This window comes from Mobula hypostoma, chromosome 3 (genome assembly GCF_963921235.1).
Source record: "Mobula hypostoma chromosome 3, sMobHyp1.1, whole genome shotgun sequence".
Lineage (NCBI taxonomy): Eukaryota > Metazoa > Chordata > Chondrichthyes > Myliobatiformes > Myliobatidae > Mobula > Mobula hypostoma.
The window spans coordinates 221090665-221234843 of NC_086099.1; the positions used below are offsets into that span (position 1 = coordinate 221090665).

At 45.6% G+C, this 144179-nt stretch overlaps 1 protein-coding gene across 3 annotated transcripts; it reads right to left on the bottom strand.

Moving 5' to 3' along the window:
* Positions 1–6224: 6224 nt before the first annotated feature.
* ghrhrl (growth hormone releasing hormone receptor, like) lies at positions 6225–93928 on the bottom strand. Of its 3 annotated transcripts, XM_063044568.1 has the most exons (15): positions 93823–93887; positions 87642–88058; positions 79713–79818; positions 75260–75367; positions 71599–71696; positions 61428–61525; positions 58914–59046; positions 46117–46270; positions 43923–43983; positions 38816–38885; positions 37257–37348; positions 34351–34480; positions 28120–28161; positions 26192–26496; positions 6225–6917 (listed from the first exon to the last, which is right to left on the bottom strand). In XM_063044568.1, the coding sequence occupies exons 3-14, from the start codon at positions 79813–79815 to the stop codon at positions 26398–26400; spliced, it is 1188 nt and encodes a 395-aa protein (XP_062900638.1). In that variant the 5' UTR covers positions 79816–79818; positions 87642–88058; positions 93823–93887; the 3' UTR covers positions 6225–6917; positions 26192–26397. The 3 variants fall into 3 exon arrangements, with proteins under 3 accessions (XP_062900638.1, XP_062900637.1, XP_062900636.1); XM_063044567.1 differs by lacking the exon at positions 87642–88058 and having other exon boundaries at positions 93823–93928; XM_063044566.1 differs by lacking the exons at positions 87642–88058; positions 93823–93887 and adding an exon at positions 87324–87604.
* Positions 93929–144179: the final 50251 nt, after the last annotated feature.

Below are 144179 nucleotides of genomic sequence, written 5' to 3' on the forward strand. Positions count from 1 at the left end.
TAATATGGTGGAATTCTTCATTAAGATGGAGAGTGACATAGTTAATTCAGAAACAAAGGTTCTGAACTTAAAGAGGGGTAACTTTGAAGGTATGAGACGTGAATTAGCTAAGATAGACTGGCAAATGACACTTAAAGGATTGACGGTGGATATGCAATGGCAAGCATTTAAAGGTTGCATGGATGAACTACAACAATTGTTCATCCCAGTTTGGCAAAAGAATAAATCAAGGAAGGTAGTGCACCCTTGGCTGACAAGAGAAATTAGGGATAGTATCAATTCCAAAGAAGAAGCATACAAATTAGCCAGAGAAAGTGGCTCACCTGAGGACTGGGAGAAATTCAGAGTTCAGCAGAGGAGGACAAAGGGCTTAATTAGGAAGGGGAAAAAAGATTATGAGAGAAAACTGGCAGGGAACATAAAAACGGACTGTAAAAACTTTTATAGATATGTAAAAAGGAAAAGACTGGTAAAGACAAATGTAGGTCCCCTGCAGACAGAAACAAGTGAATTGATTATGGGGAGCAAGGACATGGCAGACCAATTGAATAATTACTTTGGTTCTGTCTTCACTAAGGAGGACATAAATAATCTTCCAGAAATAGTAAGGGACAGAGGGTCCAGTGAGATGGAGGAACTGAGCGAAATACATGTTAGTAGGGTAGTGGTGTTAGGTAAATTGAAGGGATTGAAGGCAGATAAATCCCCAGGGCCAGATGGTCTGCATCCTAGAGTGCTTAAGGAAGTAGCCCAAGAAATAGTGGATGCATTAGTGATAATTTTTCAAAACTCGTTAGATTCTGGACTAGTTCCTGAGGATTGGAGGGTGGCTAATGTAACTCCACTTTTTAAGAAAGGAGGGAGAGAGAAACCAGGGAATTATAGACCAGTTAGCCTAACGTCGGTGGTGGGGAAACTGCTGGAGTCAGTTATCAAGGATGTGATAACAGTACATTTGGAAAGCGGTGAAATCATCGGACAAAGTCAGCATGGATTTGTGAAAGGAAAATCATGTCTGACGAATCTCATAGAATTTTTTGAGGATGTCACTAGTAGAGTGGATAGGGGAGAACCAGTGGATGTGGTATATTTGGATTTTCAAAAGGCTTTTGACAAGGTCCCACACAGGAGATTAGTGTGCAAACTTAAGGCACACGGTATTGGGGGTAAGGTATTGGTGTGGATAGAGAATTGGTTAGCAGACAGGAAGCAAAGAGTGGGAATAAACGGGACCTTTTCAGAATGGCAGGCGGTGACGAGTGGGGTACCGCAAGGCTCAGTGCTGGGACCCCAGTTGTTTACAATATATATTAATGACTTGGATGAGGGAATTAAATGCAGCATCTCCAAGTTTGCGGATGACACGAAGCTGGGTGGCAGTGTTAGCTGTGAGGAGGATGCTAAGAGGATGCAGGGTGACTTGGATAGGTTGGGTGAGTGGGCAAATTCATGGCAGATGCAATTTAATGTGGATAAATGTGAAGTTATCCACTTTGGTGGCAAAAATAGGAAAACAGATTATTATCTGAATGGTGGCCGATTAGGAAAAGGGGAGGTGCAACGAGACCTGGGTGTCATTATACACCAGTCATTGAAAGTGGGCATGCAGGTACAGCAGGCGGTGAAAAAGGCGAATGGTATGCTGGCATTTATAGCGAGAGGATTCGAGTATAGGAGCAGGGAGGTACTACTGCAGTTGTACAAGGCCTTGGTGAGACCACACCTGGAGTATTGTGTGCAGTTTTGGTCCCCTAATCTGAGGAAAGACATCCTTGCCATAGAGGGAGTACAAAGAAGGTTCACCAGATTGATTCCTGGGATGGTAGGACTTTCATATGAAGAAAGACTGGATGAACTGGGCTTGTACTCGTTGGAATTTAGAAGATTGAGGGGGGATCTGATTGAAGCGTATAAGATCCTAAAGGGATTGGACAGGCTAGATGCAGGAAGGTTGTTCCCGATGTTGGGGAAGTCCAGAACGAGGGGCCACAGTTTGAGGATGAAGGGGAAGCCTTTTAGGACCGAGATTAGGAAAAAACTTCTTCACACAGAGAGTGGTGAACCTGTGGAATTCTCTGCCACAGGAAACAGTTGAGGCCAGTTCATTAGCTATATTTAAGAGGGAGTTAGATATGGCCCTTGTGGCTACGGGGGTCAGGGGGTATGGAGGGAAGGCTGGGGCGGGGTTCTGAGTTGGATGATCAGCCATGATCATAATAAATGGCGGTGCAGGCTCGAAGGGCCGAATGGCCTACTCCTGCACCTATTTTCTATGTTTCTATAAGGCACAATCTGACCTTGACAAACTATGCTGACTATCCCTAATGAGATTATGTCTCTCCAAATGCTCCAATCCTGCCTCTCAGCATCTTCCCCAATAACTTGCCACCACTGAAGTAAACCTCTCTGGTCTATAATTCATAGGTTATCGCTACTCCCTTTCTTTAACAAGGGAACAATATTTGCATCCCTTCAATCCTCAGGTACTTCTCCTGTCCCTATGGGTAATGAAAAGATCATTGCCAGAGGCTCAGAAATCTTCCCCCTTGCTTCTCATAGTAGCCTGGGATATATCTTGTCCAGACCCAGTGATTTATCTAACTTAATGCTTTTCAAAAGCTCCAGCAATCCTGTTTTCTCAATGTCTATATGATCAAGCATTTCAGTCCACTGTACGTCATCCCCATAATCACCAATGTCCTTTTCACTGGTGAATACTGAAGCAAAATATTCATAAAGTACCTCTGCTATCTCCTCCTGCTCCATGCACACGTTTCCACTATTGCACCTGATTGGTTCTATTCTCACACGGCTCATTCCCTTGCTCTTCACATACTTGTAGAATGCCCTGGGGTTTTCCTTCATCCTGCTCACCAAGGCCTTCATATGGCCCTTTCTAGCTCTCCTAATTTCATTCCTCAGCTCTTTCCAGGCACCCTTGTAATTTTCTAGAGCTCTAACAGTACCTAGTTTCTTGAACCTTTTTGTAAGCTTTTCTTTTTTTCTTAACTAGATTTTCTAAATCCTTTGTACACCATGGTTCTTTTACCCTACCATCCTTTCCCTCCCTCAATGAACATACCTATGCAGAATGCCATGCAAATGCTCCCTGAACATTTGCCACATTTCTGCCATGCATTTCCCTGAGAACATCTGCCCCCAATTTATGTTCCCAAGTTCCTGCCTAATAACATCATATTTCCCCCTACCGCACCAATTGAACATTTTCCCAAATTGCTCCTATCCTTCTTCAGTGCGATAGAGTTGTGATCACCAGGAGATAGACTTGTGATCACTACCTCCAAAATGCTCTCCCACTAAGAGATATGACACCTGACTATGTTCATTTCCCAATACCAGATCAAGTACAGCCTCTCCTCTAGTTGGCTTATCTACATATTGCATCAGGAAATCTTCCTGAACACACCTAACAAACTCTACCCCACCTAAGCCCCTTGCTCTAAGGAGATGCCAGTCAATATTAGGAAAGTTAAAATCTCCCATCACAACAACCCTATTATTATTGCACTGTTCCAGAATCTGCCTCCCTATCTGCTCGTTGTCTCTGTTACCACGGGGGGGGGGGGGGCGGGTCTATAAAACAACACCCAGTAGATCTATTGCCCCCGTCTTGTTCCTGACTTCCAGCCACTCTGCCTCAGTCGACAATCCCTCCATGATTTCCTCCTTTTCTGCAGCAGTGTCACTCCCCCACCTCTTTTGCCTCCCTGCCTATCCTTTTTGAAACATCAAAAGCCTGGCGTACTCAGCACCATTCCTGTCCCTGAGACATCCAAGTCTCTGTTACCGACGCAACATCATTATTCCATGTATTGATCTAAGTTCATCAGCCTTGTTTATAGTACTCCTTGCATTACAATAGACACGTCTCAAACCATCTGGCTGAGTGCATCTTTGGTCTATCATCTGTCTATCCTTCCTCACAAACTCCTGTGACAAGAATACACATAGATTAAGATGTTAGCTGTCCTGTGCTGGCACCAGTAGGATCAGCAGTTGGTCTGCCACCTGTCTTCAGGAGAGGGAGAGATAAGGAAAACAATGGAGCAGCATTTGGAGATGTTAATGAAGGGACGGGAGAGTTTAACGGAAGGAGAGCTGTCAAGATTGGCTCCCCCTTTGAACCCTGAACTGTTTGAAGTGATGGACAGGTGATACCCCAGCAGGGGGATAAAAAGGGACAGGTTCGCTAAGGCAGGACACACGACACCCCGAGGTAATGAGACCCTGGAAGCGGTGCGTCTCTCACAAGTCGGTGGGAAGTTTTTGGACGGCTGGTCACGGGATCAAGCCATAGACGCTCAGGGTGGAAAGGCACGATCGGCAGGAACCTGATGTGTGTCCGCCCTTGCCTGGGTGCCGGGTTCACCGCAGAGAAACTATCGTATCGGGAAACGGAGGGGTCACGGTTGGTGACCTCAGATGACATCACAAAGGACTCGCCCGAAAGCTGACTGCGAAGGTCTGTGTGGAAGCCGTTTGAATATTCATTCGTTTTGCTCTCTCTCTCCTTCCCCCCCACTGTCCATCGCCACAGCAGCGATTACTGCGAACTGAACTGAACTAAATTGAACTGAACTTTGTGTCACTTTGAAACTGGTCATTTACCCCTAGACAACGATAGAGCTTGATTGATCCTGTTATCTTAATTCTGTGCACATGTGTGTTTATCATTGCTGAACTTGTTGCATTTATTATCCTTTTGATTAGAGTACTGTGTTGCTTGTTTCTTTAATAAAACTTTCTTAGTTCTAGTAATCCAGACTCCAACTGAGTGATCCATTTCTGCTTGTTTGGCAACCCAGTTACGGGGTACGTAACACTCCCTACAAGCTGTCTCTACTGGTGTGCCAACCACCCCATCCTCTGCCTCTTCACTTCAGTTTAAACCCTCCCCCACAGCATTGGTAAACCTCCCTCCCAGGATATTGGTTCCCCTCCAGTTCAGTCCAAACCGTCCCACTTGTACAGGTCACCCCTTCTCCAGAAAAGGTTCCAATGATCCAAGAACTTGAAACCCTGCCCCCTGCACCATCTCTCCGGCCACCCATTCATCTGCAATATCTTCCTGTTCTGACCTTCACTAGCTCGTGGCACTGGGAGTAATCCAGAGATTACCACCTTGGAGGTCCTGCTCTTCAGACTCCTTCCTAACCCCCTGAACTTACTGCACAGGACCTCTACCCCTCTCCTGCCTATGTACAACAACCTCTGGCTGCTCACCCTCCCCTTCCAGAATATTCTGCAACCACTCAGAGTCATTCTGAACCCTAGCATTTGGGAGGCAGCACACTATCCTGATGTCTCTTTCATTGCCGCAGAATGTCCTGACTGTCCCCCTAACTATTGAGTCCCCTATGACTATTGCTTTGCCTGACTTAACCCTACCCTTCTGAGGCTCAGAGCTGACCACAGTACTATTGGCCTGACTGCTGCTGCCTTGCCCAGATAGGTCATCCCCCTCATTAGTATCCAAAGGGATATACCTTCTGCTGAGGCGAATGGCCACAGGGGGACTCTGCACTGACTTCTTTCTCCCTTTACCTCTCTCAACCATCTACTCCCCAAATTCTGCCCTCTGGGTGTAACCACCTGTTCAAAAGTCACTTCTATCAAATGCTCTGCCTCCCGGATGGTCCTAAATTCATCCAGCTCCAGCACCTTAATCTGCCATCCTCCCTGTACTGTACAATGGGCAGCCAAGACCAAATCAGCAATAACGAAAGGAGAAAACTAACCCTTCTTACCTGTTTCTTTGGCCTCAGCCTCTGGAGTCAAAGCCCCAAAGCTCCCACTCTGACTCCAGCCCCCACTCCAACGATGACCGCTCCAGTAGACCCTCTCTCTCTTTTATGGTTTAAAAAATAAGACAAACCCCCAAGCAAGGAGGAAGACCTCACCGTGTTTGGTGGTGCTCCAGCTGCCTTCCGCTGCTACCGATGCCTCTGGCTCTTCCCGCGCCTGTGCACCAGCTACTCTGAAGAGTATTGGTAATGGCTGGGGTCACCTGTCTTGTAAAGACACTGTCCATACGAAGGCAATGGCAAACCACTCCTGTATCAAAATTTGCCAAGAACCAGTGTGGTCATAGAAAGGTGATAATAGCCCACGGCATACGACGCAGCACATAACAAACAAACAAAACCAATCTCAGTACATGAACTCGCCAAGTTTAAACACTGGGCGACAAACATTCTAAAAAAAACTTTGTAAAAGCTTGTTGCAGTGTAAAAAAGTATATATTTGTTATTTTACAAACACATAGCAAATGTAATATTAATTTCTGCTGTGCATATATATTATTAGAGTCATTTGATAAATATCTTTGGAAATTCTAAGAGTCTTCATTTGGGTATTTGTGCCCCTTTCCCTCCACTCCACAACATCCCTCAAGAAGAGGGAACTCTCGCCCGGAATCCACGGGCACATTCCCCAAGGCTGGAGGGACACCCTTGGGGAATATACTGTACACTGCATCTCACAGACTCAGTTGACCACGTGGACACAAAGAACTCCTTGACGCTGCTGTGAGGCATAGCAGGTTCTTCCCGTTGTTTATCCAGTGGCTGAGGAATTCCTCTGGTTACAGCTGCACTGCTGGTGGTACGCTCTTCATGTGCCTCAGTTGGATACCTACATCTCCTACGAGAAAGAAGAAAAGTACTCCTCCGGTAGGTGCCGTGATACCAAAGAGTGTCCCCCTCCACAACCAGGGTCACGTCAAAATACCAGCCACGCTCATTTTTAACTTGGACCATCTCATCAGAGAGGGCTACAATGGTTTTATGCCTCCCTCACGTGGGATCCTCAGGGAAATGGGGAGATGTGCTCTGGACAGCTTCTCCACAACAGGGTGTGTTCAGACAGAGACGGACCAGCCAGTTTCGACGTTTCACCTGTGTTACACAAAAGGGACAGGAGATGATTGGGGACAGTTCAAGCAGATGCATTCCCAAGCCTAGAGACCCTGCCAATTTCAAAAGAGAGCATCCTGTCTGAAGCATTGTGGCTTGGAACGGCAAAAGTTCTGCCCATGACCCAAGAAACCGCAGAGAGATGCAGTCACAGCTCAGCACATCACGGAAACCAGCCATGGATTGTCTACACTTCCTCAGTAAAGCAGACAGCATCCCACCCCTCCCAGCCGTTCTCTCTTCTCCACCCCCCCCCCACCTCCACTGAGCAGAGTATGCAAAACCCAAAAGCTCGTATCACCAGGCTCAAGGACAACTTCTACCCTGCTGTTACCAGTTTCTTGAAAGGACCTCTTGCTCCAGGTCATGCCCCCTTCTCGCTGCTGCCATCAAGAAAAAGGTACAGGAACCTCAGGACTCACACCACCAGGTTCAGGAAGTGTTAGTACCCCTCAACCGCCACGCACTTGAACCAAAGGGGGTAACTTCACGCCCCACCATGGAAATGTTCCCACAGCCTATTGACTCACTTTCAAGGATTCTTCATTTCACATTCTCAATATTTATTGCTTATTTATTTTTTATTATTTCTTTCTTTTTGGATTTGCACAGATGATTGTCTTTTTCACACTGGTGGAACGTTCAAGTCGGTGTGGTCTTTCATTGATTCTATTATGGTTATTATTCTATTATGGATTTATTAAGTATGCCCACAAGAAAACGAATTCACAGCAGCATCAAGGAGTCCTTTGTGTCCACTTGGTCAATGCAGCGTAAATTCCCCACTCAAATGATGACACATATGCACTTTGATAATAACATTACTTTGATTTTTGAAATTGGACACTTGACCTCAATCTACCTCGTTATGATCTTGTTTACCTGCACTGCATTTTCTCTGTAGCTGTTACACTTCACTCTGCATTGTTACTGTTTTATCTTGTTCTATCTCAATGCTCTGTGTAGTGATCTGATCTGTATGAGCAACAGAATCTTTGTACATAAGACATCAATAAACAAATTCTAATACCAAAGTTAACTCTGCCATGGACGGTCCCAAGCCCGGCTGCGAGAGGAGGCGGGTTGGGCATGGGACGAGCAACACCATCCCGTGAAAATCCAGAGATACAGAAGCTTCACAGCTCTCTCTCTTGAGAGATCCCCAGGGAGATGGAGAGGAGATCAGAGCAGCAATGAAAAGTTCTATCTGACCCTTTGAGCGATCAGGACAGGAGTCCTATCTTATGGTTATTTTCAATTTCCTTTTGCACACTGCAATGTAATTGTGTGCGGATTAATTGCAAGTGAGCACTTTTCACTGTATCTAGGTACTGGTGACAATAACAAACCCATTACTGAATCTGAACGGCAGGTTCGTGGAGAACATGGTGGAAAAGAGACACACAGGACATACTTAAAACAGTACATCTCTGGTCCATGTTATTGTGCTGACTGATACAAACCTACTCAAAGTTCAAAGTAAATTTTATTATCAAAGTACATATAGGTCACCATATACAACCCCGAGATTCGTTATAGAAACATAGAAAATAGGTGCAGGAGTAGGCCATTCGGCCCTTCGAGCCAGCACCGCCATTTATTTTGATCATGGCTGATCATCCAACTCAGAACCCCACCCCAGCCTTCCCTCCATAACCCCTGACCCCCATAGCCACAAGGGCCATATCTAACTCCCTCTTAAATATAGCCAATGAACTGGCCTCAACTGTTTCCTGTGGCAGAGAATTCCACAGTTTCACCACTCTCTGTGTGAAGAAGTTTTTCCTAATCTCGGTCCTAAAAGGCTTCCCCTCTATCCTCAAACTGTGGCCCCTCCTTCTGGACTTCCCCAACATCGGGAACAATCTTCCTGCATCTAGCCTGTCCAATCCCTTTAGGATTTTATACGTTTCAATCAGATCCCCCCTCAATCTTCTAAATTCCAACGAGTACAAGCCCAGTTCATCCAGTCTTTCTTCATATGAAAGTCCTGCCATCCCAGGAATCAATCTGGTGAACCTTCTTTGTACTCCCTCTATGGCAAGGATGTCTTTCCTCAGATTAGGGGACCAAAACTGCACACAATACTCCAGGTGTGGTCTCACCAAGGCCTTGTACAACTGCAGTAGTACCTCCCTGCTCCTGTACTCGAATCCTCTCGCTATAAATGCCAGCATACCATTCGCCTTTTTAACCGCCTGCTGTACCTGCATGCCCACTTTCAATGACTGGTGTATAATGACACCCAGGTCTCATTGTACCTCCCCTTTTCCTAATCGGCCACCATTCAGATAATAATCTGTTTTCCTATTTTTGCCACCAAAGTGGATAACTTCACATTTATCCACATTAAATTGCATCTGCCATGAATTTGCCCACTCACCCAACCTATCCAAGTCACCCTGCATCCTCTTAGCATCCTCCTCACAGCTAACACTGCCACCCAGCTTCGTGTCATCCGCAAACTTGGAGATGCTGCATTCAATTCCCTCATCCAAGTCATTAATATATATTGTAAACAACTGGGGTCCCAGCACTGAGCCTTGCGGTACCCCACTCGTCACCGCCTGCCATTCTGAAAAGGTCCCGTTTATTCCCACTCTTTGCTTCCTGTCTGCTAACCAATTCTCCACCCACACCACTACCTTACCCCCAATACCGTGTGCTTTAAGTTTGAACACTAATCTCCTGTGTGGGACCTTGTCAAAAGCCTTTTGAAAATCCAAATATACCACATCCACTGGTTCTCCCCTATCCACTCTACTAGTTACATCCTCAAAAAATTCTATGAGATTCGTCAGACATGATTTTCCTTTCACAAATCCATGCTGATTTTGTCCGATCATTTCACCGCTTTCCAAATGTGCTGTTATCACATCCTTGATAACTGACTCCAGCAGTTTCCCCACCACCGACGTTAGGCTAACCGGTCTATAATTCCCTGGTTTCTCTCTCCCTCCTTTTTTAAAAAGTGGGGTGACATTAGCCACCCTCCAATCCTCAGGAACTAGTCCAGAATCTAACGAGTTTTGAAAAATTATCACTAATGCATCCACTATTTCTTGGGCTACTTCCTTAAGCACTCTAGGATGCAGACCATCTGGCCCTGGGGATTTATCTGCCTTCAATCCCTTCAATTTACCTAACACCACTTCCCTACTAACATGTATTTCGCTCAGTTCCTCCATCTCACTGGACCCTCTGTCCCCTACTATTTCTGGAAGATTATTTATGTCCTCCTTAGTGAAGACAGAACCAAAGTAATTATTCAATTGGTCTGCCATGTCCTTGCTCCCCATAATCAATTCACCTGTTTCTGTCTGCAGGGGACCTACATTTGTCTTTACCAGTCTTTTCCTTTTTACATATCTATAAAAGCTTTTACAGTCAGTTTTTATGTTCCCTGCCAATTTTCTCTCATAATCTTTTTTCCCCTTCCTAATTAAGCCCTTTGTCCTCCTCTGCTGAACTCTGAATTTCTCCCAGTCCTCAGGTGAGCCACTTTTTCTGGCTAATTTGTATGCTTCTTCTTTGGAATTGATACTATCCCTAATTTCCCTTGTCAGCCACGGGTGCACTACCTTCCTTGATTTATTCTTTTGCCAAACTGGGATGAACAATTGACATACTTATGGACATACTTGTGGACATACTTAGAAAATCTATAGAATTGCAGCCATAACAGAATCAATGAAAGATCTCCCAACTGAAGCGTTCAACCAGCAATAAACATCAAGAACATGAGATGAAGAGTCCTTGAAAGTGAATCTTTTGGTTGTGGGGACTTTTCAATGATGGGGCAAGTGAAGTTGCGTGAAGTTACACACACAAAATGCTGGAGGAACTCAACAGGCCGAGCAGCATCTATGGGAAAAAGTACAGTCGACGTTTCAAGCCAAAAAGGACAGGTTTCAGCTTGAAACGTTTACTGTGCTCTTTTCCTGGAAGCTGCCTGGCCTGCTGAGTTCCTCCAGCATTTTGTGTTTGTTGCTCGGATGTCCAGCATCTGCAGATTTTCTCTTGTTTGTTGAGTGAAGTTATCTCGTTTGGTTCAAGAGCCCAATGGTTTTGAGGCAGTAACTGTTCCTGAACCTGGTGGTGGCGAGTCCTGAGGCTCCTTACCTTCTTTCTGATGCAGCAGTGAGAAGAGAGCATGTTGTCGGTGGTGGGGGTGGAAGCTGCTTCCCTGTGACCGCATTTCGTGTAGATGGTGGGGAGGGCTTTACCCGTGATGGACTGGGCCGTACACACTTCTTTTTGTAGGATTTTCTGTTTAAGGGCATTGCTGTTTCCATACCAGGCTGTGATGCAGCCAGTCAATATACTCTCCACCACACATCTAGAGAAGTTTGTCAAAGTTTTAGATGTCATGCCGAATCTTGACAAACTTGTAAAGAAGTAGAGGAAAGCTGCCATGCTTTCTTCGTAATTGCACGTATGTGCTGGGCCCAGGACTCCATGATCAATCTAACCATTCCCCCTACACAACCCATAACCCTCCATTTTTTATACATCCATATGCCTATCTATGCGTCTCGTAAATCCCATACTATAGTACATAAGATGTACTATAGTATTAGGCCATTCATCCCATCAAGTCTGCTTCAACATTCCATCATGGCTGATTTATTATCCCTCTCAACCTCATTCTCCTACCTTCTCCCTGTAACCTTTGACACCCTGATTAATCAAGAACCTACCAACCGTCGCTTTAAATACACCCAATGACTTGTCCTCCACAACTGTCTGTGGCAATGAATTCCACAAATTGTCCACCTTCTGAATAAAGGCATTCATCCCTATCTCTGCTTTAATAGGATGTCTTTCTATTATGAGGCTGTGACCTCTGGTCCTGGACTCTCCCGCTATTGGAATGTACACTCCACGTCCACTTTGTTTGGGCTTTTCAGTGCTTGACCACCACCCATGTCAGTGGTTCTCAATACCCACCACTCTATGTAGATAAACTACCTTGGATATCTCCCCAAACTTCTCTCCATTCACCGTAAACAGATGCTCTCCATTGAGTAAAAGGTGGTGGCTGTCCACTCTATCTATATCAGGTGCTGACTGTCCGCTCTATTGATACCTAGGAGTACCAGTACATAACAACATAATAACAGCAGGAGTCGGCCATTCGGCCCGTCGAGCCTGCTCCGCCATTCAATAAAATCATGGCTGATCTGGCCATGGACTCATTTCCACCTACCTGCCTTTCCACCATAACTCTTAATTCCCCTACTATGCAAAAATCTAACCAACCTTGTCTTAAATATATTTACTGAGGTAGGCTCTACTGCTTCATTGGGCAGAGAATTCCACAGATTCACCTCTCTCTGGGAAAAGCAGTTCCTCTTCATCTTCGTCCTAAATCTAGTCCCCTGAATCTTGAGGCTATGTCCCCTAGTTCTAGTCTCACTTACCAGTGGAAACAACTTTCCTGCCTCTATTTTATCTATCCCTTTCATAATTTTAATTATATGTTTCTATAAGAACTCTTCTTATTCTTCTGAATTTCAGCAAGCACAGTCCCAGGCGACGCAATCTCTCCTCATAGTCTAACCCCCTCATCTCTGGAATCAACCTGGTAAACCTCCTCTGCACCACCTCCAACGCCAGTATCTCCTTCCTCAGGTAAGGAGACCAGAACTGCACTCAGCACTCCAGAGGCGGCTTCACCAGTACCCTGTACAATTGCAGCATAACCTCCCTGCTCTTAAATTCAATCCCTTTCGCAATAAAGGCCAACATTTCATTCCATAGCCTGCTGCACCTGCAAACCGACCTTTTGTGATTCATACACAAGCCACTCCCAAGTCCCTTTGCATAGCAGTATGCTGCAATTTTTTACCATTTAAATAATAATCTGATCTTCCATTTTCCTTCCAAAGTGGATGACCTCGCATTTACCAGCGTTGTACTCCATCTGCCAAACCCTTGCCCAGTCACTTAACCTATCTCTGCAGACTCTGTGTATCTTCTGCACAATTTGCTTTTCCACTCAATTTAGTGTCATCAGCAAACATAGATACACTACGCTTGGTCCCCTCTTCCAGATTGTTAATGTATATCGTGAACAGTTGCAGGCCTAGCATCGACCCCTGCGGGACACCGCTCACCACTGATTGTCAACCAGAATAATACCCATGTATCCCAACTCTCTGCTTTCTGTTAGTTAACCAATTCTCTATCTATGCTAATACATCATCCCCAACTCTATGCATCTTTATCTTATGGATAAGTCTTTTATGCGGCACCTTATCAAACGCCCTCTGGAAATCCAAGTAAATAATGTCCATCTGTTCTCCCTATCCACTGCACTCGTTGTATCCTCAAAGAAATCCAAGTAAATAACATCCATCCGTTCCCCTCTGTCCTCTGCGCTTGTTATATCCTCAAAGAACTCCAGTAAGTTTGTCAAACAGGACCTGCCTTTGCTGAATCCATGCTGAGTCTGTCTGATGGATCCATTTCTTTCCAGATGTCTCGCTATTTCTTCTCTAATGATAGCTTCAAGCATTTTCCCAGCTACAGATGTTAAACTAACTGGCCTATAGTTACCTGACTTTTGCCTACATCCTTTATTGAACAGTGGCGTGACATTTGCCATCTTCCAATCTGCCAGGACTTGCCCAGAGTCAAGAGAATTTTGGTAAATCATCACCAAAGCCTCTACTATAACTTCTGCCATTTCCTTCAGTACCCTGGGATGCATTCCATCAGGACCAGGGGACTTATCAAGCACTACCTCTAGAGAAAGCTATTGTATCAAGGTCCTCATCTCCCATTGCATCCATAACATCTCTCTTTGGCACGTTAGATGTGTCCTCCACCGTGAAGATAAACACAAGATAGTCATTCAAAGCCTCGGCTATTTCCTCATTGCCCAATATCAATTCCCCCTTCTTGTCCTCCAAGGGACCTACATTCAGTTTAGCCACCCTTTTGTGCTTTATATAATTATAAAAACATTTACTATACATTTTTTATATTTTGTGCTAGTTTATTTTCACAATCTATCTTCCCTTTATTTATTGCTCACTTAGTGGTTCTTTGTTGCTTTTCAGAGTTTTTCCAATCTTCCAGTTTCCCACTACTCTTGGTGACTTTGCACGAGCTTTTAGTTTGATGCCTTGCTTTATTTCCTTAGTTATTCAAGGATTGCTCTCCCACCCTCACTGTCCTTGCTTTTAACTGGAATATACTTTTGTTGAGCACTGTGAAAAATCTCCTTGAAAGTCTTCCACTGCTCCTCAACCGTCCCACTATATAGCCTGTGTTCCCAGTCTACACTAGTCAAATCCTCCCTCATCCCATTGTCGTCTTCATTGTTTAGGCGTAATACACTAGTTTTAGATCAAACTATTTCACTCTCCATTTGTATGAGAGACTCAGTCATACTGTGATCACTCTTTCCGAGAGGATCCATAACCACAAGATTACTAATTTTACTTGTCTCATTGCACAGGACCAGATCTAAGATAGCACGTTCCCTTGTAGGTTCAGTAACATGATGTTCAAGAAAGCCATCATGGATGCATTCTATGAAGTCCTCCTCAAAACTGCCTCGACCAACTTGATTCACCCAATCTATGTGCAAGTTAAAGTCCCCCACGATAAATGCTGTTCCATTCTCACATGGCTCAGATATTTCTCTGTTTATTGCCTGTGCCACTGAAATGTTATTATTCGGTGGCTGATAGACAACTCTCACCAGTGATTTTTTTTTCCCCTTTACTATTCCCAATCTCTACTCTGATGAATCCAACATTTTGCTCCTTAGATCTTGTATCGTCTCTCACTATTGCCCTGATCTCATCTTTAATTAAGAGCGCTACCCCACGTCCCTTACCTTCTTGCCTACCCTTCTGTATTACCTGATATCTTTGGATATTTAATTCCCAATCCTGTCCACTCAAGTTTTTAAGCTCACCGGTGGGAGGTGGTGCTTTAGCACTGCTGGCCCACCACCTCGAGGGAGTCTTGATCATAAGCGGGCCGAAACTCCTGAAGACAGGTGGCAGATCAACTGATGATCCCCCTGGTGATAGCACAGGACAGTTAATATCTTAGTCCATGTGTATTCTGTAACTCTTATCCAGGTTTGTATTAAACATTCCTACTACTGTCTGTAAGGAGTTTGTGCGTTCTCCCCGTGACCACATAGGTTTCCTCCGGGTGCTCTGGTTTCCTCCCACAGTCCAAAGACGTTCCAGTCAGTAGGTGAGTTGGTCACTGTAAATTGTCCCCTGATGAGGCTAGGATTTAATCAGGGGATTGCTGGGTAGCAGGGCTCGAAGAGCCAGAAGGGCCTGATCTGTGCTGTGTCTCAATGAATAAAATAATTTAAAGTAAGCTGACTTAAATTGGTTTATTGTCTCGTGTTGTGAGGTAATATACAGGTTTGTCTTGCATGCCATCCAGGCAGATTATTTCATCACAACAGTACATGAGGTACAAGACCTAATACAAGGGGGCATTCATCCTAAGGTGATTAGAGGAAAGTACAGGGAGGATGTCAGAGTTAAGTTTTTTTTACACACACACAGTGGTGGGTGAGTGGAATGTACTGCCAGATGAGGTAGAGGCAGATAGATTAGGGACATTTAAGAAACTTAGGCACAAGGATCAGAGAAAAATTGAGTGCTGTGTGGGAGGAAAAGGTTAGATTGATCTTGGAGTAGGTTAAAAGGTTGTCACAATATTGTGGGCCGAAGGGCCTGTACTGTGCTGTAATGATCCATGTTCTATGAATTCATTTAAAATAACTCTATGTCTCTAACATTTAGTAATAACCTGATCTTTCATTTTTCCTTCCAAAGTGGATGACCTCGCATTTACCAACATTGTACTCCATCTGCCAGATCCTGGCCCACTCACTTAACCTATCTATATCTCTCTGCAGACTCTCCGTATCTTCTGCACAATTGGCTTTTCCACTCAATTTAGTGTCATCAGCAAACTTAGGTACACTACGCTTGGTCCCCTCTTCCAGATTGTGGATGTGTATCATGAACAGTTGCAGGCCTAGCATCGACCCCTGCGGGACACTGCTCACCACTGATTGTCAACCAGAGTAATACCCATGTATCCCAACTCTCTGCTTTCTGTTGGTTAACCAATTCTCTATCCATGCCAGTACATCACCCCCAACTCTATGCATCGTTATCTTATGGATAAGTCTTTTGTGTGGCACCTTGCGGAATGCCTTCTGAAAATCCAATTAATTAAGCCCGTTCAGATCCCCTCTATCCACTGCACTTGTTATATCCTCAAAGAACTCCAGTAAGTTTGTCAAACAGGACCTGCCTTTGCTGAATCCATGCTGAGTCTGTCTGATGGATCCATTTCTTTCCAGATGTCTCGCTATTTCTTCTCTAATGATAGCTTCAAGCATTTTCCCAACTACAGATGTTAAACTAACTGGCCTATCATTACCTGCCACGAGGAAATCTGCAGATGCTGGAATTTCAAGCAACACACATAAAAGTTGCTGGTGAACGCAGCAGGCCGGGCAGCATCTCTAGGAAGAGGTACAGTCGAGGTACAGAAGAGGTAACTAACGTTAATCCTGACGAAGGGTCTCGGCCCAAAACGTCGACTGTACCTCTTCCTAGAGATGCTGCCTGGCCTGCTGCGTTCACCAGCAACTTTTACGTGTGTTGCTTGTAGTTACCTGCCTTTTGCCTATGTCTTTTTTTGAACAGTGTCGTGACATTCATCTTCTTCCATTCCACCAGGACCTGCCCAGAGTCCAGAGAATTTTGGTAAATCATCACCAAAGCCTCGACTATAATAGGAAAGACATCTTTGCCATAGAGGGAGTACAAAGAAGGTTCACCAGATTGATTCCTGGGATGGCGGGACTTTCATATGAAGAAAGACTGGATGAATTGGGCTTGTACTCGCTGGAATTTAGAAGATTGAGGGGGGATCTGATTGAAACGTATAAAATCCTAAAGGGGTTGGACAGGCTAGATGCAGGAAGATTGTTCCCGATGTTGGGGAAGTCCAGAACGAGGGGTCACAGTTTGAGGATAGAGGGGAAGCCTTTTAGGACCGAGATTAGGAAAAACTTCTTCACACAGAGAGTGGTGAATCTGTGGAATTCTCTGCCACAGGAAACAGTTGAGGCCAGTTCATTAGCTATATTTAAGAGGGAGTTAGATATGGCCCTTGTGGCTACGGGGGTCAGGGGGTATGGAGGGAAGGCTGGGGCGGGGTTCTGAGTTGGATGATCAGCCATGATCATAATAAATGGCGGTGCAGGCTCGAAGGGCCGAATGGCCTACTCCTGCACCTATTTTCTATGTTTCTATGTTTCTATAATCTCGGCCATTTCTTTCAGTACCTCGGGACGCATTCCATCAGGACCAGGGGACTTATCTATCTTCAGGCCCACAAGTTTGCTCAGCATTTCCTCTTTGGTGATCGCTATTGTATCAAGGTCATCACGTCCTATTGCATCCATAACATCTCTCTTTGGCATGTTAGATATGTCCTCCACTGACGTTTCCTCATTACTCAATATCAACTCCCCCTCCTCGTCATCCAAGGGACCTACATTCACTTTAGCCACCCTTTTCCACTTTATATTCTGCTGTACGTTCTTTAAGGTTGTTACAGCCGGGGGTGGTAATGGGGACAAGCTCCCACTACCTATTAAATGTTCCCAGTTGTGTGCGCCTCAAATACCCTCTGACAACCAAGTCCAACTCCTGGCCTTCACGTGTGGCTTAGCTCCTAAGCCCGGCAGAACTGTTTCTACTGACAGGAGAAGGGGCAAAGGAGGGTAACTGGTACTTTAAAACTAGTTGCTTCGGGTAAATGGAGCTCGTCAGCTGAGGTTGGCAACTCATCTAGGAGAAGGAAAGGTGATCTCAAACCTCCACTGCTTTGTGGCTATACCCACTCACGGGGAAGGCTTCAGGACTAAACCTCGAGGAAAAATCCAGAGCTGGAGTCCCTCAGACAGTTTTACATTGAGCTCAACGCTGACTGGCAACTCGTGCGACTGGCTGGCTGGTACCAAGCTGTATCGGTCTCTGCCGTTCCTTTGGGCTAATCAGATGTGTGGAGAGGGGAAGCTTGCTACATGGACAACAGCTTGCTCTCCATATCGTACTGCCCTGGCTTTGCATATATAGACAGCAAGGATGCAATATTCATCACTGACTCTGACCAACGGAGGCCCTCACCTCACCAGTACGTAGTTCACTGGAAGTGGCAACACAGGATGGTGAAGAAGACATTTGGTACATTTGCCTTCATCGGTGACAACACTGAGTAAAAGATTTGGGAATTCATATTACAACTGCACAAGTCATTGGTTAGTGCACCCACTGTGTGCAGCTGATTGGTTAGTGCACCCACTGTGTGCAGCTGGTTGGTTAGTGCACCCACTGTGTGCAGCTGGTTGGTTAGTGCACCCACTGTGTGCAGCTGGTTGGTTAGTGCACCCACTGTGTGCAGCTGGTTGGTTAGTGCACCCACTGTGTGCAGCTGGTTGGTTAGTGCACCCACTGTGTGCAGCTGGTTGGTTAGTGCACCCACTGTATGCAGCTGGTTGGTTAGTGCACCCACTGTGTGCAGCTGGTTGGTTAGTGCACCCACTGTGTGCAGCTTGGTGTCTTAGCTATAGCAAGGTTACTATTAAGCTGGAAAGGATGCAGAAAACCATCTTGCCAGGACTGGAAGGCTTGAGTTATAGACAGAGACTGGACAGGCAGTGGCTGTCTCATTTTGTTACGGCTACTTTGCCCAAGCTGTCAGGCTGATCAACACCTCCACCCACTAACCCATTAGCTTGAAGGCACACACTCAGCCATTCAGGAACAGCTTCTTCCAATCTGCCATTTTGCACTACTTAGTTTAACTGTTATATTTAACTATTTTGATACTGATATTTAACTTTTATATATATATAGTAATTCAGTGTTTCTCTCTGTTGTTATGTATTACATTGTACTGCTGCTGAAAAGTCAGCAAACTTCACCATAAACTAATGATATTAAACCTAATTCTGATTCTGACCCCACCCCAGCCCAGTCCACATACACATCACCGAACATCACTGTGTATATCTGTCTATGTGTTTAACAGTTACTTGTACACTTGAGCTTCTGAGGATTGCTCTTGTATTTATATGCATATTGTGTTTTTTTCTGCATCCGATCAGGAGTAACAATCATTTTGTTCTCCTTTACACCCATGTACTGAAGAATGACAATCTATCTTGAATTTTGAATACAACGGAAAGTCTCTTGGTATTAAACTGGAGAACAAAACAAAGAATATCTCAGCTCTTCGACCCGCAATGTTGTGCCAACCCTTTAACCTGCTCTAAACTCAATCACTCCCTGCTACATAACCCTCCACTTTTCATTCTATATAACAGTCTCTTAAATGTTGCTAATATATTTGCCTCTACCGTCAACCCTGGTTGTGAGTCTGAAGCACCCAACACTCTCTGTGTAAAAACCTACCTCAGACATCCACCATAGCATTTCTTCTAATCATGTTAATGTTATGCCCTCTTCTATTAGGCACATGTTGGAATTAATTTAACTAACTTCAACCACTAGCCTTCAGATTCGAAAATGCATTGAGAATAAATTTAAAATGTAGATCAGAACAGTAAAATGCAGATTGGACAGACAGGAAATAGGCACTTAACTAATTGTCTACAAATGCACAAATGCAATCAACATGGGTACGACAGTAATTCACACTTATTTTGGGTGCGATGGTGGGAAGATCCAGGCCTTTGCAACTGTTGCATGTAGTTCAAAGGAAGCACTGAATAAATGGATTTGTTTGAATTGTTCTGGATTTTTCTTTGATCTTTGGCACATTGTTATGTAGGGCTGGACTGGCATAACAGACCATGCTCCAAAAAGGGTCGGTCGGTCGGTCGGTCTGTCTGTCTGTCTGTCTGTCTGTCTGTCTCTCTCTCTCTCTCTCGTGACTGCATAGGCTGTCATCTTATTTGTGATATTTTGCTGAACAAAAAGACAGCTTCAATACTACCACAAACAAGAGAAAAGCTGCAGATTAGGTACAGAGAAGATGTCAGAGATGTCAGGAGTAAATTTTTTACGCAGGGGGTGGTGAGTGCGTGGAATGGGCTGCCGGCGGCGGTGGTGGAGGCAGATACAATAGGGTCTTGAGACTCCTGGACAGGTACATGGAGCTTAGAAGAATAGAGGGCTATGGAAAACCCAAGGTAATTTCTCAGGTAAGGACATGTTCGGCACAGCATTGTGGGCCGAAGAGCCTGTATTGTGCTGTAGGTTTTCTATGTTTCTAGATGCTGGAAATCCAAGCAACACACACACACACACAGTGCTGGAGGAACTCAGCAGGCTAGGCAGCATTTATGGTAAAAAAACTTACAGAATTTTCATTATATACAATTAGACATTTCAGGCCAAGACCCTTCACCAAGACTGGAGAAAAAAGACGAGGGGTAGATTTAGAAGGTGGGGGAGGGGAACACAAGGTGATAGGTGAACTTAATTACTCTTTTCCATAGATGCTGCCTGGCCTGCTGAGTTCCTACAACATTTTGTGTGTGTTGCTTCAATAGTACCAGTATTTCTCTCTGGTGACATCATTCACACAACACCTCTTAACTTCTTGTACAACCTTATCAAGTCACCTCTCATTCTCCTTTACCCCAAAGGGATCTTCACTCTGCAAGATCTCATCCCTTTACTCATGGCGTTTGGTGATGATGTGCGCAATGATATCTGGCTCTTATCATCTCGTAACCCATTGCTTAACCAACCACCCCCCACCGAAACCACTACAATCACATCAGACACTCCTCTTCACAGCCCCCCAACAAACTTCACCCCCAAACCACTACATCCACATCAGACACTCCTCTTCACAGCCCACAGCAAACTTCACCCCCAAACCACTACATCCACATCAGCCACTCCTCTTCACAGCCCACAACAAACTTCACCCCAAATCACTACATCCACATCAGACACTCCTCTTCACAGCCCCCCAACAAACTTCACCCCCAAACCACGACATCCACATCAGACACTCCTCTTCACAGCCCCCCAACAAACTTCACCCCCAAACCACTACATCCACATCAGCCACTCCTCTTCACAGCCCACAACAAACTTCACCCCAAATCACTACATCCACATCAGACACTCCTCTTCACAGCCCCCCAACAAACTTCACCCCCAAACCACGACATCCACATCAGACACTCCTCTTCACAGCCCCCCAACAAACTTCACCCCAAACCACTACATCCACATCAGCCACTCCACTTCACAGCCCCCCAACAAACTTCACCCCCAAACCACGACATCCACATCAGACACTCCTCTTCACAGCCCACAGCAAACTTCACCCCCAAACCACTACATCCACATCAGATACTCCTCTTCACAGCCCACAGCAAACTTCACCCCCAAACCACTACATCCACATCAGCCACTCCTCTTCACAGCCCACAACAAACTTCACCCCAAATCACTACATCCACATCAGACACTCCTCTTCACAGCCCCCCAACAAACTTCACCCCCAAACCACGACATCCACATCAGACACTCCTCTTCACAGCCCACAACAAACTTCACCCCCAAACCACGACATCCACATCAGACACTCCTCTTCACAGCCCCCCAACAAACTTCACCCCCAAACCACTACATCCACATCAGACACTCCTCTTCACAGCCCCCCAACAAACTTCACCCCCAAACCACTACATCCATATCAGCCACTCCACTTCACAGCCCCCCAACAAACTTCACCCCCAAACCACGACATCCACATCAGACACTCCTCTTCACAGCCCACAGCAAACTTCACCCCCAAACCACTACATCCACATCAGACACTCCTCTTCACAGTCCACAGCAAACTTCACCCCCAAACCACTACATCCACATCAGCCACTCCTCTTCACAGCCCACAACAAACTTCACCCCAAATCACTACATCCACATCAGACACTCCTCTTCACAGCCCCCCAACAAACTTCACCCCCAAACCACTACATCCACATCAGACACTCCTCTTCACAGCCCCCCAACAAACTTCACCCCCAAACCACTACATCCACATCAGCCACTCCACTTCACAGCCCCCCAACAAACTTCACCCCAAACCACGACATCCACATCAGACACTCCTCTTCACAGCCCACAGCAAACTTCACCCCCAAACCACTACATCCACATCAGATACTCCTCTTCACAGCCCACAGCAAACTTCACCCCCAAACCACTACATCCACATCAGCCACTCCTCTTCACAGCCCACAACAAACTTCACCCCAAATCACTACATCCACATCAGACACTCCTCTTCACAGCCCCCCAACAAACTTCACCCCCAAACCACGACATCCACATCAGACACTCCTCTTCACAGCCCACAACAAACTTCACCCCCAAACCACGACATCCACATCAGACACTCCTCTTCACAGCCCCCCAACAAACTTCACCCCCAAACCACTACATCCACATCAGACACTCCTCTTCACAGCCCCCCAACAAACTTCACCCCCAAACCACTACATCCATATCAGCCACTCCACTTCACAGCCCCCCAACAAACTTCACCCCCAAACCACGACATCCACATCAGACACTCCTCTTCACAGCCCCCCAACAAACTTCACCCCCAAACCACTACATCCACATCAGACACTCCTCTTCACAGTCCCCCAAAAAACTTCACCCCAAACCACGACATCCACATCAGCCACTCCTCTTTACAGCCCAACAAACTTCACCCCCAAACCACTACATCCACATCAGACACTCCTCTTCACAGCCCACAGCAAACTTCACCCCAAACCACTACATCCACATCAGCCACTCCTCTTTACAGCCCAACAAACTTCACCCCCAAACCACTACATCCACATCAGACACTCCTCTTCACAGCCCACAACAAACTTCACCCCAAATCACTACATCCACAGCAGACACTCCTCTTCACAGCCCCCCAGAACCCTTACATTTTATATATAGTACAGACAATCAGTCTACTGCAGGTATATACCCTATCCTATGTATAAACTCAATTACTTGTACATTTGTTTTATAGCATTATTTATTTATATTTATTGTGTTTTTTATGGTTATAGTGTTTTTGTGCTGTGTTAGATCTGGAGTAACAATCATTTCGTTCTCCTTTAAACTCCTGTACTGATGAATGACAATAAGCTATCCTGAGTCTTGCATCTTGTCTGTAGGAGGCTGAGAGGTGACCTTATAGAAAGTCATAAACCCAGGAGCGGCATAGATAAGGTAGTCGACAGTCTTTTTCCCCAGCGTAGGAGATCCAACACTAGGGGGCAGAGATTTAAGATGAGAGGGGAGATTTTTAAAGGGGAACTGGTGGGGGTGTGGATATTGAGTAAATGGAATGAGCTGGCAGTGGTTGGTACAATTACAATGTTTACAAGATAATTGTGTAGTAGATGAGCAACACACATCAAAGTTGCTGGTGAACGCAGCAGGCCAGGCAGCATCTCTAGGAAGAGGTACAGTATTCCTCATGTTTGTGTAGTAGATGAGATGAGATTTAAATCATATAGACCAGGCTGCAATGACATCTGTTGTTCAAGTGAAGCTCTCAGAGTAAACTGCACATACTCTATGGGTCTATCGGTGTAAATGGTCATCATAAATGAGTTCAAACCAACAGGAGTGTGTAAAGTACCAGAGGGAATGCTGAATTAATGCAAAGGAAATGCTGCTTCAGGTCCAGTTACTGCACATGAAGAGGGAAGGGTTAAAGGTGAACAAACACTGGCAAACTGGACTGGCTCCGGTAGGCAACTTGGTCCGCATGGACGAGTTGGGCCAAAGAACCCGTCTGTATGGCTCTCCAACTTCAGATAATTCCCCCATTCTCTCTGTTTGTATCAGAAGTTTGGCCTGCCAAACTCTCTCCCCCTCTATTCAGTGTACATTCTGCACTGAGAACATAGAACTTTTCAGCCCACGATGTTGTGCCGAACTTTTCATCTACTCTAAGAGCAATCTAACCCTCCCCTAATACGTTGCCTGTAGAGAATATTCACACATCCCACCCCCTGGAAGTTTTCATGTTTTATTGTTTTACAACATTGAATCACAATGTATTTTATTTGGCTTTTATGATACTGATCAACAGAAAAAGACTCCTTTGTGTCAAAGTGAAAACAGATCTCTACAAAGTGATGTAAATTAATTACAAATAGAACTATAAAATAATTCATCAAAAACACACCATCTCTACCGTGAAGCATGGTGGTGGCTGCATCATGCTGTGAGGATGCTTCACTGCAGCAGGCCCTGGAAGGCTTGTGAAGGAAGAGGGTAAAATGAATGCAGCAAAATACATGGAAATCCTGGAGGTAAACCTGATGCAGCCTGCAAAAGAACTGTGACTTGGGAGAAGATTTGTTTTCCATCAAGACAAAGACCCCAAGCATAAAGCCTAAGCTACACAGGAACGGCTTAAAAACAACAAAATTAATGTTCTGGTATGCCCAAATCAGAGTCCTGACCTCAATCCAATTGAGAATTTGTGGCCGGACTTGAAAAAGGATGTTCATTCTCGATTCCCATGCAATCTGATTGAGCTTGAGCAGTTTTGTAAGGAAGAATGGGGAAAAATTGCAGTACCCAGATGTGCAAAGCTGATAGAGACCTATCCACACAGACTCAAGGCTGTAATCACTGCCAAAGGTGCATCTACTAAATACTGACTTGAAGTAATTATGCTATCAATTATTGTGTTTAATAATTGTAATAAATTTAGATCAATTTGTAGAAATTTGTTTTAATTTTGACATAAAGAGTCTTTTCCATTGATCAGTATCAAAAAAGTCAAATTAAACCCACTGTGAATTCAATGTTGTAAAGCAATAAAACATGAAAACTTCCAAGGGAGGTGAATCATAAACAAGAGAAAGTCTGCTGATGTTGGAAATCCAAGTAACATACAAAATGCTGGAAGAACTCAGCAGGCCAGGCAGCACCTATGGAAAAGAGTATACTCAACGTTTCAGGCCAAGACCCTTCGGCAGGACCGGAGAGAAAAAAAGGGGGATGAATAGGCACTGTATCCAAATTAAATTTCATTTGCCATCACTTGGCCCACTTATCCAACTGTTCAAGATCCCACTGCAACTCTTGACGCTCCTCTTCACTGTCAAGGACACCACAAAGTTTGTAGTGTTATCTATAAACTTACTATCTGTGCCTTATACATTCTCTTCCAAATCGTTGCTACAGATGAAAACTAGCACTGACCCCCAGGGAACTTCGCTAATCAAAGTTCAAAGTAAATTATTATCAAAGTACATAAACTGTGTCGCAATACATATAATCCTGAGACTCATTTTCTTGTCATTAATCCAAGACAGAATAATAACCATGATAGAATGAATAAAGGACTTGGTGTTCAACCAGTGTGTAAAAAACAACAAACTCTTGAAATAAATAAATAAATAAACAAACAAACAAACAAACAAACAAACAAGCAAGCAAGCAAGCAAGCAAGCATTTGCTATTTTGAACATGAAATGAACAGTCCTTGAAGGTGAGTCCACAGATTGTCCAGTGATGCTTGACAGAATAACACTGGACATAATAAGCAAAAAAACCCGCAACAGCAAAACAAGTCCTGTTCCTCACTCCCACCCATCCACCCATACACATATTGAGTCCTCCAACTGCCTCCGGCCTCCAGGGAACTCGTGAACTCACAGATACAGGCATCCTACATCCCTAATGGACTTGTAGAGATTCACAGACTGGGGCCCTGGCATTGGGCCTTGACCTCTGGGCTTCCGATTAAACGTCTTGCTTCAATCTAGACCTCTGATTGATCTTCAGGGCTGAATCTGGAGCTCTGATGGACCTTCAGAGCTCAATCACTGGTATGGGCTGAGGACAACACTGATGATGATGTACGAGAACCCTGAGTGAGAACCTCAACCCTCTGCTTCCTACCATCAAGCCAACTGAGTATCCAATTAACCAACCTGCCCTGGATTTCATGCAATCTAACTTCCCATAGCAGCCTACCATGTAGACATTTATCAAAGGCTTTACTGTAGACCATATAGTCAATGCTTATCTCTCTGCTCTCTACTTTCTGGGTGACTGTACCAAATTCATGAATCATGAAGTTAAAGTATGCTATATCCATTGAAGAGTTTGTTATATAACTGTGTGTAGGAAGTAAAGATGGTTACCCGGTGCATCACTCACCTTGTGACATTAGGTCCACCTCAGTGAGATACAGTACGTACTTCCTTGCACAAAAGCACCAGGGAGGGGGTTTTAAAACAATTGTCGTTCTGGCTGTTGTGTGGAGAGAGGTGGGGCACAGATTCTGTCTGAAGTAGGGAGAATAAGTTGCTGAGATATGTAACATGGGATTGACGGGGGATTTGCTTTGATCTTCAGCACGGAGTTCAGCAGGACGTATCCATCAGGCTCTTTCCGATAACAGGCACGCCCACATAACTGTCCATCTGTCTCCTCAGCCACCTCCGGTATATTTCGGTCTGTACCTGGTGGGAGAAGGGACAGCCTTTTTATGCATTAATAACACCACGTCACTGAGCAAACAGGGGCAACCCCCTCACCGGGAACAATCCGTCCTCTCTCCATCCACGACCATATTGAATAGCTGGAGGGGCCAAGTGGCCTAGCCATACAGCACAGGAACAGGCCCTTCGACCCTTCAGGTAAATGCTGACAATCAAAGAGTTAGAAATAGGCCCTCTGGCCCACTCTCCGTGGCAACCAAGGTGCAAGACAGAGCTAGTGCTGTAGGCCCATGTTTGACCCCAAAACCTTCCTATGCACCTGTCCAAATGACATTTAAACATTATAATTATATTTTGGGTAGCATGGTGAAGATATGTCTCTACCAAAGGAGATTAAGGTGTTCCTTCCCTCCACCATCCTGGGTCAAGGGAAGCCATGGGAGCAGCTGGTGCACATCACAAGTCCTGGTTATGTGACCACTGATGCCAGGCAGACAATCTCGGAAGAGTATTGCTAATGGCTGGGGTCACCCCTCTCGTAAAGACGCTGCCCAGAGGAAGGTGATGGCAAACCACTCCTGCAGAAAAGTTTGCCAAGAACAGTCAAGGTCATGGAAAGACTGTGATCGCCCACATCGTACAACATGGCACGTGATTGAAACGTATAAGATCCTAAAGGGATTGGACAGGCTAGATGCGGGAAGATTGTTCCCGATGTTGGGGAGGTCCAGAACGAGGGGTCACAGTTTGAGGATAGAGGGGAAGCCTTTTAGGACCGAGATTAGGAAAAACTTCTTCACACAGAGAGTGGTGAATCTGTGGAATTCTCTGCCACAGCAAACTGTTGAGGCCAGTTCATTGGCTATGTCTAAGAGGGAGTTAGATATGGCCCTTGTGGCTACAGGGGTCAGGGGGTATGGAGGGAAGGCTGGGGCGGGGTTCTGAGTTGGATGATCAGCCATGATCATAATAAATGGCGGTGCAGGCTCAAAGGGCCGAATGGCCTACTCCTGCACCTATTTTCTATGTTTCTATGTTTCTATGTAATGACAAATTGTACCCCCCCCCATGTGGCAGCTCACTCCACATAGCCCCTCCATTCTGATGGTTACAAAACGCCAGCGTGTCCAGCCACAGTGGCCACTCTGGCTCCTGCTAAAGGTGTAATTGTTCGTCCTTTACACCTTCCTTATGATCGCAAGGCACTGTTGGATGTCAACAATACCAAGCGCTGCAGGACGACCCCACGAGAGAGTTGTTGGACAGCAGATGAACTCTGCAGCAAGGGCTTATTGTGCACCCTCTTGCCCTAGACCCCCTCAGCATGGGAAACATCTACTCTGTCCAGGCCTGGGAAGTAGAAATAAAATGGGCAGCCACTAGGAAAGCCTGCCTTTTGTGGTGGAAGGAGCAAAGATGCTCAACAAAGTGGTCCCACCATCTATGTCGGGTCTCACCGATGAACAGGAGGCCGCACTGTCAGCACCGGACCCAGACAGACGCGCAGGTGAAGTGTCGCCTCACCTGGAAGGACTGTTTGGGGTCCTGACTGTTCCATCCAGTAATGCCATCATGGAAAATTACTTTGGATGGTGACTAAAGGAGAGGCGTTCAGTTCACATTTTATTTCAAATTTCCACTCACCTCCCGATTCAGGAAGCAGTACAGGATTCCCACTGTCAAACCCTGTGAAAGGAGGAAGGGAGTTACATCAGGAATAATGTAAAACATTATTAAACAAGAGGGAGGGGAAAGACTTTTTTTGTGATACAGCATGGTAACAGGCCCTTCTATACCAATGAACCCCGTGACGCCCAATTACACCCATGTAACTAATTAACTTAAAGGGAAAGCGTACAAACTCCTTATGGCGGTGGGATTGACCTGGGTCACTGGCACCGTAATAGCGTGATGCCAACCACCACACCGCCATGGCGCCCATTTATAAGGGACTGGAGAGGGCAGTTCCTCACAAGGTGGGTGGTGAGAGCTGACCCTACAGAAATAGGGAGATTAGCGGGGGCTACTGAGGTGACTTTAAACTAGAATGGTTGGAGGGTGGGAATCAAATTAAAGAGGCTAGGCGTGAGGAGGTTAGTTCACAACAGAGGGATGGGAACCAGTGCAGAGACAGAGGGGTGTAAAATGAGGGTAGAAGCAAAAAGTACAAAGGAGAAAAGTAAAAGTGGCAGGCCAACAAATCCAGGGCAAGCATTAAAAAGGGCCACTTTTCAACATAATTGTATAAGGGCTAAGAGAGTTGTAAAAGAGCGCCTGAAGGCTTTATGTGTCAATGCAAGGAGCATTCGTAATAAGGTGGATGAATTGAAAGTGCAGATTGTTATTAATGATTATGATATAGTTGGGATCACAGAGACATGGCTCCAGGGTGACCAGGGATGGGAGCTCAACGTTCAGGGATATTCAATATTCAGGAGGGATAGACATGAAGGAAGGGGAGGTGGGGTGGCGTTGCTGGTTAAAGAAGAGATTAATGCAATAGAAAGGAAGGACATAAGCCGGGAAGATGTGGAATCGATATGGGTAGAGCTGCGTAACACCAAGGGGCAGAAGACGCTGATGGGAGTTGTGTACAGGCCACCTAACAGTAGTAGTGAGGTCGGAGATGGTATTAAACAGGAAATTAGAAATGTGTGCAATAAAGGAACAGCAGTTATAATGGGTGACTTCAATCTACATATAGACTGGATGAACCAAATTGGTAAAGGTGCTGAGGAAGAGGATTTCTTGGAATGTATGCGGGATGGTTTTTTGAACCAACATGTCGAGGAACCAACTAGAGAGCAGGCTATTCTGGACTGGGTTTTGAGCAATGAGGAAGGGTTAATTAGCGATCTTGTCGTGAGAGGCCCCTTGGGTAAGAGTGACCATAATATGGTGGAATTCTTCATTAAGATGGAGAGTGACATAGTTAATTCAGAAACAAAGGTTCTGAACTTAAAGAGGGGTAACTTTGAAGGTATGAGACGTGAATTAGCTAAGATAGACTGGCAAATGACACTTAAAGGATTGACGGTGGATATGCAATGGCAAGCATTTAAAGGTTGCATGGATGAACTACAACAATTGTTCATCCCAGTTTGGCAACAGAATAAATCAAGGAAGGTAGTGCACCCATGGCTGACAAGAGAAATTAGGGATAGTATCAATTCCAAAGAAGAAGCATACAAATTAGCCAGAGAAAGTGGCTCACCTGAGGACTGGGAGAAATTCAGAGTTCAGCAGAGGAGGACAAAGGACTTAATTAGGAAGGGGAAAAAAGATTATGAGAGAAAACTGACAAGGAACATAAAAACGGACTGTAAAAGCTTTTACAGATATGTAAAAAGGAAAAGACTGGTAAAGACAAATGTAGGTCCCCTGCAGACAAAAACAGGTGAATTGATTATGGGGAGCAAGGACATGGCAGACCAATTGAATAATTACTTTGGTTCTGTCTTCACTAAGGAGGACATAAATAATCTTCCAGAAATAGTAGGGGACAGAGGGTCCAGTGAGATGGAGGAACTGAGCGAAATACAAGTTAGTAGGGAAGTGGTGTTAGGTAAATTGAAGGGATTGAAGGCAGATAAATCCCCAGGGCCAGATGGTCTGCATCCTAGAGTGCTTAAGGAAGTAGCCCAAGAAATAGTGGATGCATTAGTGATAATTTTTCAAAACTCGTTAGATTCTGGACTAGTTCCTGAGGATTGGAGGGTGGCTAATGTAACCCCACTTTTTAAAAAAGGAGGGAGAGAGAAACCAGGGAATTATAGACCGGTTAGCCTAACGTCGGGGGTGGGGAAACTGCTGGAGTCAGTTATCAAGGATGTGATAACAGCACATTTGGAAAGCAGTGAAATCATTGGACAAAGTCAGCATGGATTTGTGAAAGGAAAATCATGTCTGACGAATCTCATAGAATTTTTTGAGGATGTCACTAGTAGAGTGGATAGGGGAGAACCAGTGGATGTGGTATATTTGGATTTTCAAAAGGCTTTTGACAAGGTCCCACACAGCAGATTAGTGTGCAAACTTAAAGCACACGGTATTGGGGGTAAGGTATTGGTGTGGGTGGAGAATTGGTTAGCAGACAGGAAGCAAAGAGTGGGAATAAACGGGACCTTTTCAGAATGGCAGGCGGTGACTAGTGGGGTACCGCAAGGCTCAGTGCTGGGACCCCAGTTGTTTACAATATATATTAATGACTTGGATGAGGGAATTAAATGCAGCATCTCCAAGTTTGCGGATGACACGAAGCTGGGTGGCAGTGTTAGCTGTGAGGAGGATGCTAAGAGGATGCAGGGTGACTTGGATAGGTTGGGTGAGTGGGCAAATTCATGGCAGATGCAATTTAATGTGGATAAATGTGAAGTTATCCACTTTGGTGGCAAAAATAGGAAAACAGATTATTATCTGAATGGTGGCCGATTAGGAAAAGGGGAGGTGCAACGAGACCTGGGTGTCATTATACACCAGTCATTGAAAGTGGGCATGCAGGTACAGCAGACGGTGAAAAAGGCGAATGGTATGCTGGCATTTATAGCGAGAGGATTCGAGTACAGGAGCAGGGAGGTACTACTGCAGTTGTACAAGGCCTTGGTGAGACCACACCTGGAGTATTGTGTGCAGTTTTGGTCCCCTAATCTGAGGAAAGACATCTTTGCCATAGAGGGAGTACAAAGAAGGTTCACCAGATTGATTCCTGGGATGGCGGGACTTTCATATGAAGAAAGACTGGATGAATTGGGCTTGTACTCGTTGGAATTTAGAAGATTGAGGGGGGATCTGATTGAAACGTATAAGATCCTAAAGGGATTGGACAGGCTAGATGCAGGAAGATTGTTCCCGATGTTGGGGAAGTCCAGAACGAGGGGTCACAGTTTGAGGATAGAGGGGAAGCCTTTTAGGACCGAGATTAGGAAAAACTTCTTCACACAGAGAGTGGTGAATCTGTGGAATTCTCTGCCACAGGAAACTGTTGAGGCCAGTTCATTGGCTATATTTAAGAGGGAGTTAGATATGGCCCTTGTGGCTACGGGGGTCAGGGGGTATGGAGGGAAGGCTGGGGCGGGGTTCTGAGTTGGATGATCAGCCATGATCATAATAAATGGCGGTGCAGGCTCGAAGGGCCGAATGGCCTACTCCTGCACCTATTTTCAAAAAAATATATTAAAACTATGAGATGTGTAGATAAGATCGACAATAAGCATCCTTTCACCAGGATGGGGGAGTCCAAAATTACAGGTATAGATTTAGGAGAAGGGAAAGATTTAAAAGAAATCTGAGGTGGCCAGCATAAACTATTTGGGCCGAAGGGCCTGTACCTGTTGTGTATGAATATATAATTATATTATTCTGATGACTCTATAGCTATGAATGATTTCTCCTTAGCAATTGTTGAATGGAAAGACTTTGGTCATTTAATTATCCACGTGGATAGAAGATTGGCTGACTGGCAGAAGGCACGGGCTGGGGAAGACAGAGGGCCTTTTCTGGTTGGCTGCTGGTGACTACTGGTGTTCCCCAGGGATTGGTCTTGGGACTGCTTTTCACATTATATGTCAATGATTTGGAGGAAGGTATTGATGGCTTTGTGGCCAAGTTTGTGTATGATAGGAAAATAAATGGAGAGGCAGGAAGTGTTGTGGAAACAGGGAGTTTTCAGGAAGTCTTAGACAGATTAGGAGAATGGGCAAAGAAGTGGCAGGTGGAATACAGTGTCAGGAAGTGCGTTGTCATGCATGTTGGTAGAAGGAACAAAGACACGGACTATTTTCTAAATGGGAAGTAATTTCAGAAATCAGAGGTACAAAGGGATCTGGGGATCCTCGTGTAGGATCTCCTAAAGGTTAACTTGCAGGTTGAATTGGTGGTAAGGAAGGCAAATGCAATATTAGCACTCATTTCGAGAGAACTAGAACATAAAAGCAATAATATAATGCTGAGGCTTTATAAGACATTGGTCAGACCGCACATGAGTATTGCGAGTGGTTTTGGGTCCCTTATCTGAGAAAGGACATGATGACATTGGAGAGGGCCCAGATGAGGTTCATAAAAGGAACCAGCCTCCCCTCCATGAACTCTGTATACTCCTCACAGCCTTGGTAAAGCAGCCAACGTCATCAAAGACCACTCCCACCCCAGACATTCTCTCTTCTCCCACCTCCAATCAGGCAGAAGATTCAAAAGCCTGAAAGCACATACCACCAGGCTCAAGGACAACTTCTATTCTGCTGTAATCAGACTGTCAAATGGACTTCTTGTGTGCAATATAGGTGAACTCTTTGATTGCTCAGCCAATCTCGTTGTGGTCCTCGCACCACATTATCTGCCTGCACTCACTCTCTATATTTAACATTTTATTCCGTAGTAACACACACAAATGCTGGAGGAACTCAGAAGGTCAGGCAGCATCTATGAGGGGAATAAAGAGTCAATGATTCAGGCTGCGACTCTTCATCAGGACTCACTTTATTCTGCATTCTGTTATTGTTTTCCCTTGTGCTACCTCGATGCACTGATGTGATGAAATGATCTGTACGGATGGCATGCAAAACAAAGTTTGTCATTGTATATCAGCGCAGAATCCTGCCCTTCAGCCCTAGTGAACTATACTGACCAAGATTCCCATTTAAGGGGAGTCCATTTGACTGAGCACGTTGCACTGCTATAAACCTTTCATTAGGTTGCAATTGCATGAAGTTCTGGGGCTCCCATTTCAGGAAGGATGTGGAGTCTATGGAAAGGCTGGTTCACCAGGATGCTGCCTGGATTAGATAGTATGAGCCAAAAAGAGAGACTGGACCAACTTGAGTTGTTTTCTCCAGACAGGTGGAGGCTGAGGAGAGACCTGATAGAAGTTTATAAGATTAAGGGAGGTGTAGGCAGGGTTGACAGTCTGCGTTTTTCTCAGAGTTGTGGAGACCAAGTCATTAGGTATCTTTAAACCAGAGTTAAAGTGGTTCATAATTAATAAGGGTGTCAAAGATTATGGGGAGAAGGCAGGAGAATGGGGTTGAAAGGAAATATAAATCAGTCATAATGGAATAGTGGGGCAGACTCAAAGGGCCAAATTCTGCTCCTATGTTTTGTAGACTTACAGGACTCGCACTTAAGGTGAGAAGGAGAACTTTTATGTAATAATATGTGGGTGACAATGTCAGAAACCAAGTGCCAAGGAATGACAGACTCTGATGTGGAGTCGGCAACCAGAGTTTATACATAAGTATTCCAACAGAACATTGGAATGAGCGACACCGTGAGATGTAATATTCTCAAAGCTAGGACCCTGCGATAAGTGATAACCAGGAGTCCACTTAAATAATACAAGAAACACAGAATCCCCGAGCCTATCAAAATAAACACAAGCTTAAACAGAAAGCAGCAGCAGACCGCATTACATAGGGCGAGCCGCTCAAGATAAACATAAGAAACTAAACAATTAACAACAGTTAACCAATTCACGTGCTCTAAAAAACCTTGGAAACTAATGCTCTCTGGTGCCCCACACAAGCCCAATGAGCTCATTACAGTTTAGTGGTGATGGGTGGGTCAATTTTGTTTTTGTATTCAGATACCACCGAGTGTCTGGAACAGGCTGCCAGGGGCGATAGAGGCAGATAGAATAGAGGTGTTTAAGAGGCTGTTAGACATACACATGAGTGTGCATGGAATGGAGGGATATGGACGATGTGCAGGCTGAAGAAATACAGTGTCATTCAGCACCATGTTCGGTGCAGGCATTGTGGCACAAAGCTCCTGTTCCTCCTGCAGTTCTGTTCTATGTAACCAGTACCGTGTGAAGGTGAGAGGTGAGAGGTGAGAGGTCCCCTCAGACGTTACCGTCACCACACAGCTCGAAGTTCAGCTCACCTGAAATGACCCGATGCAGAGCTCAAGGTACAGCTGAATATACAGCACGGCCCCGTGTGGCGGGAAGGCACAGATGATGTAGTGGATCCCAAACAAAGGAGTGAGAAGCAACGTGGACTTTGTCAGCTGCCTGTAATAGAGGGGATGAGTCAGCAAGAGACTGTAGGGGTCCAAATCACTCAGTGATTATTAAAAACCATCGTGGAGTAAAAGGCCTCAGAATCTACCTCGTTATGGCCTTGCACCTTATTGGTCCAAACAAAACTTTTGGAATATAGAGCAGTCGTCCTCCCTACACTACTGTATGGAGCTGAATCATTGACCTCCTACAGAGACACCTGAAAGCCCTGAAACAATACCACCCAAAGATCCTTACGAAGGATTTTGAGGATCAACTTTTAGTACAGACACACTAACACCAGTGTATTAGAAGAGGCCCACATGAACAGCATCAGCATCTCCACCACGATAAAGCAACACCAACCCCAGCGGCTCATAATGATGACGATGATGAACTAAGAAAAGATGTTCTGGTAATGGGGAAGGTCCAGAGGAGGTTAACAAGAGTGATCCCAGGAATGAAAGAGTTAACATATGAGGAGCATGTGATGGCTCCTGGCCCTTAACTGACTGGAAATGAGAAGAATGAGAGAATGGGGGAGGATGGGGATCTCATTGAAGCCTATCGGATATTGAAAGGCCCAGACAGAGTAGGTGTGGAGAAGATGTTTCCTATAGCAGCAGTCTAAGACCAGAGAGCACAGTTTTAGAATAGAAGTATGTCTCTTTAAGAACAGAGATGAGGAGGAATTTCTTTAGCCGGAGAATGGTGAATCTATGCAATTTATTGCCTCAGATGGCTGCGAAGACAATGTCATTGGGTATATTTAAAGTGGAGGTTGACAGCTTCTTGATTCGTAAGGGCACCCAAGATTTCACGGAGAAGAGAGGACAGTGGGGTTGAGAGGGATAATAAGTCAGCCACGATGGAACAGTGGAGAAGACTTGATGGACCAAATGGCCTAATTCTGCTCCTATGTCTTATGGTTCTATTTCCAGTCATCTCTCCGCACCCTGAAAACTGCAACCTCCACCTCAGTCACCCTAAGCAGAAAGATTAAGACTAGTTCACCAGCTGCTGCCTCTCCATCCATGAAAAGAGAGGTTATTAGTTGATATCTCTGTCAGTCAACACCCATCTACCTTACAGAGTCTACTTGAACAGAACACTACAACAGTCTACTGAGTCTACCTGAAAAAAACAAGTTTATAAAGTTATGAGAAGTACCGTTAGAGTCGACCCGTCGGTACCTTCTCCCCAGGGTCACAGTATCTAATTCCTGGGAGCATGCATTTACAGTGAGAGGGTGAAAGTTCAAGAGATGCACAGGGTAAATTGTTTTTTAACACAGAGTGGGGGGAGAGGTGTCCACAATGCATTGTCAGAGATGATGGTGGAGACAAATACAATACCGGAGTTTAAGAGGCTGTCGGATAGGCACACAGACTCAATTGCATTTTGTGCCAGGGTAGGGGGATTCAGCAGTCTTGTTGTGTTCTTGTTGCACTTTGTGCGGGGGAGGGGGAGTGGGGGGTCGATGTTCTTGTTCTGTTTTTGCTAGTTTTTTTGTGCAAGGAGAGGGCGATTTTGGGGGCCGATGTTCTTGTTTCGTTTTGTTTGGGAGGGGCTGATTTGGGGGCTACTAATCATGTTACCATTCTTTTTTTTTTGTGCAGGAGTGGGGGTGGGTTTGCTGTTTCTCTCTGAACTGATCTCCATGTTTTTTTTTGTTTTATGGCTACCTGGAGAAGAAGCATCTGAGAGTTGTATACTACATACATACTTCGATAATAAATGAACCTTGGCTTATCATGAATCGATCAGCCTCCACCTTAAATACACCCAATGACCTGGCCTCCTGTGGCAATGAATTCCACAGATTCACCACCCTCTGGATAAAGAAATCCCTCCTTACCTCTATTCTAAATGGACATCCCTCTATCCTGAGGCTGTGCCCTCTGGTCTTAGACTCTCCCACTGTAGGAAAGATCCTTTGCATCCACTAAGCATACAGGTTATGCTGGAAAGTTGTGGGCATGCTCTGTTGGTGTCGGAAACGTGGCAACATCTTGAGGGTTGCCCCCAGCACATCGTCGGACTGTTGGTTATTAAAGCTAAGCGACGCATTTCACTGTATTTTATTTTAATTTATTTAGGGATAGAGCACAGTAACCGACCCTCCTGGTTTAACAACACATACCCCCCCCCCAATTAATCTACTAATCTATACATCTTTGAAATGTGGGAGGAAACTGGAAACAGCCTGTAGAAACCTACATGGTCACATACAAACTCCTTACCGACAGCCCGGTAAAACATTACACCAACCGCTACACTATCCTGCGGTCCTCACTGATGTCACACAGTACTCTTTGCTGGTGCTCTAATGGCTAACTGTGCTGCCCGATCGATATTCCGATGTCACTATGTGCCATCTTGTATGATGTGGGCAGTCATGGTGACCCTGACTGTTCCTGGCAAATTTTCCTACCCAAGAGGTTCGCCATAGCCTTCTTCTGACCAGTGTCATTACAAGACGGGTGACCCCAGCCATTATCAATACTCTTCACAGATTGTCTACCTGGAGTCAATGATTACATAACCAGGACTTGTGATCTACACCAGCTGCTCATATGACCATCCACCACCTGCTCCCATGGCTTCACATGACTCTGATCGGGGGCTAAGCAAGTGCTACACCTTGCCCAAGGGTGACCTGCAGGCTAGCAGAGGGAAGGAGCACCTTACACCTCCTTTGCTATCTCCACCCTTCTACCCATGTTCCGATGTGCATGTGACAAATAAAGCTAATCTTTAAAGCCTTTTCTTTCTTCATTTCTCCTACCTGTACTGCGAGGAATTGGCAAAGTGCATCTCCCCTGGGAATAGCTTTTGGACCAAGATTCTGACGATGTTCAGAAAAAGTAGAAAATTGATCTGCAGAAGAAAAAAAAGACAGTCACAAACAGATTAAACAAGAGCAATACAACACGAAAACAGGCCCTTCGGCCCAAGTTGTCCATGCTGACTGAGATGACCATGTCAGCTCGCCCCAGTTGCCCGTGTTTGGCCCAAAGCCTTTCCTATCCATCTATCATCAAGATGCCCCCTATTTAGGCCATGTGCTCTTCTCAATATGACCATTGGGCAGGAAGTCTCAGGTTCCACACAACTATGTTCAGCAACTATTGGGCTCCTGAACCATTATGGATAACTTTACTCACCCCAACACTGAACACAATCCATAGACTCACTTTCAAGGACTCTACAACTCATTCTCTCAGCCATGGTATCATATTCATAGTATGCATGTATTTTTATTTGCATATTGGTTGCTTGTTAGTCTTTCTTTGAGCGTAGGCTTTGACTCTGATGGACTGGACTACATCCATCACTGTTCCTGAACCTGGAGGTGTGGAACTTACGGAGCTTGTACAGTACCTGCTGCCTGATGGTCATCTCCTCCTCATTAACAATCAGCACTGGTGTACCTCAAAGATGCATGCTTAGCCCACTGCTCTACTCACTCCACACCCACAACTGTGATGCTAGGCACAGCTCATCAAGGAGGAGGTACAGGAGCTTGTAGGCACACATTTCAGTCCTGCTCCACAAAACAATAAATCTTACGGCATATGTAACTGATAATAAGCCTTTATTAGGAGTTTGAAGTGATTTGGCATCTCAACAAATACACTCAAAAACTTCTATAGTTGTACCATGGAGAGCATTCTGACAGGCTGCATCACTGTCTGGTATGGAGGGGCTACTGCACAGGATCGAAAGAAACTGCAGAAGGTTGTAAATCTAGTCAGCTCCATCTTGGGTACTAGCCTACAAAGTATTCAAGACATCTTTAGGGAGCAGTGTCTCACAAAGGCAGCGTCCATTATTAAAGACCTCCAGCACCCAGGGGATGCCCTTTTCTCACTGTTACCATCAGGTAGGAGATACAGAAGCCTGAAGGCACACACTCAGAGATTCAGGAACAGCTTCTTCCCCTCTGCCATCTGATTCCTAAATGGATATTGAAGCTTTGGACACTACCTCATTTTTTTAATATATAGTATTTGCACATTTTTAAAATCTATTCAATATACGTAATTGATTTACGTGTTAATTTATTGCCATGTTTTATTTTATTTATTATCATTATTTTTTTCTCTCTCTGCTAGATTATGTATTGCATTGAACTGCTGCTGCTAAGTCAACAAATTTCACGTCACATGCCAGTGATAATAAACCTGGTTCTAATTCTGATTCTGGAATTTGACACAGTACATTAACAACATTTAAAATACATTTGGACATGTTTCAGTCTTATATGACATAAGCACATGTTCCAGACCAACCCCCACCCTTGCATTCCTGCTGCCTGGTTTGCAAAGACCCCATCCTACTTACAGCAATAGAGGCGACAATCAGTCCTTTGATAATCCACCAGTAGGAGGAGTCATCTATAATATCCCAGCACCTGAAGACAGAGTCAGAAATTGATGTCTTTCCTTTCTCAAGCTGTAATCTAGACACACCAGCAACACCCTCAGTCCACTCATTACCACTCAATAATGACAACAAAGAGATTCATTAGGGTCATTGCCTCTCAGCTCCAGGGACCCGGGTTCGATCCTGATCTCTGTCACTGTCTGTGTGGAGTTTGCATGCTCTTCCTGTGACCTGGGTGCTCTTTATGACCTAATCTACCTATCTATAGGTAGGTGGAGTTCAAAAGGGAGCTTTTGACACGTTGATCTAATAAGTATTGATCACAGGTATTGGAATGTTATGTTGAAGTTGTATACGATGTTGGTGAGGCCTAATTTGGAGTATCGTGTCCAGTTTTAGTCACCTATACCTACAGGAAAGATATCAATAAGATTGAAAGAGTGCAGAGAAAATTTACAAGGGTGCTGCCGGGGACATGAGAATCTGGGTTATAGGGAAGGATTGAATTGGTTGGGACTTCATTCCCTGGAGTGTAGGAGAATCAGGGGAGATTTGAGAGAGGTGTGCAGAACTATGAGGGATACAGATAGGGTTCACGCAAACAGACTTTTTCCACTGAGGCTGGGGGAGACTAGAACTAGAGGCCATGGGTTAAGGATGAAAGGTGAATGTTTAACAGGAACATGAGGGGAAACTTCTTCATTCAGAGGGTGGTGGGTGTATGGAACGAGCTGCCAGCAGAGGTGATGGATGTGGGTTTGATTGCAACATTCAAGAGAAATTTGGATAGGTACATCGATGGGAGGGGTATGGCGGGGGGCAATAGCCCATGTGCAGGTTGATGGGACTAGGCAGAATAATAGTTCAGCATGGACTAGATGGGCCAGAAGGTCTGTTTCTGTGCTACAGTGCTCTGTGACTCAATGACCTGGCTGCTGTTGCATCTGGTATGCAGGTGAAAGGTAGAATCTGGGGGCAGTAAAATGGGGTCGAGGTAATGGGGTGCTTGTAGGTCACTCGGACAGTGTGCAGAAGGGCCTGTGTCCGTGACTCCATTGTGCGCATCTTCCTAGAATCACTCCACAATGCACAGAGGCCATTCTGCCCAATGGGCCCATGCTGGTCCTCATGGTCCAGGTAACAATTAACTTTATTTGTCACACGTACATTGAAACAGACAGTGAAACAGGGTGTTTTTGTGTCAACAACCAACACAGACCTAAGATATGCTGAGGGGCAGCCCACAAGGCATCACCACATTTCTAGTGACAACATAGCATGCCTACAACTCACTGTATGTCTTTGGAATGTGGGAGGAAACCAGAGCACCCTGAGGAAACCCACGTGCTCAGGGGGAAATTGCACAAACACCTTACAGACAGCAGCAGGAATTGAACCCCGATTACGGACACTGCAGAGCGTTGCGTTAACAGCAATGTTACCGTACTGCCAGGTGAGCTTTCTCCCACAGTCTCTCCATCACCTCCCGTTCCTTCCTCCTTCACTGCACAGAACGTAGAACAGCACAGAACAGGAGCAGGCTCTTTGCTCCATGTTCTCCACGTGAGAATGATGCCGAATTAAACTCATCCCTTCTGCCCGTACACAATCTCTATCCCTCCATTCCCTCTGTATTCCTGTGTCTTTCCAAGACTTGGGAATGTCACGATGAGCTCTGTCAATGTTGGAACCCAAGTGCAGAGGGAAGGCAGACTCCAATGTAGAGACAGTGACCGGAGGTTTTTCCATTGTAGTCCCAAAAGAACATCAGTAGCTCGGCTGAGTGAAAGCACAAGACATAACGTTCTCAAAACTAGGACCCCGCGATTAGCACTAATCAGGCATCCATTTAACTAATAGGAGTGACATGGAATCCCTGAGCCTATAAAAATAAACTTAACAAGCTTAAACAGAAAGCACCAGGAGACCACATTGCACAGAGCGAGACACTCAACAGAAAACACAAGGAACTCTAAACATTTTTAATGACTCTCATTAAACAACAATTAACCAATTCAGGTGTTGTAAACCCTCAGAGCCAAATGTTCTCTGACTTTCTGCACAGTCTAAAGAGCTTATTACAGGGAAGTGGAATTAACCCAAATCCAGACCTGCCCAGTATAGGCTGAACGGCCTATTCCTGAACATATATGTCCAGGGTTCTCTCAGCCGATTGTGGGATCTTGCTGTGTTTCTGAATTGTGACCACAACTGTTGTTCAAAGAATTGGCCGCAAAGTGGCTTGGGACGTACAAAGCTCTATATGAATGAACATCTGACCTTTCCGCCAACTAACCAGAATACAAGGTTAATGACAAGATTCTTAGCAGTGTGGAGGAACAGAGGGATCTTGGGATCCATGCCCATAGATCCCTCAAAGCTGCGCACAAGTTGATAGTGTTGTTAAGAAGGAGCATGTTGTGTTGGCTTTCATAGTCAGGGGATTGAGTTCAAGAGCTCTGAGGTAATGTTGCAGCTCTATAAGACCCTGATTAGACCACACTTGGAGTGTTGTGTTCAGTTCTGGTCACCTCATTAGAGGAGGGATGTGGAAGCTTTAGAAGGGATACAGTAGGGGTTTACCAGGATGCTGCCTGGATTAGACAGTGTGCCTTAAGATGAAAGGCTGAGCGAGCTAGGGCTTTTCTCTTTGGAGTGAAGGAGGATGAGACGTGACTTGACAGAGGTGTACACAATGATGAGAGGTATAGATAGATTGGACAGCCAGAGACCTTTTTCACAGGACAGAAATGGCTAATATAAGGAAATTCAACTTGAAGCTGTTTGAAGGGGAGTATGGGGGGATATCCGAGGTAGTTTTACACAGGGAGTGATGGGTGTGTGGAATGCACTACCAGGGGTGTGGTACAGGCAGATACATTAGGGACATTTAAGAGGCTCTCAGATAGAAAAATTGAGGGCCATGTGGGAGGGTAGGGTTAGAGAAGTCTAAAGAGTTAGCACAGCATCAAAAGGCCAAAGGGCCTGCACTGCACTGTACTGTTCTGTTTTATATTCTACCCTTTGTCACACCCAGTTCTCTGGTACAGAAGCCTTTTTTGTTGTAACTTTGTCCTATGCAATCGTCGTTGAAAATGATGCTTTTTGTTATGTTTGTACTGACCAAAATGTTTGTTTGTACTTCTCAGTGTCCTGGAGACGGGTGCCTGATGGTCAGTATAGACTTGGGCTGAAGGGTCTGTTTCTATGACTTACTGTAATGCTTAACAGACAATCTGTTGGAGGGACTCAATACGTCGAGCAGCATCTGTTGGGTGGCGGGGGGTATGGGAGGAACATTCGACATTTCGGGTGGAAACCATGCATTAAGATGGAAAATGAAGAGATGCAGTGGGCAGTCTCGCCGATGTCTTATAAAACTTCAACATAACATCCATCCCTTGTTCTCAATACGAAGGCCAATGTGGCAAAAGCCTTCTTGACAGCCCTATCTAACCGTGATGCCATCTTTGACAGTGATAGTCTGTCACCAAAGCCTGTAAATTTCTGCAGGCGTGCCGTGGAGAGAATTTTGACCGGTTGCATCACTGTTTGGTGTGGAGGTTCCAATGCACGGGATCATGAGATGCTCCAGGGTGTCGCAGCCTCAACCAGTTAGATCGCAGGCACAAGCCTGCTCACCAGTGCGTACGTCTTCAAAAGGCAATGCCTCAAGAAAGTGGCATCCATCATTGAGGACCCTCTTCTCATTACTACCATCAGGGAGGTGGTGTAGGAACTTGACAACCCACACTCAGCATTTTAGGAACAGCTTCCTCCCCTTCGCCATCAAATTTCAGAACACTCCATGAACCCATGAACACTACCCCTCTTGCACTATTAATTACCTTGTTTTCTACTTTAACTTAAACTATTTTGATATGTCTTGCACTGTCACAGAAGAAAACTAGTTTCACAACTACTTTCAGTGACAATAAACCTGATTCTGAATTATAGATGGAGGCGGAGAGAGAGGGAAGGAAAAAGACCTTGGCCCCTTTCACCTGAGATTCCTGTTTCACCACTTCCCTACCCCTCTCCTCTCCACTCTCAGTCCTGATGTAGGGTCTTGATCCAAAACGTCAACAGTTCCTCCCCCACCGATGCTGCTTGACACGTTGAGTTCCTCTAGCAAATTGTTCGTTGCTTCAGGTTCCAGTATCTGCTTTTGTGTCTTTTATCATGTGGCTTGTTTAGTGTGGGCGCCTTATCTCTCCTTCATCGACCATGGAACAGTACAGGCCCTACATCTTACAATGTTGAGCCGAACCCTTAACCTACTCTAAGAACAATCTAACCCTTCCCTCATGCATAGCCCTCCACTTTTCAATCAATGATGTGCCTATCCAAGAGGGTCTTAAATAGCCCTAATGTATTTGTCTCTACCAATGCCCCTGGCAAAGTGTTCCACTCACTCACCACTCTCTTTATAGAAAACCTACATCTGATACTGTCCCTGTCCTTTCCTCCAATCACTTTAACATTTTGCCCATTGTACTAGCCATTTGCACCCCGGGCGAAGGCCTCTGACTGTCCACTCTATCTATCCCTTTTATCATCTTGTACACCTCTAGCAAGTTACATTTCATCCTCCTTCTCTCCAAAGAGAAAGGCCCTAGCCCACTCAACCTTTCATCTTAACATATGCTCTCTAATCCAGGCAGCATCTTGGTAAATCTCCTCTGCACCCTTTCTAAAGCTTCCACATCCTTCCTATAATGAGGGGACCACAACTGAACACAATACTCCAAGTCTAACCAGGGTTTTATAGAGCTGCAACATTACCCCTTGAAGCACCTTCAATAATTCCAAAAGACTGAAGTAGGGTAAATACTGAAAGGCTTTTATTCGTTGTACAATACGACTTCCATTCTGAGTGTCTGCCCCCCGACTGAGGAGGAGGGGCAAGGCGAAATCATCTTTATTCAGGACCCTGTGGGAGGATCCACAGGGGCAGTCAGCAGAGGGATGTGTCCAGACAGTTAACCCAGCTACAACATATATATGGTTTACCACACCCCTCTCCCCCGGCTCTTGAACTCAAAATTTAATACATTTTACTTACTCAGTGTTCTCAAACTGGATTTTGGTAATTACCCAGGCAAGCGTGCAGATAGATGGAACACCTAGAGGATGAGAAAATGTTCATTAAATGGCTGGATGTCAGAGATTCATTTCATTTCGGAAGAGAGTTGTGCATAACTAAGAGCAGGCTGTAGTTGGTGCTGGGCCTGTCTGTCATCTATATCAATGATTTGGATGAGATCCTAACCCTAATTTAACGAGGGTGTGACCCAGATCAAAGCGGCAGTGTTGAGTGACACTGAATTTCCAGTAACGAGTTCAAGAAACACAAGAGGGATAATTTTTCCCACTGCCCGCATTATTACATTCTAACATAGTTAGTAAGTTTGCAAGTGACACTGACTTCTTCCTCTTCCTTTGGTGTCTGGGTGGTGGTGGCAGTAGATACCACTGTGGTGTTTAAGAGGATTTTACATCGGCTCTTACGTGGACGTGCAGAGTGGAAGGAATATGGACGTCCTATAGGCAGAAGGGATTAACTTATCTAGGTATTTAATTACTAGTTTAATTATTTCAGCACAATCTTCTACACTGAAAAGCTTATTCCTGTGAAACACACACAAAAATGCTGGAGGAACACAGCAGGTCAGGCAGCATACAGTATATGGAGAGGAATAAACAGGCAAGGTTTCGGGCCGAGACCCTTCACCAGGACTGCACTGGAAGGGGAAAGATGTCAGAATAAGAAGGTGGGGAGGAGTACAAGATGGCAGGTGATAGGTGAAGCCAAGTGAGGGGGAAGGTAGGTGGGTGGGGGAGAGGAGGTGAAGTAAGAAGCTGGGAGGTGAAAGGTGGAAGAGGTAAAGGGATGGAGAAGGAGGCATCTGATAGCAGAGGAAGGTGGACCATGGGAGAAAGGGAAGGAGGGGGGCACCAGAGGGAGATGTGGGAAGAAGAGATGTAGGAGGAGGAGGACCAAAAGGGGAATGGAAAAAAAGAGAAGGGGAAGGGGGAGAAATTGGTGAAAAGTGAAACTGGGTGAGAGCCCGTTCCTGTGCCGTGTTGCTGGAATTGGAATCGGTTGATTATTGTCACATATACCAAGGTACAGCAAAATGCTTGTCTTGCATACTGCTCACACAGATCAAATCATTACACAGTGCATTGAGGTAGAACAAGGTAAAACAATAACAGAATGCAGGATAGAGTGTAAAGGCTACAAAGAGAGTGCAGTACAGGTAAACAATAAGGGGCAAGATTGTGAAGTCAGGAGTTCGTGATATCATACTAAGGGACCATTCAATAGGGATGGAAGCTGACTTTGAGTCGGGTGATATGTGTTTCCAGGCATGTACAGTATATTCTATGCAAGTACAGTACGTTCTAAGCATGTACAGTATGTTCTATGTATGTACAGTATGTTCTATGTATGTTGCTTTGGGCTGCACAGCATCATCATCAAGCATCCCCCACCATCCAGGCCAGGTTCTCTTCTCAGTGCTACCATCGGGAAGGAGGTCCAGGAGCCTTTGGTCCCACACCATCGGGTTCAGGAACAGTCATCACTCTTCAACCATCAGACACCTGAACCAGCGTGGATAACTTCACTCTCCTCAACACTGAACTGATTCCACAACCTATGGCCTCACTTTCAAGGACGCTACAACTCATGTTCTCAGTAGTATGTATTTACTTTTTATTATTTGCATGATTTGTCTTCTTTTACAAGTTAATTGCTTGTCAGTCTTTGCTTATATATAATTTTTCATTAATTCAATTGTATTTCTTTATTTTCCTATAAATGCCCATAAGAAAATGAATCTCAGGTTTGTATATGGTGACATCTCAGGTTTGTATATGAGATTTTTTTTTACTGTGCCCATGGTCTGCTCTTTATCAAATTATGGTATTGCTTTGCACTGTTCTTATAATTATGTTATAATTATGTGGTTTTGTCAGTTTAGTCTTGGTTTGTCCTGTGTTTTCTTGTGATATCATTCTGAAGGAACGTTGTATCATTTTTTAATGCATGCGTTTCTAAATGACAATAAACGAGGACTGAGTGTCCTCATAATCTAATCTAATCTAATATATGCATTTTGATAACAAATTTACTTTGACCTTTGAGGTGAGGGAAGTTACTCTATAGACACCGGATGGTTCCTCCTGTGCATCACAACATGGGACTCTCTACTGCCATGACCTCACCAGGTGCTCAGAGCTACAGTACATACCCCACCCGAGCAGGCTCCACCACCAGATGGAACTCCGAACGTTGGAGTAGGAAGCCAGTAGCAGTGAGTTGAGATACAGACCCTCCACCAGCTGCCAGAAGTAAGTCGTCATCGTGGAGAAATAGCAGAACACCACGGCAATCTTACATCCCACCTGCAGCAATGGAACAGTTGTAGCGTTAAGCTTGGAAAGTATTGTCTCCCTGCACCCTCTCTAGTAATGATGGAAGTCAATTCTGCCTCCGGAACTCATAGAAACAACAGGAGCGTTTTAGGAAACTAAGGGATACAGTTTTGAATCTAACTGAGGGAGGACAGATACACCAATAGTAGGGCACATACACCATTAGTAGGGTAGATTCACCAATGATAGGGTAGAATCACCAATGATAGGGCAGAATCACCAATGATAGGACAGACACACCAATGATAGGACAGAATTGTCAACAGTAGGGCAGATACACCATTAGTAGGGCAGATACACCAATGATAGGGCAGATACACAATTGGTAGGATGGATACACCAATAGTTGAGTGCTGAGGACTATTGATGGACATTGTTAAAAGCAACAAGGTACTACTGAGGCATTATAAAGCATTGATCAGACTGGATTTGGAATATTGTGAGCAATTTTTGGCTCTGTACCTGGGAAAAGAAGAGGGTCTGGAGGAGGTTCACAAGAATGAAAGACTTAACTTATCAGGAGCGTTTGATGTCTTTGGGCCTGCACTCGATGAAGTTCAGAAGAACAAAGGGAGATTTATTTATTGAGATATAGCACAGAATAGGCCTTTCTGACCCTTCGAGCCATGACGCCCAGCAATCTGCTGATTCAACCCGAGCCAAATCCTGGGACAATTTTCAATGACCAATTAACATACCATTCGGTACGTCTTTGGAATGTGGGAGGAAACCAGAGCACCAGGAAGAAACCCACATAATCATGGGGTGAATGTACAAACTCCTTAAGGGCGGCGCAGGAATTGAACCTGGGTCACCTGTACTGTGAAGCATTGTGTTAACCACTACACTACCATGCTACCCCGATCTAATTATGAAATATTGAAAGGCCTGGATAGAGTGGTTGAGGAGAGAATGTTTCCACTAATGGGAGAATCTAGGATCTGAATGAACAGACTCAGAATAAAACTGAGATTATACAGAGGACAGATATGTGAGATAATAATCTATGTTTAATTTATGTTTTTCCTGTGAATGCTACTTATCTGATGCTCTGTGTCTGTGATGCAGCTGCAAGTAAGATTTTCACTGCAGCTGTGTGTTTGTGTACTTGTGCAGATGACAATAAACTCGATTTTGACTTTGAGGTGTGGAAGAAGTTTCAAGGAGACTCCAGACCCACCGATGTGGCTGCCTCTGATGGGTAGTGTAGCAGTTAGTGTGACGCTATTACAGCTCGGGACATCAGAGTCTGGAGTTCAATTCTGACATCCTCCTTAAGTGAATTTGCATGTGTGTTTCCTCTGGGTACTCCGATTTCCCGCCACAGTCCATAGACGTATCAGCTAGTAGGCACGTTCTCTCAGTGACTGCATGGGTTTCCTCTGGATGCTCTGTTTTCCTCCCACAGTCCACGGACATACCAGCTAGTAAGTTAATTAGTCATTGTAAACCATCCCATGATCAGGCTACGGGTTAAATCAGTGGCTTTCTGGACAGTGTTCCTCAAAGGGCCAGAGGGGCTTGATCTGTGCTGTATCTCTAAATAATAATAGGCATCCGTTAGTCTCGTGAGACCATGGATTTGTGCCTTGGAAGATTTCCAGGGCGCAGACCAGGGCAAGGTTGTATGGAAGACTAGCAGTTGCCCATGCTGCAAGTCTCCCCTCTCCACGCCACCGATGTTGTCCAAGGGAAGGGCATTAGGACCCATACAGCTTGGCACCAGTGTCGTCGCAGAGCAATGTGTGGTTAAGTGCCTTGCTCAAGGGCACAACACGCTGCGTCAGCCAAGGCTCGAACTTGCAACCTTCAGATCACTAGACGAACGCCTTAACCACTTGGCCATGCGCCAACTCTAAATAAAATAAATGAAAAATAGATGCCAGTGATGTCCGGGTCTTGAAAAAATAAATAAGGTTAAAAAAGATGTGTTTAGCAATGAGGCGGGATGGTTTCTGTAATGCGATGGCAGGAAATGATGAATAACAATGAGGAACGGTATTGGGTTAAATGAAGCTGTAACACCCTGGGATAGGTTCACTGCTAACATAATGGTCTTTCTGTAGCAGCAGTGTTTGGGTAATGGTTAGAGATAACGGGTCCTTTGGAATGCGAGCCGTCCAATCAGGGGAGCGGGATTTTTTTTTGTGTGAGCTGGGGTCTTTCTTCGGTGGGAGATGAAGAGAGAAGACACTGGAGAGAACCAGTTGTAGGATTCGACCCGGTGGGGGACCGTGACTCAAAGAAGCCAGGTGTGGAGGTCTACTGCGGATCTATGAATATGTGTGACCTTCGGAAGAGTTGAGCTCCAGCTTGTGCACATTTAACTGTTTAATTATAATGGGCCCTTTTTTTCCTTTCTTTTCTTTATTAACCATAATATAATTTGTTTAATCGTATGCAGTGTGTTGTCTGTTATTTCTTGGCACTGAGTTGTAGCAGGGCAGCAAATCACACAGCATCCACACAAACCGGGGTTTGTGGTGGGAAAGCCGTCCCAACCTCACGGATTTGGCAGGACTGGAGTGTGAATTCCCTACACGTACGCAGCCCAAGGAGACCAGGGTTTCAAAGTAAATAGGTGAAATGTGTGAAATGTAACGCATGGAATAGTGGAGTCAATGACTTGTTTTTTATCTTTGGATCGAAGGATATGGAACAAAGATGAGTGAACATGGCTGTGTTGAAGAACTATCACAATCTAAATGAGTGAAAGTGCAGACTTGCCCCATTCCTGCCCCTAATGTATAGTATTCTATAGCACTACAGCACAGAAACAGGACCCTTCAGCCCATCTAGTCCAAGCCATACTTTTTCTGCCTAGTCCCATTGGCTCGCTCCTGAACCATAGCCCTCCCATCCATGTATTTAGAACAGAGGACATAGTACAGTACAGCACAGGAACAGGCTTTTCGGCTCACAATGTTGTGCCGAACTAAATAAATCAGTAATCAAATGGCCCACCAAACTAATCCCTTATGCACACACAATGTTCACATCCTTCCATTTTCCTCACATTCATGTGCCTATCCAAACATCTCCTGAAAGTCTCTAATGTATCGGCCTCTGCCACCACCCCAGGCAGCTCATTCGATACACCCACCACTCTCTGTGTGTAAATAAAAAAGTGCCTCTCACGTCTCCTTTGATAATTGTTATTTATTTAGCGAAACAGCAGAGTGGGCCCTTCTGGTCCTTCGAGCCACCCCTGACAAACCCGATTAACCCTAACCTAATCACAGGACAATTTGCCATGACCTATTAACCTACCTGGTAAGTCTTTGGACTGTGGAAGGAAACACAAGGACCCGGAGAAAACCCACATCACACGTTCCACAGGGAGGACATACAGAGGCCCCTCACAGAATGACGGCAGAATTGAACTCCAGACTCTAGAGCGCTCTGAGCTGTAGTAGTATCGCACTAACCACCACGACACTGTGGCACCCTTACCAACCCCTCACCTTAAATGAATATCCTCTGGTATCAGACATGTCAACCCAGGGAAGAAGATACTCAATCTACCCTATCTATGCCTCTCATAATCTTATAAACCTCCATCAGGTCCATAAGCTCTTCCTGGGCTTCCAGCCGAGTCGAGGTGTCCATTTTAACCGACTTGATTGCAAGTCAGCAGTAGCAGAACATTGCATACGCAATGACCACAAGGTTGACTTTGCTGGCACAGAAGTACTGTGCCACATCAGTGGCTTTTGGGACTGCCCGGTTTCTCCCCCACAGTCCAAAGATGTTCGGGTTAGAAGGCTAATTGGTCACACGTGTGTAATTGGGTGGCATAGTTCATCGTGTCGGGAGGGCCTGGTACCGTACCTCCAAGAATACTCACCTTGCCAAAGGTCATACTTATACAAGACCAGACCTTCCACTTCCAGATCTTTGGTTCATCGAGTAGATAAGGGAAGAGTAGATTAGGACGGTGGAGGGGTATGGTATCAGGTACCGATTTAGACAGTGGTCTTCCCCCTCACTGACTCTTGATGATCTAATGGGAAGCCAGTGTGGTTGCCAGGGACCCACGATAGGAAGGATGTGGAGATGTTGGAGAAGATCTAGTAGGGGTTTTGTCTGGACATTCAACTCAGCAGGTTAAGAAAGCGTCCACGGAGAGAAATGGATGTTTAGAGTTGAGACCCTTCATCTTGACTTTTCATCAGTCCAGATGAAGGTTTTCGACCAGAAATGTCGGCAAGTTTCTTCAGATGTACAATGGTGAGCGTTCTGACTGGTATGGAGGCTCCAGTGCACAGGTTCAAGAGGCTGCAGAGAGTTGCAAACTCAGCCAGCTCCATCACGGACACAACCCTCCCCACTGTCAAGGACATCTCCAAAAGCTGGCGCTTCAAGATGGTAGCATCCTTCATGAAGGACCTCACCACACCGGACATGCTCTCTTCTGATTACTACCATCAGGGAGGAGGTACAGGAGCCTGAAGGACAAACTCAATGTTTTAGGAACAGCCTTCACCATCAGATTTCTGAATGGCCCATGAACACCACATCACTATTTTGCTTTCTTTTTGTACTATGTATTTATTTTTGCATTTCTTTTTGTAATTTATAGAAAAGTTTTATGTCTTTCACTGTCTCTCTCTCTCTGGCTATCCATCCCATAGGATGATGATGGTTCCTCTCAGTCAGTTAGTGGGGTTTGATATGTGCGTCCTGGAGTGGCTGTACAGGCTGATCCTTGACAGGCACTGCTTGCCACATACTTGGCAGGTGAGGCCTGGAGGGGCAGAAGCTCTGTTGTGGCGCTTCCTGTGCCTTTCCTCTGTTGCCTCATTGAGCTTGTTCTCAGCAGCGTCCACACCTTTTCTGATGGCATCCCTCCACTGTGAGCAATCTTGAGCTAGATCCTCCCATGTTGATAGGGCAACGTCAGCTTTCTTGAGGCTCCTGTGCAGAAAATCCTTGTACCGTAGTTGCTGGCCTCCTCGTTTTCGGGTACCACTGGACAGTTGGCCATACAAGATGTCCTTGGGCAGTCTTCCGTCAGGCATTCTGACAACATGTCCTGCCCAGCGCAGTTGGGCTGACATCACCAAGGTTGAAACTGCTGGCATTCCGGCTCAAGAGAGGACCTCGGTATTGGAGACCTTGTTTCACCGGGTGATCTTCATCAGAGAACGTAGGTGACACTGCTGCAGTTGGTCAAGCTGGCGTAAGTGTCTCTGATATGGGGACCATGTCTCACATCCGTATAACAAGGTTGATATGACAACGGCCCTGTATACCTTGCACTTAGTGGCCAGCCTGACGTTCTGTGACCAATCTCGATCTTTCAGCTGGCCAAAGGCAAAGCAGGCTTTTCTGGTTCTCGACTCAATCTCTACATCCAGAGAAGCTGAGGATGTTATTATGCTGCCCAGGTAGCAAAACTTGTTGACAGCATTGAGACGAGTGTCATCAATGAGGACAGTTGGTTCTTCATAGCTTGAGCCAGGAGCCGGTTGGTACAAAACTTCCGTCTTTTTCAGGCTGATTGTCAGTCCAAAGCTTTTGGCTGCACTGACAAAGCAACTGGTGGTCTCCTGTAAGTCTTCGAGAAACTGGGCAACCAGTGCACAGTCATCAGCAAACTGTAGCTCATGCACCACAATGTCCCTGACTTTTGTTTTTGCTCTCAATCTTGCGAGGTTGAGGAGCCCGCCACCAGCCCTCGTTTGTAGGAAGACCCCTAACTTCAGGTCTGATGTGGCATCCTGAAGAACAGCAGTGAAGAATAGTCCAAACAGAGTAGGAGCCAGAACACAACCCTGTTTTACGCCGTTGCTGATGGAAAATGGGTCTGACAACTCACCACACATGTTGATGTGGCCTTCCATGCCTTCGTGGAACTAACAGATGATGTGGGCCAACCGAATTTTGGTAGGAGCTTCCACAGGTCATCTCTACCAACAGTGTCAAACACTTTGGTTAGATCAACAAATGTGACATAGAGACTTCTCTGCTGCTCAACACATTTCTCTTGGAGCTGCCTCAGTGAAAAGATCATGTCCACTGTACTACGGCCTGTTGGAAAACCACACTGGCTTTCTGGAAGGATGTTGTCACTGATGTTGGACACCAAGCGTCTAAGGATGATCTTCGCGAGACATTTTCCCGCAACTGACAGAAGAGAGATGCCACGGTAATTGTTGCAGTCTCTCTTGTCTCCCTTGTTCTTGTAGATGTCACAATTGATGCATCTTTGAAGTCTTGTGGTAGTTCTGCAGCTCCTCACAACTTTGTGAACAGCTGGTGTAGGCATGATGTCAGTGTGTGACCACCATACTGGTAGATCTTGGCTGCAATACCATCGGGCCCTGGTGCTTTGTTGGGTTTTAGCTGTTTGATGGCTTTGATGACTTTGTGAAGAGTAAGGGAAACATCTAGCTCGAACAGTATGGGTCGAGGGTGTACTCTGCCCAGTGCTTCATCGGTGATGGTTCCTGGTCTGTTCAGCAGCTTGTGGAAGTGTTCTTGCCATCTTTTACTTCTCAGTGAAGATGGATGTACTGTCCTTGCTCGGGAGTTGTGAGGTGTCATGTTTTGATGGACCATACACAACCCTGATTGCTTCATAGAACAGGAATTCTGCAGATGCTGGAAATTCAAGCAACACACATAAAAGTTGTCTGGCCTGCTGCGTTCACCAGCAACTTTTATGTGTGTTGCTTCATAGAAGCTTCTTGAGTCATTACAGTCAGCGAAGGCTTGTAGCTCCTTGGCCTTGTTCACCCGCCACTGGTCTTTCAAAGTTCTGAGCTGCCTCTGCAAAGTTGATTTTGCACCAAAAAAGGCACGTTTTTTGGAACTTGAGTTTGGGTGTCGAAGAAGAGCCTGGTGTGTATCTGCCTTAGCTCTTAGAAGGTCTTACACAGATTGGTTGCTCTCATCAAACCAGTCCTGATGCTTACGCTTGACTTTCCCCGAGGTGTCCTGGGCAGCGCTGTACACCGTTTCTGTGAAGGCATTCCAGTGCTCAGTAATATCGTCTGGTGGATTCTCAACCAGTCTGCTTAGAGCAGTTTCCACAGAGGATTTCAGGGCATCAGCACACTCGTGATGTTTCAATTTGGTGGTGTTCAGCTTTTTGGGTGGTTTGGCAGCATTCAGTCTGTGTGGAGGTTTGATCGATAGACATAGATCCGACCACACCATTTGATGATCAGTTGAGCACTCAGTTCCACGCTTAACCCTGGTGATACAAACGTCAGAGATGTCTCGTTGTCGGGTGATGACATAGTCAATGAGATGCCAGTTTTTAGATCGTGGATGCATCCATGTGCATTTGAGCTTGTCTGGCAATCTGAACAGTGTGTTAGTAATGCACAGTTTAAATTCTGTGCACATCAGGAGGAGCAGTAGACCATTACTATTACTGTTGCCAACTCCTTGGCATCCAGTCACACCAGGCCACACAGTGGACTCCTTGCCAACCCGAGCATTAAAGTCTCCCAGCAACAGCAGCTTATCGGAAGTTGCCACACTACTGATGGTGGTTTTCAGCTCACTGTAGAGTGCCTCCTTGACTTCACTGGGGTTAGTCAGAGTTGGGGCATAAATGTTGACTATGTTGAGGTGGCGTTTTCCTTGCAAAGGTGTACGCAAGGTCTGGATTCAGTCATTTACAGCAACAGGCAGGGTCGGTAGCTTTGCTGCAAGGCAGTTCTTGATAACCAAGCACACACCAGATTCTCTTCGTTCTTCTTCGGGCCTGCCAGACCAGAAGAATGTGTACCCTCCTTTCGCTTCACAAAGTGCGCCCTCTCCAGCAAGTCGGGACTCCTGGAGAGTTGCAATGTCCACTCTGTAGTCCTTGAGCACACGAGCAACAAGTGCAGTGCGTCTCTCCGGGCGATCTAAGTTAGCATTGTCCAACAGAGTTCGTATGTTCCATGAGACGACGATCAAATTCTGCTTGTGATTCTTACCGCTAGAGTTGGACGATCCGCCAGCCGCAACAGACTGGCCAGGTTAGTGTGAGTGGGCTTTGTTTGAGCCACCTTTTCTAGGCCCTTCCCTAATTATATGGTGAGCAGTGCCTCCATGAACAGTGCTGCTCAGATGCAGAGGGTGCTGCCTCACCGGATCTCCGCTCTGTAATCCATGTGCGACCACTCTCCCCCCTGCCTCACTGGATCTCTGCTCTGTAATCCATGTGCGACCACTCTCCCCCCTGCCTCACTGGATCTCCGCTCTGTAATCCATGTGCGACCACTCTCCCCCGCTGCCTCACCGGATCTCTGCTCTGTAATCCATGTGCGACCACTCTCCCCCGCTGCCTCACCGGATCTCCGCTCTGTGATCCACGTGCGGCCACTCTCCCCCACTGCCTCACCGGATCTCCGCTCTGTGATCCACGTGCGGCCACTCTCCCCCGCTGCCTCACCGGATCTCTGCTCTGTAATCCACGTGCAACCACTCTCCCCTGCTGCCTCACCGGATCTCCGCTCTGTGATCCACGTGCGGCCACTCTCCCCCACTGCCTCACCGGATCTCCGCTCTGTAATCCACGTGCGGCCACTCTCCCCCGCTGCCTCACCGGATCTCCGCTGTGTAATCCATGTGAGACCACTCTCCCCGTGCCCTCTGCACGCAGACTTGTGACTACGGCTCCCAGCTGGTCAAGCCTACTGCTTTGCCACTTGTCTGTCGCTACAGGACACGGGTGTGTTGAGGATACCCCACTCCTCAGAAAGGAACAGTGTGTGCATGAGTGGATTTTAGGTGAGTAGGGGGTTTCACAGGTCCAGACCCACCCTCTCGACATCCCCTCCCGGATCCAGTGGCATGGTGGGGTCCAAGACAGCTGGGGGAAGTTCTGTTGCAGTGAATGGCCAGACCAAGCTTCGATGCAAGGGATGCCCTTTCCGCGCTTCACGGCACGTGTTTGCTGGATGGCCGTTGACCCTACGAGAGGGTTCATCTGCCCTTTGACAGGTCTTGCACTGTACGACTGCTGCAAAAGACAAATTTCCTGACAGACAGGATGTCAGTGACGATAAACCTGACCGTGAGTCTGCTTCATAGGTGATGCCTGACCCATTGAGTCCCTCTGGCTTTTTGTGTGTTGCTCCAATTTCTGGTATCTGCACCCTCTGTTGAGTCCGCACCAGGATGCTGCCTGGCTTTTCCATAAGGAAAGGCTGGACCAACTCAGGCTGTTTTCTCGGGAGTGGAAGAGGCTGAGGGGAGACCTGATAGACCTTTATAGATTTGTGATAGGCATAGAAAGAGTAGACCAGAATGCCCTTTGCCCCAGGGTAGAAGTGTCATATACTGCAGAGAATGTATCACACAAGACCAGATGAAATGAGGTCACTCAGCCCATCGAGTCTGCTCCACCATTCCATCACAGCTGATTTATTATCCCTCTCAACCCCATTCTTCTGCCTTCTCCCGGTAACCTTTGACACCCTGACTAATCAGGAACCAGCGCATTTAACATCCAACATCCAACATCGTCTTAAATGTGCTGGAACAGCTTTTGGACGTCTCTGAACAAGAGCCTTTCATGATCGTGACATCCGAACAGACACCAAAATGTTCGTGTACGAAGCAGTGGTGATCCCAACGCTCCTGTATGCATCAGAAACCTGGACAACATACCGACGACATCTGAAGGCACTTGAAAAGTTCCATCAATGCTGTCTTTGAAACATCTTAAATATCAGCTGGGAAGATAGAAAAACCAACGTCAGCATGCTAAATGAAGCAAAACAAACAAACATTGAAGCCTATGTCATCAAGAACCAACTAAGATGGAGCAGTCATGTTGTTCGGATGAAAGACGAACGTCTGCCGAAACAAATCTTCTACTCCCAGCTTAAAGAAGGCAAAACATAAAACAGGCTGACAACAGAAGAGATTCAAAGACATCTTAAAAGCCAACATGAAGAAATGTAACATCGACATCAACAATTGGGAAACCAATGCCAAGGATAGGAAACTCTGGCGAGCCATCATCCGAGAAGGAACAGCAACTTTCGTAGCCAACAGATGTGCAGAATTAGAAGAAAAGAGAAGAAAATGGAAAGAGAGGCAGCAACAACCAAAGTCCGATCTGCCATCTGGAACTACCTGTCCTGTATGCGGAAGAACTTTCAAAGCCAAGATTGGACTCGTAAGCTACTTGAGAGCCCATAAGTAGATCAACAGAACGGAGACCATCATCCTCGTCCTCGAGGGATATCCATGATGACGAATCAGGAACCTATCAACCTCTGATTCAAACATACCCAAAGACTTGGCCTCCACAGCCATCTGTGGCAATGAATTTCACATATCCTCCGCCCTCTGACTAAACAAATTCCTCCTCATCTCTGTTCTGAGGCTGTAACTCGGGCGGAAGGAGAAGATGGCAGCGACGCAGCACGTGCAGCTCTCCGGTGAAATGATATCGTATCTGTTAAATAGGGGCCGTAGACAATTCTGATTTGATGGAGACAGACGTGAAAGCACAGGGGAACATCTGGAGAAATTTCTGAAATGCCAGTTCGCTGCTGCTGTTACCGTGCCATCGAGAATCTTCCGGAGGGAAGGCCCCAAAATCCCCGGCTTTGCCTGCTGTTGGCAACCGAGGCTGAGGTTGAATCGTTCGGATAGAGATGGTGTTCGGTGCTCGGTACTCGGTGTTGGAGGGCTGATCGGAGGCTCAAAGTTTTCGGATGACTCAGAGTCGGACTGTGGTCGGGCATGGCCGTCTGCGTGAGATGTGGGACATTCGAGAGAATTTGAACTTTTTTACTGTGCCATGGCCCGTTCTTCATCAAGTTATGGTATTGTTGCACTGTTGTAACTATATGTTATAATTATGTGGTTTTTGTCGGTTTTTCAGTCTTGGTCTGTCCTGTGTTTCTGTGATATCCCACCGGAGGAATATTGTATCATTTCTTAATGCATGCATTACTATATGACAATAAAAGAGGACTGTGTGTCCTCATAATCTAATCCCTGGTGAGGGGTGACATGTTTGAAGGAGATTAGCAAGGTAAGTTTTTTTACATTATCACAGGTGCCTGGACTGGGCCGTTGGGGAAGATGGTAGAAGCAGATATTATGGCAACACTTAAAAGCATTTAAGCATGGGCAGACATGAGATAGAGGACATGAGATAGTGAACATAGTTAGAATTCAGCCATTTGGCCCATTGAATCTGTTCTGCCATCCAATCACAGCTGATTTATCTTTCAACCTCATTCTCCAACCTTCAACATATAATTCTTAACCCCCCTCACCAATCAAGAACCTATCAATTTCTGCCTTAAGTATAGCCAATGACACAGCCTCTGCAGACGTCTGTGCGATGAATTCCACAGATTCACCGCCCTCTGGCTGAAGAAATTCCTCCTCACCTCTGTACTGAAGGGACGTCCATTATTGTGAGGACATGTCCTAGGATCCTGGACTTTCCTACTAATTGAAGCATCCTCTCGCATCCACTCTATTCAAGACTTACAGAACCTGGTGGGATTCAATCAGACCCACCTCCCTCATTAACTAAAGCCCCTTTGTAGTTTCAGTTGGCATCATAGTTAGCACAGAGCTGATGTACCCACGTTCTATGTCCCAACTTCTTGTTGGGAGAGCTAGGGCCTTCATCGCTGGAGTAAAAGAGGTTGAGAGGTGACTCGATAGAGACTTTCAAGATGATAACAGGCATACTGTAGATCGAGTGGACAGGAAGAGACTTTTCCCAGGGTGGAGATGGTTAACACGAGGGGGCATAATTTTAAGGTGATTGGAGGAAAGAATGGGTGGGATTAAGAGGAATAGATAGAGTGGACAGCCAGCGCCTCTTCCCCAGGGCACCACTGCTCAGTACGAGAGGACATGGCTTTAAGGTAAGGGGTGGGAAGTTCAAGGGGGATATTAGAGGAAGGTTTTTTACTCAGAGAGTGGTTGGTGTGTGGAAAGCACTGCCTGAGTCAGTGGTGGGGACAGATACACTAGTGAAATTTAAGAGCCTACTAGACAGGTATGTGGAGGAATTTAAGCTGGGGGGTTATATGGGAGGCAGGGTTTAAGGGTCGGCACAACATTGTGGGCCGAAGGGCCTGTACTGTGCTGTACTGTTTTACGTTCTACAGATGTCAGAGGTTTCTTTTTTACACAGAGAGTGGTGGGTGTGTGGAACACACTGCTGAGATGGTGGCAGAAGCAGATACATTAGGGACATTTAAGAAACTCTTAGGTAGGCTCATGGATGATAGATGTTTATAAGATAATAAAAGGCATACATAGAGTGGGCAGCCAGAGACATTTCCCTAGGGCAGAATGGCCAATACGAGAGGGCATAATTTTAAAGTATAGGGGGATGTCAGGGGAAGTTTTTTAACACAGAGTGGAACACCCTGTTAGGGGCAATGGCAGAAACAGATACATTTAGGGCATTTAAGAGATTCTTATATAGGCATCTGTATGAAAGGAAAATGGGCGCTATGACTTAGGGAACAGTTGGTCTTGGAGTAAGATAAATGGTTGGCACAACATTGAGGCCCAAAGGGCCTGTAATGATCTGTCATTTATCTTTTAAAAGTCAGTCTCCAAACCCTCCTGCCAAGACACCCGTTCCAGGCCCATGTTCCAGAGGTCGAAGGTGCCTTACCGTAGAGAAGTTACAGTGGTCAATGTCATCATTGTCAAAGAGAACGGCATCTTTGATCATCGCAGATAAACTCCGCAGGATGAAGGTGATAAACAGATGGATGTGGATGTAATTCCGCATGCAACGTAGATTCCTGGAAAAGTCAAAGTTCCCAGTAAATTTATTATCGAAGTATATATACTGTATCCTGAGATTCATTTTCTTGGAGGCACTTACATGAAAATAAAGAGTACATTAGAACTATACATAAACACTGCCAAACAACCAATGTGCAAAATACATTAAATGATACTGAGAACATGAGTTGTGGAGCCCTTGAAAGCGAATCTGTAGGTTGTGGAATCGGTCCAGAGTTGAGCTGAGTGAAATTATCCACGCTCGTTCAGGAGCTTGATGGCTGAGGGGTAATAACTGTTCCTGAACCTGGTGGCGTGGGACCTAAGGCTTTTGTATCTTCTGCCCAAGGGTGGGAGCATGAAGAGAGGCATGGCCTGGATGTTGGGGGTCCTGAATGATGGATGCTGCTTTCTTGTGCCAGCACTCCTTGTAGCTGTCCTCAATGATGGGGAGTGCTTTGCCTGTGATGGGCAGGTCTGTATCCAGCAATCTCTGAAGACTTCTCCATTCTTGACCATTGGTGTTTCCATAGCAGGTCGTGATGCAACCAGTTAGGATACTCTCCACTGGGCATCTGTTGAAGTTTGTCAAAGATTTAAGTAACAAATCAATGCAAACTTCTAAGAGAAAAGAGTCATTGTTGTGCTTTCTTTGAAATGGCACTTGCATGCTGGACCCAGGACAAATCCAAGGTATTTAAAGCTATTGACCCTCTCCACCTCCAAAACTCCTAATGATGACTGGCTCATGGACCTCCAGTTTCTTCCTCTTTATGGCTTAAGAGTAGATTAGAAATTGGTGCTGGTTGGAGAGTCAATCTTCTTCTGTTCCACTATGTTTAAGTGATTGAAGCAGAAGTTTGAGACTGTAACTTATCTTTAAGAGAAACTTCAAGTCATAGAGCAATACAATATGGCCCTTCGGCCCGACCAGTCTATGCTGACCACAGTGTCCACCTAACTGTTCCCAAATTCCTGTGCTGGGCCCATATTCCTCCTGGTGCTGCCCCTCTGTGAACTGCCCCTGGTGTGTGGGTGAGGAGTAGAATCTGGGTGGGGGTGGAATTGATGAGGTTGTGTGGAGAATATAACCAGATGAGAATAAATGGGTGGTTGGTGTTCAGGGTGGATTTGATGGGCTGAAGGGCCTTATGGCTCTATGACTGAGAGAAAGAAAGAGAAACCTTGGGTTTACAGTAGGAGTCTTGGTCAGAGGGATCTTCATGTTGACAACACTGAGGGAGACCTGTGCCGCCATCTTGAAATGTTGAGATGTCCTCTTTCTTGGGGAGGGAAGGGGGATACAAAAGAATGTCCTGTTGTGGAGAACAGCACATGAGCTCCCACCTGACTGACTGATGTTTGTCATGTTTATAATGTAAATTGCTGCAAAAAGAAAGCAAATTTTCATGGCATTTATACCTCGTGTGCGATACTAAACCTGAAAATTGATGTAAGGGGGTTTCGATTTTTATGTTACTGCGGAGGCTAATTAAAATGGCGTCTTTGTTATGTTAATCTGGGGAATGCGGCTTTGTTGTGTTAAACGCTGAGAAAGTTTGCGCTAGCAGCTTGTTGTGGTTTAGAGGGTGATAAGAAATACGTTATTAACCAATTAGGATAGTTGTTATGGTTTTGGTTTATTTGAAGATACTGTATGCGCGGGGTTTTGGGGCAGAAGGCGGGAGAGCGAGACAGAGGATGGACGAGGTGCTGTGAGTCCGCTAACGGGGTCGGACCCCGAGCGGGACGTTCGGCGAGGAGACGGAGACGGACTCGTGTGAATCGTCTGGTCGACCACCGTTGTTGGTCCCAGGCGGCCGGTCGAGGTGGTCCGAGGGGGTCGCAGGGTGAAGAAGAAGGTCCTTGAGCTCCAACGGTTTTTGTGCACGAAGAGATTGAACTTTGATAAGTGTGGCGCCTTTTATTTTCCTTTTATATTTTATTCTCTCTTAATTATATAGTTCCAGTAATATCTATAAACTGTAAATCATTTAATTGTATCTGGTGTATTGTCTGTTATTTGGGTGGGGTGGGGTACCTCACACAGCATCCACACAAACGAATTACCCAGTTTGCCGGGGCTGAGGCTGTTTCCCTAGACGACAGCGAGCCGAGCGACCCTGAGGGTGGCCATGGGGGCTACACTGAGGTTGAGGAAGATGCCTCAAAAATGTAGTTCCAGCTTACTGTTACACTTCCATCACAGAGAATGGATCTTCCTTGATGGTCGGCATGTTTATGGTGGGCCGAATGGCCTTTTTCTGTGTTCTGTTATGCCGGAGGCGGCTTATAGGGAGGGTTGATGTATCACTCAAATCAGACTGAATGATTACAATCACAGCTTTCAACAGAGTCTGACAATGGTATCTCAGAGGCTGCAGTGTGAAATACCTACCGGAAGACCAATAAAATGACCACAGCGATGGTAAGCACAATGAGAGACAGACTGTAGCCCACGGTGTAGATTACCCGTATTGTACTGAAGTACGAGACCTGCATTGAAAAGTAAAGAATATTCAGTCTTGTATCCAGGTTGTCATAACAACAGCACAGACAAGTCAATGAGACATCCAGTTTCTGAATCTAATCACTCCACCGTTGACAGTTCTTGTCTTCACCTACTGAAACCCTGAGTTCTGAAATCCCGTCCCTAAAACTCTCATCCTTGCCATCACTCTCTCCCCTCAGAGGCATAGTGGTTAGCATGATGCTTTACCGTACCAGTGACGCCGGTTCAATTCCTGACGCTGTCTGTAAGGAGTTTGTATGTTCTCCCCGTGACCACGTGGGTTTCCTCCAGGTGCTCCGGTTTCCTCCCACAGTCCAAAGGCTCACCAGTTGGTGGGTGAACTGGTCATTGTAAATTGTCCTGTGGTTAGGCTCGGGTTGCTGGGCGTTATGGCTTGAAGGACTGGAAGGGCCTGTTCCATATTGTGTCTCAATCAAACAAATAAAAATAAAACCTACTTGCCATCCCAATATCGCCGTATGTTTTGGTAAAAGTCACCTTGGGGTTTTAGAACCTGTGGCTATACAGCTCATGTGTTCAAGGATCACCTTGATTTGCCGTATACATCGACATGTATTAGGAACTTGCTGTGTCTTATTTATTTAGAGGTACAGAGAGGAACAGGCCCTACCCAGCCCAACGAGCCTCCCCAACCAACAACCCACCAACTAACCCTAGACTAATCACAGGACAGTTTACAATCACCAATTAACCCCCTAACTAGTACCTCTTCGGATTGTAGGAGGAAACCAGAGCACCCGGAGGAAACCCACACATTCATGGGGAGAAGGTACAAACCCCTTACACACCACGCCAAAGTTGAACGCTGATTACTGATGCCTAAAGCTGTAAAAATGTCACTCTAACTGCCGCGTTATCGATGGCGCAACACGCAAAAAACAACATACAACAATTATAAAGAATTATATAAAACATAAATAATTATATATAAATTTAGAGGATAAAGTACAGATATGGAGTAAAATGTGCATAAATATATTAATACCAGCATGTACAACATAAACAGCCTTATAAAAAATGGTTTAAAGCGTTTGCAGTGCAGTGACTGAGGTAACAGATAGAGGGGGGTGGGGGTAACTGGAATGGTTGCTCAGATTAACTGCCTGGAGGAAGACGTTTTTAAGATGGCAACACACACAAAATGCTGGAGGAACTCAGCAGGCTAGGCAGCATCTATGGAAAAGAGTACAATTAACGTTTCGGGCCGAGACCCTTTGGCAGGACAGGAGAAAAAAGATGAGACATCAGAGTAAGAAGGTGGGGGGAGGCGAGGAAGAAGTACAAAGTGGTGGATGATAGAGGAAACCGGGAGAGGAGGAGGGATGAAGTAAAGAGCTGGGAGGTCGATTGCTGAAAGAGATAAAGAGCTGGGGAAGGGGGAATCTGATAGGAGAGGACAGAAGGCCCTGGAAGAAAGGGAAGGGGGAGGAGTGCCAGGAGGTGATGGACAGGTAAGGAGATAAGGTGAGAGAGGGAAATGAGAATGAGGAATGGTGAAGGGGCAGGCGAGTTCGAGAGGAAGTTCAAGAAATCGGTGTTCATGCCATCAGGTTAGAGGCTACCCAATAGCATTTTCCAGAAGTAAGCTTTTGGAAAAGGCTGTTTGCAGGGTGGGTAGTGTCTGCAATGATTTATCCTGCCTGCTTCTGTGTCCTGAACACATACAAGTCCTGCAGGGATGGTAGACTGCAACTAATGACCTGTTCTGGAGCTCCATCTAGTCTCTGCCAGAGGAAAGTCCCATTTCTCGATAACCTGTTTCCCCCCGCTACTCACTAACGCCCCACTAATCAGAACACAGCTCACGCACAGGCCCTTCAGCCCACAGTGTTGTACCGACCTAAGTAATCGAGTAATTAAATGCCCAACTGAACTAATCCCTTCTGCCCACACAATGCCCATGGGTGGATATGAGGTCGATTGCAACACTTAGATTCATAGTCATCGAAAAGTACAGCACAGAAACAGGCCCTCTGGCCCAACTAGTCCATGCAAAACCATTTAAACTGCCTACTCCCATTGACCTGCACAGGGACCATAGATATCCATACCCCTGCTATCCATGTACCTATCCAAACTTCCGTTAAACATTGAAATCGAGCTTATGCTGGCAACTCATTCCACACTCTCATGACCCTATGAGTGAAGAGGTTTCCCCTCATGTTCTCCTTAAACTTTTCACCTTTCACTGTTAACCCATGACCTCTAGTTCTGGTCTCACTTAACCCAAGTAGAAAAAGCTGTGTTTCCATTTACCCACAAGTAGCCTTCCACAGCCTTCCCATCCATGTACCAATCCAAACTTCAAAGTAAATTTATTGTCAACGTACCTACATCTTATCATAGATGAGCCTGAGATTCAATTTCTTCTTGGCATTCACAGTAACTACATGGCCAAGTGGTCAAGGCATTGGACTAGTGACCTGAAGGTCATGAGTTCGAGCCCCAGTCGAGGCAACGTGTTGTGTCCTTGAGCAAGGCACTTAATCACACATTGCCCTGCGACGACACTGGTGCCAAGCTGTATGTGACCTAATGCCTTTCATTGGTGTCGTGGAGAGGGGAGACTTGCAGCATGGGCAACTGCTGGTCTTCCATACAACCTTGCCCAGGCCTGAGCCCTAGAGGGTGAAGACTTTCCAGGCGCAGATCCATGGTCTCGCAAGACTAACGGATGCCTTTACAATAGAATCAATGAAAGACCATCCCCCAGCAGGACAGACAAAGAACCAAAAGACAACAAACTGTGCAAATACAGATATAATAATAAATAAATAAGCAATAAATATTGAGAACATGAGATGAAGAGTCTTGAAAGTGAGTTCATAGGTTATGGGAATAATTCAGTGATGGGGTATGTGAAGTTATCCCCTCTGGTTCAAGAACTGTTCCTGAAGCTGGTGGTGAGGCTCCTGTACATTCTTCCTGATGGCAGCAGTGAGAGGAGAGCATGGCCTTTGTGGTGGGGGTCCCTGATGATGGATGCTGCTTTCCTGCAACAGCACTACGTGTAGACCTGCTCAGTGGTGGGGAGGGTTTTACCCACGTGGACTTAGATGTTATAATCAAACCCCCAACGACCACTTCCACTGGCAACTCGTTCCACACTCTCACCAATCTCTGAGTGAGGAAGTTCCCTCTCTGGTTCCCCCGAGATATTTCACCTTTTCCCCTTAACCAATGACCTCTAGTTCTAGTTTCACCCAATCCAAGTGAAAGGTTTGAAGCGGTGTACTTGGATCTATCTATCTCTCTCTCTCTCTCTCTCTCTCTCTTCTCTCTCTCTGCACATTCTCTGTACCTGTAACACTGCCTTCTGCATTCTGCATATCTCAATGCACTGTGATAAAATAGAACATAGAACAGCACAACACAGTAACAGGCCTTTTGGCCCACAATATTATGCCGAACCCTTAGTCCACTCCAAGATCAATCTAACTCTTCCCTCCCACTGGTCCTCCATTTTCCTACCATCCATGAGCCCACCTAAAGGATTCTTAGATGTCCCTAATGTATCTGCCTCTACCACCTTTCCTGGCAGCACGTTCCATCACCCGCCACTCTCTGTGTAAAATAAACACTCTCTGATATCCCCCTTAAGCTTTCCTCCAATCACATTAAAATTATGCCCCCCACCCCCGTATCAGCCTTTGCCTCCTTGGGAAAATGTGTATGGCTGTCCACTCTATCAATGCCTCTTACCATCTTGTACACCTCTATCGAGTCATCTCTGATTCTCCTTCACTGCAAAGAGAAAAGCCCTAACTCACTCAACCTAACCCAGGCAGCATCCTGGTAAATTTCCTCCTCGCCCTCTCCACAACCTTCCTATAAAGAGGCAACCAGAAATCAAACATAATTCTCTCAAGAGTGGTCTAACCAGAGTTTTATGGAGCTGAAACATTACCTCGGTTCTTCAGTTCAATCCCTTAACTAATAAAGGCCTACACACCACATGCTTTCTTAACAATACCACCAGTCTGTATGGCAACATTGAGGGATTTGTCAACGTGAACCCTCAAGATCCTTCTGGTCTTCTGATGATCTTTATGGGTGGCATGCAGAGCAAAGATTTTGCTCTACCTCAATACACATGACAAGAAGAAACCAAGTACCACTTCAAGCCATCCCCAACTTTTTCCAACTTCCCCTTACCCAGTTTCATTCCTTTCCCCCACACCCGGTTCCATCTGCCTATCACCCACGCACGTCACACATACTTTTCCAAGATCCACTGAGGTTCCTTCTCACACAGCTCCCCCCATTTTTCCAATTTCCCCTGTTCCGTTCCTCTCCCCCACCCAGTTTTATCTGCCAACTCCCCACACAGTCAATATATCGGAACTTATTGAACAGTACTTATCAAAGCTAGAACCGACCAAACAGGCTGAATGGCCTCAGCATAAGTTGCTTCATTCTCCAATAAGTACATTAAACCATTAATGTTTAGAAAGGAACACACGCGAAATGCTGGAGGAACTCAGCAGATCAGGCAGCACCTATGGAGAGGAATAAAGAGTTGATGTTTTAGGCTGAGACCCTTTGTCAGGACTGGAAAGGAAGGGGCAGGAAGCCAGAATGAGAAGGTGGGGGGTGGGGACAAGCTGGCAGCTGATAGGTGAGGCCAGATGAGGGGGTGGGTTTGCTGGGTGGGGGGGGGGATGAAGTAAGAAAGCTGGAGGTGATAGGTGGAACTGACAGGGTGGACGGTGGACCATGGGAGGGAGAAAGGAAAGGAGAAGGGCCAGTAGAGTGAGCTGATGAACAGGTGAGGAGCAGAGAAGAGATCAGAGGGAAGCCAGAATGGGGAATAGAAAAAAAGAGAAGGGGAGGGGGTAGAATTTACTGGAGGTTGAGAGAAATCAATGTTCGTACCATCAGGGTGGAAGATCACCCAGACGGAATATGAGGCGTTGCTTCTCCAACCTGAGAGTGCCTAATCGTCATTTAACATTAAAAGTGCAAACAATGTAGAGAAAGTCGTTCAGACAGAAATGTGTATTGATAGTGCTTTGATGTCAGGTCTTGTTATTCTAGCGGCCAGATTAATGGTGCCCTCTCTCCATGTACAGGTGCCCAGCTGAAAGCAATCAATACTAACACTCACATTTGCTTTTCAGAGGTTGTGCGCGCACACTGGAACCTAGGAATTGCCAAACAAGGAGAGGCCAAGGTTCATTGTATTTGATTTGTGTGTTCTGATAATGACATGGTAAAAACTAATGATCTTATTGCCCACTGTCAGTGCAATACAGAAGAGAAACCAGCACGTAGCAAAAGGCAAGGTTGTGATATGATAAATTTAGCACAGAGATCTGTAAAGCAACACACACAAAGTGCTGGAGGAACTCAGTGGGTCAGACAGCATCTGTGGAGGGAAATAAACATTCGACCTTTGGAAAGGAAGGGGGAAGAAGCCAGAATAAAAAGGCAACAAGACAATTAGACATAAAAGCAGAATTAGGCTATTTGGCCCATTGAGTCTGCTCTGCCATTCCAACATTTCTGATTTCTTCTCACTGGAGGGAGGGAAAGGAGTACGAGCTGGCAGGGGATAGGTGCTAAGCAAGAGAAAATCTGCAGAAGCTGGGAATCCGAGCAACACGCACAAAATGCTGGAGGAACTCAGCAGGCCGGACAGCATCTACGGAAAAATTACAGACGACACTCTTGGGGGGGGGGGGTCTCGGCCTGAAATGTCGACTGTACTTTTTCACCACAGATGCTGCCTGGCTGCTGAGTTACTCCAGCATTCGGCGTGCGTCGCATAGGTGGTAGGTGAGGCGAGGTGAGGGGGAAGGCGGGTGGTTGGGTGAAGGCGGAATAAGATGAGAAGCTGGGAGGTGATTGGTGGAAGGGGCAAAGGGCTGAAGGAGAAGGAAGCTGATTGGAAAGGAGAGTGGGGAAAGGGAAGGAGGGGCACCAGAAAGAGGCGATGGACAGCTGAGGGGAAGAGAAGGGATGAAATATGTAAAGCAATTCCAGTCATTGAACAGCACAGTACAGGAACAGGCCTTCTGGCCCACAATGCTGATGCCAAATTAAACCCATAGCTTTCTTCTCCCTGCACATTATCCTCTATTCCATGTATATTCATGCCTAAATGTTCATGAAGGCCACCATCATTTATATATATCAAAATAAACTTTATTTGTAATAAAAAATATTTACAAGAATAAATGGTGCAATGCCTTTTCCATTTTTACATTCATTACATATTGTTCTATCGCATTTCTGAAAGTAATAGGACTGTTGCCACTCATATGGGTCCCAGGGGTAGTACACGACTACAATAATTTGAGGGGCTTCCTCACCCAACCCAGCCCCTCCCTGTCTAGTAGCAGATGAACCCTCCACTTCAGTTCTCTCCCATCGAGCTCCTGTGGTGACTGCACCGAGTTTCAGCGTGTTCCTCAGCATAGACTCAGCACTCGGTGTGTGTTGTTCAATAGGGATAACTGCAAGACTTGTCTCCTGCAAAGGACCGGGCAGGAGAAATCGTTGTGGACATGATTCACCCTGCACTATCCAAACAGCCTTTTCCAAAATCTCCCTTCTGGAAAGTGCAGGGGGTCTATTAAAACAAAAACTTCACTTCATCTTAAAAGTTTCTTCCCCCGATGGTTAATCTTATCAACCATTCAAAGTTCAAAGTAAATTCATTATCAAAATACATACTACCCTGGGGTTCATTTTATTGTGGGCATTCACAGTAGATGCAAAGAATCTCAATAGAACCGATGAAAAACTACACACAAAGTCTAACCAGCAATGCCCCCCGCCCCAGCTCTCCTGGTACTTACGTCTTTATACAAATTTTAAATTCCATATCCATCCCTTAAGTGCTCACTTTACTTTTTATATAATGCAAAGTTCAAAGTAAATTTATTCGGAAGCATGTATATATCACCATATATTACCCAGAGATTCATTTTCTTATAGACGTTCATAGAAATACAATAAAATCAATGAAAAACTACACACAAACAAACAAAACCTAGTTAACCCCTCCCACACCCTCCTCTATCTATTACCCCGCCACTGCAGTAAACTCAAAAACACTTTAAACGATTTTTATAACTGTTTACATTGTAAATGCATGCTAGTATTTATGTCTTTATGCATTTTTAAAATTCCATATCTGTACCTCTATTTCTATGTAATTAAAAGTTCAAAGTATATTTATTAGCAAAGTCCGTATATGCCACAATATACTACCCTGAGATTCATTTATTTGAGGGCATTCACAGTAGAATAGAACAAAGAAATGCAAAAAAAGCCACACAAAATCTGACAAATAACCGATGTGCGAAAGAAGACAAACTGCAAACAGAAAAGAATCATAAATAAATAGTAAACAAACTAATAATACTGATAGCATTGTAATTATAATTGTTGGATGTTGTGTTTTGTTGCAAGTTGTGCTAACACTTCACAGCAAATTCCTAATGCGTGTAAAAATTTATGGGGGAGCAAAGGTGATCCTTAATCCTTGACAAAGCCGATGACAGACCAGGATGTTACTAAAAGGAGCAACACCTAAACAAGAAACAACGGTACCATGAATACAAGAGATTCTGCAAATGCTGGAAATCCAGAGCAACCACACACAAAATGGTAGAGGAACTCAGCAGGCCAGGCAGCATCTATGGAGGGGAATAAATAGTCGACGTTTCGGACTGAGAACCTTCATCAGGACTGGAAAGGAAGAGGGAAGACACCAGAATAAAAGAGTGAGGGGAAGGAGGACTAGCTAGAAAGTGATACATGAAACCAGATGGGTGGGAAAGGTAAAGAGCTAAAGAAAGGTCTCGGCCTGAAATGTCAGCTATACTTTTTTTCCATAGATGCTGCCTGGCCTGCTGAGTTCCTCCAGTATCTTGTGTGTGTTGCTTGGATTTCCAGCATCTGTAGATTTTCCCTTGTTTGTGGCTGAAGAAGGAATCTGATAGGAGAAGGGAGTGGGACCATGGGGGAAAGGAAAGAAGAGGGGGTCATCAGGGGTAGGTGATAGGCAGGTGAGGAGAGGATGTGAGAGTCCAGAGTGGGAAATAGACGAAGAGGGAAAAGGGAGGGAAAAATTGGAAAGAGAAATCGATGTTCATGTCATGAGGTTGGAGACTACCTAGACAGAATATGAGGTGTTGCTCCTCCACTCTGAGAGGGGACTCTGGTAGAAAGGGAGGCTATGGCCCAACATGTTGGAACAGGAATGAAAATGGTTGATCATCAGGAAATGGCAGAAGTGTAACCAGGACATGATAAAAAAGGCCAAAGTCAGCATGGTTTCCTTAATAGTCATAGTCATACTTTATTGATCCCGGGGGAAATTGGTTTTCGTACAGTTGCACCATAAATAATTAAGTAGTAATAAAACCATAAATAGTTAAATAGTGATCTGTAAATTATGCCAGGAAATAAGTCCAGGACCAGCCTATTGGCTCAGGGTGTCTGACCCTCCAAGGGAGGAGTTGTAAAGTTTGATGGCCACAGGCAGGAATGACTTCCTATGACGCTCTGTGTTGCATCTCAGTGGAATAAGTCTCTGGCTGAATGTACTCCTGTGCCCAACCAGTACATTATGTAGTGGATTTCTTCTTAAGGAGAAATTTTGCCTGGCAAATGAGTTGGAATTCTTTCAGGAAATAACAGGCGGGATAGACAAAACAGAATCAGTGGATGCTGTTTACCTGGACTTTCAGAAGGCCTTTGACAAGTTGCCGTACAATACACTGCTTAACAAGTTAAGAGCCCATGGTATTACAGGAAAGATACTAGCATGGATAGAAGATTGGCTGACTGGCAGGAGGCAAAGAGAAGGAATAAGGAGGGCCTATCCTAGTTGGCTGCCAGTGACTAGTGGTGTTCCACAGGGGTCTGTATCGGGACAGCTCCTTTTCACGTTATTTATCAATGATTTGGAATTGATGGCTTTATGGCCTAGTTTACAAATGATACAAAGATAGGCAGAGGGGCAGGTAGTGTTGAGGAAGCAGAGAGTCTGCAGAAAGACATGGACAGATTGGGAGAATGGGCAATGAAGGGGAAGGTGGAATATAGTGACAGGCAGTTCATGGTCCTGCACTTTGGTAGAATGAATAAAGGCATAAAATATTTTTGTAAATGGGGAGAGAATTTAAAAAATCTGAGATGCAAGGGGACTTGAGAGACTTCGTGCACGGTTTCCTAAAGGTTAACTTGCAGTCTGAGTCTGTGGTGAGGAAGACAAATGTGATGTTAGCATTCATTTTGAGAGGGGTAGAATATAGAAGCAACAATGTCATGCTGAGGCTGTGTCAGGCAGTAGTCAGACCACACTTGGAGTATTGTGAGCAGTTTTGGGCCCCTTATCTAAGTAAAGATGTGCTAGCAGAGGAGGGTTCAGGACAATGATTCAGGGAATGAAAGGGTTAACATATGAGGAGCACTTGATGGCTCTGGGCCTATACTCGCTGGAGTTAAGAAGAATGGGGGGGGGGTGGAACCTCATTTGAAACCTATCGCATATTGAAAGGCCAAGATAGAGTGGATGCGGAGAGGATGTTTCCTGCAGTGGGTGAGTCTAGTACCAGAGGGCACAGCCTCAGGATAGAGGGACGTCCATTTTGAACGGAGATGAGAATGAATTTCTTTTGCCAGGGTGTGGTAAATCTGTTGAATTTATTGCCATAGGTGGACATGGAGGCAAAGTCATTGAGTTCGTTTTTAAAGAGGAGGTTGATAGGTTCTTGGTTAGTCAGGGCATCAAAGGTTACAGAGAGAAGGCAGGAGAGGGATAATACATCAGCCATGATGGAATGCCAGCACAGGCAATGAGCCAAGTGGCCTATTCCTGCTTCTATGTCTTATGGACACAGATCCTTGGAAATGAAGGTGGGGAGTCTGCTGACATATCCCGGCTGGGTATATGAATAGAGCAACAAGTGAAGGAAAGAGACTAGCCTTACAGACACTCTACCACCTCACAAAGTGTCTTTCACTCACAGCCCTCTTCCAAGTGATCCCAGAGTGGAAGGCAAATCTCCCCATCACTCACCTCTCCATTTTGTGTTGTCTCATTCGTCATACAAAAAATTATGCCTGGTGGCAGTGCGCTTGACCATCCTTCACTGGTACAATTTCTATTGAGCACCCCTGCCAAACAGACCAAGAAACCAGTCATTCAGAGGGCCCATCCATCAGGGAACCACTTTGAAAACCTCCAGAATCCTTTCTTGACCTTGGCATTCCTACACTCAATGATTCAGGAATAATTTTCTTTATTTCCTATTTTTGCACTACTTCCAACTTTCCACCATTTAGGTACTTTTATAACTCACAGTAATTTTTCATCCTCAAGACGCATCGCCTCTGGAGGACATCGTCTATCGCTAAGGACGCTCACAATCCAGGACATGCCCTCGTTTTGTTACTATTGATACAGAGGAGGTACACTCAATGATTCAGAAACAGCTTCTTTCCCTCCATCATCAAAGTTCAAAGTTTAAATTAAACTTATTATCAAAGTAAAGTATGTACAGAGTGACCACTTTCTTAGTTACTTCCTGTACTTAATCGTGGTACTGTGTGTACACTTGTGGTCTTCTGCTGCCGTAGACCATGCACCTCAAGGTTCAATGTGTTGTGCATTCAGAGATGCTCTTCTGCACACTACTGTTGTAATGTGTGGTTACTTGAGTTACTGTCACTTTCCTGTCAGTTTGAACCAGTCTGGCCATTCTCCTCTGACCTCTCTCATTAATAATGCATTTTCCCCATTGAACTGACACTCACTGGATGCTTTTTTTGTTCCTCGCACCATTCTCTGTAAACTCTAGAGACAGTTGTGTGTGATAATCCCAGGAGATCAGCAGTTTCTGAGATACTCAAACTACCCTGTCTGGCACCAACAATCATTCCACAGTCAATGACTCCTAGGTCACATTTCTTCCCCATTCTGATGTTTGGGCTGAACAACAACCGAACCTCTTGACCATGTCTGCATGCTTTTATGCACTGAGTTGCTGCCACATGATTGGCTGATCAGATATTTGCATTAACAAGCAGCTGTACATGTGCACCTAATAAAGTGGCTACTGAGTGCACGTGTCTCCATATCAACTCAGAGATACATTACCTGCAGGTATTCACAGTAGAACAAAGACATACAATGGAATCAATGAAAAACTACACACAAAGACTGACAATCAATATGCAAAGGAAGACAGACTGTGCAAATACAAAATAGTAATATTAATAATAGCTTTAGAAGAACTTACTTAATAGATACAGCCATTCCAAACACTCATAACTTACACAAATCGATAAGTGAGAAACACCAGAAATACGCTGAATTATGAGAGGAAATTGGAAGACTTTGGAACATGAACTGGTTCCCAATAGTAATACCTACAACTGGTGTCATCCCAAAGCCACTACACTATAGCATTGAACAATTAGGGCTACACAACTATCTACGTAAACCTCCCAAAAGCCACAATACTAAACACCAGTGGAACAAACTGAAGTTTCCTAACAATTGAAAAATAAGTGTGTCTGGCTATACCTGCACCTCAGATTTCACCAGCTAGAGCTGAGAAAATATAACGATATAACAATAATGGTAAGTCAATAAGTAAATAAAGAATACTGAGAACATGAGTTGTCGGGTCCTTGAAAGTGAGTCCATAGGTTGTGGAATCAGTTCAGAGTTGGGGTGAGTGAAGTTATCCACACTGGTTCCGGAGCCCGATGATTGAGGGGTAATAACTGCTCCTGAACCTGGTGGTGTGGGACCTAAGGCTCCTGTACCTCCTTCCTGATGGCAGCAGCAAGAGAGAGATTTCTGAACAGTCTATGAACCCATGAACACTATCACCTTTGCACTATTTATTTATTTTTACAACATGGCATTTTTATGCCTCATTTCATACCAGTGATAATAAGCCTGATTCTGAACACCAGACAGTTATTTAAAACATAGAACATAGAAAACCTACAGCACAATACAGGCCCTTCGGCCCACAAAGTTGTGCTGAACATGTCCCTACCTTAGAAATTACTAGGCTTGCCAATAGCCCTCTATTTTTCTAAGCTCCATGTATTTTCATTGATCCCTAAAAGTCTCTTAAAAGACCCTATGGTATCTGCCTCTACCATTGTTGCCGGCAGCACATTTCATGCACTCACCACTCTGAGTAGAAAACTTACCCCTGACATCTCCTCTGTACCTACTCCCCAGCACCTTAAACCTGTGTCCTCTTGTGGCAACCATTTCTGCCCTGGGAAAAAGCCTCTGACTATCCACACGATCAATGCCTTTCATCATCTTATACACCTCTATCAGGTCACCTCTCATCCTCTGTCGCTCCAAGGAGAAAAGGCCAAGTTCACTCAACCTATTCTCATAACGCATGCTCCCCAATCCAGGCAACATCCTTGTAAATCTCCTCTGCACCCTTTCTATGGCTTCCACATCCTTCCTGCAGTGAGTCGACCAGAACTGAGCACATTACTCCAAGTGGGGTCTGACCAGGGTCCTACATAGCTGCAACATTACGTCTCGGCTCCTAAATTCAATTCCACAATTGATGAAGTCCAATACACCGTACGCCTTCTTAACCACAGAGTCAACCTGCGCAGCTGCTTTGAGCATCCTATGGACTCAGATCCCAAGATCCCTCTGATCCTCCACATTGCCAAGAGTCTTACCATTAATACTATATTCTGCCATCATATTTGACCTATCAAAATTAACCACTTCACACTTATCTGGGTTGAACTCCATCTGCCACTTCTCAGCCCAGTTTTGCATCCTATCAATGTCCCACTGTAACCTCTGACAGCCCTCCACACTCTCCACAACACCCCCAACCTTTGTGTCATCAGCAAACTTACTAGCCCATCCCTCCACTTCCTCATCCAGCTCATTTATAAAAATCACGAAGAGTAAGAGTAAGGGTCCCAGAACAGATCCCTGAGGCACACCACTGTTCACCGCCCTCCATGCAGAATATGACCCGTCTACAACCACTCTCTGCCTTCTGTGAGCAAGCCAGTTCTAGATCCACAAAGCAATGTCCCCTTGGATCCTATGCCTCCTCATTTTCTCAATAAGCCTTACATGGGGTACCTTATCAAATGCCTTGCTGAAATCAATATACACTACATCTACTGCTCTTCCCTCACCAATGTGTTATTACAACCTATCAGCTGCGTTGGACTGGTCACGTCACAAGAATGAGTGGAGATCATTTACCCAAACCTGTTTTCTCTGGCGAGCTACACCAAGGAAAGAGGAAGCATAGTTGTCAGAAGCTGCCCTACAAAGACGTGCTCAAGTGCCATATGAAGAACACAGACATGAATGTCAACACCTGGAAGAAAGATGCTTTGGACAGAAGAAGTTGGCAGTGTATTGTCAAGAAGTCAATCCCAGCTATCGAGGAGAAAAGGCAGAAGAAATATGAAGCAGGTAATGAACGCAGACATTCAGTGCTAGACCAGTCAAATCACAAATGCAACTGATGTGGGAGAAAGTGCCGATCCAATGCTGGTCTTGTGGCCCATAAACGTGCCTGCAGAGACTAAACTCTCAGCACAGTCAACATCGAAATCGACGGACAGCCGAAGAGAAGAAGGGTTAGTCACATTAGTCACATTTCTGATTAATCCAAAGCTTCTGACAAGTAAGTGCTTTGCAGACGTACAGTTCTTACCTAGAACAGGACTGAACTGCAGGAAGACTTTTGGGCAGGACACGCTGACAGTCTCTCCATGCTCGGCACTGGGCCAGCACAGCCCATATTCCCAGACCATCCGGCATCCTGTAAACAATGGCAGAGAGAGGGCTGAGGGAATGAACCAATCTCAAAGTTCAAAGTAAACTTATCATCAAAGTACATTCTGTGTATGTCACCATATACAACCCTGAGATTCAACTTGTGTGGGCATACTCACTAAATCTATAGAATAATAACCACAACAGAATCAATGAAAGACCGAAAAACAATCTACAGTGTTTATCATGTACATCTGGTACTCAACACAAAGACCACCTCAACAACACTACCTCAGATTACATTGATGGCTTTCTCCCTCAACTTGTACTAGTGTCATTATGTTATAGAGACATCACAGGACAGAATCAGGCCCTTCGGCCCATCTAGTCCATGCTAACCAGATGGTTATTGATTTATACTTATTGTGGCTTTTTTTAAATCACTGCATCGGATCCGGAGTAGCAATCATCTCACTCTCGTGTAACTTGGCTATGGATGGTCCCAAGCCCGGCTGTTAAAGGAGGAGGTTAGGCATGGGGCAGCCATAAAAAGCCAGAGCTACTGAAACACCACCAACAGCTCCAGAGGCCACATCTCAGGGAGAGGAAGGATCTTTGAGGATGAGCTCCACCTGGGGACAACTTGAAAGACTGGCCCGGGTCAGAGGATTCTGGTGAGCTGCTGTCAGCAATCTTTGCCCCAGTAGGGGTGATGGGCTGAGTAGTGTTTATTATTTATTTATGGAGATACAGCTCAGAATAGGCCCTACAAGACCAAGCCTAATCTAACTCAAGCCAAATCACAGGACAATTTACAATGGCTGATTAACCTACTAAAGGAGGGGAGGAGAAAATGGTGGCGCGACGCAACGCGCACGGCCGCTCCAAAACGATATCAGTATTTGTTAAGTAGGATGCCGTGCAGAATCCTGATTTGATGGAGACAGGCGTGAGAGGCACGGAGGAACATCTGGAGAAACTTCTGAAATGCCTGTTTCACTGCCGCTGCTACTGTGCGATCGAGAATCTCCGGAGGGGAAGGACCCAAATCCTCGACTTTGCCTATTGCCTGTTGCCGGGACGGGGTTGAAGCGCTCGGCAGGGATGGTGCTCGGTGCTCGGTGTCGGAGGGCTGGTTGGAGGCTCGGAGTTTTCAGACGGGCTCAAGAGTCGGACTGCGGTCGGGTACTTCCAGGGTGCTGCATCGGCAAGTTTGTGGCGCTGGTGGTTCATGGCAGGGAGAGTTTCTCCCTTCTACCGTCTGCGTGAGATGATGGGACTTTTTTTTTAACCATGCCCATGGTCTGTTCTTCATCAAATTACGGTATTGCTTTGCACTGTTGTAACTATATGTTATAATTATGTGGTTTTTCTCAGTTTTTTTTAGTCTTAGTTTGTCTTGTGTTTCAGTGGTACCATTCTGGAGGAACATTGTATCGTTTCTTAATGCATGTATTACTAAATGACAATAAAAGAGGACTGCGTGTCCTCATAATCTAATCTAATCTAATCTAATCTAACCAGTACATCTTTGGACTGAAGGAGGAAACCAGAGCACCTGGAGGAAACCCACATGGTCAAGAGGAGGACATACAAACTCCTTACAGACAGCGGCAGGAATTGAACCGGGTTACTGGTACTGTAAAGCGTTGTGCTCACCACTACACTACCGTGCCACTGGTTCTATCATCCGATCTACATGTGACAAATAAACCGAATCTTTAAAACTTTTTTTGTTTCTTTTTTCCATTCTTTGACCTGCACTCAATGGACAGGTTTGTTAGAGCTGTTGGGGGGTGGGTTTAAACTAATTTGGCATGAGGGTGGGGACCGGAGTGAAGGGATTCATGATTGGACGGATGGTGAAAAAGCAAAGGTGGAGTGCGGTCAGACTGTCAGGAAGGGCAGGCAGATGACAGGACATAATGGCAGCAAGCAGGATGAATATCAGTGCATTAGGGGTGCAGAATCAAACAGGGTGGCAAATACAGCACTCAAAGTGTTATCTCTCAGTGCATGGAGTACAAGAAAAAAGGTGGATGATCTTGTTGCTCCATTACAGATTGTCAGGTATGATGCTGCGGCCATCACTGAATCGTGGCTGAAGGATGGTTGTAGTTGGGAGCTGAATGGCCAAGGTTACACGTTGTATCAGAGGGATAGGAAGGTAGGCAGAGGAGATGGCATGGCTTGGCATCAAATCAGTAGAAAGATGTAGCATAGGATTGGAAGATGGTGAATCTTTGTGGGTTGAAGCCCAGGGAACAGATGGTGGATAGTTGTATGAGCAGCCAGTGCACATCACAAATCCTGGTTATGCGACCACTGACGTCAGGCAGACAGTCTCTGATGAGAACAGATAATGGCTGGGGTCACCCGTCTTGTAAAGACACTGCCCAGAAGAAGGCAATGGCAAATCACTTCTGTAGGAAGATGGTGTTGGAAAGAGCATAATCACCCATGTCATACATAACGAACGAACCTACCGGTCCTGCATCAGATTCAGAGCAACAATCATTTCATTCTCCTTTACATTTGTGTACTGACAATAAACTATCTTAAATCATTTGTCTAGTCCTGACTATCTGTACACAGACCAAATGTGTCTATACCTCTGCCTTCCAGGTACCTATCCAATCTCCTCTAATGTTTATTTTGACATATCAGTTGTACATAATTTATACAAAGGTGTGTTTGTAATGTCAAGGTCAAAGTCAAGTTTATTGTCATCTGCACAAGTCCCTGTGTACACAGGGGCAATGGAAAGCTTGCAGCAGTATCACAAACACGGAGCATCAGATAAGCAGCAATTACAAGAAAAACACAAATTAAATTTAAATTAAACACATATTTTACAGGTAATGAGCTGCTGTTGCAAAAAGCTACTTCTCATAAGAGGCATGGATCGAGGGGACGGCCCGGACACTTTTGCCAGGGTGGTAATGGCTAACGTGAGATGGCGTAATCTTAAAGCGATTGGAGGAAAGTTTGCGGCGACACAGCAGTGTCACGGCTAGTGTAACACTATTACAGCATCAGCAACCCAGGCCCAATTCCAGTCGTTGTCTGTAAGGAGTTTGCACGTACTCCCCGTGACTGAGTGGACTTTACTCCGGGTGCTTCACATTCCTCCCACATTCCAAAGACGTAGGGGTTAGTAGGTTACTTGGTCTCACTTGCTGCTTGGCCACTGGCATTTAGGGCAGCAATGAAGGTCCTCCCTCTCTGTCTGTATAGAACTGCTGTTTCCATAACAATTTTGTTTGACCAGTCAGGGCTGTTAGCCCTGAGCGTGGCCTCTACCCTACATGTTCGGCATGGGTGACCCTATCAGGAGCCAAAGCGAAAGGCCCTGACTTCAGCCAACACAGTTCTCCGGATCATTAAGGCACGCAAGCCTCCAAACCCTACGACAAGGTTGTGGTCCTCTTGGAGGAGGTTAATTGGTCATATGGGTGTAATCGGGCTCGTTGGGCTGGAAAGGGGCTGTTACTAAGCCGTATCTCTAAACAAGACCTCTGGAAAGAGTGGCAGACCCACGTGCCCAGTATTCAGGGGCCGTCTACTCTCAGTCAGATCCATTGCACAGATCACATATGTTGCACATGGGCCTCCCAAAACAGGCACTGAGCTGTATTAAGAGAGGAGATAACCAGTCAGCTTATTACTGTTACGTGTATCAGGGCACAGGGAGAAAAAAACATCTGTTTGCGTTTCATCCAGGCAGATTATTCCATACATGTGCTGACACTGGAGAGGGTTCAGATGAGGTGCACGAGAATGATTCTGGGACGGAAAGGGTTATCGTATGAGCAGCAATTGATGGCTCTGAGCCAGTACTCGCTGGAATTTATAAGAATAAAGGGGGATCTCACTGAAACCTATCGAACGTTGAAATGCCTAAATAGATTAGATGTGGAGGGGATGTTTCCTTTCGTGGGGGAGTCTAGGACCAGAGGGCACAGCCTCAAGATAGAGGGACGTCTATTTGGAATTCAGTAACACCAGTAGCTGTAGAGGCCAAGTCATTCGGTATATTTAAAGTGGAAGTTGATCGATTCTTGATTATTCAGCGTGTGAAAGGTTACGGGGAGAAGGTGGGAGACTGGGATTGAGAGAGATAATAAATCAGCCATGATGGAATGGTGGTCAGACTCGATGGGCTGGGTGGCTAATTCTACTCCTATGTCTTATGGTCTTATGTTCATAAGTACATCAAGGTAATACAAACAAAATAAAGCAGGATATAGTATAAATACCAGAGAATCCGCAGATACTGGAAATCCAGGCCAACACACACAAAATGTGGGAGGAACTCAGCAAGTCAGGCAGTTAATAAACAGTCGACATTTCAGGCCGAGACCCTTCAGCAGAATTCAGGAGCTGCCTACCTGAGACTGAGGTGTTTCTCATCGCTCTGATCTTCTGTAGGCATTCATCCCTCTCCCGCTTTATCTCCGACACCAGATCACAGTCCTGGTGCAGCTTCGCCATTACCTAAACAAGGTGAAGCGATTACATTCTGGAGATTCAAGATTCAGGAGAGTTTCTTGTTGCTCTTCAGTACAGGAGCATAAAGCAGAACTAAATGATTGTTACTCCGGATCCAACGCACACAAAAAATATAAATAGAAAAGCAAGCCTATAAAACACAATGTAACTGTTTCAGTGTGGCCGTAAACACCTAAGGTTAGCTTCTATACATAGAGTGACTGTACAGTACATGAAGTGACACTGGGTGCAGGAGTACCTGAACATAGAGTGACTGGCAGGAAATGGTGAAGTGACTCCTGGTAAGAAGAACTCTCCTAGCAGCAGGTCACAGGAAAACCCAGCAGGACGGTGACTGGTCGGTGTGGGTATGAGGTGTGGGGTGTAAGCAACAAGAGGCAGTACTGGGGGGGAGGGAATGAAGGATCCTGAGGGGCTGGGAATCTTGAACAGTGCACAGAAAGTGCTGAAGGAACTCAGCAGGTTAGAAGTGAATGGACACTTGGCGATTTGGCCTGAGACCCTACATCTGGACTGGGAAGGAAGAGGTCAGAAGCATGAATAAAGAGGTTGGGGGGCGGGAGTTGTACAAGCTGGCAGGTGATAGGTGAGACCAGGTGAGGGAGAAGGTGGGTGGGATGAAGTTAGAAGATGGGAGGTGATTGGAGGAAGAGGTAAAGAGGTAAAAAAGAAGGAATTTGACAGGAGAGGAGAAACAGGGAAGAAGGAGGAGACGAGCAGGCGAGATGAAGAGAAAGTGTAAGAGGGAAGCCAGAATGGAGAAAGAGAGGAGCAGGGAAGGATGGGGTCAGAAATCAGAATAAGAAGGGGGATAAAGAGGAAGGAGTACAAGCTGACAGGTGTTAACTGTGGGAAAGGAGGGATGGTGTAAGAATTTCGGGCTGAAACTCCTCACCCGAGGCTGCCTGGCCCACTGACTTCCTCCCGCATCACTGAAGCGATTCCACACAGCATACAGATTACTCGCTCGCTCTCCGCATGGTACGAGCCGGCGGACTGCCCGCGATTAAACCTGTCCGGGGTCACGGATATATTCCGGACAAAGCGACTCTGATGATGGGTATTCTAACACACGGAATTAACACACAACAAATTCTTTCAATAAAACAGCTCTTAGATTCTAATCTCCAGTTGTCATCAGTTCCACGTTCAAAACCCGCTACAGTCACCAGCACACAAAGACACAGAGTGGCACTCAACCTCTGTCTGTAGAAGTCCTACACTACCAATAATATCATCCCTCATAGAACATAGACCATTACAGCACAGTACAGACCCTTCGGCCCATGATGCTGTGCTGACCTTTTAACTTACTCCATGATCAATCTAACGTTTCGCTCCTACACAGCCCTCAACCTCCCAGTTTACATGTCTAAGAGTCTCTTAAATGTCCCTGTTATATCAACCTCTACCAATACCCATGGTAGAGTATTCCTGTTGCAACGAACGAGGCGAATCCAAATGCAGGACACAGGCACGGAGATTGAATTAGGATGCAGATGTGGGCGTGAGCGTCGAATGGCAAACAGGAGGGAGTGCAGGAAAGCAGGAGGCAGGCAGAACTTATCTTGACACAGAGCGTAGAAAGGAAAGTGGCAGGCAAAACTTTTCTTAGTATGGAGAGACAGAGTCACACAGGTAAACCTTGGTGCTGAAGTAAAACTTAGAAAACTTATCTTGACACGGAGAGACTGAGTTTCACAAGTAAATCTCGGTACTGAAGCAAAACTTAGAACACATAATCCTAAGCGGCCGGGAAATGTTGATTACCACACTGGCAAAACCAACGATCTGGCAACTAGTGGGCGCAAGGCCAAGGTTCTTATGCTGCAGGTCTTGATGAAAACCAGGTGCACCGCCATCAAAGGAACTTAGGAGAAAATAGGGAATTAGCGGTTGGAACCGTGGCACAATCAAAGGGAATTAGGAGAAAATGAGGAATTAACGGTCAGCACCGTGACATTTCCAGGTGTTTACCGCTCTCCTGTTAAAATAACTTACCTCTGATGTCCCTCCTAAACTTAAACAGATGCCCTCTGGTATTGGTTCTTGCCAACCTGGGTAAAAGGCACTGGTTGTCCACTCTACATAATCTTATACACTTCTATCAAGTTACTTCTCATTCTCCTTCATTCCAAAGAGAAAATTTTAGCTTGCTCAACATTTCCTCTTCAGAAGTGTTCACTAATCGAGGCAGCATCCTGATTTATGGGACAATATTGTCACACAGTGGTGGTGTAAATTTGCAATGCCAAAGGTGGTTGTCTCCAGCCAAAGATGGAGATACGTCTCTACCAAAGGAGGTTTAAGGCACTCCTTCCTTCTGCTAGACTGCAGATCACCCTTGGGCGAGGTATAGCACCCGCTGCTCAGGGTCACGTGAAGCCATGGGAGCAGGTGGTGGATGGTCATATGAGCAACTGGTGCAGATCACAAGTCCTGGCTAGGCAACCACTGGCACCAGGCAGACGATCTCTGAAGAGTATTGATAATGGCTGGGGTCGCCATCTTGCAAAGACACTGCCCAGAAAAAGGCAATGGCAAACCACTTATGTAGAAAATTAGCCAAGAACAACCATGGACAAAAAAGCACGTTCACCCACGTCAGACAACATAATGATGATGATGTCTGTAAAGAGTTTGTATGTAGTCCCTATGAATGCATGGGTTTCCTCCAGGTGCTTTGGTTTTCTCTCACATTCCAAAGATGTATCGGTCAGTAGGTCCATTTTCAATATATCCAATGACTTGGTCTCCACAGCCATCCATGGCAATGAATTCCACAGACTCACCACCCTCTGACTAAAGCAATTCCTCCTCATTTCTGTTCTAAAGGGACAACCTTGTATCCTGAGGCTATTCTCTCTGTGGTCCTAGACTCTCCATTGGAAACTACGTCCACTCTATCTAGAACTTTAAATATTCTGTAGGTTTCAATGAGATCATGTCAGTGCATTGAGGTTGTACAAGGTAAAACAGTAACAGAATGCAGAATAAAGTGTTACAGTTACAGAGAAAGTGCAGTGCAGACAGACAATAAGGTGCAAGGCCATAACAAGGAGACTGTCAAAAGTCCACCTTATCATACTGGGTGACTGTTCAATAGTCAGGGAGGCATTGGAGGAGTATGCAGTCTAACAATGAGTCACTTTTCATATGATCGTGTGACCCTGTTGAACATTGTTCAACCCAATTTTTCAACATCTCAACCCAAACAAGGCTGCAGGACCGGATGGTGTCAGTACCAGGGTGCTCAAAGCCTGTGCCCCTCAGCTATGAGGAGTACTTTGCCATGTATTCAACATGAGCCTGAGGCTCCGGAGGGTTCCTGTGCTGTGGAAGATGTCCTGCCTTGTCCCTGTGCTGAAGACGCCACGCCCCAGCGCCCTCAATGACGACAGACCGGTGGCGTTGACCTCCCACATCATGAAGACCCTGGAGAGACTTGTTCTGGAGCTGCTCTGGCCTATGGTCAGGCCACACTTAGATCCCCTCCAGTTCGCCTACCAGCCCCGACTAGGAGTTGAGGATGCCATCGTCTACCTGCTGAACCGTGTCTACGCCCACCTGGACAAACCAGCGAGCACTGTGAGGGTCATGTTTTTTGACTTCTCCAGTGCGTTCAACACCTTCCGCCCTGCTCTGCTGGGGGAGAAGCTGACAGCGATGCAGGTGGATACTTTCCTGGTGTCATGGATTCTTGATTACCTGACTGGCAGACCACAGTACATGTACTTGCAACACTGTGTGTCTGACAGAGTGATCAGCAGCACTGGGGCTCCACAGGGGACTGTCTTGTCTCCCTTTCTCTTCACCATTTACACCTCATACTTCAACTACTGCACAGAGTCTTGTCATCTTCAGAAGTTTTCTGATGACTCTGCCATAGTTGGATGCATCAGCAAGGGATATGAGGCTGAGTACAGGGCTATGGTAGGAAACTTTGTCACATGCTGTGAGCAGAATTATCTGCAGCTTAATGTGAAAAAGACTAAGGAGCTGGTGGTAGACCTGAGGAGAGCTAAGGTACCGGCGACCCCTGTTTCCATCCAGGGGGTCAGTGTGGACATGGTGGAGGATTACAAATACCTGGGGATACGAATTGACAATAAACTGGACTGGTCAAAGAACACTGAGGCTGTCTACAAGAAGGGTCAGAACCGTCTCTATTTCCTGAGGAGACTGAGGTCCTTTAACATCTGCCGGACGATGCTGAGGATGTTCTACGAGTCTGTGGTGGCCAGTGCTATCATGTTTGCTGTTGTGTGCTGGGGCAGCAGGCTGAGGGTGGCAGACACCAACAGAATCAACAAATTCATTCGTAAGGCCAGTGATGTTGTGGGGATGGAACTGGACTCTCTGACGGTGGTGTCTGAAAAGAGGATGCTGTCCAAGTTGCATGCCATCTTGGTCAATGTCTCCCATCCACTACATAATGTACTGGTTGGGCACAGGAGTACATTCAGCCAGAGACTTATTCCACCGAGATGCAACACAGAGCGTCATAGGAAGTCATTCCTGCCTGTGGCCATCAAACTTTACAACTCCTGCCTTGGAGGGTCAGACACCCTGAGCCAATAGGCTGGTCCTGGACTTATTTCCTGGTATAATTTACATATTTACATGTTACTATTTAACTATTTATGGTTTTATTACTATTTATTATTTATGGTGCAACTGTAACGAAAACCAATTTCCCCCAGGATCAATAAAGTATGACTATGACTATGACTATGATTGTTAATGTGGTGTGCTGCAAGTCCGATTTATTGATTTTTTGGCAGACAGCGAGGGAGCTGCGTAGCCCTGGTTATAGCTTGGACTAGGCCTCAAGCCACAGTGTTGCCTGCTTACAGCCACCCAGGAGAGAGGCATTGCAGTCGGTGTGCCTCACCAGAGTGCCAGGGGTGGTGTGGCGTACCATTCAAGTTGGAGTTAGTGCTGCCCCCCTTGTTCGCTCAGCAGAAGACAAGACATTTTGTATTCAACTGTAGACTGCTGCAACAGTAACAGACTCAGGGTCCTCCTCCTCCTCCGTCCCCTCCTCCTACACATCTCCTCCTCCTCCTCCTCCTCCGTCCCCATCTCCTACACATCTCCTCCTCCTCCTCCGTCCCCTCCTCCTACATATCTCCTCCTTCTCCTCCTCTGTCCCTTCCTCCTACACGTCTCCTCCTCCTCCGTCCCCTCCTCCTACACATCTCCTCCTCCTCCGTCCCCTTCTCCTACACATCTCCTCCTCCCACTCCATCCTCTCCTCCTACACATCTCCTCCCACTCCATCTCCTCCTCCTACACATCTCCTCCTCCTCTCACTCCATCCCCTCCTCCTACACATCTCCTCCTCCTCCATCCCCTCCCCTTACACATCTCCTCCTCCTCCTCCTCCTCCGTCCCCATCTCCTACATATCTCCTCCTTCTCTGTCCCCACCTCTTACACATCTCCTCCTCCTCCCACTCCGTCCCCTCCTCCTACACATCTCCTCCTCCTCCGTCCCCTTCTCCTACACATCTCCTCCTTCTCCCACTCCATCCCCTCCTCCTACACATCTCCTCCTCCTCTCACTCCATCCCCTCCTCCTACACATCTCCTCCTCCGTCCCCTCCCCCTACACATCTCCTCCTCCTCCGTCCCCTCCTCCTACACACCTCCTCCTCCTCCGTCCCCTTCTCCTACACATCTCCTCCTTCTCCCACTCCGTCCCCTCCTCCTACACATCTCCTCCTCCTCCGTCCCCTCCTCCTACACATCTCCTCCTTCTCTGTCCCCACCTCCTACACATCTCCTCCCCTTCTCCCCTTCTCCACCCACCCTTCCTCCCCTCCTACTACACACCTCCTCCTCCACCCCTCCCCTCCTCCTACACGTCTCCTCCTCCTTCTCCCACCCCTCCTCCCCTCCTACTACACACCTCCTCCTCTCCCTATTCCTCTCTTCCTGCAGGATGTTCCTATGTATGAAGTGGTGGGAGAGAAAAGGTTTTGGCTGTTGACTGTAAACACGGTAATAATAAACCAATACCAAATATAGACCAGTATTTGCATAATGCCTTTCAAATCTCACAACTTCCCCACATCACACACACAAATTGCTGGAGGAACTCAGCAGGCTAGGCAGCATCTATGAAAAAAGTACCATTGATGTTTCAGCCCGAAACCTTCAGCAGGACTGGAGAGAAAAAGCAAAGAGTAGATTTAAAAGGTGGGGGGAAAGGGCAAGAGAAACACAAGGCGACAGATGAAACCGGGAGGCGGAGGGATGAAGTAAAGAGCTGGGGGGGGTTGATTGTCATAGTCATAGTCATAGTCATACTTTATTGATCCCGGGGGAAACTGGTTTTCGTTACAGTTGCACCATAAATAATAAATAGTAATAAAACCATAAATAGTTAAATAGTAATATGTAAATTATGCCAGTAAATTATGAAATAAGTCCAGGACCAGCCTATTGGCTCAGAGTGTCTGACCCACCAAGGGAGGAGTTGTAAAATTTGATGGCCACAGGCAGGAATGACTTCCTAAGACGCTCTGTGTTGCATCTCGGTGGAATGAGTCTCTGGCTGAATGTACTCCTGTGCCCACCCAGTACATTATGTAGTGGATGGGAGACATTGTCCAAGATGGCATGCAACTTGGACAGCATCCTCTTTTCAGACACCACCGTCAGAGAGTCCAGTTCCATCCCCACAGCATCACTGGTCTTACGAATGAATTTGTTGATTCTGTTGGTGTCTGCTACCCTCAGCCTGCTGCCCCAGCACACAACAGCAAACATGATAGCACTGGCCACCACAGACTCATAGAACATCCTCAGCATCGTCCGGCAGATGTTAAAGGACCTCAGTCTCCTCAGGAAATAGAGATGGTTCTGACCCTTCTTGTAGACAACCTCAGTGTTCTTTGACCAGTCCAGTTTATTGTCAATTCGTATCCCCAGGTATTTGTAATCCTCCACCATGTCCACACTGACCCCCTGGATGGAAACAGGGGTCACCGGTACCTTAGCTCTCCTCAGGTCTACCACCAGCTCCTTAAACTTTTTCACATTAAGCTGCAGATAATTCTGCTCACACCATGTGACAAAGTTTCCTACCATAGCCCTGTACTCAGCCTCATCTCCCTTATATTGGTGTTGGTGAAAGAGACAGAAGGCCATGGAAGAAAGAAAAGTGGGGAGGAGCTCTAGAGGGAGGCGATGGGTGGGCAAGAAGATAACATGGGGGACAAGGAGACGGGAAATGGACAAGGAGTTGGGGGGGGGGCATTACCAGAACTTACAGAAATCAATGTTCATGCCATCAGGTTGGAGGATACCTAAATGGAATATAAGGTGTTGTTCCTCCAACCTAAGTGTGGCCCACCACAACAGCGGAAGAATGGGAATGGGAAGTGGAAATAAAATAGCTGGCCACTGGGAGATCCCGCTTGTTCTGGCAGACAGAGCATAGATGCTCATTGAAGCAGACTCCCAATCTACATTGGGTCTCACCATTGTACTTCCCAGATAGTCTGTGTTTGCCTTAGTGGCTTTCAGAATCTCAGGGCATCCACAAATAGACATCTCTTTGCATAGCACTTTCTGGAATCTCAGGAACTCTTCAGGTAGACCTGTACTTGCATAGCACCTTTCAGAATCTGAGGATATCTCATTGCATTTCGTACCCCTTCCAAAGTAGAGTCACGTTTTAGCAGAGGAATGGCAACCAGGCAGTGCAGAGTATGATCTCAAAGGAAGCAATGTCTTAATGGTCAGATCATTGATAATATTAGCCTCCAGACTATTATGGAGTCAGGCCCGTCTGCTCACCTCTAGTCAAATCCCATTTACCAACAATTAGTCTGTAGACTGCTACATTCACCTGGGGTGCAGGGAGAGACGGGCTTTACGGTCTCAACATTAACTTGGCGCTGCGGCATTTCTGTCACCAACAAAGCCATCGAGGATGTGCTCAAAGGGCAGTGCCTTGAAGTTCAAAATAAATTTATTATGAAAGTACATATACTTCGCCTCTCAAAGTCCAACCACACGTCCCCCGTCGCGAGAGATGGACCCGGGTAAGTCCCACTAACAGGGCTCTGGTGAAACTGTCTAGGCCAATCCCTTATACGGTGGATACAATGGATTGCAGAAACATTGATGAATTCCAACCATACTATTTGACTTCAGAGGACAATGGAGATGGGAGGTCATCGAAGGTCTATGCTCCATGAAGGATCTAAGGGCCTAAGTAAGTAAGCAAATAACATATCTGTCACCATATACAACCCTGAGATTCATTTCCTTGCAGACGTTCACAGTGAATACTAAGAGACACGACAGAATCAATGAAAGACTGCACACAAACAAAGACAGATGAATAACCAATGGAATGTGGCAGCCATCACTAACAACCTCAGTGTCTGGGAGATGCCACTTCTCATTACTACCATCACAGGAGACTGAAGACCTATGCTGAATGTCCTAGGAAACATAGCTTCTCCTCTACCACCAGATGTCTGGACAGTCCATGAACCCATGCTACATGACTCTATGACTTATGAACTCTACTCCCAACAGAACCTTCTGTGATTTGGAATCCACCCACCTACCACTAGAGAATAACTAGAGCTATCATAAAAATACTTTAGAAATTCATCCAGTCACTGCTCCCAGCTAGGAGGGCCTTGTCACCTGTCTCTCCTCTTTATAAGCATCATGTAAAACCCAACTCTCTCACTTATCCTATTCAGATGTTTTAGAGCATAAGACATAGGAGCAGAATTAGCTCTTTGGACCATTGAGTCTGAATGGCCATGGCTGATGTATTATCCCTCTCAACCCCATTCTCCTGCCTTCTCCCTGTAACCTTTGACACCTTAACTAATCAAGAACATATGAAGCTCCACTTCAAATATACCCAATGTCTTGACCTCCACATTCATCTGAGTCTATGAATTCCACAGGTTCACAACCCTCTGGCTAAAGAAATTCCCCCACATCTCTGTTCTAAAGGGACGTCCTTGCATTCTGAGACTCTGCCCTCTGGTTTGGCCCACACTTGTGTCCCGCGCTGAAGAGCTTTGGACGGAATGTTGTATTGTTGGAAATGCGTTCTCTGGAGCCTAAAATTCATTGGAAGGATGTCATTATCTCCAAAAGACAATGCCTCAGAAAGGTGGCATCCATCATTCAGGTCTCCCATTTCGCAGGTCATGACCTCAGCTCATTGCTACCATCAGGAAGGAGCTACAGGAGCCTGAAGACACACACTCAACATTTTAGGAACAGCTTCTTCCCCTTTGCCATCAGATTTCTGAGCGAACAATGAACCCATGATCACTACCTCACTATTTTCGCTCTCTTTTAGCACTAATTTAATTTAGTGTTTTAGATATTTCTTATTGCAATTAGTAGCTGTTTATCTGTTGAACTGTACTGCTTCCACAAAACAACAAATTTTATGTCATGCACGCAGTAGCCACTTTATTAGATACTCCAGTACACCTGCTCGTTAATGCAAATATCTAATGAGCCAATCATGTGGCAGCAACTCAATGCATAAAAGCTTGCTGACATGGTCAAGAGGTTCAGTTGTTGTTCAGACCAAACATCAAAATGGGGAGAATGTGATCTAAGTGGCTTTGACCGTGGCATGATTGTTGGTGCCAGACGGGGTGGTTTAAGTATTTCAGAAACTGCAGATCTCCTGGGATTTTCACTCACGACAGTCTCCAGAGTTTACAGAGAACGGCGTGAAAATCAAAAAACATCCAGTGAGCGGCAGATCTGCAGGCAAAAATGCCTTGCTAATGAGAGGTCAGAGGAGAATGTCCAGACTGGTTCAAGCTGACAGGAAGGTGACAATAACTCAAATAACCTCGCATTACAACAGTGGTGTGCAGAAGAGCATCTCTGAATGCACAAAATGTCAAACCCTGACGTGGATGGGCTACAGCAGTAGAAGACCACAAGCATACCTAATAAAGTGGCCACTGAGTGTATGTCAGTGATAGTAAACCTGATTCTGATTCTAATTAAGGTGAAAAGGTCTAATAAATGTGAAAAAAAATAGTTAAGGTGAAAAAACGTGCAGAAAAGATTCACAAGGATGTTGCCATGGCTTGAGGTACAGCAAGAGACTAGGTAGGGCTGAGACTGTTTTCCCTGGAGTTTTGGAGGGTGAGGGATGATCTTATGGAGGTTTATAACATCAGGAGAGGCATCAAAAGGATAATAGTCCCAATGACACGGTCAAAGCTACAGAGGATTGTAGCCTCAGCCAGTTCCATCATGGGCACTGACCTCGCAACATTGAGGACATCTTCAAAATGAGATGCCTCGAAAAGACAGCATCCATCATTAAGAAATCCCATCACCTACGGCATGAGCTCTTCTCATAGCAACCTTCAAAGAGAAGGTACGGGAGCCTAGAGACTGGACTTTGAGGTACGGGAGCCTGTGGACGCGGACTCTGGGGTACGGGAGACTGGGGGCACAGGTTCTGAGGTACAGGAGCCTGGGGACGCGGACTCTGAGGTACGGGAGCCTAGAGACTGGACTCTGAGGTACGGGAGCCTGGGGACGCGGACGCTGAGGTACGGGAGCCTGAGGAGGCGGACTCTGAGGTACGGGAGCCTGGGGACGCGGACTCTGAGGTACGGGAGCCTGAAGAGGCGAACTCTGAGGTACGGGAGTCTGGGGACGCGGACTCTGAGGTACGGGAGCCTGGGGACGCGGACTCTGAGGTACGGGAGCCTGGGGACGCGGACGCTGAGGTACGGGAGCCTGAGGAGGCGGACTCTGAGGTACGGGAGCCTGGGGACGCGGACTCTGAGGTACGGGAGCCTGAAGAGGCGAACTCTGAGGTACGGGAGTCTGGGGACGCGGACGCTGAGGTACGGGAGCCTGAAGAGGCGAACTCTGAGGTACGGGAGTCTGGGGACGCGGACTCTGAGGTACGGGAGCCTGGGGACGCGGACTCTGAGGTACGGGAGCCTGAGGAGGCGGACTCTGAGGTACGGGAGTCTGGGGACGCGGACTCTGAGGTACGGGAGTCTGGGGACGCGGACTCTGAGGTACGGGAGTCTGGGGACGCGGACGCTGAGGTACGGGAGCCTGAAGAGGCGAACTCTGAGGTACGGGAGTCTGGGGACGCGGACTCTGAGGTACGGGAGCCTGGGGACGCGGACTCTGAGGTACGGGAGCCTGAGGAGGCGGACTCTGAGGTACGGGAGTCTGGGGACGCGGACTCTGAGGTACGGGAGTCTGGGGACGCGGACTCTGAGGTACGGGAGTCTGAGGAGGCGGACTCTGAGGTACGGGAGTCTGGGGACGCGGACTCTGAGGTACGGGAGCCTGAGGAGGCGGACTCTGAGGTACGGGAGCCTGGGGACGCGGACTCTGAGGTACGGAAGCCGGGGGCCGCGGACGCTGAGGTACGGGAGCCTGAGGAGGCGGACTCTGAGGTACGGGAGCCTGGAGACTGGGCTCTGAGGTACGGGAGCCTGTCGACGCGGAGACTGAGGTACGAGAGCCTAGCGACTGGACTCTGGGGTATGCGAGCCTCGAGACGCAGATTCAGCATTTTAGAAACAGCTTCTTCCCCTTCACCATCAGATTTCCGAATGGTCCATGAACTCATGAACACACTTCACTACTTTAGAAAATAAATAAATAGAACAGTACAACACACGCAGGCCCTTCAGCCCTTAATGTTGTGCCGTCCCTTTAACCTACTCCAAGTCTTCCCTCCCACATAACCCTCCATTTTTCTATCATCTCTGTGCCTATCTAAGAGTCTCTTAAAAGTCCCTAATGTAGCTGCCCCTATCGGCTCATCCTACACACACCGCTCTCTCTGTAAAACAACCTTCCCCTGACATCCCACCCCTACACTTTCCACTAATCACCTGAAAGTTATGCCTCCTTGCCTTCGTCATTTCTGCCCCGAGACCATGAGCACATCGACTTGAAACACTGTCGCAGGAAAGCAGCGTCCATCATCGGGGACCCCCACCACCCAGGACATGCTCTCTTCTCGCTGCTGCCATCAAGAAGGAAGTCCAGGTGCCTCAGGACTCACACCACCAGTTTTAGGAACAATTACCACCCCTCAACTATCAGGCTGTTGAACCAGAGGGGATAAGTTCATTCAACTTCACTGACTCCGACACTGAACTGTTCCCACAACCTCTGGACTCACTTTCAGTGAGTCTTTATCTCATGTTCTCAATATTTATTGCTGATATTATTATTATTATTATTATTATTATTATTATTATTAGTTCTTTCTTTTTGTATTTGCACAGTCTGTTGTCTTTTGCACACTGGTTGAAGGCCCAAGTCGATGTGGTCTTGCATTGATTCTAGTATGGATTTATTGAGAATGCTTGCAAGAAAATCTCAGGGTTGTAAAATGGTAACATATATCAAACTTTGATAATAAATTTGCTTTGAACTTTGAAAAAGTCTTATCCACTTATTATCTTGTGGACCTCTATCTCTTGTTCTCTTTTTATTACTATTTATATTTTATATATTTCTATGGTAACTTATAGTTTTACATTGCGCTGTAAAAAAGGCATCCGTTAGTCTTGCGAGACCATGGATCTGCGCCTGCAAAGTCTTCATTCTCCAGGGCGCAGGCCGGGGCAAGGTTGTATGGAAGACCAGCAGTTGCCCATGCTGCAAGTCTCCCCTCTCCACGACATCAATGTTGTCCAAGGGAAGGGCATTAGGACCCATTCAGCTTGGCACCAGTGTCATCACAGAGCAATGTGTGATTAAGTGCCTTGCTCAAGGACACAACACGTTCCCTCGGCTGGGGCTCGAACTCACGACCTTCAGGTCGCTAGTCCAATGCCTTAACCACTTGGCCACGTGCCCACACTACATTGCACTGTACTGCTGCTACAAAACAACAAATTTCATGACATACTGTGATTTAAAAAAACCTGATTTTCATTCTAATTTCTTGTCTAATACTCGAAGGGAGAAGGAAAATTTGAAAGCAACCTGAGGGGGAAGTTACTCACACACAGAGGGTGATTGGATGGTATGAATAAGCTGCCAGAAGGCATGAGAACCATAGCATTGTTTAAAAACATCTACACAGATACATGGATGGGAAAGCTTTAGACTTGCAGGGGTTTCCATCCTGGCGTCCACTGACGCCTTGCTTAATGGTATTGGTCCATGGCATAAAAACAGTTTGAGAACCCCTAGTTTAGAAGGATATGGAGCAAACACGGGCAAACAAGACTAGCTCAGAAACGGATGGTGAAAGAAGAACAACTGAAACTACTTTAGAGAAAGATTGCATGTGGTCAGCATGGAAAGGTTGGGCCGAAGGGCCTGTTACCGTACTGCTTCACTGATTAAAATATCTTTTGACCAGGGCACAATTAATCTGCCGTGACACACACAAAGTGCTGGAGGAACCCAGCAGGTCAGCCAGCACCTACAGTATGGAAATGAATAAACAGTCGATGCTTTGGGCCAAGACCCTTCGTTAGGACTCAGGACATCGATCTGCCCCCACCCCCCACCCCCAACATCTCCACTCTGCCTGCCCATCTCCTTTGTTACACTTTCTGGGTTAACAACCAGCCCATTCAATCACTGCGCTGATCGCTGTCAAAACAGCACACTCTCTAGTGTGGTTTCCTCAGGTATGCACAGGAAGCCTCACACAAGCAAAGTACCTCAGATGAAGTCCTGAAACTAGAAATTTCTGCACTGCGGCATGTAATTTCACCCTTTTAGCGATTGACACTTCTGGGTCCCCAGTTGCCTGGGCTTCAAATGTTGACTGGAGGGTCAAACAGATGAAGAAATCCTGTGCCGATAACTTCCTCGGCAGTATAATTACTAAGATCTTTGCTGGCAGTGACTTCCTCACACAGTGTGACTCCCTAATCAACCTTCGAAGAGAGGGAGTGGGATGGATGGGGGTGGGGGGCACAGGTGTGGCAAAGGAGCCCTCCCCCCCATGCCCTGGGATACTCACGGTTGCTGCCAGGACGAGGGTGAGCCAAGTGGGACACCAGTTGTACATCTTCATGTCTGGCTGAGAGCTGAGCTGCCCCTGCCTACCCGAGGGCTGCACACTGGTGCGGCCGGTCCCGCCCCTGCGCTGCCACTCCCTCCGCCCCTCGCCCCTACCCTCCCTGCAACCCAGCAGTGTGAGAATCTAAAGAGCTGGTGTTGTAATCGCAGACTCAGCAGGTGATAAAAGGGAACAATAAAAGGTACTCAAACCAACAGACTATGGCCTTAACCTTTGCCCACTGGTGTGCTTTCCATTAACAGGGAGGAATGTCAGTGGGGAAGAAAGGGTTTTCTTTCAAGGGGAAATTGGGACATGAGAAACTCACAAACTAGTGTCACAACATTCAACACAGAACAAAGAACATGGAACATAGAAAACAGAACAGCACAAAACAGGCCCTTTGGCCCACAATGTCTGTGCTGAACACAGTGCCGAATTTAGCTAAATTCCTTCTGCCTGGCATCATCATTATTATATGCCATATTGTATGACACAGGTGATCGTGGCAATGAGTGTTCTTGGCAAATTTTTCTACATTGCCTTCTTCTGGCCAGTGTCTTTACGAGACAGGTGACCCCAGTCATTATCATACTCTTCAGAAAATGTCTGCCTTGCGTAACCAGGACTTGTGACATGCACCAGCTGCTCATACGACCATCCACTACCTGCTCCTATGGTTTCACACGACCCTGATCAGGGTCTAAGCAGGTGTCACACCTTACCCCAGGGTGACCTGCAGGCTAGTGGAGGGAAGGGGCCCCTTGTACGTCCTTTGATAGAGACATATCTCCACCCTGCCACACAAGGGTAGAACTCAAAACTAGGAAGAGTGCAATCACTGTGATGGGATTGTATTACAGACCCCCACCCCCACCCCCAATAGCCACCAGGACATATGTGGGCAGATTGAGGGAAAGTGTAAAAACAATACGGTTGTTGTCATAGGGGGCTTCAACTTCCCTAATATAAACTGGGTTCTTCTTACTGCAAGGGGTTTAGATGGGGCAGAATTTGTTAGGTGTATCCAGGAGGGTTTCTTAAATCAAGATGAACATAGTCCAACAAGAGGTGGGGCTGTACTGGACCTGGTGTTGGGTGATGAGACTGGCCAGGTGACCGACTTTTCAGTGGGTGAGCAGTTAGGGAACAGTGACCACAACTCCTTGAGTTGTAAGATAGCGATAGACAAAGTTAAATATACGAGGGGTGATTGATAAGTTTGTGGCTTAAGGTAGAAGGAGATGAGTTATTAACTTCAAACTTTCTGCATTATCACTCAAAGAGTTGAACTGCACGTGCACGTAACGAGAACGTCTTGGACCTCCAGGTGGTCCACAGCAGGGGTGATCGATAAGCTTGTGGCCTAAGGAAGAAGGAGATGAGTTCTACAGCTCTCATTACGTGCACGTGCAGTTCAACTCTGAGTGAAATTGCAGAAAGTTTTAAGTTAATAACTCATCTCCGTCTACCTTGGGCCACAAGCTTATCAATCACCCCAGCTGTGGACCACTTTTTGGAGGTCCAAGACGCCGACTTCTACAAAGAAGGAATCCGTATGCTCCACGACTGCTGGACTAAGTGTGTAAATGTAGGAAAAATAAATGTGCTAGGTTTTCTAAAATTGATTCCTTCTACCCTAGGCTACGAACTTATCAACCACCCCTCGTAGACCTTATGGGAGAGTCTTAAATTGGAGCAGGGCAAATTTTGAGAGTATTAGGCAGAACTAGTGAGAGTTAACTGGGAACAATTCTTTATGGGCATGTGAAAGGTGTTTAAAGACCAACTGCACAAAGTACAGGACGGATAAGCTCTAGTCAGAAGAAAGGGCAAGGATGGCAGGTAGGAGAATCTTGGATGTAGAAGGAGCTGATGAATTTAGTGAAGAAGAAAAAATATGTAGAGCTTTGGAAAATAGAATCAAACAAAGCACTTGAGGATTATAAAGAGGCCAGAAGAGAATGAATGAGGGAATTAGGAGAGCCAGGAGAGGCCATGAAAAGTCCTTGGCAAGTAGGATGTAAGAGAATCCCAAGACATTCTATACATACATCAAGAACAAGAAGATAACTAGGATAGGACCACTCAAGGATAAAAGAGAAAACCTTTGCTTGGATGCGGAGGATGTGGTTGGGTACTTCACATCAGTATTTACCAAGGAAAAGGACATGGAGGATTGGGAGATCAGTGCCCAGAGTATTAATACACTAGGGCATTTTGAAGTAAAGGAGGAGATAGTTTTGGGTCTCTTAAAGAGCATTAAGGTGGATAAGTCCCCAGGACCTGATGGGATATGCCCAGGTTATTGAGAGAGGCAAGAGAAGAGATTGTTGGGGCCTTGACCAATATTTTTGTGTCACCTCTAGCCAAGGACGAGGTTCCAGAGGACTGGCAAGTAGCTAATGTTCTATTGTTCAAGCAGGGAACAAAGGATAATCCTGGAAGCTATAGACCTGTAGTCTTACATCAATGGTAGGGAAGTTACTGGAGAGAATTCTTAGGGATAGGATTTATGAGTATCTGGAAAACCATGTCCTAATTAGCGAGAGCCAGCATGGCTTTGTGTGAGGCAAGTTGTGCCTTACTAAAAAGAAAGGTTGTGAGTGGTGGTAAAAAGCTTCTGAGGTGTATATATTTCAATGCTAGGAGTATTGCGGGGAAGGCAGACGAGTTGAGGGTGTGGATTGACACGTGGAATTATGACGTTCTAGCAATTAGTGAAACTTGGCTACAGGAGGGGCAGGACTGGCAGCTTAATATTCCAGGGTTCTGATGTTTCAGATGTGATAGAGGCAGAGGAATGAAAGGTGGGGGGGGGGGTTAGAAATGCTTGTCAGGGAAAATGTTACAGCAGTGCTCAGGCAGGACAGATTAGAGGGCTTGTCTACTGAGTCCTTATGGGTGGAGCTGAGAAACAGGAAAGGTATGGACACATTAGTGGGGTTGTATTATAGACCACCCAATAGTCAGCGAGAATTGGAGGAGCAAATCTGCAGAGAGATAACAGGCAACTGCAGGAAACATAAAGTTGTGGTGGTAGGGGATTTTCATTTTCCACATATTGATTGGGACTCCCATACTGTTAGGGGTCTAGATGGTTTAGAATTTGTAAAATGTGTTCAGGAAAGTTTCCTAAATCAACATATAGAAGTACCAACTAGAGGGGATGCAATATTGGATCTCCTGTTAGGAAACAAGTTAGGACAAGTGACGGAAGTGTGTGTAGGGGAGTACTTTGGTTCTATTGATCAGAACACCATTAGTTTCAACTTGATCATGGACAAGGATAGATCTGGTCCTAGGGTTGAGGTTCTGAACTGGAAGAAGGCCAAATTTGAAGAAATGAGAAAGGATCTAAAAAACATGGATTGGGACAGGTTGTTCTCTGGCAAGGATGTGATCGGTAAGTGGGAAGCCTTCAAAGGAGAAATTTTGAGAGTGCAGAGCTTGTATGTTCCTGTCAGGATTAAAGGCAAAGTGAATAGGAATAAGGAACCTTGGTTCTCAAGGGATATTGCAACTCTGATAAAGAAGAAGAGAGAGTTGTATGACATGTATAGGAAGCAGGGAGTAAATAAGGTGCTTGAGGAGTATAAAAAGTGCAAGAAAATACTTAAGAAGGAAATCAGGAGGGCTAAAAGAAGACATGAGGTTGCCTTGGCAGTCAAAGTGAAGGATAATCGAAAGAGCTTTTACAGGTATATTAAGAGTAAAAGGATTGTAAGGGATAAAATTGGTCCTCTTGAAGATCAGAGTGGTTGGCTATGTGCGGAACCAAAAGAAATGGGGGAGATCTTAAATGGTTTTTTTTGCGTCTGTATTTACTAAGGAAACTGGCATGAAGTCTATGGAATTAAGGGAAACAATAGTGAGCTCATGGAAACTGTACAGATTGAAAAGGAGCAGGTGCTTGCTATCTTGAGGCAAATTAAAGGGGATAAATCCCCAGGACCTGACAGGGTATTCCCTCGGACCCTGAAGGAGACTAGTGCTGAAATTGCAAGGGCCCTGGCAGATATATTTTAAATGTCGGTGTCTACGGGTGAGGTGCCAGAGGATTGGAGAATGGCTCATGTTGTTCTGTTGTTTAAAAAAGGATCAAAAAGTAATCCGGGAAATTATAGGCCGGTAAGTTTGACGTCAGTAGTGGGTGAGTTATTGGAGGGAGTACTAAGAGACAGAATCTACAAGCATTTGGATAGACAGGAACTTATTAGGGAGAGTCAACATGGCTTTGTGCGTGGTAGGTCATGTTTGAGCAATCTATTGGAGTTTTTCAAGAAGGTTACCAGGAAAGTGGATGAAGGGAAGGCAGTGGATATTGTCTACATGGACTTCAGTAAGGCCTTTGACAAGGTCCTGCATGGGAGGTTAGTTAGGAAAATTCAGTCGCTAGGTATACATGGAGAGGTGGTAAATTGGATTAGACATTGGCTCAATGGAAGAAGCCAAAGAGTGGTAGTAGAGAATTGCTTCTCAGAGTGGAAGCCTGTGACTAGTGGGATCAGTGCTGGGTCCATTGTTATTTGTCATCTATATCAATGATCTGGATGATGATGTGGTAAATTGGATCAGCAAATTTGCTGATGATATAAAGATTGGAGGTGTAGTAGAGAGTGAGGAAGGTTTTCAGAGCCTGCAGAGGGACTTGGACCAGCTGGAAAAATGGGCTGAAAAATGGCAGATGGTGTTTAATACAGACAAGTGTGAGGTATTGCACGTTGGAAGGACAAACCATGGTAGAACATACAGGGTAAATGGTAAGGCACTGAGGAGTGCAGTAGAACAGAGGGATCTGGGAATACAGATACAAAATTCCCTAAAAGTGGCGTCAGAGGTAGCTAGGGTCATAAAGAGAGCTTTTGATACATTGGCCTTTATTAATCAAAGTATTGAGTATAAGAGCTGGAATATTATGATGAGGTTGTATAAGGCATTGGTGACGCCAAATCTGGAGTATTGTGTTCAGTTTCGGTCACCAAATTACAGGAAGGATCTTAATAATGTTGAAAGAGTGCAGAGAAGGTTTACAAGGATGTTGCCGGGACTTGAGAAACTCAGTTACAGAGAAAGGTTGAATAGGTTAGGACTTTATTCCCTGTAGTGTAGAAGAATGAGGAGAAATTTGATAGAGGTATATAAAATTATGATGGGTATAGATAGAGTGAATGCAAGCAGGCTTTTTCCACTGAGGCAAGGGGAGAAAAAAACCAAAGGACGTGGGTTAAGGGTGAGGGGGAAAAGTTTAAAGGGAACATTAGGGGGGGACTTCTTCACACAGAGAGTGGTGGGAGTATGGAATGAGCTGCCAGATGAGGTGGTAAATGCGGGTTCTTTTTTAACACTTAAGAATAAATTGGATGGATACATGGATGGGAGGTGTATGGAGGGATATGGTCCGTGTGCAGGTCAGTGGGACTAGACAGAAAATGGTTCGGCACAGCCAAGAAGGGCCAAAAGGCCTGTTTCTGTGCTGTAGTTTTTTTTCTATGGTTTCTAACGTGATTGAGTTTTTGGACAAGGTGATGAGAGAGATTGATGAAAGTGAGCTGTGGATGTTCTCTACATGGATTTTAGTAAGGCTTCTGACAAGGTCCCTCATGGGAGGCTCATCCAGAAGATTAGGATGCATGGGATCCATGGTGAATTGGCTGTTTGGATTCAGAATAGGCTTGCCCATAGATGACAGAAGAAGGTGGTCAAAGGAGTTTATTCTAGCTGGAGGTCTATGATTAGTGGTGTTCTGCAAGGATCTGTGCTGGGATGGATCTCTGCTGTTTGTGATGCCTTTAAATAACCTAGGTGAAAATATAGATGGGTGAGTTAGTAAGTTTTCAGATGATACAAAGATTGGTAGTATTGTGGATAGTGTAGAAGAATGCAATGGGATATAGATGAGTTACAGATATGGGCAGTGAAATGGCAGCTGGAGTTTAACCCAGTCAAGTATGAAGTGTTGCACCTTGGTAGGTCAAATAGAAAGAGACAGTATACTGTTATGGGCAAGACTCTTAACAGTGTTGATGAGCAGAGGGATCGTGGACTCCAGGTCCATAGCTCCTTGGAAGTGACTAAACGGTTTGATAGGGTGATTAAGAAAGCATATGGCATGCTGGCCTTTATTAGTCGAGGCATTGAGTTCAACCCTCAGGAACTTATGTTGCAACTTTATGAAACCCTAGTTAGGCTGCATCTGCAGTATTGCAGACAGTTCTGGTCATCTCTTTGTAGGAAGGATGTCGAGGCTTTGGAGAGGATCCAGAGGAGATTTATCAGGATGCTGTCCGGATTAGAGAGCATGTGCTATATAACATGAGGTTGGACAAACCTGGGTTGTTTTCTCAGGAGATCCAGAGTCTGAGGGGGGATCTGATAGAGGATCATAAAATTATGAGAGGCATAGATAGAGTAGACAGAGAGTATCTGTTTCCCAGGGTTGAAATGTCTAACACCAGAGGGCAGGCATTGAAGGCGAGAGGGGGAAGATTCAAAGGAGATGTGAGGGGCAAGTTCTGTTTACACAGAGAGTGGTGGGTGCCTGGAATGGCAGAGACAGATACATCAGAGACTTTTAAGAGCCATTTAGATGGGCACGTGGATGTGAGGAAAATGTAAGGATATTGAGGTTGTGAAAGCTGAGGAGATTAGCTTAGTTGGCCATTTGATTACTAACGTAAGTGGTTCGGCACAACATTGCAGGCCGAAGGGTCTGTTCCTGTGCTGTACTCTTCTATATTTTATGTTCAATCACCTCAAAATTATGCCCCTTGTGTCAACCATTTTCACCTTGGTTACAAGTCTCTGTCTATGTCTCTTATCATCTCAATTCAAGTCACCTCTCTTCCTTCTTTCCAAAGAGAAAAGCCCTCGCTCACTCAACCTTTCCTCGTGTGACACGTTCTCTAATCCAGGGAGCATCCTGGTAATTCTCCTCTTGTACCCTTTCTAAAGCGTCCACATCCTTCCTGTAATGAGGTGACCAGAATTGAACATCTTAATCAGTCTAGCTATGTTGGACTTCAGAACCTGAGCAAAGGGGCTGATTCCTGGGTCAAATGAACCGTTCAGTTTAGGGACAGAAGACAAATACAACATAAAACATAGACCAGTACAGCACAGCAACAGGCCCTCCGGCACACGATGTTGTGCTGAACCAATTAAATTAGAAACCAGCTAAACTAACAAATACAAAATGTCGGAGGAACTCACCATCTCAGGCAGCACCTATCGAGATGAACAAACAGTTGATGTTTTGGGCCAAGGCCCTTTATCAAGCTAACTAAACTAATCCCTTCTGCCTATACAGTGTCCCTATCCTTCCACATCCCTCACTTTCATGCATCTATCTAAACATCTCTTAAAAGTCCCTGTAATTAGGATAGCTCTTAATGTCCCTGAAGTCCCTATTGTCACGTACCCCGTGACGGGGATAAAGAAACCAGCAGAAATAGAAACCACTTTGGAGTCTCGTATTGCCATAAACTACTAATATTTATTGGTAACTACGCAATATAGTAATATCGCAGTAAATAAATCACACAGGTTAGCAATGAATATATATATAAGTATGCAAATCAGTAAGTGTGGAAATATATGTATGAAAACCAAGCTTCTTTAAGTCTAGGGGTAAAAAGATACAGTCTTACGATGTTGAGTAAAGTTCAGTTCAGTTCAGTTCGTGGTATTTAGTTGAGTAGTGATGGAGAGAGACAGAGAGAGAGTTGAGTCTTCAGGTGAGCTGATGCCGTCAATCTTCTCGTCGTCCTCCGAAATCCTTCACAAGTCACCGACTGTGACTTTAACCAGGGGGACTGGTTTTCCTGTGGTGGAGCTATCACCCCGGCAAGGGTGGACACATAGACAACTCCTCACCCGTCAACCCCTTCTTCACCAGTGGAATAGCACTTTGGATCGATCCGCCTGATCGATTCTCCAAAACCCACTTTCTCTGCGGGCACAACAATGCTCATTCAGTGTCCAGATCATGTGTCCTGAGGTCTGTATCATCTGACCTCCCATTTATCTCACCAGGCTGAGCATCACCTGTCACTCAAAGAGTCCCTCCTTCCTTTGTCTGTAAAGGAGTGCACAAGCAGGCAACAAGTCCTTGGAAGTAACATCAACAATCTGCCTTTGGTCACCATAGCAACTTTTGAGCTGCTTAGTGCTGTTTCCAACTCCAAACTCAGTAGAAATCCAGTTACTTCCAATGCCTTAAAGTGACAGTCCAACCGTTAATCTTCGTCTCTCTCTCTTTCTCTCTCTCTCTTTTCAAAAGCAACATCTCGGTGGTAAATAACTCTCTCTCTCCTTTCCAAACAAACCATCAATGATAAATGTCTCTCTCTGTCTCTCTTCAAACAGTTAATAGGGGCATTCCTGGATCCCCTCACGCTCCCCTTCCTCAGGGAAAAAAAATTGTTGAAGACGATTTTTTTTTGTCTAAATGTAAATTACAGAGTTTGAAACGATACAGGGAAAAACATCAGATGACAAAACAAAAATGGTTACAGTTTTCAACTTAACATCCGAATAACTAATCAGCTATAACATTGTCAGTACCTTTCACATGTTTGATTTTTAAGTCACCTTCCTGAAATATCGGACTCCAATTTAACACCCTTCTATTCTTATCCTTCATCTTAGTTAGAAACATCAACAGATTATAACCCATGTAAACCACAAGTGGTCTCTGAGCAACAGAAAGGTTTTGAGGTCTCTGATCATAGGCCTCAAAATGTTGTAAAACCAGAATAAGTACTAGTAATTCTTTTTCAACAGTTGAATAATTTATCTGGTGTACATTAAAGTTCTTTGAGAAATAAGCTACTGGATGTTCAATGTCATTCACACCCTTCTGTAACAGTACTACCCCAGCAGCTTTGTCACTAACACCTGTGGTTATAGAAAATGGCTTTGAAAAGTCAGGTGCTTTGAGCCCAGGATGATAACACAGGATGATTTCCAGACGTTCAAATGCCTCCTGGCAAAGGTCACTCCATTCAAACCTTTCACTCTTCCCTAGGAGCTTTGTTAGGGGGAGAGCTGTGTCAGCAAAGTTTTTACAGAATTTTCTGTAATACCCAACCATCCCTGAAAAACCTTCTCAAAGCTTTCTTGCTAGTGGGAACAGGAACTTCAGCAATCGCTTGAACCTTGGCCTGTACAGGAGCCAGCTGGCCTTGGCCCACCACATACCCCAGATACGTGACTGTGGCATAGCCAAACTCACTTTTAGCAAGGTTCACCATAAGATTGGCCTTAGAAAGTCTATCAAACAGTTTCTCTACCGCTGCAATATGTTCTTCCCATGTGTCACTCCAGACCACTAGGTCATCAATATAGGCCTCTGTGTTTTCTAACCCTCTAATCACCGAATTGATCATTCTTTGAAATGACCCTGGTGCATTTTTCATCCCGAAGGGCAAAACATTGTATTCATACAACCCTGAGGGCGTAACAAACGCTGAGATTTCTCTGGCCCTGTCAGTCAATGGAACACACCAGTATCCCTTCAACAGATCAATCTTCGTGAGGTACTTACCCTTTCCCACTTTATCAACCCAGTCATCCACTCTGGGGTAGGATAAGCATTCGTCTTGGTTATGGCATTAATTTTCTGGTAGTCAGTACAGAATCTCATGCTATCGTCTGGTTTAAGTAGAAGGACGCATGGTGACGCCCAGTCTGAGGTAGATGGCCTAATAATACCGGTTGCTAGCATGTACCCAATCTCTTTTTCAACTTCTTTATTTTTCCCGAAGTTCATTCTGTAAGGATGCTGTTTAATGGGTTGAGCTGAATTCAGAATGACATCATGCACTGCCCCGGTGCATCGTCTTGATGTGTCAGGAAATAAATCTTTGTGCTTCCTAATTAGCTCCTGCAATTGCTGTCTTTGTGCAGGCCCCAAATGACTTACCTTATCAGTAAGGTCCTTTAAGATAAGGGAATTTGTAAGTCTCGTGGACAGAATACTCAGTTTAGTGGAATGATTTTTTTCCTCATTATCAAATTCCTCAGCCCCTTTTGTTTTCATGGTCATACCTACTGGTACCGCCTCAGAATCATGGTACGGTTTCAACATATTAACGTGAACCAGCTGCGTGGCCTTCCTCCTGTCAGGAGTTTCAATAACATAATTCAAAGAATCAATTTTCTTCACTATGCGGTATAGCCCATGGAATTTTGCTTGGAGGGGGTTGTCGCAAGAGGGAACAGCACCAGTAGTTTGTTTCCAACTTTAAACACTTGCTCCCTCGCTCTCCTATCAAACCAATGTTTCATTTTAATTTGGGAGTGCCGCAGATTCTCCCTGGCAAGGTCGCAGGCCTTGTTAAGCCTTTCTCGGAATTTTAAAACATAGTCTAACACGCCAACACACACGTCTGGGTTAGACCATTGCTCCCTGAGCAGGGTCAAAGGTCCTTTGGGCCTATGGCCAAAAATGAGCTCAAACGGGCTGAACCCTAAGGACTCTTGAATGGTATCCCTCACAGCAAAAAGTAGTAAGGGCATCCCCTCATCCCCCTGAAGGCATCTTATGGGCCAGGTTTAAAATTTCAACCCTATAAACCTTTGGAACCACCACCTGGTGCATAATAGCCCAATCCTCACTCGCAGGCACAGTGGCTGGTCTCCACTTCCTCATCAACACCCCATCTTTAAGGTAACATCCCACTGATTCTCTCTGAACCTCCTCTCCTGTGAGAGCCATCTCCCTTAAAGCCACCATTCCAGAATCTCGCTTCTGTTCCTCGATTTCTCTGCCTCTTCTCTCCCTAATTTCAATCTCTCTATCTTTAACTGTTCCTGGTGGACCTCGACCTCCTCTTTCACTACAGGAAACCTCTTTAACTCCCTCTCCTCAAAAGTGTGTATAGAGACATAATATTCAGCTATTCTCCTTTGAAATTCTGCTTTGCTCATACCTCTCTTACCTCAACATTCACTTCCTTAGCAATGTCCCGCAACTCATACTTTCTAGCCTTCTTCAGAGACACGGGGTCTGGCGATTCCAGAAATTCTGCAACGTCCATTTCTGCTGTTTTTCCACACAACCAAGTCAAAAGGGATTTTCCCCAATCAATTTCAAACCAGCCTCCCGACCAGTTTGTTCATATCATGGACGCAGGCCCCGATTTATGTCACGTACCCCGTGACGGGGATAAAGAAACCAGCAGAAATAGAAACCACTTTGGAGTCTCGAATTGCCATAAACTAGTAATATTTATTAGTAACGATGCAATACAGTAATATCACGGTAAATAAATCACACAGGTTAGCAATGAATATATATATAAGTACGCAAATCAGTAAGTGTGGAAATATATGTATGAAAACCAAGCTTCTTTAAGTCTAGGGGTAAAAAGATACAGTCTTACGATGTTGAGTAAAGTTCAGTTCAGTTCAGTTCGTGGTATGTAGTTGTATAGTGATGGAGAGAGACAGAGAGAGAGTTGAGTCTTCAGGTGAGCTGATGCCGTCGATCTTCTCGTCGTCCTCCGAAATCCTTCACAAGTCACCGACTGTGACTTTAACCAGGGGGACTGGTTTTCCTGTGGTGGAGCTATCACCCCGGCAAGGGTGGACACATAGACAACTCCCCACCAGCCAACCCCTTCTTCACCAGTGGAATAGCACTTTGGATCGATCCGCCTGATCGATCCTCCAAAAACCCACTTTCTCTGCGGGCACAACAATGCTCATTCAGTGTCCAGATCATGTGTCTGAGGTCTGTATCATCTGACCTCCCATTTATTTCACCAGGCTGAGCATCACCTGTCACTCAAAGAGTCCCTCCTTCCTTTGTCTGTAAAGGAGTGCACAAGCAGGCAACAAGTCCTTGGAAGTAACATCAACAATCTGCCTTTGGTCACCATAGCAATTTACGAGCTGCTCGGTGCTGTCTCCAACTCCAAACTCAGTAAAAATCCAAAGTTACTTCCAATGCCTTAAAGTGACAGTCCAACCGTTAATTTTCGTCTCTCTCTCTCTTTTCAAAAGCAGCATCTCGATGGTAAATAACTCTCTCTCTCTCTCTCCTTTCCAAACAAATCATCAATGATAAATGTCTCTCTCTGTCTCTTCAAACAGTTAATAGGGGCACTCCTGGATCCCCTCACACCTATCACCACTCCAGGCAGCGCATTCAAAGTACCCACTATTCTGTGTAAAATTATTACCTCTCACATCTCTTTTGAACTTAGCCCTCCTCACCTTAAGTACATGTCCTCAGGTATTAGACATTTGAACACTTGGAAAAAAATATTGTCTGTCTATTCTCTCTGCCTGTCATAATCTTATAAACCTTAATCAGATCTCCCCTCAGCCTCTCCCTGCTAGAGAGAAAACAACCCAAGTCTGTCCAAACTCTAAATGCTCTCTAAACCAGGCAGCATCTGGTAAACCTCTCCTGCACCGTCTCCACAGCCCTGACATCCTTCCTTCAAATGGACAACTGTGTGCCACTGTCCCGAGAATGACTCAGCTATGGAAAGCCTGCCCAGATTTTCCAATTGTAATTGACAACTGTTAACAACAGTGAGGGAAAGTATGGAGGACAAAACTGAAGGTCAAAGTTCAAGAGAGGCAGGAAGAAGCCTGAAGGTTGAAGACCAAAGTAAGTGAGTCTGGAGGTAGAAGCCTGATTGTCAAAGCTCCTTGGTCGGTTTGTACGGAGATCAGAGGCCTGATTGATAAAGCTCCTGGCCGGCTTGTCCGTAGGTAAGAGGCCTGACTGTCAAAGCTCCTAAATCAATTTATCTGAAGGTCAGAGGCCTGATTGTCAAAGCTCCTGGGCCGGCCTGTACAGAGGTCAGAGGCCTGATTGTCAAAGCTCCTGAATCGGTTTGTCTGAAGGTCAGAGGCCTGATTGTCAAAGCTCCTGGGTTGGCTTGTCCGAAGGTCAGAGGCCTGATTGTCAAAGCTCCTGGGTTGGCTTGTCCGAAGGTCAGAGGCCTGATTGTCAAAGCTCCTGGGTTGGCTTGTCCGAAGGTCAGAGGCCTGATTGTCAAAGCTCCTGAATCGGTTTGTCTGAAGGTCAGCGGCCTGATTGTCAAAGCTCCTGGGTTGGCTTGTCTGAGGTCAGAGGCCTGATGTCTGGGAGTCTGAGTGCTGAGTGTCAAGAAATTGAGGCAGCCTGTCTTGTGGTTGGAAGCCCGTCTGTGTGTGAGGGGGTGGCTGGTTGGGTGTGAAATGGCCTTGTTTTGCAGCTGTTGCTTCTGTTGTCCTGCTGAACATTGTGGACATGCTATGTTAGCGTTGGAATGTGTGATGACACATGGCTGCTTCCAGCACATCCTCAGCTTGTGGTGGTTGTTAAGAGAAACGATACATTTCACTGGATGTTTCAACATGCACGTAACAAACAAATCTGAATCCGAACTGGAGCAAAGTGAAGATGGCTCTAAATGGCGACTCCTTTGTTTACATCTTCGGAAACATCTCTATTTCCATCTTTAATATCTCTACTTTTCCCTTTCAGGGTTCTTTTGAAGACCCTGACCTGGAGTTACACGCTGACTACTGTTCTTTGTAGGAATGGGACCGGCTCTCAGGGTTTCACAACTGGCCTTTGCTTGGCATGCCAAAGGCTTGGCCTAAGATTCCGGCTCGGATTCGGAAACCTAGGGTCTCGGGGCTCTGGAGATGGGCGGATCGAAGGTAGGTGTCACGGCAGGAGATCCGTATGTTGTCAGGGGAGTCGGAATATCTATGGCTGTGTGCCCAGAGACTCGAGATCTTTGGGCACAGAGCTTGAACAAAGCGACGTAATGGACTTCTAACATGGTAAATCAGTGAGTTGTTTGTTATGTCTCCCCTCTCACTGTGAAACGGAGACATCTCTTTCTCCCTTATTAGGGAGAGAGAGAGAGAGCCTGTGGTATGTCGAACTCTGGGTGAACAACATAGTCTTTGGGGTAACTGCAAGTCTGTGTCTTTGCTGTTGCTTTGCTCACACTTGGGTGCTCAGTGGTGGGACCGATGCTATTTTTTGCCTGTGGGGGAGGGGCGATTGTTGCTCGCTCGCTGCTGCTTGCGCGCGGGAGGGAGGGGAGCTGGGGGGTGACTTTGGGGTTCTTACATTTAACTGTCATTCTTTCTTTGGGGGCACTCCTCTGTTTTCGCGGATGATTGAGAAGAAAAAGCATTTCAGGATGTATATTGTATACATTTCTCTGACATTAAATGCACCTTTGAAACATCACCTGAAGCAGCCCGAAGTCAGGAGACACGGGAAACTGCAGAAACTGGAATCTGGAGCAACACACGAAGCGCTGCAGGAACTCAGCAAGTCAGGCTGCACACAGGGAGGAAATATCAACAGTCCTGTGGTGCTTCTTCAGTGTTTTCTGTGTGGGGCCAGCCGAAATAAGCCATCCCACAGGAGACTACGGACGCTGCGACCAAGAATGGCCAACAATCCTCTTGAGGAGCTCAATGTGTCAAGCAGTGTCTGTGGGCGGAAGGGAAGTGTGGACATTTTAGGTCAAAACCCAGATCCGGAGATCCTCCAGTAGATAATTTGTTGAATCAACAATCTGAGCTCACACCCTGGCAGATAAGGGCATATCAGAGTGGAAACATCTACACTGCATAGCTAAATCTAGATCATAATTAAATGCAACTCAAATAGAGAGGCAGGCACACTGCTGTAAAAGCATGATCATGAAACCCAGCACAAACAAGATTATTATCCACATTCTGAATTATCTTTGCATCAGAAATCCAAAGGCCTGATTTATTTACACAAGTTGAGGCAAAGATCAACACCGCCCACAAGAGTCCCGTGTGGGTGTCATGTTTCCCACCACCCAGATCATGCTCTCTTTTCACTGCTGCCATCAGGAAGGTACAGGAGCCTCAGGATTCACACCACCACGTTCAGGAATAGTTATTACCCCTCAATCATCAGGCTCTTGAACCAAAGGGGATAACTTCACTCACCCTATCACTGAAATGTTCCCAAAAACCTACAGACTCATTTTCAAGGATACTTCATCTCACATTCTGGATTTTTATTGCTTATTTATTTATTTATTAATCATTACCTATTATTATTATGATCATTGTTTATTATTTTTATTATTGTTATTGTTGTTGTTATTATTATTCCTCGGTCCCTAAGGTTGTCATAGGCAGGGGTAGTAGTGGAGATAAGCTCCCACGACCTATAAAGTGCTCCAAATGGCGTGCGTATCTAACAGCCTCTGGCAACTAACCAGTCTCGGCCTTCACATGTGGCTTAGCTGCTAGGCCTGATGAACTGTTTCTACTGACTAGACAAGGGGCAAAAGTGGACCACTCACGCCTCAGAACCAGTTGCTTTGGGCAGGAGGAACGATGTTCAATGATATCCAGCCACCTTAGGGGGCTGCTCTCCAGATCTTCTGTCTGGGTTTACTCCCGTAGCCTTCGTCTCTCTGGGGGCTGCCCAGAAGGCAGTGGGGCTATTTATCTCTAGCCCGAAGCAACTGGATTTGAGGCGCGAGTGGGATCCAGTTGACAGGCACCGGGGCATGTCCACACGCCGTGGGCCTGCGCAGTACGTGTGCAGGGGCCAGACCTCCTCCCCGTCTGCTGTTGTTCAGCCTGGTTCTGAAAGGAGTTCAGTTTCTGTGTGTCGCCCGCGAGGAGGCACTACATGAGCCTTGCTGTTAGAGATGCTGTGTACTGGCAGGGCGAGACTTACACATTCAGCTCTCCTTTTCACAGGACTGCTAGACAGCAGTGGAAGCTGAAAGTGAGAGTGACAAGCACTACCTACTACAGGACCACACTACACTATCACACTACACTACCACACTACACTATCACAACTACACTATCACAACTACACTACCACACTACCCCACCACACTACACTATCACACTACACTACCACACTACACTATCACACTACACTATCACACTACCCCACCACACTACACTATCACACTACACTACCACACTACACTATCACAACTACACTACCACACTACCTCACCACACTACCCCACCACACTACACTATCACACTACACTACCACACTACACTACCACACTACACTATCACAACTACACTACCACACTACACTATCACACTACACTACCACACTACACTATCACACTACACTATCACACTACCCCACCACACTACACTATCACACTACACTACCACAACTACACTATCACACTACCCCACCACACTACACTATCACACTACACTACCACACTACACTATCACAACTACACTACCACACTACACTATCACACTACACTACCACACTACACTATCACAACTACACTATCACACTACACTATCACACTACCTCACCACACTACACTACCACACTACACTACCACACTACACTATCACAACTACACTATCACACTACCTCACCACACTACACTACCACACTACACTATCACACTACACTATCACACTACACTACCACAACTACACTATCACACTACCTCACCACACTACACTATCACACTACACTACCACACTACACTACCACACTACACTATCACACTACCTCACCACACTACACTATCACACTACACTATCACACTACACTATCACACTACCTCACCACACTACACTATCACACTACACTATCACACTACACTACCACAACTACACTATCACACTACACTACCACACTACACTACCACAATACACTATCACAACTACACTATCACACTACACTATCACACTACCTCACCACACTACACTACCACACTACACTATCACACTACACTACCACAACTACACTATCACACTACACTATCACACTACACTATCACACTACCTCACCACACTACACTATCACACTACCTCACCACACTACACTATCACACTACACTACCACACTACACTATCACACTACCTCACCACACTACACTATCACACTACACTATCACACTACCTCACCACACTACACTACCACACTACACTACCACACTACACTACCACACTACACTATCACACTACATTACCACACTACACTACCACAATACACTATCACAACTACACTATCACAATACACTATCACAACTACACTATCACACTACCTCACCACACTACACTACCACACTACACTATCATACTACACTACCACAACTACACTATCACACTACCTCACCACACTACACTATCACACTACCTCACCACACTACACTATCACACTACACTACCACAACTACACTATCACACTACACGACCACAACTACACTATCACACTACCTCACCACACTACACTATCACACTACACTATCACACTACACTACCACAACTACACTATCACACTACCCCACCACACTACACTATCACACTACACTATCACACTACCCCACCACACTACACTATCACACTACACTACCACAACTACACTATCACACTACACTATCACACTACCTCACCACACTACACTATCACACTACCCCACCACACTACACTATCACACTACACTATCACACTACACTACCACAACTACACTATCACACTACCCCACCACTCTACACTATCACACTACACTATCACACTACACTACCACACTACACTACCACACTACACTACCACACTACACTACCACAACTACACTATCACACTACACTATCACACTACCTCACCACACTACACTACCACACTACACTATCACACTACACTATCACACTACCTCACCACACTACACTATCACACTACACTACCGCACTACACTATCACATTACCTCACCACACTACACTATCACACTACACTACCACACTACACTATCACAACTACACTATCACACTACCTCACCACACTACACTACCACACTACACTACCACACTACACTACCACACTACACTACCACACTACACTATCACAACTACACTATCACAACTACACTATCACACTACCTCACCACACTACACTACCACACTACACTATCACACTACACTATCATACTACACTATCACACTACACTACCACAACTACACTATCACACTACCTCACCACACTACACTATCACACTACACTACCACAACTACACTATCACACTACACTACCACAACTACACTATCACACTATCTCACCACACTACACTATCATACTACACTATCACACTACCCCACCACACTACACTATCACACTACTCTACCACAACTACACTATCACACTACCCCACCACACTACACTACCACACTACACTACCACAACTACACTATCACACTACCCCACTACACTACACTATCACACTACACTACCACAACTACACTATCACACTACACTATCACACTACCCCACCACACTACACTACAACTACACGATCACACTACCCCACCACACTACACTATCACACTACCCCACCACACTACACTACAACTACACGATCACACTACCCCACCACGCTACACTATCACACTACCCCACCACACTACACTACAACTACACGATCACACTACCCCACCACACTACACTATCACACTACACTATTACAACTACACTATCACACTACACTACCACAACTACACTATCACACTACCCCACCACACTACACTATCACACTACACTACCACACTACCTCACCACACTACACTACCTCACCACACTACACTACCACACTACACTATCACACTACACTATCACACTACACTACCACACTACCTCACCACACTACACTATCACACTACACTACCACACTACCTCACCACACTACACTATCACACTACACTACCACACTACACTATCACAATACCAAACTACCCCACCACACTACAATACCACACACCACACTACCCCACCACACTACACTATCACACTACACTACCACACTACACTATCACACTACCACACTACCCCATCACACTACAATACCACACACCACACTACACTATCACAACTACACTATCACACTACCACAATTACACTACCACAACTACACTATCGCACTACACTATCACACTACCACACTACCCCACCACGCTACAATACCACACACACTACCCCACCACACTATATCACACTACACTACCACACTACACTATCACACTACCCCACACTACACTATCACACTATCACAACTACACTATCACACTACCACAACTACACTATCACACTACACTATCACACTACCCCACCCACTACAATACCACACATCACACTACCCCACCACACTACACTACCACACTACACTATCACACTACACTACCACACTACCTCACCACACTACACTATCACACTACACTACCACAACTACACTATCACACTACACTATCACACTACCTCACCACACTACACTATCACACTACACTATCACACTACACTACCACACTACCTCACCACACTACACTATCACACTACACTATCACACTACACTACCACACTACCTCACCACACTACACTATCACACTACACTACCACACTACCTCACCACACTACACTATCACACTACACTACCACACTACACTATCACAATACCAAACTACCCCACCACACTACAATACCACACACCACACTACCCCACCACACTACACTATCACACTACACTACCACACTACACTATCACACTACCCCACCACACTACACTATCACACTACACTACCACACTACCACACTACCCCATCACACTACAATACCACACACCACACTACACTATCACAACTACACTATCACACTACCACAATTACACTACCACAACTACACTATCGCACTACACTATCACACTACACTACCACACTACACTATCACACTACCACACTACCCCACCACGCTACAATACCACACACACTACCCCACCACACTATATCACACTACACTACCACACTACACTATCACACTACCCCACACTACACTATCACACTATCACAACTACACTATCACACTACCACAACTACACTATCACACTACACTATCACACTACCCCACCACACTACAATACCACACACCACACACTTACTTTACTTTACTTTATACTTTATCGTCACCAAACAATTGATACTAGAATGTACAATCATCACAGCGATATTTGATTCTGCGCTTCCCACTCCCTGGATTACAAATATTAAATATTAAAAATAGTAAAAAATAGTAAATATTAAACATTTAAATTATGAATCATAAATAGAAAATAGAAAAATGGTAAGTGAGGTAGTGCAAAAAAACCGAGAGGCAGGTCCGGATATTTGGAGGGTACGGCCCAGATCCGGGTCAGGATCCGTTCAGCAGTCTTATCACAGTTGGAAAGAAGCTGTTCCCAAATCTGGCCCTACGAGTCTTCAAGCTCCTGAGCCTTCTCCCGGAGGGAAGAGGGACGAAAAGTGTGTTAGCTGGGTGGGTTGAGTCCTTGATTATCCTGGCAGCACTGCTCCGACAGCGTGCGGTGTAAAGTGAGTCCACGGACGGAAGATTGGTTTGTGTGATGTGCTGCACCGTGTTTACGATCTTCTGCAGCTTCTTTCGGTCTTGGACAGGACAACTTCCATACCAGGTTGTGATGCACTCTAAAAGAATGCTTTCTACAGTGCATCTATAAAAATTTGTGAGGATTTTAGGGGACAGGCCAAATTTCTTTAGTTTTCTCAGGAAGTAAAGGCGCTGGTGGGCCTTCTTGGCAGTGAACTTTGCTTGGTTGGATCAAGTCAAGTCATTTGTGATATTGACCCGAGGAACTTAAACCTTTTGACTTGTTCCACTTGTGCACCGCCGATGTAAATTGGGTCGTGCAGTCCGCTACTCCTTCTAAAGTTAATAACCAATTCCTTCGTCTTGCTGACGTTGAGGGATAGGTTATTGTCTTCGCACCATGCCACCAGGTTCTTAATTTCCGCTCTGTACTCAAATTCATCATTACCCGAGATACAGCCTATAATTGTTGTGTCATCAGCAAACTTATGTATTGAGTTTGATGGAAACTTGGCTACACAATCATGGGTGTACAGTGGGTACAGCAGGGGGATGAGTACACAGCCTTGTGGGGCACCAGTGCTCAGAGTAATTGTAGAGGAGAGCTTGTCCCCTATTTTTACAGCCTGGGTCCTGTCTGTGAGAAAGTTGAAGATCCAGCTGCAGATCTGAGTGCTAAGGCCCAGGTTCCAGATCTTAGGAATCAGTTTATTTGGAATGATGGTATTAAAGGCAGAGCTGTAGTCAATGAAAAGGAGCCTTATGTATGTGTCTTTATTCTCCAGGTGTCCTAAGGAGGAATGTAGGGCCAGAGAAATGGCATCTGCCGTTGAGCTGTTGCTCCGGTAGGCGAATTGCAAAGCGTCGAGGTTGATCGGTAGGCTGTGGTTGATGAGTGCCATAACCAATCTCTCGAAGCACTTCATAGCAATTGATGTCAGAGCCACAGGTCGATAGTCATTCAGGCATGCCATCTTGCTCTTCTTCGGCACTGGGATTATCGTTGCCTTCTTAAAACACGAGGGGATCTTAGACTGAAGCAAGGAGCAGTTGAAGATGTTAGCAAACACTCCAGCTAGCTCACTTGCACAGGCCCTGAGAACCCATCCTGGGACGCCATCTGGGGCCGTCGCCTTCCTTGGATTTATCTTCAGGAAGGCCCTTCTAACGTCCTCCTCAGTGACGATGAAACTCGATGCCACCAGGTTCGGTTCATCCGGAGGGAGTGGGACGCTCCTCTTCTGTTTGAATCTTGCGTAGAATACGTTAAGTTCGTCAGGAAGAGAAGCGCCACAATTATTGATATTCCCAGCCTTTTCTTTGCACCCAGTGATCTCATTTAGGCCCTGCCATAGTCTACTGGCATCCCTCTGGTTAGCCTGGGCTTCCAACTTGGCTCGATATTGCCTCTTGGCACCCTTAATGGCTTTCCGGAGTTCACGCCTGGATTCTGTGTAGCAACTGGTATCCCCGGACCTAAAAGCCGCAGCTCTAGCCTTGAAAAGGGACTTGACCTCATAATTCATCCAAGGTTTCCGGTTAGGGAATACCCAGATCATCTTGCGAGACACACAGTCCTCCGTGCATTTCCAAATAAAGTCCGTGACAGCTGAGGCACACTCATCGAGGTTAGCTGCCGAGTCCTTGAATACTAACCAGTCCACCGATTCAAAGCAGTCACAGAGGACCTCATCCGTTTCCTCCGTCCAACGCGACACTACTTTTGACACCGTGACCTCCTGCTTCAGTTTCTGTTTGTAAGCCGCAAGGAGGAGTACGGCCTGATGGTCTGATTTTCCGAAGTGAGGTCGTGGGATGGAACGGTAGGCATCCTTGACTGCTGTGTAGCAGTGGTCAAGTATATTCAGCCCTCTAGTGGGGCAGGAGACGTGTTGGTATAACTTTGGCAGTGCCTTTCTGAGGTTGGCCTGGTTAAAGTCCCCAGCTGTAATGAGCAAAGCATTACCCCTCCACACTACACTATCACACTACCCCACCACACTACAATACCACACACCACACTACACCACCACACTACAATACCACTCACCACACTACCCCACCACACTACACCACCACACTACACCATCACACTACACTATCACACTATCCCACCACACTACACTGTACACTACCCCACCACACTACAATACCACTCACCACACTACCCCACCACACTACAATACCACACTACCACACTACCCCACCACACTACAATACCACACACCACACTACACCACCACACTACAATACCACACACCACATTACACCACCACACTACAATACCACACACCACACTACCCCACCACATTACACCACCACACTACACTATCACACTATCCCACCACACTACACTGTACACTACCCCACCACACTACAATACCACTCACCACACTACCCCACCACACACCACACTACCCCACCACACTACACAATTACACTACCCCACCACACTACAATACCACACACACTACCCCACCACACTACACCACCACACTACAATACCACACACCACACTACCCCACCACACTACACCATCACACTACACTATCACACTACCCCACCACACTACACTGTACACTACACCACCACACTACAATACCACTCACCACACTACCCCACCACATTACACCATCACACTACACTATCACACTACCCCACCACACTACACTGTACACTACACCACCACACTACAATACCACTCACCACACTACCCCACCACATTACACCATCACACTACACTATCACACTACCCCACCACACTACACTGTACACTACACCACCACACTACAATACCACACACCACACTACCCCATCACACTACCCCACCACACTACAATACCACACACCACACTACCCCACCACACTACACCACCACACTACACTACCACACACCACACTACCCCACCACACTACAATACCACACACTACACTACACCACTACACTACAATACCACACACTACACTACACCACTACACTACACTATCACACTACCACACTACACTACAATACCACACACCACACTACCCCACCACACTACACAATTACACTACCCCACCACACTACAATACCACACACACTACCCCACCACACTACACCACCACACTACAATACCACACACCACACTACCCCACCACACTACACCATCACACTACACTATCACACTACCCCACCACACTACACAATTACACTACCCCACCACACTACAATACCACACACCACACTACCCCATCACACTACCCCACCACACTACAATACCACACACCACACTACCCCACCACACTACAATACCACACACCACACTACACCACCACACTACCCCACCACACTACACTACCACACACCACACTACCCCACCACACTACAATACCACACACTACACTACACCACTACACTACACTATCACACTACACTACAATACCACACACCACACTACCCCACCACACTACACCACCACACTACACCACCACACTACAATACCACACACCATACTACCCCACCACACTACCCAATTACACTACCCCACCACACTACAATACCACACACACTACCCCACCACACTACAATACCACACGCCACACTACACCACCACACGCCACACTACACCACCACACTACCCCACTACACTACACTACCACACACCACACTACCCCACCACACTACAATACCACACACCACACTACACCACTACACTACACTATCACACTACCACACTACACTACAATACCACACACCACACTACCCCACCACACTACACAATTACACTACCCCACCACACTACAATACCACACACCACACTACCCCACCACACTACACCACCAAACTACAATACCACACACCACACTACCCCACCACACTACACAATTACACTACCCCACCACACTACAATACCACACACCACACTACCCCACCACACTACACCACCAAACTACAATACCACACACCACACTACCCCACCACACTACACCACCACACTACAATACCACACACCACACTACCCCACCACACTACAATACCACACACCACACTACACCACCACACTACAATACCACACACCACACTACACCACCACACTACAATACTACACTACCACATTACACTACCACGCGAGACATGTCACAACAACCATTAACAACAAACTCGTTTTATTTTTCTCATTTTCCTGCCAACTCCCCTCAGATTCTGATGTACTAGGAAGCCAACTTGCAGGAGCCAATTAACCTACCATAAACACAGGAGATTCTGCAGATGCTGGAAATCCAGAGCAATACAAAATGCTGGAGGAACACAGCAGGTCAGTTAGCATCTATGGAGGGGAATAAACAGGCAATGTTTCAGGCCAAGACCTTCCTTGGGTCTGGAAAGGAAGAGGGAAGACACCAGGATAAAGGAGTGCGGAGGGGAGGGAGGACAAGCTAGGAGATAATAGGTGAAGCCAGGTGGGTGGGAAAGGGAAAGGTCTGGAGAAGACGGAATCTGATATGAGAATGAACTATGGGAAAAAGAAAAGGAGAGCCACCAAGAAAGGTGATAGGCAGGTGAAGAGAAGAGGTAAGAGGCCAGAGTGTGGAATGAAAGAAGACAGAAGATAAGCAGGGGAACTAAAGAGATAAATAAGTTACCAGAAGGAGAAATCGCTGTTCATGCCATCAGGTTGGAGGCTACTTCGACAGACATGCCATCAGATCCCTCACCTACCAGCCTACACCTGGAGGAAAACCTGCCTGGTCACAAGGAGAACTTGCAAACTCCACACAGTCAGCACCTGAGGACACTATCGAGCTAGTGAATCAGTAAGCAGTAAATCTGGGGAAGAGTTGGGAGGAATAAGGGGGAATAAAACACAGTATTAACATAGAATTTGTTGACCAGAGAATTTTGGGGTCTGAATACCAAAATTGTGTACCAGAAAGTGGTGACTGGCTGGTAAAGAAGGCATACTTGCTCTTATTAGCCAGGGCTTAGAGTATAAGAGTTGGCAGAGCATAATGCAGCTGTATAAAGCTTCATTTTAGCCACAATTGATTATTGTGCCCAACCCAGTGACACAACTGTAGCTGACAGAATCTCAGATGGTGATGAGGAAGCACATGGGAGCGAAACAGATTGGCTGGCTGAGTGGTGTTTTAACAACAGCCTTGCACTCAATGTCAGAAAGACCAAGGAATTGATTATGGACTCTGGGAAAGGGAAATCAGGACAACCTAACAAAGCGGTCATCGTCCGAGTCGTCTGAGTCAGAGTAGTAAGTCTTCAATGAGAACGGGCGGAGACAAGGTAAGGGTCTCGGCCCGAAACGTCGACTGTACCTCTTCCTAAAGATGCTGCCTGGCCTGCTGCGTTCACCAGCAACTTTGATGTGTGTTGCTAGGTAAGTTTATTCCTTATTTCTTAATTTCTTTTTTTCTGAATTATCTGAATAGGGGTTATATCTATAGAGTCAGTGTTCTGTTCTGGGTGTCAGATGTGGGATTTCCAGAAGACGTCCATCCTCCTCAATGGCCACATCAAGATGCATCTCCTTAGAGACCGAGTTAGGGAACTCGAGCTGCAGTTCAATGACCTTTGGCTTGTTCGGGGAAAGTGAAGAGGTGGCGGACAGCAGGGAGGTAGTCACCCTAAGGCTACAGGAGACAGATAAATGGGCGATTGTCAGGAGAGGGAAAGGAGAACGTCAGACAGTGGAGAGCACCCCTGTAGCCATCTCCCTCAACAATAACTTCTCCACTTACAGTACTGTTGAGGTGGACGACCTACCTGAGGGAAGCAACAGCGGCCAGGCTTCTGGCACTGAGTCTGGCCCTGTGGGTCAGAAGGGTAGAGAATGGAAGAGGATGGCAGTAGTAATAGAGGACTCTATAGTCAAGGGGGACAGATAGGTGATTCTGTGGATGCAAAAAAGAAACATGGATGGTAGTTTGCCTCTCGAGTGGCTGGGTCCACGATGTTTCTGAACAGCCAGAAGTCATGGTACCAACAACGTACGAAGGAAAAGGAAGGAGGTCCTGAAAACAGAATACAGGGAGTTAGGAAGGAAGCTGAGAAGCAGGACCTCAAGGGCAGTAATCTCGGAATTGCTGCCCGTGTCACGCAACAGTGAGGATAGGAATAGAAAGAGGTGGCAGATAAATGTGTGGCTGAAGAATTGGAGCAGAGGGAGGGATTCAGATTTCTGAATAATTGGGACCTCTTCTGGGGCAGGTGGGACCTGTACAAAAGGGACAGGTTGCACTTGAATCCGAGGGGGACAAATGTCCTTGCCGGCAGGTTTACTAGAGCTGTTGAGGATGGTTTAAACTAATATAGCAGGGGGATGGGAACCAGTATGATAGAGCTGAGGATGAACCAGCAGGTTTACAAGTAGATGATGGATGTAACATGAATGTAAGGAAGGACAAGCCAATGCAGACAGAGCAAAGAGTAAATTGTACCACAGAGGCAACATTCAAAAGGGCAAAGAACACAGGACTGAACGTGCTGTATTTAAATGCATGTAGCATTCAGAATAAAATGGACAAACTCGTGGCAAAATTAGAGATTGGTCGGTATGACGTTGGGGTATCACTGAGCTGTGCTGAAAGAAGGCCATGGCTCGGAGTTTAACATCAAAGGATATATTTTGTATCAAAAAGACAGGCAGGAAGGCAAAGCCTGTGGTGTGGCTCTGTTGGTCAGAGACAGAATTGCATCTTTAGAAAGAGGTGACATAGGGTCTTTGTGGGTGGAGTTGAGAAACTGCAAGGGTAAAAAATCCATTATGGAAATCATATATAGGCCTCCAAATAGTAGCCAAGATGTGGGGTTGAAATTGCAAAGGGAGCTGGAAAGAGCCTGTATTAAGGGTAATGTTGCTATTGTGATGGAGGACTTCAAGATGCAAGGGGACTGGGAAAATCAGGTTAGTGTCAGATCGCAAGAGAGGGAATTTGTTGAATGCCTATGAGATGGCTTTTTAGAGCAGCTTGTGCTTGAGCCTACTCGGAAAGGCTATCTTAGATTGTGTGTTGTGAAATAACCCAGATCTTATCAGGGAGCTTAATGTAAAGGAACCCTTAGGAGGCAGTGATCATAATATGATTGAACTCATGCTGCAATTTGAGAGCATTAGTCACATGTATCAGTATCGCAAGGGAATAAAGGGAATTACAGTGGCATGAGAGAGGAGCTTTCCCAGGTGGATTGGTGAAGGATACTGGTAGGGATGACAGCAGAGCAGAGATGGCTAAGGTTTCTGGGAATAGTTCACAAGGCACTGGATAGATATGCCCCACAAGAGAAGTTGTTCTCAAATGGCTATAAGAAGGGAAAAGATGAAATATGTGGATGCATTAGTGATAATTTTTCAAAACTCATTAGATTCTGGACTAGTTCCTGAGGATTGGAGGTTGGCTAATGTAACCCCACTTTTTAAAAAAGGAGGGAGAGAGAAACCGGGGAATTACAGGCCGGTTAGCCTAACGTCGGTGGTGGGGAAACTGCTGGAGTCAGTTACCAAGGATGTGATAACAGCACATTTGGAAAGCGGTGAAATGATCGGACAAAGTCAGCATGGATTTGTGAAAGGAAAATCGTGTCTGACGAATCTCATAGAATTTTTTGAGGATGTAACTAGTAGAGTGGATAGGGGAGAACCAGTGGATGTGGTATATTTGGATTTTCAAAAGGCTTTTGACAAGGTCCCACACAGGAGATTAGTGTGCAAACTTAAAGCGCACGGTGTTGGGGGTAAGGTATTGGTGTGGGTGGAGAATTGGTTAGCAGACAGGAAGCAAAGAGTGGGAATAAACGGGACCTTTTCAGAATGGCAGGCGGTGACTAGTGGGGTACCGCAAGGCTCAGTGCTGGGACCCCAGTTGTTTACAATATATATTAATGACTTGGATGAGGGAATTAAATGCAGCATCTCCAAGTTTGCGGATGACACGAAGCTGGGTGGCAGTGTTAGCAGCGAGGAGGATGCTAAGAGGATGCAGGGTGACTTGGATAGGTTGGGTGAGTGGGCAAACTCATGGCAGATGCAATTTAATGTGGATAAATGTGAAGTTATCCACTTTGGTGGCAAAAATAGGAAAACAGATTATTATCTGAATGGTGGCCGATTAGGAAAAGGGGAGGTGCAACGAGACCTGGGTGTCATTATACACCAGTCATTGAAAGTGGGCATGCAGGTACAGCAGGCGGTGAAAAAGGCGAACGGTATGCTGGCATTTATAGCGAGAGGATTCGAGTACAGGAGCAGGGAGGTACTACTGCAGTTGTACAAGGCCTTGGTGAGACCACACCTGGAGTATTGTGTGCAGTTTTGGTCCCCTAATCTGAGGAAAGACATCTTTGCCATAGAGGGAGTACAAAGAAGGTTCACCAGATTGATTCCTGGGATGGCAGGTCTTTCATATGAAGAAAGACTGGATGAACTGGGCTTGTACTCGCTGGAATTTAGAAGATTGAGGGGGGATCTGATTGAAACGTATAAGATCCTAAAGGGATTGGACAGGCTAGATGCGGGAAGATTGTTCCAGATGTTGGGGAGGTCCAGAACGAGGGGTCACAGTTTGAGGATAGAGGGGAAGCCTTTTAGGACCGAGATTAGGAAAAACTTCTTCACACAGAGAGTCGTGAATCTGTGGAATTCTCTGCCACAGCAAACTGTTGAGGCCAGTTCATTGGCTATGTTTAAGAGGGAGTTAGATATGGCCCTTGTGGCTACAGGGGTCAGGGGGTATGGAGGGAAGGCTGGGTTCTGAGTTGGATGATCAGCCATGATCATAATAAATGGCGGTGCAGGCTCGAAGGGCCGAATGGCCTACTCCTGCACCTATTTTCTATGTTTCTATGTTTCTAAACTAGCCAACAATATAAAGCAGGGTACTGAAAGTTTTTCTGTTATAGAAAGAGTAAAAGGGAGGTGAGAGTTGATATTGGACCACTGGAAAATGATGCTGGTCAGGTAGCAATAGGGGACAAAGAAATGGCAGATAAACTTAATGGGTGCTTTGCATCAGTCTTCACTGTGTAAGACACTAGCAGTGTACCAGAGGTCCATGTGTGTCAGGGAACAGAAGTGAGTGCCATTGCTATTACAAAGGAAAAAGTGCTAGGCAAACTCGGAAAGATTTTAAGATGGATAGGTCACCTGGACCAGATGGACTACATCCAAGCATCCTGAGAGAGGTTGCCAAAGAGATAACGATTGCATTGGTCATGATCTTTCAAGAATCACTTGATTCTGGCATGGTCCCTGAAGACTGGAAGATTGCAAATGTCACTCCACTCTTTAAGAAGAGGGAAAGCAAAAGAAAGGAAATTATAGGCCAATCAGCCAAACCTCAGTGGCTGGGAAAGTGTTGGAGTCTATTATTAAGGATGAGGTTTCAGAGTACTTGGAGGCTAATGATAAAATAAGTCAAAGTCAGGATGGTTTCTGTAAAGAGAAATCTTGCCTGACAAATCTGTTAGAGCTGTTTGAGGAAGTAACAAGTAGGGTGGACAAAGGAGAGGCAGTGAACGTTATTTACTTGGATTTTCAGAAGGCATTTGATAAGGTGCCACACATTAGGCTGATTAACAAGATAAAGTCCTGTGGCGTTACAGGAAAGATATTGGCAAGGATAGTGGAATGGCTGACAGGCAGGAGGAAGCGAGTGGGAATAAAGGGTCCTTTTCTGGTCAGCTGCCGGTGACTAGTGTTCAGGGGTCGGTGTTGGGACCGCTACTTTTCACATTATTTGTCAATGGATTTGATGGCTTTGCAGATGATACAAAGATAGGTGGAGGGTAGGTAATGCTGAGGAAGCAATGCGATTGCAGCAGGACTTAGACAAATTGGAAGAATGGGAAAAAAAGTGGCAAATGGAATACAATGTTGGGAAATGTATGATAATGCATTTTAGCAAAAGAAACAATAGTATGGACTATTATCTAAATGGGGGGAAGGTTCAAACATCAGAGGTGCAGAGGGACTTAGGAGTCCTTGTGCAAGACTCCCAGATGGTTTACAGGTTGAGTCTTTGGCAAAGAAGGCAAATGCAATGTCGATATTTATTTTAAAGGAATCGAATATAAAAGCAAGGAGATAATGCTGAGCCTTTATAAGACACTAGTCAGGCCACACTTGGAGTACTGTCAACAGTTTTGAGCCGCATATCTCAGAAAGGATGTGCTGTCATTGGAGAGAGTCCAGAGGAGGTTCACGAAGATGATTCCAGGAATGAAGGGATTAACATGTGAGGAGCATTTGGCAGCTTTGGGCCTGTACTCACTGGAATTTAGAAGAATGCGAGGGGATCTCATTGAAATCTAATGAATGTTAAAAGGACTAGATAGGGTGGATGTGGAAAAGATGTTTCCTTTGGTGGGGTATCCAGAACTAGAGGGCACAGCCTCAAAATTGAGGGAAGACCTTTTAGAATAGAGGTAACGAGAAATGTTTTTAGTCAGATAGTATTGAATCTGTGGAATGCCTTGCCACAGACTGTGCTAGAGGTCAAATGCGTGGTGGGCAGCTTCAAGATCCTGGGCATTAACATCTCAGAGAATTGATTCTGAGCCCAACACATTGATACAATCATGAAGAAGGCACGTCAGCAGCTACATTTCATTTGGGGTTTGAGGGGATTTAGAACGTCACCAAAGGCTCTGGCAAATTTCTTCAAATATATGGTGGGAGCAGTTGCGTCAATGTCTAGTATGGAGGTTTCAATGCACAGGATCATAAGGGGCTGCAGATTCAGCCGGTTCCATCAGGGGAGCAACCCACCCCACCACTGAGGGCATCGTCACAAAGGAAGTGACTCAAGTCCATCATTTCTGACCCTCAGCACTTGAGACATGCCCTCATCTCAGTACTACCATCGGTGAGGAGGTGCAAGAGCCTGAAAAAACACACTCAACTTTTAATTTTTAATATAAATTTCATGACGCATGTCAGCGATAGTAAACGTGACCCTGACATCTCCCTCCAGATCACATTGTGGCAGTAGCAGAGGCCAAGGACCGACGTGTCGGAGTGGGAATGGGAAGTAGATATAAAGTGGGTGGCCACCGGGAAATCCCGCCTGTCGTGGCGAAGGTGCACGATGAAGCCTTCAGTCCGATTTTCCTCAACAATTCTGACCCCTTCAGAAACATGAGGAGTCTTGATGGCGGTCCAATCTTTGAGCTTTGTGCTAGTGAGCTATTTCTGTACCGGTCAATTGTGGCTGATAGATGCTATCTCGTCACTATCTAATCTCCTCAAAATCCTGCTGAGGTAAACTTTACAACTTGTCAATAATGCAGCACACTCAATTTATCCCTGGGAGGGAAGCAAACTCTGCCAATCCCTTCTCCAGATATGGAGATTACTGGTGAGACCAACCACAGGTCCCAACGATCAAGAACGTGGTGCTTTGTGGAAATGACTCCAATGAAGTTCACTGTTGAGGAGGGAGTACTAGGACCTACACGCAGTGAAAAATGCCATCTGAGGCGAAAGTTCTGTCTCAGCAAGCTTTACACTTCAGTAAGCGGGGAGCACAGCATTCCTTTTCCTCTGCACCGCCATCAACCATTTTAAACTCCCAATCTGTTGGATGTGGCAGCCATTTTTCCTGAACTTGAGGTTGCTGCTGAGTAGAAGTGACTTTTACTGCTTTTCATTAGTGTTCTAGTACCATAGCTACAAAAATTTAATAGTAGCCCTGTTTTATGACACTGCTGTGCTCAGTAACTTCAGAAAAGATGTGTAATTTGCTCTGTGTCGCTATGTTCTCATTTACTGTTCTTTGTTTTAGACCATAAGATACAAGAGCAGAATTAGGCCATTCAGCCCATCAAATCTGCTCCGCTATTCCATCATGGCTGATCCTGGATCCCACTCAACCCCATACACCTGCCTTCTCGACATATCCTTTGATGCCCTGACTGATCAGAAAACAATCAAATTCCACCTTAAATATATGCACAGACTTAGCCTCCATCGCAGTCTGTGGCACAGCATTCCACAGATTCACTATATGAAAGAACAGCATATGGATCAAAGAGAAATGGAGCGCTACATGAGGAGAAAGTTATGGAAGGGTTGTCTACTGAGTCTCTGTGGGTGGAAGTTAGGAACAGGAAGTACTGTGCTCAGTTCTGGTCACCTCACTACAGGAAGGATGTGGAAACCATAGAAAGGGTGCAGAGGGGATTTACAAGGATGTTGCCTGGATTGGGGAGCATGCCTTATGAGAATAGGTTGAGTGAACTCGGCCTTTTCTCCTTGGAGTGATGGAGGATGAGAGGTGACCTGATAGAGGTGTATAAGATGATGAGAGGAATTGATCTTGTGGATAGTCAGAGGCTTTTTCCTAGGGTTGAAGTGGCTAACATGAGAGGGAACAGTTTTAAGGTGCTTAGAAGTAGGTACAGAGGAGATGTCAGGGTTAACAGAGAGTGGTGAGTGCATGGAATGAGCTACCGGCGACGGTGATGGAGGCGGATACAATAGGGTCTTTTAAGAGACTCCTGGATAGGTACGTGGAACTTAGGAAAATAAAGGGCTATGGGTAACTCTTGGTAATTTCTAAAGTAAGTACATGTTTGGCACAGCACTGTGGGCCAAAGGGCCTGTATTGTACTGTAGGTTTTCTATGTTTCTATGTTAATAGTAGAGATCCATGGCATGAGGAAGGTTGGGAACTGTGTTAGGTTGATCTAGGAATGGGTTCATAGTCAGAATCAGGTTTATCATCACTGACGTGTGCCATGAAATTTGTTGTTTTGTGGCAGCAGTCAGTGCAATACAAAATATATACTAGAAATTGCAATAAGAACTTTATAAATGAAGATAAATAAATGAGTGAAAAGGTCAGTATAATATTGTGGTTGAAGGGTCTGTTCTACGTTATTTATTTGTTTGCTTAAGATTATTTATTTAGAGAGATAGCTCAGGACAGGATCTTCCGGCCCGACGAGCCACACTTCCCAGCAACCCACCTATTTAACCATAGCCTACTCGCTGAACAATTCCCAAAGACCAAGTAACCTAATAACCGGTACATCTTTGGACCGTGGAGGAAACCAGAGCACCGGGAGAAAACCCTCTTGCTTCATGGGAAGAAAATACAAAGTTATTACAGACGGCATTAGCATTGAACTCTGAACTCAATGCCCTGAGTTGTAATATCGACGCACTAACCGCTAGGCTACCTAGTTCTAATATTCTATGGAGGGTCTGTGGGGTGTTTCCTTGTTACAGGGATCAGAATCAGGTCTTATGGTCTTACTATTGCTGACATATGTTGTGAAATTTGTTGTTTTGTGGCAGCTGTACTGTGCAAAACATAAAGACAAAAAGTTACAAAAATAAATAAATAACACGAAGGAGAAATAGTGAGGTAGTGTTCATGGGTTTATGGACTGTTCAGAAATTGGATGGCAGAGGGGAGCAAGCTATTCCTGAATCATTGAATGTGTGCCTTCAGGCTTCTGCACCTCCTTCCTGATGGTAGCAATGAGAATGAGGCATGAGCTGGGTGATGGGGTCCTTAATGATGGAGACTGCCTTCTCAAGCCACCATCTTTTGAAGATGTCAACCTTTGACAAGTTTTCAAGATGTTTCTTGAAACATGTGACAATAATAAACCAATTGCAATACCAACTTACAAATTTACCAACTTGTCGTCGTCACCAAAACTCTCTGTTACAGTCAATACCCTGGTGAATCCCTTCTGCACCCTCTCCAAAATCTACACCTCCTTCCTGCAGTGGGACAATTCGAACTGCACCCAAAACTCGAAATGTGTCCTTACTGAAGTTTAGTACAGCTGCAACACCCAATATGCTGTCTGATAAGGGTGTCCATGCCACCCTGTTTGGGTGCATATGAGGAGTAACATTTAGGAGGTTAAAAGCCAGAGGAAATCATTGTCACTTGTGTCACCACATTCAGGGAGCTGTGAACCTGCACCGCGAGATCCCTCTGCTTAGTCCTCCATGGATCCTGCCACTTTGAACAGTATAGGTCCTGCAAATCACGATATTGTACCAAACTTTTAACCTGCTCTACGATCAATCTAACCCTGATGAAGAGTCTCAGCCTGAAGCATTGACTGTTTATTCCTCTCCATAGAGGCTGCCTGACCTGCTGAGTTCCTCCAGCACTTAGTGAGTGTGTCAATCGAACCCTTCCCTCTTTTGGTAGATTGAACTTTGTGTTGAGTACAGGAGTTGAAATGTTATGTTAAAGTTGTATAAGACATTAGTGAGGGCTGATTAGGAGTATCCTGTGCCAGTCTGTTCAAATACCTACAGGAAAGATATCAATAAGGGTACAGAGAAAATTTACTAGGATGTTGCTGGGACTGGAGAATCTGAATTATAGGGAAAGGTTGAATAGGTTAGGACTTTATTCCTGGAGCGTAGGAGAATGAGGGGAGATTTGATAGCGGTATACAAAATTATGAGGAGTATAGGTAGGGTAAATGCAAGCAAGCTGTTTCCCCACTGAGGTTTGGTGAGACTAGAACAGAGGTCATGGGTAAAGGGTGAAAGGTGAAATATTTAAAGGGAACCTGAGAGGGAACTTCTTCACTCAGAGGGTGGTGAGACTGTGGAACGAGATGCCAGCGCAAGTGATAGGTGTGGGTTTGATTTCAACATTTAAGAGAAATTTGGATAGGTACATGAAGGGGGCGGGATGTTGAGGGCTATGGTCCAGGTGCAGATCAGCACAGACTAGATGGGCCAAAGGGCCTGTGTCTGTGCAGTAGTGTTCTATGACTTGATGATTCCCACATAGCCTTCCATTTTTCTTTCAAACGTTTACTGTAATCTTTCCTGTTGCAAGTTACACCCCCAGTGACACACTTGCTCAGATTGAACTCCATCTCTCATTTCTCTGTTGTAACAGACAGGTACTTGGATAGAAAAATATTGACCTGATGCCAGCATTCTGTAATGTGCAACACCGTGACTATGATTTATGTCTATGAAGATCCTCAGTCATTCAAGCCTTGTATATCAAGCAGGTGTAAGGCAAGGCATCTGGACTTGCTGTGTAGTCTGGAAGACATTTTGCCACTCATCCGAGAGGCTCCTTCAGTTCTATTTCATGGTGGGTAATTTTCTGGCTTATAAACTCTGTGAGTTGCTTAAAGGTAGAGCACCCCCCTACTCTGGGACCCCTTCTCTTCGTGATTTTTATAAGTGATCTGGATGAGGAACTGGAGGGAGGGGTTAGTAAATTTGCTGATGACATAAAGGTTGGGGGTGTTGTGGATAGTGTTAGAGGGCTGTCAGAGGTTACAATGGGACATTGATAGGATGCAAAACTGGGCTGAGAAGTGGCAAATGGAATTCAACCCAGATAAGTGTACATTTTGGTAGGTCAAATATGATGGCAGATTATAGCATTAATGGCAAGACTCTTGGCAGTGTGGAGGATCAAAGGGATCTTGGGGTCCGAGTCCAAGGGACACTCAAAGCTGCTATGCAAGTTCACTCTGTGGTTAAGGCGGCATATGATGCACTGGCCTTCATCAATCGTGGGATTGAGTTTAAGAACCGAGAGGTAATGTTGCAGCTATATAGGACCCTGGTCAAACCCCACTTAGAGTACTGCGCTCAATTCTGGTCGCCTCACTACAGGAAAGACGTGGAAACCATAGAAAGGATGCAGAGGAGATTTACAAGGATGTTGCCTGGATTGGGGAGCATGCCTTATGAGAATAGGTTGAGTGAACTCAGCCTTTTCTCCTTGGAGTGACGGATAATGAGAGGTGACCTGATAGAGGTGTATAAGATAATGAGAGTCATTGATCGTGCAGATAGTCAGAGGCTTTTCCCCACGGCTGAAATGGCTAGCACGAGAGGGCATAGTTTTAAGGTGCTTGGGAGTAGCTATAGAGGAGATGGCAGGGGTAAGTTTTTTTTTATGCAGAGTGGTGAGAGCGTGGAATGGGCTGCCAGCAATGATGGTAGAGGCGGATACAATAGGGTCTTTTAAGAGACTCCTGGATAGGTACATGGAGCTTAGAAAAATAGAGGGCTATGGGTAAGCCTAGGTAGTTCTAAGGTAAGGATATTTTCGGCACAGCTTTGTGGGCTAAAGGGCCTGTATTGTTCTGTAGGTTTTCTATGTTTCTAACCACGATTACCCATCATGGATCAGCAATGAAGAAGTCTCTCAGATGAATGGTGAAACATCTTCTGGACGACACAGCAAGTCCAGTTGCCTTGAGTTACTACTGTTTGACATGACTATGATTCTAAAACATGGAAAGCTTTGGAGAGAGTGCAGAAGTGGCTTACCAGGATGCTGCCTGGATTAAAGGTACAAGCTCTTGGGGAGAGGCTGGAGAATCTTGGTTTGATTTCTCTTGAGTGTTGGAGGCTAAGGGAAGATCTGATAGAGGTTTATAAAATTATGAGTGGCAGAGTAGGTTAGATAATCAGTATCTCTTTCCCAGGGTCGAAATGGCAAATACTGTACCAGAGGGTGTGTGTTTAAGGCAAGAGGGGGAAGAGTTTAAAGGGGCAAGTACGGGGCACAGATAGTGGTGGGTGCCTCAAACATGGCAAGGGTGGTAGTGGAAGCAGTTACAACAGTGGCAATTTAGAGGCTGTTAGACTGGCACATGAATACACGGGGAACAGAGGGATGTGGATCACGTGCAGGCAGAAGAGATGAGTTTAATCTGGCATCCCGTTTGGTACAGACACTGTGGGCCGAAGGGCTTGCTCCTCGTTCTACGTTCTACTTCATTTCCCTACAGTCCAAAACTCAGACCTTGAATACATTCAGTGATTTAAATTAATAGTTCTGTATAAGAGAAGGAATTCCTCCTTCCCCACTCCTTCGCTGAACAGCCATCCGCAGTCCTCAAAAGCTACGCCCTCTGCTAGGTTCCCCTCTAGGGTAGGAATTATGCCATGGGAACCCCTACCCTAAAGGGAGCCCTTCGTCACACATCCACCCTGTCAAGGTCCCTCTGAACTTTAGGTGGTTCAACAAGGTCACCTCCCGTTCTTCTGAACGACCTGTACAATTCAACCATACACGGTGGTGGAGGTGGATACAATGGGGTCTTTTAAGAGACTCCTGGACAGGTACATGGAGCCTAGAAAAATAGAGGGCTATGGGTAACCCTAGGTAATTTCTAGAGTAAGTACATGTTCGGCACAGCATTGTGGGCCGAAGGGCCTGTATTGTGCTGTAGGTTTTCTATGTTTCTATACAGCCACAGAGAGATATAGCACAGAAACAGGCCCTTCAGCCCATCGATTGTGCACCAACCATCGACTGCCCATTTACTCCCATCTCCTTGTGTTCTCCCTGCATTCCCCTCTATTCCATTAGATTCCACCAGTCATCTGCCCACTAAGGGGCAATTTACCACAACCAACCTGCACGTCTTCGGGACTTGGGAGGAAGCCCAAGCACCCGGCTGGGGGAAGGTGGTGCTTGCAGGCATAGAGAAAACATGCAAAAGCTGCACACAGAAAGCCCCCTGGGGTCAGGATCGAACCCGGGTGTCTGATGCAGTGAGGCTGTGCCATGGTGATACTGAAACTTCTCTCTCGGCCGCTCGTCCCCTTCTCGATATAGAACAGTCTTCCAGTTGCCATCTTAACCACTCACTGAGATCCAACATTCAAGATGCGAGATTGCTCGATGTCATTCCACCGAGATGCAGCACTGAGCGTCATAGGAAGTCATTCCTGCCTGTGGCCATCAAACTTTACAACTCCTCCCTTGGAGGGTCAGACACCCTGAGCCAATAGGCTGGTCCTGGACTTACTTCATAACTCACTGGCATAATTTACATATTACTATTTAACTATTTATGGTTCTATTACTATTTATTATTTATGGTGCAACTGTAACAAAAACCAATTTCCCCCGGGATCAATAAAGTATGACTATGACTATTTCCAGTACACAAGTGTAAAGGAAAACAAAATAATTGTTACTCGGGATCCAATGTAGCACAAAAAACACAATAAGCTGAAGAACACAATAATAAGAAAAACACATTAAATATAAATACATAAGATAGCTTCTATACATAGATTGATTGTATGTCCATAAAGTGACTCTGGGTACAGGAGTGTCTGTACATAAGGTGACTGACAGGAATTGATAAAGTAGTGGTGTGGTGGGGTGGAGGTGTTGATCGGCCTTGCTGCTTGGGGAAAGTAACTGTTTTTGAGTCTGGTGGATCTGCCGGTAGCGCTCCCTGACGGGAGAGGGACAAGCAATCCACGAGCAGGGTGGGTGGGATCCTTCATGATGTTACTGGCCTGATTCTGTATACATGTATGCAAGTGGCCTTGACGGTGTGCGGCGGATGGCGGTGATGTGTTGGGTACCAGCCTACCCCGCATCAAGGGTATTTGCATTAAGTGAGAGAAGCGGAGGGGAATGGGGGTGGGGAGCAGGGAGGGAGAGTAATTATCTGAGCCTTCTCTCTCTTTTTGAGAGATTATTTGCCCATTACTGGAGGCAGGAGTTATCTGCAGTGGAGATAACACAGTACTTGTTAAACAGATGGGGAAAGTGAAGAAAATGATCATTTCAATTTGACAGTCGTTTCTTTCTGTCCAGTTAGAAGCAGGAGCAGCTGATAGTGGAGTTTGTTTAGCCGCTAGGCGTTGCTATGTAAAGTTTATTATCAGAGTAATCACTTTCAAATGGATGGATTTTGAATTCAAGTGACTGATCCAAGAATCTTAAAAACGCAAATAACAGGAATTCTGCAGATGCTGGAAATTCAAGCAACACACATAAAAGTTGCTGGTGAAGGCAGCAGGCCAGGCAGCATCTCTAGGAAGAGGTACAGTCGACGTTTCAGGCCGAGACCCTTCGTCAGGACGTCGACTGCACCTCTTCCTAGAGATGCTGCCTGGCCTGCTGCCTTCACCAGCAACTTTTATGTGTATTGATCCAAGAATCTTGCTCCCTCGCCCTCTGTCTAAGGGAACAGTTGGTTTTCCTTAATATTTTGGACAGATGAGAGGAAAATGGAGAGAAAGTGAAAATTCTGCCAAGTCATAGAAGAGGTGCGGAGGTGAAGAGATGGACTCAACAGCTGTATGGGAGAAGGTGGGTAGGAAGGGCAGGACAAGGAGGTCAGGAAGGGAACAGACTATTCTGTTAAAGAGTCATACAGTCCATACGGCACAGAAACAGACCCTTCAGCCCATCATGTCCAACCTGACCTTTGATACTAACCCCAACACTTGTCCACACCATTCAGAATTAGAAACAGATTTATTATCACTAACATATGCCTTCAAGTTTGTTATTTTGTGGCAGAAGTACAGTGCAAGACAGAAAATATACTATAAATTGCAATGAGAAATGTACACAGTACTGTGCAAAAGTCGTGGTCACAAATATATAGCTAGGGTGCTTAAGACTTTTCCACAGCACTATAGTAATTTTATGTATTGCACTGTACTGCTGTCTCAATAAAAACAACAAATTTCATGACATATGAGCGATGATAAAACTGATTCTGCTATGGGTTTCTATTGTGGACTGAGAGTGGGAAGGGGGCAGGGAGAGGGGAATCATGGTTGGGAAAAGGGGAAGGGAGGGGGAAGGAGTGGGAAGCACCAGAGAGACATTCTGTAACAATTAATAAACCAATTATTTGGAATCAAATTACCTTGGCTGGTGGCCATGTACCTGTCCCAATGTGTTTGTCCCATACCCCTCTGAACCCTTCCATTCCATGTACCTGTCCCAGTGTGTTTGTCCCATATCCCTTCAACCCTTTCCAATCCAAGTACCTGTCCCATGTCCCTCTGAACCTTTCCAATCCATGTACCTGTTCCATATCCCTCTGAACCTTTCCAATCCATGTACCTGTCCCAGTATGTTTGTCCCATATCCCTCTAATCCTTTCTAATCCATGTACCTGTTCCTATAATTTTTAAGTGTTGTTGTACCCACCTCAACCACTTCTTCTGGCAGCTCATTCCATGTGTGCTCCACCTCTGTGTGAAGAAGTTGCCCCTCAGTTCCCTTTTAAGTTCTTCACCTTTCACCTTTAACCTATGGCCTCTAGGTTTAGTTCCTCTTCCATCGCGGTCTGGTATGGAAACATCAATCTCCAAGAAGGGATAGCCCAATAGGATGTGGTGGATGCAGCCCAGTCTGTCACAGGCAAATCCCTCCCCACCAGTGAGTACATCTCCGTGGAGCTCACAAGAAAGCAGCATTCATCATCCACGCCATGCTCTCTTCTCACTGCTGCCATCAGGAAAGGGGTACAGGATCCTTGGGTCCAACACCACCAGGTTCGGGAAGAGTTATTACCCTTCAACCATCAGGCTCCTGACCCAGTGTGGATAACTTCCCTCACCACAACTCTGAACTGATCCCATAACCTACAGACTCACTTTCCAGGACCCTTTACAACATGATCTCAGTATTATTTATACAGTTATTTATTTGTTTATTTATTTAGTTGCACAATTTGTCTTCTTTTGTACATTGGCTGTTTGTCAGTCTTGGTTTAGAACGTAGAATATAGAAATCTACTGCACATTACAGGCCCTTCGGCCCATAATGTTGTGCTGACCGTGTAACCTACTCTAGAAACTGCCTAGAATTTCCCTAGTGCACAGCCCTCTATTGTAAAGTTTATTAAAAGAGTAATCACTTTCAAATGGGTGGAATTCTGAATTCAAGTTCCATGTACCTATCTAAGAGGCTCTTAAAAGACCCTATTGTATCCGCCTTCACCGTGGTTGTTGGCAGCCCATTCCATGCACCCACCACGTGTGTGAAAAGCTTCCCCTTGACATCTCTCCTCTGTACCTACTTCCAAGCACCTTAAACCTGTGCCCCCTCATGTTAGCCATTTCAGCCCTGGGAAAAAGCCTCTGACTATCCACATGATCAATGCCTCTCATCATCTTATACACCTCTATCAGGTCACCTCTCATCCTCTGCCGCTCCAGGGAGAAAAGGCCAAGTTCACTCACCAATTCTCGTAAGGCATGCTCCCCAATCCAGGCAACATCCTTGTAAATCTCCTCTGCACCCTTTCTATGGTTTCCACATCCTTCTTGTAGTGAGGTGACCAGAATTGAGCACAGTACTCCAAGGGAGGTCTGACCAGGGTCCTATATAGCTGCAATATTACCTCTTGGCTCTTGAACTCAGTCCCACAGTTGCTGAAGGCCAATACACCATACACCTTCTTAACTGTCAACCTGTGCAGCAGCTTTGAATGTCCTGTGGATTATGTATAGATTTTTATCAATGCTACTGTTTCTTTCTTTTTGCCTTGTGCTTGGCCAATATCCCTCAGAACCTTTCTTTTCAAGGTAGTCTATGGTGCCATACAGTATACGTACCTTTACAATAAATTTACTTTGGGAAAAAGACCAAGTGTGTCCCTCATGATTTTGTACACCTCTCTAAGGTCACTCCTTGGTCTCCTATGCTCCAAGTTATAAAGTTCCAGCCTATTCAATGTCTCCCTGTAACTCAGGTTCTCGAGATCATCACAGATGACCTCACCTGGTCGCTTAATATCCCCTCCCTGAACAAGAAGGCACTGCAGCGAGGCACTTCCTAAAGAGATTGAAGCACGAAACGCTCCCCACCTGTCTCTGTCTGAACTGTGTTTTACAGGAGCACCGTTGAGAGCGACCTGACAAGTTGCATCTCCACCTGGTCTGGGAGCAGTCGAGCATCAGACCAGCAGTCCCTACAAAGGACTGTGAGAACAGCTGAGAGGATCATAGGGGTCTCCCTACCACCCATTGGGGGCATTTCTCAGGAGCACTGCATACACAGGTCCTTAGATCCCACCCATCCATCCAGCATCCTCTTTGGCTTTCTACCATCAGGCAGGAGACTATGATGGATAAAAACAAAAATGGTTAGGATGAGAAACCATTTCTCCCCCCAGGCCATTAGGCTTCTGAACTCCCGGCTGCAACGTATTCAAAGTGTCACTGGTTAATCTGTTCTGTACCTTCCAATAATTAAAATTAATGCACTTTAGTTTGTTATTTATGTGTGATTCATCTGTAGATTTTATCCTTACCTTCATGTTATTGTGTGTTTATGTGTACTACTGTGCTTAACACCCTAGTTCAGAGAAACACTGTCTCATTTCTATATACATTATAGATTATATACGTTTTATACACATATATAGTTAAATGACAATAAACTTGACTTGACTTGACCCAACTCGAGTTGTGGCAGCATCCTGGTAAATCTTCTCTTTACTCCCTTACAGTTTAATGATATTTTTCCTACAACAACACATGGCCTGTGGAGTTCTGTTGCTGAGAGAACATCAGTGTACAAGTACCTGATGGTTGTCGGAAAATAATTGTTCCCGAACCCGGTGGTATCAGTGAAAAGCTCACAGCAGCATCACAGGCACATGTCATCGTCTCGGCAGTATTGACAAGAAAAACGTAAAATAAACAGTTTTACAAGGAAGAACGTAATTAGAGCAAGCAGCAGTCCATGTTAGTGCAAAGTGCTCATGTTGCCTGAGTGAGAAAATGATTAGGGCTACGAATGGTTCAAGGATCGGCTGAAAGGAACCTTGGGGGTTCGGGCTTCTGTATCCCTGCAGTAAGAAGAGGGCATGATCGGGAAACTTGCTGCTGATAAATGGAACCTCCAGAAACTGTCGTGAAGCGCCAGTGTTCTTGCGGAGCATAGTGACAACATGAAGAAGTTCAAAGGTTCATTTATTATCAAAGCATACCACTCTGAAATTCTTCTCCAGATAGCCACGAAACCAAAATGAAAAGTAAGGCAACACAATCATTGACCCCCACCCCCCCAAATCCCTCCTCCCTGCACAAAAAAGCGAACAAAAACAGAACAGGCACATCAACCCCCAAATCCCCCCTTCCCTGCGCACAAAAAAGATGAGAAAGATCAGGCAAAAAACACGGAATACATTTAACAAGTTAATGATTCAGCCCCCTGAGCCTGCTCTGTCATCCAGTATGATCTCAACTGATTCCTTTTCCTGTTGTCTGCCCATCCACCATACATCCTTCCCTATCTTTGAAACCCCCTCCAGGGCAGCAGTTAGTGTTACTGCTGCAGTGACTGGGTTCAATATCCGCCATTCTCTGCAAGAAATTTGCACGTTCCCTCCATTCCTGCCAAGTGTTCTGGTTTCTTCCCAAATTCCAAAGACATACGGGTTAGGGTTAGGAAGTTGTTGGCATCCTATGTTGGTGCTGGAAGCTTGGCGACTCCAGTGGACCTCCTCAGGCGGTCGTTGACACAAATAATGATTTTCCCTGTATGGTTTGACAATGTGACCAGTACATGTGACAAGTAAAGCTAACCTTAGAGCTTGAAGACTCGTACGGCCAGATTCGGGAACAGCTTCTTTCCAGCTGTGACAAGACTACTGAACGGATCCTGACACGGATCTGGGCCGTACCCTCCAAATATCCGGACCTGCCTCTCAGTTTTTTTTTTGCACTACCTTACTACCCATTTTCTATTTATGATTTATAATTTAAATTTTTAATATTTACTATCGATTTGTACTCCAGGGAGTGGGAAGCACAGAATCAAATATCGCTGGGATGACTGTATGTTCTAGTATCAATTGATTGGCGACAATAAAGTATATAAAGTACTTAATCCTGTGTTCCAGATTCTAACGAACTCCTTCTTGACTATACGCTTCCACTACCCTCTGGATAGATTTCTCTGAGAGAAGAAATTCCAGCTCATTTCTGTCTGAACATTATTCTCAAACCCACACCCCTGTCACCACATACACCTCTGAGGGCACAGGAAATGGGAGGAGTAGACCCGCTCAGCTCCTCAACCTCGAGAGGTCTCAGAGATAGGCAGGTGTGTGGGGGGAGCGTTACAGCGAAAGGGAGGACGGTCAGGGCCAGAGGGCGTTACAGCGATAGAGGGAGGTGCAGAGGCCAGAAAGTGTTACAGAGACAGGGGAGGGCATAGTGGCCAGTGGGTGTTAGAGGCAAGGAGGAGTACAGGGACTAGAGGATGTTAGAGACAGGGACCGGGTAGAGGGGCCATTTGTACCGCTGACGGTCACTGTGGGATAGTTCGAGTTGTTTTGTTGTTGTACTGCAGCTGATCACAGAGATAGGGGATGAGTAAGGCAAAGGAAGAATATGATTATGTTTTAGGAATTTCCTTCTAAGGTACGGTTCACTACAGCTCACCTGTACATTTATATGGAGGTTATGTCTGATTCTGACATTACCTTGTTATCTACGCCCGTGATGTACTCTGCACTCGGAAGGAGAGTATTTCATTAAACCTCCTTCTGTGACGTTGCTGGCATTATCTTCCAGCATCGTCTTCGTGGTGCAGGAACTATCACTGAATCTGAATCAGGCTTATTATCACTGACATAGGTCGTAAAATTTGCTGTTTTGTGTGCAATAGATAAAAAATTACTTTAAGTCACATTAAGAAATATATTCTTTACGAGGATATCCTCGATGTCGAGGAGGTTGGTGCCCATGATGGAGCTGGCTGAGCTTTCAACCCTCCGCAGCTTTTACCAGTCCTGTGCATTGGAGCCTCAATATCGGAGAGTGATGCAACCAGTCAGAAAGCTCCACGTACATCTGTGGAAATTTGCTAGTCTTCCAGACATACCAAATCTCCTCAGACTCCTCATGGAGCATAGCCTCTGCCGTGCATTCTGTGTAAGCTCATCAGCATGTTAGGCCCAGGATAGATCTTCAGAGATTCTGACTGACAGGCTGTTCAAAAGGTTGGCACCCAAGGTGTCCAAAAAAGAGATAAATTATTTCCTTTGTTATAGCCCCTGGAACAAGGGGACCAAGTTATTAAATTGAATTATTGAACACAATGATGGTATGCCAACCTTTTAACCTTTTCTAAGATCAATTGAACCCAGGGATTTTCTACCTGGGGTCCATGGAACCCTTGCTTAATGGTATTGGTCCATGGCATAAAAAAGCCTGGGAACCCTTGATCTAACCCTTCCCTCCTATGTAACCCTCCATTTTTCTGTCATCTATGTGCCTATCCAAGAGTTTCTTTAATGTTTCTAAATGTCCCCAAACTCTATTTCAACATTTAGGAGAAGTTTCAATAGGTACATGGATGGTAGAGATATTGAGGACTATGGTCCTGATGCAGGTCAATAAGAGTAGGCAGATTAAATGACTCAGCATGGAATAGATGGGCTGAAAGGCCTGTTTCTGCTGTACTTTTCTAAGAACCTATGAGTCTATCTGCCTCTACCACCAGTCCTGCCAGGACATTCCATGCACTGACCAATCTTCACCCTTTGGGAGAGACCTTGGGCAAAATAGGTAGATAGGTAGCTTCCCACATTGGGGCGCAGTTGGACTTCTGGAAACAGAATTGAGTTATTCATTTTCATGTGCAGCAAGATACAGTGAAGTTGTGTTTTGCGTACCAACCATTCAGATCATTCCAAACATACATACTTTGAGGTAGTACAAAGGGAAGAGCAATAACAGAAATGTAGCGTTACACTGACAGAGATAGTGCAGTGCACATTGACAAATAGGTACGAGGGCCGTGACGAGATAGCTTGACAGGTGAAGAGTTCATCTTTATCTACAAGAGGACTGTGCAAGAAGCCCTGATGGTATGTGCTGTCAAATTTTTGTATTACCTGCCCAATAAAAAGGGGGAGAAGGAAAATATCCAGGGTTGGAGACGGCTTTGATTATGCTGCCTGCTTTCCCGATGACGATGACTACTACTACTACTACTACGTCGACTCAGGCCTAAGGGGCTGGCATCGGACACGATGATGGACTCTCCACTTCTCCCTCTCCCTCATCAGTGTGTTCAGTTCATCTACATTAGCCACGCCACTGTCTTCTAGGAGCGTGTAGACCATAGTCTCGGGAGGGCGCCCAGGGTTCATCCTCCCGTGCTTGGGCTCCCATATGATGACTAGGCTGGCAGGTAGCTCGGGGTGGCATAGACAGTGCCCCGCTAGTTGCAGTCTCCTCGCCTCGATTTCCTGCGGCGGCATGAAACGTAGACAAGAGTTCAAGGCAAATGCAACGTTACCATTCAGTTCGAGAGGACGAGAATATAAAAGAAAGGGTATAATGCAGAGGCGTTGTAAGGCATTGGTCAGACCGCACTTGGAGTATTGTGAGCAGTTTTGGACCCCTTATTAACGAGAGAGGTCAGAGGAGAATGGCCAGACTGGTTCCAGATGACAGGAAGGCAACAGTAACTCAAGTAAACACATGTTATAACAGTGGTGTGCAGAAGAACATCTCTGAATACACAAGTCAGACCCTGAAGTGGGTGGGCTACAGCAGCAGACAATCATGAACATACAATCAGTGGCTTCTTAAAGTGTCCACGAAACTCAAGTCGGTGATAAGAAACCCAATTCTGATTCTGTACAATTTTCTAAACCATTCTCTCTGCAAAAAATGTGCCCTTCAAATTCCTATTACATTCCTTCTCACCTTAAACATATCGGCCGGTGCTGTATTGGCATCCCACACTGGACTTCAAGGTGAGTGATCCCAGGTTCAAATCCCGCCATCTCCTTGCATGCTTATCATCCGTGCTGGGCTGAGCATCGAGCTAGCATCTCAGCCTCAGAAAAAACAGACAATAATGCTAAAGAAACGGAAAGGTGGCCACCCAATGCACCACAGGGCATGGAGAGGAACTATAACCTTAAACATATGCTCTCAGCATAATGATATCCCCTCTGTACCAGGTCAGTGTGATTATTGGTCTCAGGCTCCTGGAGTGGGAGTTGAACCAGCCATCTACTGAGAGATCACTGAGCAAACTCACTAATTCTGATTCTCCATTCCCTGGCCAGTGAAAATTCCCAACGTCTTCCTATATAGTTTCTGTCTGGAAAACGTTACGTGGATTTAGATTATGAAGACACGCAGTCCTCTTCTATTGTCATTTAGTAATGCATGCGTTAAGAAATGATACAATATTTCCTCCGGTGTGATATCACAAAACACAGGACAGACCAAGACTGAAAAAACTAACAAAACCACATAATTATAACATATAGTTACAACAGTGCAACAATACCATAACTTGATGAAGAACAGCCTATGAGCACAGTAAAAAGTTCAAAGTTTCTCGAAAGTCCCACATCTCACGCAGATGGGAGAAGGAAGAAAAACTCTCCCTGCCATGCCCGACCCCAGTCCGACTCCTGAGTCGTCCGAAAACTTCGAGCCTCCGATCAGCTCTCCGACACCGAGCACTGAGCACCATCTCTATCCGAATGATTCGACCTCAATCTCGGTCGCCAACAGCAGGCAAAGTCGGTGATTTTGGGGCCTTCCTTCCGGAAGATTCTCGATCGCGCAGTAACAACAGCAGCATACTTGCGTTTCAGAAATTTCTCCAGATGTTCCTCTGTGCTTTCACATCCGTTCTCCATCAAATCAGAATTGTCCATGGCCCCTATTTAACGGATACGATATCATTTTTCACTGGAGGGCTGCGCACACGCGGCGCGCTGCTCTCTCTCCTCCCGCCTTTGAGTTGACCCAACAGTAAAGAGGTCAGGGTAGCGTCGCGGTTAGCTCAACGCGTTATGGCGGCAGCGATCAACAGTCAGGGTTCAATTCCTGCAGCTGCCTGTATTTGTACATCGGAACATCGAAATGTACAGTGAAATGCGTCTATACATTCTCCCTGTGACTGCCGGATTTCCTCTGCGTGCTCTAGTTTCCTCCCACATTCCAAAAACAAACAGATTAGGGTGAGTGGGCTGTGGCCGTGCTGTGTTGGAGCCAGACATTTGGCGACACTTGCAGGCTGCCCCCAGCATATCCCCAGACTGTGTTGCTCGTTGACGCAAACGTTTACCATCTGTGTCAATGGACATAAATAAAGCTAATCTCTAGTCTTTCTCTTTTCCTTAATGGGTGGGGGGTCCCACCAGCTGGACTGCCGTCCTGCCCTGATAGAAACCTCATTCTACGCAGGTGAATTGGTGAGCACTCCTGACACATTATCTGTCGCCTTTGGAGCTGGGATAGGCCCAGAGTCGCCAGGGATAAATTATTGCTAAACATAAGAGCCGGTGGAAATCCAGAAAATGCTGTAAAACTAGGTGGTGGGGGACGGAGGACGAAGAAAGAAGCTGGGAGGTGATAGGCAGAAAAGGTAAAGGGCTAGAAAAGAGGGAATCTGATAGGAGGGGAGAGGGAAGGGAAAGAGGAGGGGACCCAGGGGGAGAGGATAGGCAGGTGAGGAACTGAAGAGGGAAAGGGGAGGGGGAAATATTGGAAGATGGAAAATCAAAGTTTATGCCATCAGTTTGGAAGCTACCTAAAAAGATATGCAGCATCAATAGAAATTAACAGTGAACATTTCACCCGAGATCCCTCATTAGGATGGTATTATTAAATCACTGATATTATAAATTATTACTACTGGTTTATTATTGTCACAGAAATACACTGGAAAGCTTTTGTTTGTGTGCCATCCAGGAATGTCATTCCATTCATAAGTACTTCGAGGTAGTAAAAGGAAACACAGAACCCGGAATTATCTGGATCCAGCAGCTACAATACCAGGTTTCTTGAAAGCAGACATTGGTTCTGCAACCTGTACAGCCTGTTGCCTGCATCGACAATCTGACTGTGAACGCAAGGATCCAGAATCAACTTCATTTGCCTTTCTGGGGCACCACGGCAGCACGATGCTATTACAGCCCGGGGCTTCAGAGTTCAAATCTGTAAGCAAGTTTGAACGTCCATCCCGTGTGCCCATGGGTTCCCTATGGGCGTTCGAGCTTCCTCCCACATTAGAAAGACGTACCGGTTAGTAGGTTCATTGGTCGTTGCAAACTGTCCTGTGATTAGAGTAGGGTTAGATTAGGTGGGTTGCTCGAAAGGCCTGAAGGGCCTGGTGCACAATGTTTCTCTAAATAAATAAGTGCATTTACATACATTAGGAAGCTGCTGTGGCATATTCATCAGGGTGTGACATGAAACGAAAAAGCAACTTTGAACAATTATAAAGAGTTATTGAACAAATAAAGTTAGAGGTTAAAGGATGGTTATGAAATAAAATATGCATAAATGCCTAAATGAAAAAACATGTATTTGCAATTCACAGTTCCAAGTAAATTCGTTATCAAAGTACACACACAGTATGTCACCATATACAGAGATTCATTGTCTTGCTGGCAAACAGAGAAACACAACAGAATCAATGAAAAACTACACAGAGAGACTGCCAAACCACCAATTTGCAAAAGGAGAGATAGAGAGATAGAAAGATAAAGAAGTGTTTAAAGTGTTTACAGTGCAGTGACGGGACAGGGGGGTTGGTAATAGATAGAGGAACAAACTAGAATGGTTGATCAGATTAGCTGTTCAATAGAAGAAATGTTTAAGATGGTGGGAAGTTTTTGTTTAAAAAAGTGCTTTCCAGAAGGGAGCTTTTTGAAAAGGCAGGTATAATGATTAGCAAGCGTTGACATGAAAGTGCAGGGGGTGTTGATTGTCAGCGAGCTATTAAGATGGACAGAGCAATGGCAGATAGAGCTTAACCCTGCAAAGTGTGAGGTGTTGTACTTAAGAGGACAAGCAAGGGAGGGAGAACCCGAGGAACACAAAGACCTCAGTCTGGAATCGGGCAGCACAGGTGCAGATATATCAGGTGGTGAAGGTGGTAAATTGGTATATCATTATACAAAGGTACAGAAACAACTTTGTTTTACCTGCCATCCATACAGAGTATTTCATCACACTGTGCATTGAGATGGTACAAGGGAGAACAACAGCAGAATGCAAAATAGAGAGTTACAGTTACAGAGAAGGTGCAGTGCAGGCAGGCGTTAAGGTGTGATGACATGATGAGGTCGATTGTGAGGTCAAGAGTCCATTCTATTGTACTGAAGAACTATCTAACGGCGGGATAGAAGCTGTCCCTGAGGCTGGTGGTACGAGCTTTCAGGCTTTTG

Bases quoted from the DNA above. Each gene is read 5' to 3' on its own strand.
- ghrhrl (XM_063044566.1), bottom strand. From the start codon at position 87,395: ATGTCTATTTGTGGATGCCCTGAGATTCTGAAAGCCACTAAGGCAAAC. The intron at 71,697-75,259 runs GTAAGAACTGTA...TCTGTTTGGCAG, and splicing joins GCAGTTCAGTCCTGTTCTAG to GGGTGCTCAATAGAAATTGT. The intron at 37,349-38,815 runs GTAAGTAGGATG...TTTCTTCTGCAG, and splicing joins TGATTGTCGCCTCTATTGCT to ATCAATTTTCTACTTTTTCT.